Source organism: Jatropha curcas, chromosome 6 (genome assembly GCF_041381405.1).
Source record: "Jatropha curcas cultivar XTBG-Jc1 chromosome 6, XTBG_Jcur_1.0, whole genome shotgun sequence".
Lineage (NCBI taxonomy): Eukaryota > Viridiplantae > Streptophyta > Magnoliopsida > Malpighiales > Euphorbiaceae > Jatropha > Jatropha curcas.
The window spans coordinates 9,864,914-9,997,865 of record NC_143156.1 but is presented as its reverse complement, the minus strand read 5'-3'; the positions used below and the strand labels follow the sequence as shown (position 1 = coordinate 9,997,865).

The 132,952-nt window shown below is 31.8% G+C and overlaps 8 protein-coding genes, 1 long non-coding RNA gene, 1 other non-coding gene and 1 pseudogene across 17 annotated transcripts; 5 read left to right on the top strand and 6 right to left on the bottom strand.

The window, feature by feature from the left end:
* The first annotated feature begins 16,120 nt into the window (after window positions 1-16,120).
* On the top strand, window positions 16,121-16,939 carry LOC149495528 (uncharacterized). Its single transcript, XM_089723188.1, has 2 exons — window positions 16,121-16,717; window positions 16,793-16,939. The coding sequence occupies exons 1-2, from the start codon at window positions 16,121-16,123 to the stop codon at window positions 16,937-16,939; spliced, it is 744 nt and encodes a 247-aa protein (XP_089579314.1).
* Window positions 16,940-20,519: 3,580 nt separating this feature from the next.
* Window positions 20,520-29,967, top strand: LOC105629849 (uncharacterized). Of its 3 annotated transcripts, XM_012211497.4 has the most exons (6): window positions 20,522-21,344; window positions 22,289-22,797; window positions 23,728-23,903; window positions 24,058-24,124; window positions 24,221-24,294; window positions 29,753-29,967. In XM_012211497.4, the coding sequence occupies exons 1-5, from the start codon at window positions 20,603-20,605 to the stop codon at window positions 24,257-24,259; spliced, it is 1,533 nt and encodes a 510-aa protein (XP_012066887.1). In that variant the 5' UTR covers window positions 20,522-20,602; the 3' UTR covers window positions 24,260-24,294; window positions 29,753-29,967. The 3 variants fall into 3 exon arrangements, 2 of the variants coding, with proteins under 2 accessions (XP_012066887.1, XP_012066886.1); XM_012211496.4 differs by lacking the exon at window positions 29,753-29,967 and having other exon boundaries at window positions 24,221-24,645; XR_002283898.3 differs by lacking the exons at window positions 24,221-24,294; window positions 29,753-29,967 and having other exon boundaries at window positions 20,520-21,344; window positions 23,759-23,903.
* On the bottom strand, window positions 25,672-45,922 carry LOC105629850 (uncharacterized). Of its 2 annotated transcripts, XM_089722525.1 has the most exons (19): window positions 45,775-45,920; window positions 45,164-45,337; window positions 44,586-44,767; window positions 43,387-43,492; window positions 43,133-43,209; window positions 35,399-35,486; window positions 34,867-35,056; window positions 32,624-32,750; window positions 31,031-31,111; window positions 30,778-30,879; window positions 30,500-30,595; window positions 30,280-30,354; window positions 28,783-28,902; window positions 28,161-28,289; window positions 27,699-27,776; window positions 26,566-26,652; window positions 26,297-26,383; window positions 26,136-26,200; window positions 25,672-26,048 (listed from the first exon to the last, which is right to left on the bottom strand). In XM_089722525.1, exons 1-18 carry the CDS (start codon window positions 45,827-45,829, stop codon window positions 26,150-26,152), a joined length of 1,905 nt encoding a protein of 634 aa, XP_089578651.1. In that variant the 5' UTR covers window positions 45,830-45,920; the 3' UTR covers window positions 25,672-26,048; window positions 26,136-26,149. The 2 variants fall into 2 exon arrangements, with proteins under 2 accessions (XP_089578651.1, XP_089578652.1); XM_089722526.1 differs by lacking the exons at window positions 30,280-30,354; window positions 30,500-30,595 and having other exon boundaries at window positions 45,775-45,922.
* A 178-nt stretch (window positions 45,923-46,100) lies between these two features.
* On the top strand, window positions 46,101-48,987 carry LOC149495527 (uncharacterized). Its single transcript, XR_016321219.1, has 3 exons — window positions 46,101-46,397; window positions 47,771-47,873; window positions 48,316-48,987. It is a non-coding gene; the product is annotated as an uncharacterized LOC149495527 (long non-coding RNA).
* Window positions 48,988-57,006: 8,019 nt separating this feature from the next.
* LOC149495525 (autophagy 2) lies at window positions 57,007-70,537 on the top strand. The gene is made up of 14 exons (XM_089722545.1): window positions 57,007-57,518; window positions 58,030-59,129; window positions 60,715-60,863; window positions 61,752-61,927; window positions 62,039-65,266; window positions 65,365-65,477; window positions 66,049-66,250; window positions 66,561-66,674; window positions 67,092-67,199; window positions 67,303-67,435; window positions 68,627-68,829; window positions 69,054-69,250; window positions 69,359-69,524; window positions 70,187-70,537. The coding sequence occupies exons 1-13, from the start codon at window positions 57,315-57,317 to the stop codon at window positions 69,429-69,431; spliced, it is 6,000 nt and encodes a 1,999-aa protein (XP_089578671.1). The 5' UTR covers window positions 57,007-57,314; the 3' UTR covers window positions 69,432-69,524; window positions 70,187-70,537.
* TRNAV-GAC (transfer RNA valine (anticodon GAC)) lies at window positions 69,866-69,937 on the top strand. Its single transcript has one exon. It is a non-coding gene; the product is annotated as a tRNA-Val (tRNA).
* Window positions 70,538-71,650: 1,113 nt separating the features above from the next.
* On the bottom strand, window positions 71,651-73,196 carry LOC149495524 (uncharacterized). Its single transcript, XM_089723317.1, has 2 exons — window positions 72,689-73,196; window positions 71,651-71,947 (listed from the first exon to the last, which is right to left on the bottom strand). Exons 1-2 carry the CDS (start codon window positions 73,146-73,148, stop codon window positions 71,934-71,936), a joined length of 474 nt encoding a protein of 157 aa, XP_089579443.1. The 5' UTR covers window positions 73,149-73,196; the 3' UTR covers window positions 71,651-71,933.
* A 15,793-nt stretch (window positions 73,197-88,989) lies between these two features.
* LOC149495523 (beta-glucosidase 17-like) lies at window positions 88,990-92,744 on the bottom strand. The gene is made up of 13 exons (XM_089722257.1): window positions 92,520-92,744; window positions 92,384-92,453; window positions 92,085-92,143; window positions 91,900-91,975; window positions 91,631-91,708; window positions 91,449-91,536; window positions 90,882-91,134; window positions 90,658-90,773; window positions 90,168-90,385; window positions 90,038-90,069; window positions 89,652-89,754; window positions 89,418-89,520; window positions 88,990-89,333 (listed from the first exon to the last, which is right to left on the bottom strand). The coding sequence occupies exons 1-13, from the start codon at window positions 92,667-92,669 to the stop codon at window positions 89,165-89,167; spliced, it is 1,515 nt and encodes a 504-aa protein (XP_089578383.1). The 5' UTR covers window positions 92,670-92,744; the 3' UTR covers window positions 88,990-89,164.
* Window positions 92,745-94,371: 1,627 nt separating this feature from the next.
* LOC119369943 (vicianin hydrolase-like) lies at window positions 94,372-96,424 on the bottom strand (annotated as a pseudogene).
* A 3,116-nt stretch (window positions 96,425-99,540) lies between these two features.
* RAD54 (DNA repair/recombination protein) lies at window positions 99,541-119,013 on the bottom strand. Of its 5 annotated transcripts, XM_089722256.1 has the most exons (25): window positions 118,772-119,013; window positions 118,590-118,661; window positions 117,793-118,005; window positions 116,031-116,038; window positions 111,265-111,443; window positions 110,352-110,723; window positions 110,094-110,180; window positions 109,756-109,996; window positions 109,563-109,688; window positions 109,412-109,468; window positions 109,233-109,319; window positions 107,194-107,289; window positions 106,954-107,004; window positions 105,710-105,784; window positions 105,506-105,592; window positions 104,138-104,229; window positions 103,890-104,022; window positions 103,033-103,152; window positions 102,788-102,901; window positions 102,596-102,679; window positions 102,403-102,480; window positions 102,263-102,321; window positions 100,943-101,123; window positions 100,759-100,857; window positions 99,541-100,174 (listed from the first exon to the last, which is right to left on the bottom strand). In XM_089722256.1, exons 1-25 carry the CDS (start codon window positions 118,956-118,958, stop codon window positions 99,803-99,805), a joined length of 3,270 nt encoding a protein of 1,089 aa, XP_089578382.1. In that variant the 5' UTR covers window positions 118,959-119,013; the 3' UTR covers window positions 99,541-99,802. The 5 variants fall into 5 exon arrangements, 4 of the variants coding, with proteins under 4 accessions (XP_089578382.1, XP_089578381.1, XP_012066883.1 ...); XM_089722255.1 differs by lacking the exons at window positions 116,031-116,038; window positions 117,793-118,005; window positions 118,590-118,661; window positions 118,772-119,013 and adding an exon at window positions 111,898-112,375 and having other exon boundaries at window positions 111,265-111,530; XR_016321108.1 differs by lacking the exons at window positions 116,031-116,038; window positions 117,793-118,005; window positions 118,590-118,661; window positions 118,772-119,013 and adding an exon at window positions 100,532-100,659 and having other exon boundaries at window positions 100,131-100,174; window positions 111,265-111,591.
* A 5,917-nt stretch (window positions 119,014-124,930) lies between these two features.
* Window positions 124,931-128,700, bottom strand: LOC105629842 (beta-amyrin 28-monooxygenase). The gene is made up of 4 exons (XM_089723028.1): window positions 128,270-128,700; window positions 127,125-127,628; window positions 126,168-126,355; window positions 124,931-125,470 (listed from the first exon to the last, which is right to left on the bottom strand). The coding sequence occupies exons 1-4, from the start codon at window positions 128,328-128,330 to the stop codon at window positions 125,171-125,173; spliced, it is 1,053 nt and encodes a 350-aa protein (XP_089579154.1). The 5' UTR covers window positions 128,331-128,700; the 3' UTR covers window positions 124,931-125,170.
* Window positions 128,701-132,952: the final 4,252 nt, after the last annotated feature.

Genomic DNA, 132,952 nt, shown 5'->3' with positions numbered 1-132,952 from the left:
ATTTTAGTATCTTAATAGAAAACGTTTGTAATTAAGTATTTGAACCTATTAAAAATTTTCAATCAAGTGTTGTTTTCTTACGTGGCATATTAAAATTCCTTTTAAGATTTGTAGGGCTCACCTAGTTATTTAAAATGTGCTAATTAGGATCCAAATAGATATAACATGTCGGATTAACGTGTTTTACACAGTCATTAACTCAATTTTAGTTACTAATTTGCCCTTATTAGAATCGTTGTGGGAAAGGGACAGGAAAATGAAGCATCGATCTAGAGATTTTGAAAGTTCTCTCAAACACAGAAAGAACAATGGAAAATTTTCTATTCTCTCAATCAAAAAAATAATTCACTTTGAAATCATTGCTGGGAAAGGGAGAATACAAGTTAAAAGAACGATCGCTCTGCTAAGGATCAAGGTTTTAAAGTTAAAGATCGAGTATTTCAAGTGCTGTAACACAAGTTAGGTTAAGACTTATGAGCAACAATTAATTTGGTTTTTTTTTTTTTTTTTTTGCATTTTTTTTCAATTTTTTTATTCGAAGCCTGACATAGTATTTATTTTGGGTTTCTTCGTTAAATATCTATCACTCATGGGTTGCAATTATGGCTTTGGGTATTTGTTTTTTTTTTTTAAATGGACACGAAAGACTGTTTAGATAGGTGTTGGGTTGCGTTTGTTTGCTATTTATGATGCATGAATAGTACTTTCTTGTGAATTTGTTTGAATGGAAGTTTGTTGTTACTGAGATATGGAATCTAGGAACAGAAAGTTGAGTGCTTTTAATATGTGATTTTCTTATTGTTTTTGTTTGCTTTTTGTCTACTTTTGATTGTGAAATAGTTGCAAAATATATATAATATTAGTTAATAAAATATGATTTTCATTTTTTTTACACAGTAGGATGGCATTATCTGTAATTGATGTGTATTAAGGTGGTGTTTTCATGAATGATGAGAGGGGTGGACCTAAGGAATATGTGGGTGGGGATTTCATGGAAGTAGAGGTCGATATTGGTAATTTTTCAATGAAAACCTTCATTGACAATATACAGAAAAAAAATGGGTATTAAAGCACTTGTCCAAATGCATTACAAATCGGTTGAGGATAATGTTACACTTGGGTTTAGGGTTATTTGGAGTGGATCCATTGCAAATATGCTTGAGTTTGTAAAAAAAGGAAAAAGAATAGAGGTTTATATTGAACACCAAATATTTAGGGATAAAAGGGTAAATTCAAGTGATAGGATCTATTCCCAAATTTTTGACTTGACAAATTGGTCTGAGGGTCAATATGCTGGCGATAAAGGTGGTTTGGAAGATGAGGTTAGGGTAGGGGGAAGTGATGGGGTTGGTGGCAATGTTAATGAAGAGTTGAATGAAGCTTTCAATGAGGTAGCAAAGGGAGAGGGAGGTAATTCAACACCAGATCTTGAGGCAGTAGGGGTGAACTTAGAGAGAGAAAGTGTAGGTGTAGATTTGGGTAGTAATGAGGAAGAGTGTGTGAATGTAAATATTGGAGGTAGAGAAATACTTGTTGGGGCCGGGGAAATACCTGATATGCAAGAAGAAGAGGATGGTAATCAACATAATCCATAAGATGATGAAGATTCGATTGACTGTGAATAGTTGTCAAGTGATGATGAAGAGTTACAAGAAGCAAGACAGGTTGTGAGAAACTTTAAAGAAAGAAAGAAAAAAAGGGCAAGTGGGACTGAGTCAACATCTAATCCAGCAACTGGAAGTGTCCAACTAAATGGAGAGCTAAATACAAATGACGATGATGGTTGCCTAACTGATTATGCAGATTCTGATGGTGCAGTAAGTCTAGAAAGCAGTGATGGGGATAGAAGTGATGAAGAGCATGTTGTGAGAAGAAAAAGAAAATATAAGCCTTTGATTTCAACAAGTGAGAAGGTGCATTTTTCTTTGGGAATGACCTTCAAGAATGGGATAGAATTTAAGGAAACCGTGAGCACATTTGCTATCCAATAGAGGAGAGAAGTAAAGTTTGTGAAAAATACTGCAACTCAGTTCAGAGCAAAGTGTGTGAAGAAAGATTGTCCTGGATTAATATATGCATCAATGGAAGACGCAAGGAAAGATTTGGTTTTGAAAACACTATGACGTGAGCATACTTGCTCCATCTCTTTCAAAAATAGGATGTGTACCATTAAATGGATGACAAAGAATGTCCTGCCTAAGATCAGTGCTTGTGAAACCATGATACTCATTGATCTAAAGAAACAAGTGAAGACTGATGTTAATGTGGAAGTAAAAATTACAAAGCTAAGAAGAGCTAAGATGATTTACATAGTAAGGTTAAATGGTGACTTTAAGGGTGAATATGTAAAACTGTGAGACTATTTGGGTCAAGTGGACAAATCAAATCATGGAAGTAGTACCTATTTAGTTGTGCAAAGGCCTATCCTAGATGGACTTCCAGTGTTAAATAGGATGTATATATGTTTGGAAAACTTGAAGAAAAGGTTCTTGGCTAGTTGTAGAAAGGTTGTTGGTCTAGATGGGTGTTTTCTTAAAGGGGTAATTAAATGAGATATTAACAATAGTTGGAAGGGATGGTAATAACCAAATGTACCCTATTGCATGGGATATAGTGAATGTTAGAAAGCTAGGGAGGCCAAAGAGAAATAGATTGAGGGAAAAGGGTGAACCAAAAAGTGGGAATACCAAGTTGTTTAAGACGGGCAAGATCATGACATGCCAGGCATGTTTTCAAAAGGGGTACAGAAGGAAAACCTGCAAGTACATAGAAAGAGGTAATGGTGCACAAGAAACTAGAGGTGAGAGAATGGTGTTCATCCATACCCCAACTGTGATTGTACAAACAGAAGTGCCAGCTGATACCATGCCCAACCAATCTAATGTAACTACATCAACACAAAACCAGAGGCCTACACAGAATTAGGTTGTAATGTATTAAATGTCATTGTGTGTAGTTTTTCATTTTTTACCTTAATGTATTAAATGTCATCTAAATCAACTTGTGATTATTAGGTGATGAGAAGAAGAGGAGACAGCAGCTAGTCAAGATCTTATCAGCAACCAGCTAAGAACTATCCAGCAAGCTGAATTAAGAGGAGGCAGTCAGCCTGAAGCACTAGAAAAGAGCTATATATTCAATGAGATGAAGTACTTCAAATCAAGAAAAACATCAAGTGCCAAAAAATTGACTGGATTTGGTGCATACACTGATGGAGGAGGTAATGTGACTATCAATGTGAGTTGCTTATAAAAATTGAGCATTAGTCCTTCTTTATAATGATAAGGCATCTTATTATTGAGTGAATCCTCTTTTTTTCCCATAAAACATCCTGAAACTTCAAGTGAAAGGCATTTGACTAGAAAGATAAAGGGAGAAGAATCCTCTTGAGCCAAGTTTCATGTCTGATAAGATTGAAGGTTTTAAGAAACATGGTAACTATAACATTACTGGAAACTAGTTATAGGTATTTGAAAACATGCCAAAAGGGCATTCAGGTAAATTGCCCTGATCGGTACTGGCCACCTCCTATTCGGTATAAGCTAGGCCTCCCGAAACAGACCTCATTGATATCGATGTTGAGGTCACCGATACCGACGCTGACATCCCCGGTACCAGCCAATAGGGTCCACCCCTATAAATTCAGCATTCGCCCCTCATTTCAGGCACCTCTTGTTGCTTGATTGAACACTTCTTAAGTTTCAACAACTCTCATTCACCCTTTGCAAACGTTTCTAAGGCTATATAGTCAGACTTTACTCTTCTTACTTAGTTGAGTTAAAGCCCGATTTGGTTCTTAAAAGTCGATCCTTTCGACTTTCCATCACACTTTAGTCTTCCTTAGACCAAAGCTATTTAATATATAATATAAGACTATTTTCGGGTCCTTGTGCCCTACCTTTGCTATTTGGAGAAAGATTCGACCTCTTGGTCATTTATCATCGTGGAGTTACGCAACAGCACTCTGGCGCCCCCCGACCTTCAAATCCCTCGACCTAGGTATAATCACTAAACTCAAACTTTGTCAATTAAGCCCGGTCCATCCAGTATATAGCTTGCTTTAAGCCCGATCCGTTTGGTAAACCATAAGCCCATTCTAAGAGTGACACTTCAAAATACTACCATCCTAATCGATGGTAGAACTTCGTGCACCCTAATCCTCATACAAACGAGGTATGAAGCCATATCTAGGATTTCAGCCTAGGTAGTGCACCCCCAATCGAAGTGACCGGTCGAGATCTAGGGGCATGTGTCGCACGATCTAGAATCCTCGATAAATGAGGCTAGAGTCGAGCATCCCTCCGAATTGCACTATTTATTTATTTATGCTTTTAATAAACTATATTTTAATATTATCATGCATTATAAGTATGATCATGCATCTATCACTGTCATCCATGCAAACAATTATTTTGATTACTTTACTAGTTTTCAAACTATCGATTCATATGAAAGAAGCCGAAAATCTAGTCCCCAAACCCAATGATTTGAGGCTAGTGCATTTTATCGTTAAGGCAAACTAAAATGGAGTCAATCACGGGGTTTTTAACTTATATTTTCCCCGAAAAGAAAAAAATTAAGGTGGCGACTCTAAAACATATCGAACACCGTCAAAGTGCTCCAAAGAGCCAATCTGACCACTTAAGAGCTAAACCGAGTCATAACAATCAAAAGAAACCTTTTGCCTAAGTTGGTGGCCGAACATAAAAGGGGGGAAAAACTGTAGAAAATGAGGCATCTAAGGAGTTCCCATAATTCTGTGAGAAATCGACCAATGGGTCCGTTTGGTTAGACTTCGTCCTTCGGCTCTTTCCCATGGCACTTGGGAGGGGACTCACAAATAGTAAATTAGGATTTATATATGAGAAATTGAAACTCTAATTGAAGTTTCCACTGATTGTGATCAATATCAAAGATGTGATTTCATAGTCACATCTTCGATTCTTAATTCAATTTCAAAGAATGTGATTGAAGCATTCAGCTATACCAAAAATTCAAAGAAATTATAGGGTGAACTTGTTGAGCAATTTAGTGGAAGTAATGGCCACATAATATACTAGATTCAAAGGACTATAATATATATATATATATATATATATATAAGAGTAAAATGAGAGTGGAACATTGGGTTTCTAAAATGCCAATATTATATTTATGGATTGACAAAATATCTTGAAAGATTTTAATTATATTTTTTGAAAAAATAAAGGTAATTTTTAATTTTTATTGGTCTTTAGTTTTCCTACTTAATATAAATTCTTTAGTTAGTATATTTAAATATAAAATTTTATATGCAATTATGTTATTGCAAAATGCAAATAAAGTTTTTTATTTTAAATAATATATCATTTTATATCCTTTTTTTTTTAAAGTATGACAAGATTGTAATAAACATATGATAAGAATATAATTAATTATACCAAACGAGAGCAAGTGTTACACAAATAGTATTTACAATTTGCATTGATTATTGATAGCAACAAAATATGCATATGTTTTACCATTTATTTTAATTAAATTTAGTTACATTTTGAATATAAAAATAATGATAAAACCCCATTTTGCATGGATTTCTCTCTTTTGCTTGGTTAGCATTTGAGCAATATCAACAATTGCTATTTTTAAGCAAAATGGACCAATTATGATCCAATTGACGCCTTCATCAATGCAAAAAGAAGCTCTTGAAGATTAAGTTATTTTTGAAGTCCAAATGTTGCTCTCATCAATTCAAGAAAAAGGCCCCAAAAGTGATACAACTCCAAAGCCCAAAGCATATCCAGCCCAAGAAGAAAGAAAGAAAGAAAGAGAGATGCGCAATGTGGAAATATATGGACCAAGTACAAAGCAGTCTGCGAAATGATCTTCTGACAGATCGTTTGGAGCAAAAACGCTACAATTTTAGAGGAACATTGCGCCTATTCTCAAGAGCAACTCCCTTTACCATATTTTAACATTTCTTTTCTTTAGTTGGGCAGTAGAGGTCAACTTTTCAGAGGCAAGTAGTGCAAGCGGGTGAAGTGGACCAATGATAAACAAGAAAAGAAGTTCTATATAAAGGAAACGAAGAACACAAAGAAGGGGTTACTCACTCTTGGCACTAGTTGCCGCATAAGTTGGAGTGAAAAGCAAAGAAAGAACCAATTAGGAGTAGCCACACCAAGAAGTCAACAGCATTAGCGTTATTACAACACAAAAGAGGAGTAAGGAGAAAGGGTATTTTGACGAGCTAGGGACGTGAGCACCGTGGTCAACCAATTACATAAATCCCAAAGTTTGTCATTTATGTTTTTTATTCCCTTTGTATATTTTATTTGTATTGATAAATTTGTAATAATGCTAGGCTAAATATCCAGATCTAGTTATGAGATTTATTTATTAATTTAAAATGCAATTTTGAATAGATTGATTTATGCCTAAATGTTAAACTTCCTGATTTAATGTGTTTGAGCTTAATGTATATGGATGTGTTAGGCCCCACATTTGCATGATTTTAGATCTGTTTGTAAGATTGAGAGATTGACAAGCTAGATCGGATTCCGCATATTAAACCTAGAATTTAGACCTAGAGATAGGCTAAGTTCTCTAAGGGTAAAAAGAATTAACACCGACTTAATGAGTTTTAATCGTGTTATGCTACAAGAGTAGATGTCGCATAATTTTAACATTCCATTTAAACTCGAAAGAGAAATCTGGATACCTTAAGTTACAAATACAAAGGAACATGATAGCAAATAAATAAAAAAATAGAGAAATTCATAAAAAGTTTCTTTCATAAATAGAAAAAGAAAAAGAATGAAAAAAAGATATTAGAGAGTTAATTACCTCAGTCGGAAAAGATGGTGATATATTTGGATCAAATAGCTAATGTTGTCATACTTCTACTATTTAAAATCTAAAAACAATAATAATATATATATCAAAAATAAATAAATAAATAAACACAACACAGTCAAAACACAAAGAATTGAAAGCAAAATAATTGAAAGAGGCAAAAAAAAATAATAATAAAACAAAATAGTCATTGTGATAGAAAATTATAGATAGAAATAAAAAAAAAAACTCAAAAGTTTTTAAAGTTTAAAATTTAAAAATTTCAATAGTTTCTGTTGGATACAAATTCAAATGACGCAATAGAATTCCACAATTAGTGGATATGATATCAATGCAGTTAGTTGTTGTATAATGAAAATCTTTTCTCTAATAGTCTTGTATAAATGCCATATACTATTAATAAAAATCAATTGAGGTTTTCTTTCAAATCATTCTTCTTCCAATCTTAACATGGTATCAGAGCCTTTTTAAGGTTAAACAACCAAAATGTCAAAAATTCCTTTAACTACACAAGTTGTCCCGGCCAATCTCTTGCCGTCGAGTACCCCACCCAACCTTCCCTCCTCTCCTCTTCTATCTCATCTACACACTCTTCCTTTTCCGTAAAGCTTACTACAAACAACTATCTTGCCTGGAAAATGCAATTTGCACCTCTTCTTAATTATCAAAATTTACGATCAATTCTTCATGAATCACCTCCATCTCCTACTATACTTGATGATCAAAGCATTCCAAAACCGAATCCACAATATCAAGAATTTTTCCAAAAAGGACTAAATGTTACTTTCGTGGCTCTTCTCTTTCCTCACTGAAGAAATTTTCCCATACGTTACTGGGCTCACCTCCTCCAAATAAGTGTGGGATGCCCTAGCCTTCACTTTTGGCTCTATGTCGCAGAATAGATAGCACAATGACACATAGAACTCCAAGAATTGAAAAAGAATGGCATGCCAGTAGCTGAATATTTACAAAAAGCAAAAGCAAAAGCTAATGAACTTGGTACAGCCAAAAAATAGCTCACACCGGCTGAATTTACTGTTGTCATATACTGAAATATTAGCAGTAAATATCACTCCATCATCACCGCATTAAATCCTCAGCCTCAACCTATGTCGTATTTTGAGTTATATGGTCATCTCACCACTCATGAGCAATTACTTCTTAGTATGAGCACCTTGCAAGCTAACATAGCACTCAAGCCACCCTCCACACCTCCAAACAATTACAGGCTGAATACCAACACACCCTATACCACACGACCTCCCTCCTCATCTTCATTCCGTCCAAGTGGTCGTGGCCATCGCAATGGCCAAAGACCTAAATGCCCTTGTCAAATTTGTGGCAAGCCGAATCACACCGCTGTTGTCTGTCGAAGCCGTTATACACCACATAATCAGTTTCTTCCATTTTATTCTACACCACAAGCTAATTATGTGCATGCAAATCCTCAACCGTGGTATCCTGACACTATTGCTAATTACCATATTACTCCTGACATTCAATCTCTTCAGCTTGTTCAAGGCTACAACAATAATGACAACCTTCATGTTGGTAATGGACAAGGTTTGCAGATAACTCATACTGGTATTGCTTTACTCCACTCCCAAAATAGTTCATTAAAATTAAATAATGTTCTATGTGTTCCCTACATTATTAAAAATTTGCTTTCAGTTCACAAATTCACCAAAGACAATTCCTGTTTCTTTGAATTCTGGCCTACTCACTTTGTTGTTAAGGACCAGGTCACCAAGAGGACACTGATGCAAGAACCAACTGAAGATGGTGTTTATAGACTTGGCATGCTCAAGCAAGCACTAATGGCTGATGTCGTGACACTGAATGAATGGCATGCCCGGCATGGCCATCCGAACATTTCTAAGTTACAAACTTTGGTTCACAATAAAAATATTTCAACTTCATCTAGTAAATTAAATCCTTATTCAAGTTGTCTGTTAGGAAAAATGTCTAGGCTTCCTTTAGTTGTAGTTGAGCATAAAAGTCATTTTCCGTTTAATATTGTTCACTTAGATGTTTGGGGCCCAGTGCCCTTTTTATCTTATAATGGTCATTGTCATATGGTTCTGTTTATTGATGATTTAACAAGGTATACATGGGTTTATTTCTTAAAACAAAAGAGTGACGTTTTCAATGTTTTCTTACAATCTGAAAAAATAGTTCAACGACAATTCAATTTAAAGATACGAGCATTTCATTCTGACTGGGGTGGTGAATACCGAAAATTACTTAAATATTTTTAAGATAATGGTATTCGTCATTGAATTGCATGTCCCTATACACATGAACAAAATGGCACAGATGAAAGGAAAATTAGACATTTAATTGACACTACTTTAACGTTGCTTGCACATGCTTCTCTTCCCTTAAAGTTTTGGAACTTTGCTTTAGAACACAGTGCTATTTTAATTAATATTTTGCCAAGCCATTTTGAGTCAAAGAAAAGTCCTTTTGAACTTCTTTTTAATTGCAAGCCGAATTGTTTAGATAAAAAAACCATTTGGTTGTGCTGTTTACCCGTGGCTCCGACCATACCATTCCCATAAATTTTCAAACCGTACATTACAGTGCATTAATCATGGTTTAAGTCCTAATCATGCAGCTTATGGGTGTTTTCATAAAGATACAGGTCGAATTTATTTTGCAAGACATGTTCGTTTTCATGAAAAAATATTTTCATATTCTGAAAGTGCGGACAGTCAATCCAGTGTCGCTCATCCGTCCACACTATGGCTGCAACTTCATTATCTGTTTACATCTTCTTCAGTTTCGGATCCTCAAATTATGTCCACTCCAGGTTTACCTCCTTCTTCACTTGGTCAATCTTCATCTCTGCCATAACAAATTTCCTCCCAACCCACCAGCTCATCTCCAACACCCTTAAACCAAAATCCAAATATTCAATTCAGCTCACCCTCTCTTTCCCCTCAAACCACACAGCATCTAGCAATAAAATCCTTATCCACAACTAATTCCAATTTAATTTTAACTCCACCTCAAAATTCAAACCTCTCCCCTCCAATAACAATATTTCATCTCAACCAAATCTGTCATAGCCCAGCCCATGGTCAATATTGTCCGCTTTGGGGCTCCAGCCCGTACGAGTACCCCCTCACGGTTTTGTTTTCAGGCAGGCTTTGCAACCCGTCCAAAAGGCCTCAACCATGTTCTGGAACCACCCCTCTTATGTACAGGACCACCCCCTCGTACTTAACCGATGTGGGATTTGCCTAAGGTGTGCTGGCCTTGCCACAAAATCCCTCCCAGCTTAATCCCTTATCCTCTCTACAATAATCTGACTCACCCGAAACCCCACTACCAACCCATATTCACACTAACCCCCCACCACCACCATCCAAACGAACTCATTCTATGGTCCTCCGTCCTAATACAAAAGCAAAGAAGTATGCCCATGTTGTGTCTGTCACACCAAATTACCTCTCCATCGAACCTAGAACATTTAAACAGGCCATTACTATTTTAGAATGGAGAAAAGCAATACAGGAGGAGTTAAATGCACTCCTTCAAAATAAGACATGGAGATTGGTTCCTCGGCCTCCAGACAAAAACATCATTGGCAATAAATGGGTGTATCGAATCAAACGCAATTCTGATGGGAGTGTCCAACGCTACAAAGCACGTTTGGTAGCAAAAGGGTATTCTCAGCAACTGGGTCTTAACTATACAGAAACATTCTCCGCTGTCATCAAGTTCACTACCATCCGTAGTGTCCTCTCTTTAGCGACCATTCACCACTGACCTATCCGACAAATTGACATATCCAATGCTTTTCTGCACGGTGACTTGGATGAAGAGGTTTACATGGAACAACCTACGGGATACCATCATGACCAGTTTTCTCATTATGTCTGCAAACTGTAGAGATCACTGTATGGCCTTAAACAGGCACCTCGTGCTTGGTTCAACAAGCTCACTGATTATCTTCTTCACATGGGCTTCGCAGGATCTAAAGCCAACACCTCTTTGTTCTTCATCAATCAAGGCAGTATAATTTTCTATGTCTTAGTCTATGTTGGTGATATACTCTTAACTTGTTCTGATCATGGCAAGCTAGCATCTTTTATTGGTCAAATTCAACAGACCTTTCCAGTCAAAGATTTGGGTCCTATACACTATTTTCTTGGTTTTCAGGTCACACGACATGCTCATGGTATGGTTCTCACACAACAGAAATATCTCCAAGATCTTCTGATAGAAACTGGTATGGCCAATTCCAAACCATGTAGTACACCTATGTCCCCTGATGTTCAACTTTCAAAACACTCAAGAACCTTGATGCCAAACCCTGAAACCTATTGGCAGGTCTTAAGAGCTCTCCAATATCTCACATTGACATGACCCAATGTAGCCTTCCCAGTTAATAAATTAGCCCAATTCATGCATTGCCCGATTGATGTTCATTGGCAAGCTATCAAGCGCCTCCTACGCTAACTTCGTGGCACTCTTACCCATGGTCTTCATTTTACACCCAATAATACTATCCAATTATAAGCCTTCTCTGACATTGATTGGGTAGGTTTCCCCGATGATAGACACTCAACTAGTGGATACCTTGTTTACATGGGAGAAAACCTTATTTCTTGGTCTTCAAAGAAGCAATAAACGGTGCCCAGGTCCTCCACAGAATTAGAATACAAGTTCATTAGGAATGTCATAGCCGGATTATTGTGGCTAGGGTCTTTGTTCCGTGAAATTGGTTCTCTGCTTGCTTTCCTGCATAGTTGTGGTGTGACAACATTGGGGCTGTTTATCTTACTGCCAATCCTGTTTTTCATGGTCGAACGAAGCACATTGAACTAGATTTCCATTTTGTTCGCGAATCGCCTAGGCAATCTACAAATCAAGTTCATTAATAGTTCATATCAGTTGGCAGATGGTCTTACAAAACCTCTTGGATCTCGGCTTTTCAAGTTTTCCGGACAAACTTCGTCTATGCGCTGCTTTGACATCAGTTTGCGAGGGCGTGTTAGATACAAGTTCAAATGGCGCAACAGAATTCTACAATTAGTGGATCTGATATCAATGCAGTTAGTTGTTGTATAATGAAAATCTTTTCTCTAATACTTTTGTATAAATGTCATATACTATTAATGAAAATCAATTGAGGTTTTCTTCCAAATCATTCTTCTTCCAATCTTAATAGTTTCAAAGTGGTTTATATCTTGAGAAAAGAATTTTTTTAATATATATATATATATATATATAAAGGAAAAGAAGAAGAAAAAATCTAAAAATTTACAAAAAAAGGAAAAAATAGAAAGCTAAAAATGTAGAGCGCCACATCAGCATTTTCAAAATATTTTTATTTCAAGATTATATATATAGACTAGTTGTGATACCGCGCTTCGCGCGCTGGTATTTATAAATCATTTAAATTATTTTTGTTATTTATTATATTACTATTTTGAAAATTTTTGATTTTATAACTTCATGTTGAAACCTAATTAGAAGTGTTTTTGGTAAAAAGCTAGAAAATAATAATAATTAAGATTTTTCACTCAAAAAAAAAATTAAGATTTAACTTTACTCATAAATAATGTATTATTTCAGATTTTAGTATAACCATATATACATATTTCTAATTTTTTTTTTCTTTAAAAAAAATTAACAACATTTTGGAATAGAATATTAAAAAATAAATTATGAATTTTTATTTTTATTTATATGTTATTGTCTATTGCCTTAAAAAAATATATAATTTTTAACTTGAAAGCCAAAAATAAAAAATACCTCTTTTTAATTGGATTTACTTTTTTAAAAATTTAAAGTGAAAATTATATTTAATAGCAAGTTTCAATTAAGCTAAAAAGTGTCAGGTGTCAAGAAAGAACTCAAATGGCTTTGTGTTCAATTCATAGGAGACTAAATTGAAACACCAACCATGTACACACACTGCAATCTTCCCCATTGAACGATCCTTCCTTCAGACAATGGAGCCAATCTATGAGGACAACTATCATCAAACACCTTCCACGCATTCTCATTTTGTCCCACCAAACCACCACATCAAGACCCATTACTCTCTTTCCATGTGGGACTCTCTTGTCTAGATCACATACTGGCATGATTGGATACCACTAACACATGATCATCACCTGGGATATCCGGCTTTGATGTACACTTTACCATTACCTTCAATAACAACTTCATACTGAAAAAAATAAAAATTACCAGTCCGTACAAATTAGCACCAAACACAAATAACTAGCGTTTATGTATAACTAGCCTTATACCCATGCTACGCATGGTTTTAATATATAATTTTTTATTAATTTTAAATTTTCTCAATTATAATATTATTAATGATTTTTTTATTTTTGAAATTTATTGTGTAGTTTTATTTGAATTTGTTGCTCTATTCGATTAATCTTTTTTGAAAATGCAAATATATTCAACTAATCTAAACTATATCACAAATGTTTCAACTTTGAAACTAGTTAGTAAATTGCAATTTAAACATTTAAAATAAAATAAAATGTATTATAAAACTCTCATGTTGAAAACATATTCTAGCTATAGTTATTTAAAAACTATATTTAAAATGTTGTTATATATATCATATCATTCATCATATTTACTAAGCAGTTTATTCTGCAAAATGTTTATTTAAATTAATTTTAAATGACTTGAATTGAAATCAAAATATTTAGTCCTTTGTTTAATGAAATTTTTATTATTAATAATTTCAAATTATGATAAATATATTGATAATAAATAATCATTTATTATATACTGATTGTGATAATTAGTTATATAAATTAATTACAACTAATAGAAAATTAAAAGATGCAATCCTATTTGGTTCTATGGTTATATATTTGTGCTATGTATAGATAATTTAATAAATATTGATTTTTAATATTTAATTTAAATTTTTATATCTCAATTTTTATTAAATTGATTTGTAGATAAATAACTTTAGAATTTGCAATATTTTAATTTAATTTAATAAATATAGTTAAAAAAATTTTATAAATTGTAATTATGATAATAAATCATTTTTGAAAAATATATAATAATAATAATAATAATAACATTAAAAAAATAAAATATTCTATTTAATTTTATTTATTTATGTAGTCAAATAAAAATTTATGATTTTGAAATGACTATTTTTGAACTAATTATTTATTTAATCTTTATTAAGTTAAATGATTATTATTTCTTACTATATTATTGATTATTATGTTTTAGCATTTATTTACAACTAAAGCATTTTGGAATCCTATGTGTCATAATTTAACTTTTGTAATCCTACATGGCACTACAATTTTTCTAATTCTATATGTCACTGCATAGCAATTCCATTTGGCACTTTCTAAGGAAAAGATGGATGCTTTATTTATATATGGGAAAATTATTATTTAGTCCCTCAGGTTTGACATAATTATCTAAGTAATCCCCGACGTTTAATATAATATATAATTAGTCCCTGACCTTTTACTCCGTCTGATTAAAAGGTCATTCTGTCAAAAAATGTGGTGTTTTGCTCTTAATTGAAGACGAAAATACTAAAACACCCCTCCCTCGCTGACGTGGACCAGTATGACCTTCCAAGCGAGGAAAACGAAAAGTCAGACCCACATCGCTGCTATTCTCCAAACGATTGCTCTCTCACTCAAAAAAATTCTTCATCGCCAGTGAAAGTTGTGAAGAATTTTTAAAGAAAATGATGTTTCTTGACAACACAAAATGAGTGGTTGTAGCATGTAGTGCTTCGTTTGCGTGGAATCACAATCTTGAAGCTTCGTTTTGAGGTAAATACCAGTAACTGAGACCCATTTCAGTTTTTGCTTGACAAAATTGAAAATCAATATTATTGAGGATGTTTATGATGATGATTTTTGGTATATTGAAATGCTCCAGCATCGTTATGAGTTCTTATTTGTATAATGATAATGTATTTAGGGTTTTTGCAGACGTTAATGCTTATTTTTAACACATGTGTTAAATTACAATGGAATAAAGCTTAATTTGATGGCTTTGCGTGAAAGTTACACTATTGGGGTCATATATAAAGGGGATACTGTGTATTTGTATGATGCACAACCTGACAGAATGAGCTACATTATTCTCTTACAAAATGTATGCAAAGTTCACAAGATAAAAGATGGGAATGTGGATATTACATGTTCTGAAAATTATAGAATAGAGAAAGATGCAGACATGACTTTAATGTTTGAAAGATTCAAGGACACTGCTTATATTGAACTGAATTTGGTTAGGAAGCAAGGAGAATTGAGTGTTGTTATGCCAAATGTGTTCCATAGTCAGGTGGCAGATAATATGGGTTTATATCATGAAAATTTGCAGCCTAATAGGAAAGTTTTAGGTATTGGTGTTGGGGAGGCAGAAAGTAATATTGGGTCACAGACTGAGATAAGTGGGGAACTTGGAGATGTGATCATTATTGAGCAAGAAAATGTAGGTGGTGAGATTGGAAATACAGAGGGTACAGGTAGTGGTAGGGGGAAGGGGGCAGAAATTTTGATAGGATCACAGATGTGGGATATTGTGCTGGCTAACGACACTGAGTATTTAGGCTATGTAAACGGTTTAGGCAAGGGCAAAGGGAGGGGGAGAGGGCGATGTAAAGGCAGGGCAAATGTTCATGAGGCAAATGTGAATAGGGACAATAGGAAGGGGAAAAGAGCAATTGCAGTTGGAGCCTCTTACAGCTTTAGAGATAGGGTACAACAAGAACAACCATTGGATTGGGAGGGGGGAGAAACAGAAACTGTTGTTGATAGCCAGTCCACAGATGATGACTATGTCTTTTCTGTTACTGAAGATGAGAGTAGTGAATTTGAAACACCTGAGGGAATGGAAACAGATCCAGAAGAGGAAGTTGACTTCAATAATGATGTTGATGCTGGTCTCAGTGATGTTGATACTGATAAGGAACAGTCAGCTGCAAGTAGTGATATGGAGGTTAATGCACTAAGAAGGGGAAGAGTTATAAAGAAAACATACGATCCTTGGAAGAAAATATATGACAATATATTTGAAACACCAGTTGAAGGTGACATTGAATTCAGAGTTGGGCATGCATTCTTAAGTGTTGATAGTTGTAGGGAAGCTTTAAGGGATTATGCTGTTAGGGGAGGGTTCATAATAAGGATGATCAAGCATTGATAGTAGAAGAGTGACAGCAAAATGTAAGGGGGAGGGCTGCACATTTAGGTTCCATGCTAGTGTGGCTCCAGACTTAGTCACTTTTGTAGTAAAAACCCTACAACCTGAGCATACATGCATGAGGCCATTAAACAACAAGAATCCAAATGCAACAACAAAGTGGGTGAAGAAGAAACTGGAATCTCAATTGGCTGCTGATCCAGGAATGAGTTATGCTTTAATGCAAGCTGAGTTGAAGGAAAAATGGGGCATTGAGACTCAATATTGGCAGCTTCATAAGGCAAGGACAGCTGCTAGAGAGCAAGTTGCATGTTCACACGTGGAGAGCTACAATAAGTTGCATGAATACATTGCACATCTTCAAATGTCAAACCCTGGAACTTTCATAAAATTTGAATCAATGCCAAGTAACAATTTGGATGAGCCACTTGTCTTTAGCTCCATTTTCATATGTTTTAAAGCAATGAAAGTGGGATTTTTGGAGGGACGTAGGCCTCTCATTGGATTGGATGGATGCTTCCTCAAGGGCCCTTTTGGAGGATATTTACTGAGTGTTGTTACACTAGATGGGAATAAGGGGGTGTTCCCACTAGCTTTTGCAATTGCTCAAAATGAAAGCACTGCAACATGGACCTTCTTCCTTGACTGTCTTAGACATTGCATTGGACCGCGATGTGATTCAAAGCCATGGACATTCATTTCAGACAGACAAAAGGTAACTTCCTCCAAAGTATTTCATAATTCACTTTCAACTATTTAGCTAATGATGTTGAATTCTTTTTGAACATAGGGATTGCTTGAGGCAGTGATGACACAGTTTGAAGGTTCAATCCACAGATATTGTTGTCAACATTTGTTAATGAACTTCAAGAAGCAATTTCTAGGGGTGATGTTGAGGAAGGAATTTTGGATGGCAGCTAAGTCTAGCCATAGTTAGCATTTAAGCAGCATATGAAGAATGTTGAGGCTAAGGATGAGGGAAGGGCTGCAAAATGGTTACTGGAAATTCCTCTTTCACATTGGACTAGACATGCCTTTCATCCACCAGCTAAAAGCATTGATGTGACAAATAACATGACAGAGAGTTTCAACAGCTGGCTTGGAAACTTGAGGAACAAACCAATTGTTGAGCTAATAGACTCTATTAGGCAGAAATGTATGGTTAGGCTTCATAAAAGGTTTGCAATGGCTACTACTTGGGAAGGGAGAGTGACTCCAAAATGCAAGAGTGCATTGAACAAATTAATAAAAGAATCTAGACAATGCAAGATACTACCAAGTAACAATAATGAGTTTGAGGTGAGAGAGGGGCCTGTGGCTTTTGCTGTTGACATTGGGAAAATGACATGCACCTGCAATTACTGGGACATTTCAGGTCTTCCATGTAAACATGCTTGCATTGCACTTGGATACATGAGACTCAATCTTGAAGACTTTTGTGATGAGTATTTCACAGTAGAGAAGTATATAAAGGCTTACAAAGGAGTCATTCATCCAATCCCAAATTACAACATCCCACCACAAACTGAATTTCCAGTCCTAAAGCCTCCAATTGTTAAAAGGAAGCCTGGTAGACCAAAAGAAAGGAGAATACTTCAAGAGGGAGAAGCTGATCCAAGCACAGTAAAAAGATCTTGCACAGTTAGGTGTGTGACATGCAAGCAACTAGGCCATAATAAAAGAACATGCGAGCAAGCCCCACCAGCTAAGTCTCAGATCAGATTCACTTTTGCAATCTGAATAGTTACTATGTTGTTTTATAGTATGTTGTTTTTAATGTACATACCATTTGTTTTATTAGAGGAACAAACAACTTGTGCAAAGAGGAGGAAAAAGATCATCTGGATCTGCTGCTATTGTGGAAAGAGGTGCTGCTAGTGCTATGGGAAGAGGTGTTATTGGTTCCAGAGGGAGAGGTGTTGCTGCAACAAGAGGGAGAGGTGCTTCGGGTTTGAGAGGGAGAGGTGCTTCTGGTTTGAGAGGGAGAGGAGCTCCTATGTCTTGAATAGACATTTTTTGTTCAGTGTTAATATGTTGCAGACTTGGTTTTTTTGTTCATATGTTGAAGATGGTTTTTTGTGGATTCATATGATGTAGATGTTATTTTGGGTTGTTGAGGTGTTGCAGATGGTATTTTGGGCTTCACATGTTGCAGTAATTCATATGGAGATCCTGCTATATGCATTTTGTGGGAACATGTGCTGCTACTGAGAAGATATTGCACAGTTAGGGAGAATAAGGAATCTTTTGATTTTCTAGCAAGCATAGGAACAAATATGTCACTTTTTTTTCCTCTTTATGTCTGTCTTTTTCTTGACAACAAACACGCAAGTGTGTTATAGAAAACACTCCAGTGCATGTGGACCAAGTTTGATTTGAGTTCTTTTTTGTGATGCACATTATGTAAATATGTTGTTTTTGTCTTTTGTGAATTGGAAACATTTGATTAATGAGAATGGAACTATTTGTAACCACTCTTGTGCATGTGAGCCAAGTTTGATTTCAGATTTTTGTAATGCACATTATGTAAACATGTTGTTTTTGTCTTTTGTCTTTTGTGCATTGGAAATATTTACAACTAGAAAAATATTCTACATTATTTTTGCTCTGCATTTGTGATACTTAATACCAAACGAATTTAGATTTAATAAGTACACATTTTCTTGCAGAAAGTATATTACATTCAATTCATCTGCAAATTGGCTGTGCCCACGTGAGTTACTAACATTCAACAACTAACCCACCACATTAACACATCCCACTACAAAAACTACAAATACTATCCAAACTACCCAAAATACATAAAAAAAAAAAAATTCACAATCCTCAGTTACCCTTGTAGAGCAAAATTACAAGTAAGGTAAAAAGCATCATGATAGCCATCATGCATATGAAAATCAACTTCTTCAAGCTGCCAATCTCCAACTCCAAGCACTCCCTTTTTCCTCTAATCGTCACAATCTCACTGTACATTTTCATCATCTACCTCTTCAGATACAACATCTCTTCCTTCAATTCAAACAAGTCAGTAGTTACACTTCTTTGCCTCACTTTCAAATCGCTTCCTTGAGATCGATCTGATGAATCTATAGCTTTACACCATCCAAGGAAAGACCCGCATGCATTTTCAATACAGTAATAATACAGTCGATTTTTGTTTTTTTGTGTCTCTGAGATCCTAATGCCTGCTTTTTCCCCACACTTGCAGTATATATTCACAAACCTTCCTTCTCATGCTTCATCGACTGCGCTTGAAGAAGACATGTACGTTGTCTTTTCTCTAGTTACCTGCAAATCCTATTTTAGGTTTTGGGTGTTTTCCCCTTTTTGTTCCTTTCTCTGCGTTTTGTAAGATTGGAATATGATCAAACATCCTTTATTTTCATGGATAGTTCAATAAGGGCATAATGTGTCCTCATAAAATGTCTCTCTTTGTTTTTAACGGCAAAACACCACATTTTTTGACGGAATGACCTTTTAATTAGACGGAGTAAAAGGTCGGCAACTAATTATATATTATATTAAACGTCGGGGATTACTTAGATAATTATGTCAAATCTGAGGGACTAAATAATAATTTTTCTTTTATATATATATATATATATTGATTTAACAACTCAAACGGTGTTTTGATATATAGATAGAGTTCAACGATAATTTAATAACTCAAATATCATGTTTTCATATATATGTAGATAGAATTCAATGATTTAAATAATTTAACACAAACAATCTATAATAAATATTAATTTAAATTTAAATTTTCCAATCACAACACAAAAAAATAAAGAAAAATTTCAAAAAGAAAAAAAAAAGAAAATTTGAAAATTGAATTAAGAAAGAGCGTTAAATTTTCTCTTTGTCTCAGATTTTATATAGAGAGATATAGATAAATTTTATAAATTTAGCATTAATTGACTAAGAATTTAAATCATGTAAAAAGTTTATACGCTATGAATTTCATAAATTTTAATTAATGTAAATCGAAAACTATGTTTTATAGACAATATATCTTTATAAATTTAAAAAAGAAAAAAATAAAACAAAACAAAATAAAGTCATTGTAACTTGTTATAGCAAGCGTGTGTAACACATGTCATAAAAATAGATTTCTGTATCAACAAGAATCTCTGGATTCTCTACTGTAGTAGTAAAAGCCTTTTTCCAATTTTTCTTTCACATTACTTAATTTTAATTTAATTTCACCTACACAATTTTAAAATTTTCATTAATTTTATATTTATATTAATAATATTTTATATTATTAATTGTTTTATAATTTCACTAAACAGAATACCACAAGTATGGAAATGAATTAAAAAATTATAGCAAGTATAGAACACTATTTTGCTCAATTATTAATTACCTTGAATTTATTTGTAATTGACACATTATTGTTTCTTGAATTTTCTTCAAAATTTCTCACTGTATTATTTGTTTTGTATTATTTTCTTAAATAATTTCTCAATCCAAGCCTGTAATTTTTTTTATTTAAAAAAAAAGGCTTCGCCTGTTGCCTTAAGTACGACCGCGTCTTCCTTAATCGCAGAGTCTCTTTTGTTTCCTTCAAAAAAGTTTCCACCCATCCAAACAGATTAAGATGAAAGAAATGGACCCAGATATCACCCTCTGGATTCTTGAGTTCCTCGCTCGACAACCAGTCTCAAAACTCCTCCTCAACAAGCTCATTACCAACACCCATGTCCCCATGTCATCAGCAATCAACAATCCACGCTTCAAGAAAACTCTTACACTCCGTTCAATCCAAGACGAGATTGCCAACGGCACCTCCGAAACAATTCTCGAATCACTCGAAATAATCGAAGAATTGGATAAAATTCTGAAAATCAAAACCCTAGACTCCATGAAAAAGGCCTACTGTGCAGTGGCATTGGACTGTACTATGAATCACTTGTTGAATGGTGGCGGAAGCCCGCAGAAGCGCGACGGAGGAGAGTTTTTCGAGGCTGTGAAGAAGATTTGGAGGGAGAGAATTGAGAAATTGGAGACTTTGAAGAAGAGTGAGTTAGTTACTGATGAGTTGAGGGAGGTAAAGGAAGAGATGGAAGCGGCTTTGCACGATTCTAATGCGTATAAGAGGTTGTTCGAGAGAGATACGAGACATGAGGCGGTGAGGCTTTTAAAGGAGTTTTTGAGAGAGGCAATGGATTTAATGGGACCTTCTTTCCTTGAAGCGGTTGCCAGAGCTGATATGGAAATGGTAGAGAAGGAAAAGGATAGTGATATTAATGGTAGATTTGGAGTGAAAGCTGGCAATGAAGTAAATGTGGGTGTAGAATCAGGCATTCCAGATAAGCCTGAAAGGACAGATAGAGATAAAGGTACTTTTTTTTTTTTTTGTGCATTTTTCCATTTTGAGTTTGATATTTAATTTGCAGAATGTGAGAACAAATACCTGAATGTTAATGCTTATAATTACGTGTTATAATTCATCCGATTTGCAGAATACCATGTATTAGAATCCCTGAATGTTAATCTTCTTTCTTCTTGCATGTTTATCTAGAGGAAAAATCATGGGTTCTGACAGTAGTTCTGGAAACGAGTTTATAAATTTTTTAAGACCTAATTGACTTGGGGAAGAATGAGAACTTTTTAGGTCTTTATCTCATGAACCTGAGTCTAGGTGTTTAGTTGTGACAACTTTCTTTTGGGTACATATTGTTAATTTCTTGTTGTCAAGTTTTGCCTGCTGACATGTTTTTGCCTTTCTTTTCTGCTACCCTCCAGTAATGATTGGGCTGGCTGGCTTCTTTGAACTAATTTACTAAGCTCATGGCTACATGTTTTGTTGTCTTCAGTATATCAATCTGCCGAGGTTTAGATAGCCACTAGCGTTGAATGCTTTGGTAGTATTTATTTGATTTTTATAGTTGTTATCTCTCCCATGCAGTGATAGCTCACTTGGTCACTTCATGTGCCTTTTTAAAATATTAAGTAAATATAATTAATTTCTATTTGAGACCACCAAAATTTTATAATACAAAAGGTGATTAATATTATAGTTATCTGCTGCCAATTCTTGGCAGTGATGAGGATTGCTTGGTGGTATTGAGTCATCTTAGTTGACCGACTGGGGTATCAGAATAATTTGTGGCATACTGAAATAGTTAACAGTTACGCTACTGTTCGACATGACACATGCAAAAAGGTTTAAAGAGTGGCTGGGATGTAGTCCCTTTTACTTTTAATTGGTATAATATATTTACCTTTTCACACTGTGAGTTACAACTTTTTCATGCTAAAATATTTGTGTTGTTTTACGTAGAACATCAGAAGAATGATCTGCATGATGCTTGCAACTGTCCTGAAGGATCAAGTCGGATTATGGATTCTAAAGAAGCAGACATGACCATTCCTTCGAGTAAATACAATCCTATCCCTACTCCTGAAATTAATAAAGTGAAAGAAGCACTTAAATCCAGCTCCATGGAGTTAAAAACATTGGTAGAGGACCCTCTTCCTGATGCTTTACATCACTCTGAGGCTCTAATGGCTGAAATGGGAAAAAAACCCTTGAATGACAATATTTCAGTTGAAAAGCAGAATGCAGAGGATGTAAATGTGCCTAATCCATCCACTAATGCGGTAGTCTCTGGAATGGCAAGGGAAACCTTGAATCCTGTTCCTTTAGTAGGACCTAATGCATCAGTTGCTCAAACTATTGAATCCATTCAAACTATGAAGAATAATTATGGAAATCTAATTCCCAGCCATCAGAGTCTTGTTCCAAAACACAGCTTAATGGAGCGGAATAACACTGCTTGCACATATGAGGTATGAGATTGCCTTTTATTTTGTGATCTCCAATTTACATGATACAATGGAGTTGATTTTGTGTTATAATTATAATACGTGTATATGTCATTTCTGAATGTGGCCATTTGATTTCCAAATTTATTAGCATGCTAAAAATTCTTTATTTCTTCTAGTTTACGGTTTAAACTTAAGTTGTCATTTTATCTTTCAAAAACCATTTATTGATTGGATGAGCGTATGAAAAGCACATAAATTTAGTTGCATGTGAAAAACTTTTGCAGATAGCGGGTAGCTTATAAAGTTGAAAGAGCTAAGTTCAATCATGTTGAGGGCTCTGTTTTTTCATGGAAAGTATTTTCATGAAAAGGATTTCGTGCATTTACAAATGTTTGGTGCATATAGAAAATTGGTTTACAGAAAATATTGTCCTTTTCAAAGGGAAAAAGACATAGTTTTTGAAGTAGGAAGTCATTTTCTGAAATTCCATGAACCGACAAAATGACAATGAACCAACTCGAGAACCACATAGGTACTCTGCCTTTCTTTTGTTCCTTTTTATTCTTTCTTGGGAAAAGGGATGGCAAGAAAGAAAGAATAAAAAAGCGCTATATTTTTCCTCCAGATTTTAGTTCTTGAAAATTTTTTTGTACTTTTTTTTTTGTTCGAAATTTGTGAGGAATTTTCTAATAGTTTAATCATTCAATTTGAAAGCGAGTAAAATTTGGTTAATAGCTCTTTGCTGTTTCATTGACCTTGTTCAAATTTATAATCATTATGACAAATGAAATGCAATATTATGCTTGTGATTATTTTAGATTTCAAACCTATTTTAGAGTAGTTTTCTTGTCGAATTGCTCCCACTTAAATTTATATTTGTCAAACTTTTTGGCCATCTCATTTTCATGTGTATAAATGTATTTCTTTTTTTTTTATTATTATTTTGAATAGTGGAATGATTCAATTGATGGCTCACCTGAAGAGAGAGCCAATCTTCACTTAGATAGCCCTAGGAGAAAGATCGAGTCTCCGTTGAGGAAATATGAAGTCCCAAAGTTTGTTAGGAGGAGAAAAATTAAGAGGTGGAGTGTGGAAGAAGAAGATGCATTGAGGGAGGGCGTGCAGAGGTATGTGTTTTAACAAATTTATCTGATTTCAAATTTGAAATGTAGAATTAACAATGTTTTACTTTGCTAAGTATGAAACTTAAATTGTATTACATGATTGTATAATTTTCTTCGATTTTTTTTTAAAATTTTTTTTTTTCGCTTTTAATGAAAGATTTGGTGCTGGGAGCTGGAAGGCCATTTTAAACTCTAGGAGCGACATATTTGATGACAGGACTGAGGTAAATATGCTCGATATTCATGCGTGTTGCGGTTTCTTGTTCTTGCTATTAGCATTGAGCCACTAATATGTTTTCCTTTTAAAACTTATAATTCAGGTTGATTTGAAGGACAAGTGGAGAAACATGACGAAATAGCAACTCTTGAGAAAGATTTTTGTTTTCAGATCAAGGTATGTAACCCTATGTAATGAGATGAGAGCACTAATTACAGTTTGCAATCTTTTGTCTTTTTGCTTAAGGTATATATGATAAATCCTACATAACCTCGTTTTGTGGTGAAGTCAAGGTGTATATACGTTATTACTTCTCGAAATTGTTTATTGGGGTGCTTGGATGCAGCCTATGTGCTTTCTAAATGCTAGCTTTAGGACTCTTGGCAGGGAGCACTTTTGGTTTACATATATGTAATTGTTGTCTAATTGTTTCCCCATGACTGAAGACTGAAGTGTTCATATGTGCCTTGACTTGTTAACTGACTGATGTACCGTGTAAATTTTAGTAAAGGGGGAAATTACTGCTTACTCTTGAGGTTTGACCTGATGTTGTAGTCAATTATTTTATTTTATTTTTAATTCATTAGGAGGTTCAATGGCCTTAATTAGTTATTACTGTTTCAAAAATACATTATTTAGTCCTTAAAAATTTAAATAAGTGAATTGTTAATTCTCCATCTAAATTAAAGTGATTTTAACCCTTAATTGCAGGGGAGAGAAAAAAAAAAAAAAAAAAAAAAGGAAAATTTATATGAACTAAACAGCACATTCTCTCAAATATATTATTCAAACTCCCTTGAAATTTTTATGAAGAAAAAGAAACCAATAGATATGATTATGGTTATTTTGATAAGTGTATTTTCGATTTTAAAGGGTGTTCATTTGATGGAACATACAAAAGCACTCTTTGATTCTTTGCCGGAATGCATATACCGTGTAGATCAGGGGTGACAAACGCAACCAAACTGAAATTTAAAAATATAAACCGTGTAGATCAAGGGTGACAAACGCAACCAAACTGAAATTTAAAAGTATAAACCGAATTTTTTGACAATAGATCGAGCTGAAATTGGCTTTTGAACCAAACAGGTCAGTTCGGTCGATTTTGTTTTTTATTTTTTTTATTTTTTTTTATTGCCATTTCGGTTCGGTTTTAAGTCCAACCCATAGATATCTACAAAATCAGCTTGACCGAACAATGAATTCATTTAAATTGAATAAACTAAATCTCTCTTGAATAACTAACCAAACCAATTAAAACTGATAGATATCTACAAAATTGGCTTGATCAAACAATGAATTCATTTAAATTGAATAAACTGAATCTTTCTTTTATAACTAACCAAACCAAAATGAGTCGGTTCAGTCAGTAGGTTTTGTAGGTTTGCACACTCTAGTGTAGATCACATAATCTTACGAGACATTGAAAGCATCCAATGCATAAGAAATACTTGTCCACACTAAATATATATCTATTTATTATTCATCCAACTAATAGTTATTTGTCATTAAAAAAAAAAAAAAAAACTCATCCTTCAGTACCAGTTTGTCAAATTTTTAAAGTAACACTAATACACTTTATTTGTGTCAATTGTTTAGATTATGATGATGCATAGAGCTGATGTGATGTAGTTTAGTCTTTTGATGGTGTAGTACATTCTTTCACATTAATGTGTAACCCATTACTCTGTAAATCCGATTTCTACTGCACCAGGTGCATTCATATCAAATGCTATTTTGCTTTAAAAGAAAATTACCAGCTGTTTGATAACTAGCATAAAACCTCAAAGTAAGTTGGTGTCCAGGAATCAGTACAATCAATATTCTCATGTTCTTTTTATTTCTTTCTTCAATTTCATTTTTCCTCCTTCACATGGTTGCTTTCTGTGTAGATCGACTGCAGCAATCTTTGACAAACCTCTTCAGACTCGCTGCAAAAGAAAATATAGTTGAATTTTCCACTTAAACTGTAAATTTACCTGTTACAAAACCAATAAGCAACAATTGTAGGAGTTTACCTCACAACAAATGGTCATAGTTTTGCGGTTTGTTCGCTGAAGGTTGGATCAATACATACAACCACCTGTAAAATCTCCATCATAAGACTTTGGTCCTTTCAGAAGAGAATAAATAAATGTGCATAAGATGAACATGCAATATGGAGAGGATGGCTGCATACCTTGCCAACGCTTTTACCAGAGTGAAGATACTCGACAGCATCTGCAACAGCTCGGACACCATTAAATCTTTTTGGGTCGACAGAAACCTGTTATAATTGAATTAGAAGTTAACAGATCAGTTCACATCCGGATTACTCTAGATGTCTGCATGAAATAAATCACCGGTAGTCCAATCTCAATAAATATGCAAAGAAATATTATGCAACCTCTCGAAAGGACTGAACATTTGAAGGAAAAAGAGTGGCCTAAAACAGGATGAAAGAATAACCTTAAGCTTTCCTGTAGAGAAAAGATTAAATAGTCTGTCCAGATGCTGTTGCCATAAGTGACCATATTGGACTAAGAAAAATCCAGCCTGCAACCATTGGCATTGTTAAAATAACTACATCAACCGGTAGATAAAAGGCAAATACCATTTGCTTAATCCAGTAGATAAACGCATAGCTCCAATCGGTCAGCCAGACATGCACGCCAAGCACACACAATTACCCATATGAAGTATATTACTTAGAAGACTCTAATACTGGGGAAGAAGCAAATGATGATGTTAGAAAGACGATTTGGGTACAAGTTAATTACATCGTTTTTTAAGGTTAGTTATGGAAGTGGGAAAATGATTGGAATTCTTTGTGATTTTTACAGGTTATTGGCTCTTGTTGCCATTGCCGTTAGACAAATATAATACTCGGAATTTCCTGATATAGTTATTGTCAATAATTCAGTTGGACATCGTCAACTGATCTTGGGAAGTGTGCCAGCCATGCCACACAGATGCACTATTTAAACATGTAGGCTGTTCTTGGAATGCATGCATTCTAGTCAAAATAGTTTCAGATGAGTTTGTCTAAGCAAATGTCTAAAATGCTGTATCACACCTGATTTCCAATGCTCAAAATAGGTAGTAAAGAGGAGTCTCATTTTATGTACTACAGGAAAATACAGCTTGGGAAGGTACAGAAGAAGCTGCAGCATATAAGACATTAAGCCTATCTACATAAACTACGGATATATTGCTGTAATAAAGGGATTAAACTAGCCACCTTCACATAAGATGAAACCCTCAAGAATATAGGAAACCTTACATATAAAGGGAGACTGCCCTGGAAAAATAGCCTACCATCATGACAAGGAGCCAAAAGGATCCAAGGCAAAAATTCCAAGCTTTGGTATTTGAAAGTAATAGTACGTTTAGCCTTTCCCATTCTGCAGGAAGCTCAAACCATATTTTTCCTTCCCCTCAGAAAAGAAAAAAAGGGAGAAGAGAGAGGGAAAGGAGGAGGTGGTTGGACGCAAGTATACCCGCAGCACAAAAGGTCAATGAGGCATAAGGAAAAGCATGAGCATCAAAATAATATGAAAGTCAACATATAATGGGGACTCTACCTAGGAGAAGATACATACCACAGTTTGACTTTTTGCTAAAATCTTCTCACAGAGCCCAGTATAATTTGATGGCCTCCATCCATGCTCTCCTTGATACTGGAAAAGAATATCAAAAGTAATGTAAAACAATCCCAATGGTTTAAATCCACAGATACATAACTTTAAAAATTCATGGGATTAAACTTTTGCAATTTCTAAGATCTCTCGCCCTGAAGATGTTACTTTAGATTTTCTATTACCAAATTAGTGAAATGATACTCTGTACAATAATTTAAGGTGAATCATATAATCGACCATATCTTCATTATTCAATTATGAATAGGAATATGCATCATCAAGTTAGCCCTTTAGTTTGCTTAGTTGTCTAACATGAACGGATGTTAAAATGGTATTTGCAAGTTTAACAAAAATCGACAATTAAAAAAAAATAAAAGAAACAGTCAAAACACCAACAATCTAGGAAGCTTGCCGAGAAAAAACCTGGGAAATCATTCCAATTACAATAAGTCGCCCGTGGACTGCTAAAGCATTCAGACACAGGTCAAACATGTCACCTCCAACAGACTCATATATGATGTCAACACCTTTAGGAAACTCCTCCTTTAGAACCTGTAATTGAAAATCGTAAGTAGTGGTGGATCTATGATATAAAAAGGGGGTTATAACCCCTTTTTTTTTGTGTTTTTAAATTCCCTTAAACAGACATGCATTTTTATTAATTAACTCCTCTTAAAATTCAAATTAAACTTTCTTTGTTATATTCTATTGTATATTGAACCTGGAAATTTTTTTTAAGATACGCCATTGGTCGTATGAATTCTCAAAATTACATAAAGTTCACATTAATTATCAGTAGCCACTATCTTCTCTTCCAAGCTTTTACTTTTATTTTTCTTAAAGATGGGACTTGTTATAAGTCCCTTACCAAAATAACAAGTTTTATTGCAAGTCACTGGATATTTGCATAATGTAAATAAGTTATTGGTTCATTTTGAGCCAGTAATTCTCACGACCTTAACCTCCACCAGCCACTCCTTCTGCACAATATGACATTAAAGGAGAACAAAATTAAAAATGACGAGCATGAAGTAAAGGTGCATACAGTTTTTATATTTTCAGCTTTATAGTCTATGACTCGATCAACTCCCAGTTCTTTCAACAGCATTGCCTTTTCCTTACCTCCACAGGTTGCAACTACTTTATTTCCTGCCAACTTTGCAAGCTGCATATTTAACAGTTCAAAGTATGTATTTGTATCCAATGTAAAAATGAAGGGAAAAAAACGAAGAATGAAAGAACAGAAACAATTGTTTATGCTAAAGACATGGAAAATTAGATAGCAAAAATAAGTTAGGATGGAAAAATCAAACAGCCTCTCTGCCGGACAAAAGAAATCCATGTTGTTAAAAGAAAATGCACAATGAGCTTGTGAAAGTTGGGATTGCAGTCTGATCTACAAATAAAACACACTAAAAAGCTAAAAGTCCCACACATTCTGAAGTGTGCGAGGTCAAAAGGAATTCTCCTGGTTATCATAATCAATTAAACTTAGGATTGGAGTTATTATAGTTCCCAGGCAGACGACTATCATTAATTCCATCTTTTTCTTTGTTCATGTTTTTTTGAAAAATAAAGATCTCATTGCGATTAGTGGTATTGTCAGGAGATCATAACTAGAAGGATTCAGTTTGCAATGCCAATTAAGTACTGAGCAAAAACAACATTTGATTTGATTATGAGACAGCAGAGCATAAAAGGCCATATTCAGTGAATTTTACAAATGTAATTTCAACTGGGTTTTGTAGGTTTTTTGTGTAAACTGAGAGAAAAAAATATAAAAGTGCCAAAGTAAAGTGTGGAGATATATGTATCCCACGAAGTCACTAAAGTTGGAATTTGAAACTTGTTTGTCAATGTTGATACGTGAAATTCTGGTAAATTTTACAATCAATCATAATTTTCCTTTATTAAATAGTCATGCAGATAAACATATTTGATTATTTTTCAGCTTTAGACTGGGCAATATGTATCATCAATTCCAGATATAATAACAAACTTTGTTGCTTTTCCAGACAATTCAAATCCTTTGTCAATCAACCAAAGAAGTTAAAACACAACGTCTGCAAGGTAAAGCCTCAGCTTGCATTGGATAAAGCAACAATATATATTTTAAACAACATATTACTTGTAACATCCGGTTCGACAGGAAAACTAAAGTTCTTTTGTGTTTGAATGATGTATTATACTTGAACTTATTATATGAAAACATGGAATCCTTACAACTCTAGCATCGGTTTTGAAAAGAAATACTGTTGTGTTTTATTTTTATTTACTCTCGTCTTGCTTCACAGGATGACTAGATGATGTCCATTTTAAGGTTGATTATAAATCACATTTGTTTGAGACTATACTAACTGTAATAAGATACCTATAAGAACTAGAGAAGTGTGTGACGTAATAATGGACGAATGGTCCACAAACCAGATAATGCAATCACAGCCTGGAATGGTAATAAGCACGCATGACTGCAGCAATGAAGAACATCCAAAACACATACTAAGACACAATTTGTTTATCAAAAGGATTAGTAAAAGTTAACCTGGACAGCAAATTGCCCAGTCCCTCCTGCAGCAGCAGTGACAAGAACTACTTTTCTAGTTTCCATCTGTCCAGCCTAAAAGTTCCATAAGAAAAAAAATATTGCTAAACAAAATGTAGAGCTTGAATGAAGGGTTTAAGTTAGATAATAAATGGTGTCAAGAAAAAAAAAAGATGAGGGAAGTTAAAATTCCACATTTAATACAAGCAAAAAGCTCAACCTTTTCTAGAGCAATTGAAGCTGTTAATCCTGAAGTAAGCATGGCAACAACTTCAGGATCTGGTCTTGGCACAGGAAGGATGTGTTTTGCTGGAACCTAAGTTGCATACACGGTGCATCATCATGATCACAAAACTCAGTGATAATAGCATACATTTAAAATAAAGTAGAAACTTTTTTTGAAAGGTTACAATAAGTAGAAATTGAAACTCTAAAAAGTAGACATAGATGAAGCAATTCTTTCCAGTCATTAAAACGAATGTTTTCAAGGAAGTATACCACTGTGAATTCAGCATAACTTCCAAAAGTCATAATTGCAGCTGGAGTACCAATTTTCAAGTCACGAACAGATTCTCCCAGTGCTGCAATTATTCCCACTGCCTGGAGGGGAGAATTTAAAAAAAAAAAAAAAAAAAAATTAGAGGATACTAAACTTCTAAAGTAGCATTGGTTTCATCATGATTGTCAAACCCATGACCAAACAGAGAAATGAAGACATTATCAAATTACATCATCACATTCTTTTATGCACCTCGAAACCAGCATCAAATGGAAGTCGGGAACTAATGTCATTTTTGTTACCAGTGAAATATCGTCCAGAGCTGAAGTTTACCTGCATCCAAATTTAAAGCAAGTTATTGTAGAAATACACAGAGACACATTAATGTGTGTAAAGACTAAGAGATTAAGAAATCACATATGCGAGTGACATAACTCGTGCCAAAAGAGGGACAAAACCTTGGTATGGTGACACTTGATAACTGTGGAAATGAAGGAAAAAGGCTGTAAATGAGACTCCTTTCCTCACAACCTTTAATAAATTTTTCTATAAATATCCTCTATTCTCTGTCAGTAACAGTTTTCTCTAACTTGAACCCCCAGTGGAGTGAACAGAAATTCCAAATAATTGAACATGGCTGGGCAATTTGGGAGATAGAATCTAACTTTACAGGAGTTTTCATTTATAACAACCAAGTCTTATAACAATCGTAAGAAATCCAAATGTAGTCTGGGTTGTTAGTGGCACACTTGTACTATATTAGAAATTTGAAAAGGGCGCTGCAGGGTGTCATAGGCTGTGAATGTGATGCCCAGCAGCCCTAAGGGGTTGAAAAAATTCAATGTTTTAAAACTCAATATTAAATATATTTTCATACAAGATATAATGAGTGTAAAATATAGACTGAAAATCATAAAAAAAATTAACTTTATCTTTTTATCAATATAGCAATTATTTTGTTCAGAGAAAAACTGAACTTGTGCTGTCTAGACAATATTTTGAATACCTAGCAAACTATCTAACGTACATTAGCATCATTGAGGCCTATTCAGCAACAACTTTTGAAGATCGTATTTAGTGTTTTGATTACTCTTTTTTTTATACTATTCAGTGGCATTGTGTTTATTCTAGTGTTTATCGGTTAAGGGAGTAGATTATGAAACATTACTCTTTTAATGCTTTGCTAACAACTAGTAAAACAACTGACAGCTACTAAAATAACTAATAACTACTAAAATGACTAATATTGTCGAACATGGACTTAATTAAAAAATAAAAACTTATAAAAAAATACATTTTGGATGGGACAGCTCACCCCGTCAGACTATAAGCCCTAGCATTTTCCATTTAAGAAACTGCCGAAGGCGTTGGAAGTTCAAATGCTGCTGACAGTGTTGGAAGTTCAGATAGGATTAGGTACCTATTCTTAATTCCTACCTAAGTTTTAAGTACGCTTCTCTCTCCCACGATATGGTGAAGTGCAGAGGACGGCAAATAATGTTTGCCATAAGCATCTCATACATTTCATTCGCACACACAAAAGCATAGTTTCTCAATTGACTAATAACACATACAACATTATTAATACAGATGCATGCTCCTCGATTAACAAATCACGCATATCTCAGTTAACAAATTATGCATATCAAAGTTAACTCTCACACATGAAAGCACAGCTCACATATACTTATATACAAATCTGACATACACATGCAGAGAGTAGTCTATTCTTCTTTAAAAGAGGAATCCAGATTCTAGACTTTGTAAAAGATAGACAAATAGAATAAGATTTACTGATGTAGAGGGAAAAAATAATTCAAAGGAATGAAGTTAACATGAACTTACATCACTAGCATTTACACCAGCATAAATTATTTTCACTAGAACTTGATGTGGTCCGATGGGTAATTGCAGTGGTGTGCATACAACACGGGTAGCTTTGCGGAAATTGTGGTCCAAGGTATGGACAACTCTGAAGAGAAAAGTAAAATGCATTAATATGCAACTGTTAGAAACTGTTAAGTGTAAGACTAGTATTTTGAGGTGCTCATGAATCATGATAATGTGAATTTAATTTCAACTTTTACACGCATGCTTCCTATGAGAAAGAATAGACAACTAGACAAAATATATCACATTCATCAATATTACAAGAACATCATATCTTAAAGCAACAGGATTTGGATGTATGGTTCAGTTCAAACCACCAACGACATTAAACTGAATTAGACAGTTTGATTCCATTCAGCACTAAAAGGTTCAAGTTTTAAAAATGTGAAATTATGGATTCCAAAATATCACAATGACTTGATCAGAAAACATGAAGGTATGATGCATAGAAGTGAATCTTGAGCACTGATTGAAATAGGTTTACAAATAGGCATGGCAGGGATGATAATGCCACAATGCAAGAAAGGATCAGTCAGAAATTAGTTCATTCTCATAGGGTTGGCTCAGAAATTTAGTTCATTTACAGACAGGTGGAAATGACATCCGTTGAGGTAAGTTACAAGAAGGATTATTGAGATGATTAGGACATATCTAAAGCTGATATGTGGATGAAAAAAATATAGATAGCCATCGATGACATGGACTAAAGCAGGCAACAAATATGTAGTTTCTCTAGATATTTGTCCAACTTTTACCCAAAACTGAATAAAGAAACATAGGTAATTGAATGGAAATTAAGGCTAAACTACACGTAATGGCTCAATCACAATATGTGGTGCTCACATAAAAAGTAAAATGATAAGATGAGAATCAACAAACAAAAATTGATTTAAGGAAACAAATTGATGATAAGAATGTTAAAAAACTGGTTTGGAAACTAACCCAAACTGTAATGTTTTCGTTTGGTTTGGTCTAGTTTAGCTAATATTCAAAAGAATTTTTGCTTAGTTTGAAATTTACAGTAAGTTGCAGTCTGAATCCAACACTAACTCAAGGCACTCAAACTGGCAATGCATACAGCTAAACAGGATTAACTTTAGGTGCTTGTTAGTTGTCACCTAACATGGCGTGTAGTGCTCCAGAATGACCAAGTTGCTAAGCATTTTACAAGGAGTAAGCAATTAAATACTTTTATATCAATTATTACATTAATTATGCATCTGCAACAGCTACTTTTGACACTCTTCCACATAATCTTTTGCTTTTATTGCTCTTTGTTTCTTTCTTGTTGAAGTATGAAATAAGAATTCACTTGGGTTTTCCCACAAAGCCCTTTCTATCCCTTCCTCTAGTTCTCCTTTTGCTACATGAAATAAGAATTCACTTAGGCAACCAAACCTTGCTAGGAGGTTTTAGGAATTTTAAGTAGTTTCCTAATGTGTTTGTTCTTGGTCTTTAAGAAAGATGTTCTATTTAGGATGTTTTTCCATAGTTGCTATTCTATATTTTTTATATTAGTAGGAAACGAAAGACATTATTTTGCTTATTTAGTAGGATTCTATTTTCCTCCTTCGCACAAGGGTTTAGCATATAAATATGGCTACAAAAAGCTAATGTAATTCAGCTTTAGAATAATCTCGAGTACCAATAAAATTTGAGACTTCGTTTCTCTCTATGTATTTCTTTCTTCCTTTTGGTAGATTCCAAGGGTGCAGTAGCATCCTTGAAGCAGCCTAACAAGGTTTTGCTTCAGTATGTTAGGTCTATTACTGTAGATCATCCATAATGGTATTGCAAACTCATCACAATCAGATTCTACTGGTTTTACTCATTCATTCTACACCTTCTAAAAGTTTGTGAGTCTGACATTTCTATTAGTTTATTCTCTTTGCTCTTTCCTTATACAATCATTTGTTACACTAATTCTTTTAGTAAATGAAGATACAGGAGGTGGCAAATAATTGTCACATTAGAGTGGAAAACCAAAATAGAGATTGTTAGACAAAGAAGTTACTAGGAAAAAGAAGACATTGATTACAATAAAATAAATATTCTTTGCAATGCAATGGGTATGGGCCATATGGCTATTTTAGTAAAGGGAAATACTGATTTTCAGCAATGTAATTTGATTTTGGATTTATGTTTGATAGAAAAAAAAAAAAATTGCATAAAAATTGTTTGAAAAGAGATTTTCTCACATTTTCTCAAAACTCTGAGGAAGTTGTAGTTTCACTGGACCTTGAAACAACAACCTTTTCTTGGAAGGTGAAGAACCAACTAAGTATTTTTTTTCTTCTTCAGGAGTGGGCCAATACTCCATGCCCCTACGATTTGTAATCCAAAGACAAGAGGAAGCTTTGCTCTCATCACTGATAAGCTCAAAAGCACCTAAAAATATGCAGACATCGGAATTTAAACTTTTGTTTTGAAGGGTTCAAGCAAATAGTAAAATGTTTGAGGAATAACAATCCAGTAAAAGTGTATACTATTTTCAGTCTAGCCCTTAGGACTGACTAGCGAACAGGCGAAATTCCTGCTCTCCACCTCGGGTCCATGCAAATGTCCTCTCCACATGGACCGGGCAAATCTCCAATACGCATGGGGTTATAATCCATGAGCATTGGAGGGCTTAATCCCAAGCAAGAGTTAATTAACTGCAGTTTATCCAGAGTGGTTTCCATTAGGCTAACCCTTTGGGGTTTTGCTAGAAAGGTTGGCCATAAAGTATACCTTTGATCACCATTTGCATAGGAACAAAGCCCCCCATCCTATCAACAAGTTTAGCATTCACTTTTGCTCCCATCTCAGTTTCAACAAACTGCATCCAAATATTGAAATAAATAAAATAGCAAATGCAAGCCCCATAAGATAGGTGGAATTGGAATATTTTGAGTCAAAATGGAATCAGAAAACCAGAAAAAGAAGATACATTCAAAAAGAATAAAATTAATTTAAGAGAAATTGCCAATTCCAATGGATATCAGTTTTTACATTGTCTGTTTTTGCAGTCAAATGCAGCCTTTCAATGTAGAGAAATGCACATATCTTAAACAAAACAAAGGCATGTCCATTAGTTTGTTATGAGACAAGGTTGTTTGTAGGCTTATGCTTCTGGAGCTTAAAAGTTATCCAACTTGACTGGAGGGTATTATTATTATGGAGTGACAATATTTGGTTAGTTTTATTTAGTGTTATGATAAGAATCAGTTTCTTTATTAGTGAGTGGTCTGGTCAAGTTATTTTGTTGAAATGGGTAGTATTTAGTGAGTAGTTATTGTAGTGGATACTGGGTAATAGGTAGTTTTAGCTTTGCATTTAGTTGTTCAAAAGGCTGTTGAATGAGGAGAAATGTGAGCACAATTTTAAACAAAGGTTTGAGTTCCTAAAATTCAGAGATTGTAGAGTTCTCTCCTAATTAGCTCTAAGAGATTGTATCCCCTGACAAGTCCTAGAGATTATAGGCTTCTCTCTTAAGGAGCTCTAATTCTATTCTTTAAATCCAAGTAAATATACTCTTAATTATATCCAAATTTGGGACTGTAGCAAATATTTTTTTCTAGCTTTGTTTTGTTTCATGTTACTACTTGTTATTTGAGCTGTAGGAGGATTTCTTGTTATCCAGAGCATACGCTCATTGCTTTCACTACCAATAATATTTTCTTATCTAAAAAATAAATAAAGGAAACTAGCTTATGTCATATGATTTTCTGAAACATTGCCGTAAATATAACATAAAATATCGGACTCTATATACACAAAACTTTGAGTTATCATATGATTGGTCTAAACTCTAAATTCACTCATGAGAATATTTGGGAATTATATTATATACTAAAAGAGGATGGGGTTGCGCTTTTCATCACAGTCCCAACCCCTATAGTAGTATTTTATATATTATGTTTATCACTAAAATTTTGAATGATGAGCATTGCTTGATGGTTTGGACCATATTTTACTGGGAACCGCAGGTTCAGGACTTGGCAATATATCCATTTTAAACTTAAAAATAATCATATTATATATTGTATGTTATAATCCTTAAGATTAAAGAGAATGCTATTTCTACCTTTTTATTTAATTTGAAGGTTTAAAATACTTGATATTTAATTAAAGTTCAAATGTAATATAATAATTACCAATAGATTATTAATAATTATTTTCAAAAAAATATTAATAATTACAGGTATAGGATTATTTAGAATTTAAAACTTTTTTTTCACAATTTAACTTTTTAAGGTTAGAAATTTGTAGCGCACTATAACACACTGAATCATAAAAATTATAAAAAATTTTCTAAATTAATAGTATATCATATTATATTATATATTATAATCCTAATACTAAGAGAATGTTATTTCTACCTTATTACTTAATTTGAAAATTGAAAAAAAGACTATCAATTGAAACTAAAATAAAATGTAATTAATATAATTACTAATAACGTATTGATAATTACAGGTTTAGAATTATTAAAATTATAAAAAAATAATTCACTATTCTAACTTTTCAAGTTCTAAATAAATTATGGAGCGTTATAGTACAATAAATCATGAAACTTATAAAACGAGAATGTTAATACTAAGGGTCTACTCGACAATATTAATTGTTTTAATAGCTGTTAGTTGTTATAGTAGCTATTAGCTGTTCCACTAGCAGTTAGCTTTTGCTATTAGCTTCTAGTTAATAGTCTTTTATATAGTGATTTAAATTATAAATGTTTGAAAAAGATAACTTTTTCAATTGGTTGTTTAACTTAAAATGATAAAAAAATGACATTAGTTGTTTAATTAGGTGAATTCAGGATTAAAAAAAAATGGGTATACTTGTAAAAAAATTTAATTAATCTCAGTGAAACACTATGTTATAGTGTTTTAATGTTTCATAAAAAGCTCTCTCAACCTCTAAGAGCTATTATAAGCTATCTTTTAGTGTTTTAACATTTCATAAAAAGCTACCTCAACTTCTAAAAGCTATTATAAAAGTTATGTTATCTAACACTACAATTAACTGAGAGTTTTGACTTGGTCAAAACACTAAAAGCTAGCTCAAAAGTTGTTACGAACAAGGCCTAAGTTATTACTTAATTTGAAAATTTGAAAATTTGAAAAATAGACTTTCAATTAAAATTAAAATGTTTACTAATAAGTTAGAGGTTAGTGTTATCAGAATCTTACGATTCACAATTCGAATCTTATGGGTGAATCGAAATTGCTCTTATGATTCATGTGATTCGAATCTTACATTTCGAGTCAAATCTCATATCAACAAAACAAGTGAAAAAATTCAATGTGGAGAAGGAAGACAAAGAAATATAGTTATATTAGAAGCTGAAGATAATGTAGGGTTTGAATTTGGAAATGATAATGAATAAATATGGATTTGGATAGGAAATTCTAATGGCTTTATAGTTTTACTTATTTTTTATTTTAAAATTTAATTTTATAGTTTGATATTTTGAACTTGACAACTACACAAGTCATAGATCTCTTTCATTTTCTGTTTAGTAAATGATTTGAAATTGAAATTTGTATAACTACATTATTTGCAATCAAATTTTTAGTATCTTTTTATAAAATTAATGGAAATATATATATATATATATATATATATTTCAAATTAATTTTGAGAAATTATACAGTATCTTACTATTCGTTTCTTGATTCTAAAAATAGTTTTGATTCTCGATTTGACAACTATTAACAAAAAAATAACTAATAGTTATTTTCTAAATATACTAATTTTAAAATAAATAAAAAAATAATATTTTTCTTAATAAATAATTAAATAAAAATTATCTTATATGATATATAATATAACAGTAGGAAATCATGAAAAAGAAATATGGTGGTATCATTTTTTAATAGGTTAAGTAAAGCTGACTACTGCAATATACTTGATTACTTTTTTTTTATTCACTGATTGTCGTATATAGCTTTCAATTGTGTGTGACAAACACCTTGAATAAAGAGGTTTTTAAGGAGAAGGTGAGGAATTGACGCGGGGGAAAGATGTAGGGCTGTCAATTTTCAACAAGCAAGCTAGAATAGGGTTGATTGTAGGTGGAACAGTAATCAGTAATTAGGTTTATAACCTTTGAATTAAAATTATGAGGAAAATATGATGATTTACAATACTACTAATGCTGTCTATTTATAGTGATAAATCCTAACTAGACTAGGAATCCTAATTAAAGAAAGAATTAAAACTCTACTCCTATTCAATGAAAAAATAGTAAATCCTAATCAAATAAGGAAACGGAAAACTAATGCAAATATGAAATAAAACAGTAAATTAAATAAAATCCTAGTTGTGCTAGGAATCCAATTAGGACTAGGATTGCTCCTACATTATTCTCCCCAGGTTTGAAAAAGACTCGGCTTCGACGAGTAAACCTTAAAAATCCTTCAGGAATGCATAACTTATTCATCTTGCAATTGGTATGGCAAACTTTCAGCTTCTGAGGAATGCAGCAAATCAGCCTTTATCTTGCCAAAACATGAATCTGAATCATACTGGTTTTTCAGTTCTTCAAAACCAGTAATTTGAGTGCTCAAAATTGACAAAATTAGGGATCTTCTGCTCAATGCATCAGCCACAATATTAGATTGACCGGATTTATACTTTAGTAAGAAATTAAATTTATAAAGGAAAGAACTCCACTTAGCATGTCGATTGTTGAGTTTATTCTGAGATTTTAGATACCTCAAGGCCTGATGATCAGAAAAAACCACAAACTCACGATAAGCTAAGTAATGCTGCCAATGTCGAATAGCTCGTACCAAGGCATAGAACTCTAGATCATAAGTTGAGTAACGCTTCTTAGCTTCAGACAACTTACTAAAAAACTCAAGAGGTCTGCCCTCTTGGCTAAGAAAAGCTTCAATCCCTTCATGTGAAGCATCACATTCGACAATAAATAATTTATCAAAATCTGGAACTGCAAGAACAGGTGCTCTAGTCATCAAAAACTTGATTCTTTCAAATGCCTTTTGTGCAGAATTTGTCCACTCAAACTTTTCTTCTTTCATAGATTCAATTATAGGACTCATAATTGAACTGAAATTTTGGATAAATCTCCTATAGAAAGAGGCCAAACCATGAAAGCTTCTAACTTCTTTGATGGATTCCGGTGCTGGCCATTTGGTAATTGCACGAACCTTTTCTGGATCTGGTTTTAATCCTTCAGCAGACACAATGTATCCCAGGAATACCACTTCTGGTTGCAGGAAACCGCATTTTTTCAAGTTTATGTGCAGCTGCTCTTGACGAAATACTTCTAACACTTATCGCAAGTGTTTTAAATGATCTTCCTCGGTGCGGCATTCAAATAACCCATCCGGTGTCTTAAAAGCTGTTTCTCATTCATCACCATGCCTCATTCTAATTTGGTGATATCCACTTTTCAAGTCAATTTTGGAAAACACTTTAGAACCCGCTAGTTGATCAAACATATCCTCTAATCTTGGTATTGGAAAGCGACATTTGATTGTAATCTTATTTATAGCACGACTATTCACACACATTCTCCAAGAACCGACTTTCTTTGGAGTTAATAAGGCTGGGCAGGCACATAGACTTTTACTTTCACTCACCAGACCTTTTTCCAATAATTTCGTAACTTGTCTTTCTATTTCAGCCTGCTGTAAAGAAGGCATTCGGTATGCAGGCAGATTTGGTAAAGCTGCTCCTGGTACCAAATCAATAGCATGTTGGATGCTTCTTAACGGTGGTAAGCTTTTCGGTACATCTTCACTAATCAACTCCTTGAATTCCTGCAATAATCATTGAATTTCAAAGGAATATTCAACTGATTTTTCAACCTGGTCAGCTCCTATCAGTTTGCTCACTAAGGCATACGAGACTTTCACCTCATTATGCGCAGCTGCAAATTCTTTAACACTTACAAGCCTATTTAATTTACTAGTTGCAGCTCCTTTATTTGCTATTTGCCTTATTTCTTCCTTGAGAGGATGCGAAGTGTACTTCTTGTTGTCCTTGTAGAACGAATAAGTATTAGGCCTTGTCTTGTGGTCCATATCATGATCATACAACCAAGGTCGTCCCAGTAGAATATGCCCAACATCCATTGGTACTACATCACATAGAGCTTCATCTGCCAAATCATCTCCCTTTGTGAATTGCACTAAGCATTGAGATGTTACTGGTATCTGATGCCCTTTCTTCAACCAACCTACTTTGTATGGATGAGGATGTTTTTCTGTAGGCAGCTTTAATTTATCCATAGCCTCCTTTGATATTATATTTTCCATACTTCCTCCATCAACGACTAAATTACACACTTTGCCTTCACAAATAACACGTGTACGGAAAATGCTACGACTCCTCCAATCTTCTTTTCCTTCTTTGTTCATGGCTGTCATGATTGTTCAAACAACTAAAGACTCACCTTGAGCTAGGTGAACATCAATTTATTCTACTTCCTCATCATATTCATCAAAAATAGGGGCTTAGTCTTCATCATACTCGGCTAAATTCACCCTCCTTTGTGGACAAATGAATGAAGTATGTCCCTTTTCTCCACAAGTAAAACAACGAACTTGAGAATTGTTGCCTCTCCTTGTAGACGAACCAGAATTGTTTTGTCCACCATAAGGTACTATACCTTTCCCTCTATCGTTCCCATCAACACGGGTTGTCTCTTCATTGTATTTATTAGTAGCGGCAGCCTCTTTCCCGCTTCGTTGAGTTGTTTGAATCTCTCTTGCAGCTTCAAAATTGTTTTGCCAATTGCTTCTATTTATGGGCCTTCTAGCACCGTAACGAGAAACTCGCTTTTTAGCTGCTAAGGCATATTGGCAAGCATCTTTAAGATTGTGTAATCGGACTATGCCCATTTCATCGCTAAGGGACTGATTCAAACCAGCAAGGTAGCGAGAGTTAATTTGTTCATTACTTTCAGATATTCCAACTCGAATGGACAAATTATTAAATTCTGCAATGTACTCTTCAACAGACATGCTATTTTGTTTCAAGCAGTGGAACCTTTCATATAGTTCCATTGCGTAATCAGCTGGTAAAAATTGCTTCCTTAGCTTAGTTTTCATGTGCTCCCACATGCTGATTTTAAGCTTTCCTTGTCGTGCGTGCTGCTCCTCAAATCTCTTCCACCATTGAAGTGCAGTTCTCTTCAATTTAAGCTTTACAAAAAGCACTTTTCGGGTTTCAACCATTGGTTTCCATTCAAAATAATTTTCTAAACTAGTTTCTCAATCTAAATAGTCTTCGGCATGCGATTTCCCATGAAAATCAGCAACTTCAATTTTAATTCCTCCACTATTTAAATCAAGAGCATGAAGTAAACGCTCTTCCAATCTGCCTCGTGCTGCTGGGTTTGCAGGTCCAGCTTCATGAAAGGGGTTTACGTCCTCGACTCCCTCTTCACTCTCAAGAGCTTCTTGAAAATCAAGGTTTTGGTGGTTGCCTTCTGGAGTCTCCATTCGGGCATCCACGGGTTCCTGACGCTGCGAGGCTTGTACAACCCGGGTCAAATCCTCAATCATTCGCCGTGTCTCAGCTATTTCATCTTGTTGGGGCTGATTGCCACTGCCTCTGCCTCTTCCAACCATGGTTTAATTCAGACAAAAAAAGAATCTTAGGATCTGTTTTTGGGCTCTGATACCAATTGACGCAGGGGAAAGGTGTAGGGCTGTCAATTTTCAACAAGTAAGCTAGAATAAGGTTGATTGTAAGTGGAACAGTAATCAGTAATTAGGTTTATAACCTTTGAATTAAAATTATGAGGAAAATAAGATGATTTACAATACTACTAGTGCTGTCTATTTATAGTGATAAATCCTAACTAGACTAGGAATCCTAATTAAAGAAAGAATTAAAACTCTACTCCTATTCAATGATAAAATAGTAAATCCTAATCAAATAAGGAAACGGAAAACTAATGCAAATCTAAAATAAAACAGTAAATTAAATAAAATCCTAGTTGTGCTAGGAATCCAATTAGGACTAGGATTACTCCTGCATCAGGAACACTAAATTCTAGGATAATTGCTTCAAGTATAATTGTTATTCTTAATTTGTTTTATATTTAAATATAGGTAATTATTTATAAAGTATTAATTTTATTACCAAATAATTATGGCAATAGGTTTTAATTAAAAGATAGATATGGGAGTTTATAAACCGCCCAAATCACCCAAACTAATTTGAATCTATCCAAACCCATGGTTTTGAAGAGTTGATAGTTTATTTTATTCCCTTGGTTTATTTATTTATACATATTTTATAACTGTATAATTCTTAACTGCAACAACAAGCAGGTAAGACTTGTAGTCTTATTGACTAAGTTTCATCAGATGATAAAAATAGGAAGCGAATGGAATTAAAGAAAAAAGAAGAAACTTTGAATAAATCAGAGAAGAGAAGAAATATATATATTAAAGGAAAAATAATGGTAGAACTCTAGAAATTTTCATTTTATGATCTTACCTCAGGACAAAGCACATTAACACGAATACCTTGACGTTTGTATGGAACAAGTGATCTAGTAAACATAACAACGCCACCTGAAGTAAAAATAAGAAAAAAAGTGGAAGTATCTAAGTACTTAAAAAAGTTGTCACTGATGCATGTTCAGAGTTTCTGTGCATGAATTATACTGTCCCAAATTAGGAAAATTGTGAACAACCATGACAAACACTGCAGAGAAATCAAAGAGCAAGAAGTGACAGAAAATATCACACCTTTGGAGGCAGAATAGGTGGGGTCATGATACATTGGATAAAGACCAGAAGCAGACCCCAGATTTATAATTACTCCAGGCTTTTGTGCAGCTTTCATAGCTTTTATCTGCTCGGGAATTGTAAGTAATTATGCATCCACCAAAGCTGGTCTTAATAGAGACAAGATGATAATAATAAGAACAATAATTCATCAGCAGGATTCTCCATTCTCACCTCCAGCTTTTAATCCCTTCTCACCTGTTTTTTCCTCTCTCTCCCTCTCTTTTTTTTTATTTTTTTTATTTTTTTTTTATTTTTTTTATCTTAATGCATTTGAATAGCGATGCATTCATTACACGCAGTAAATGAATAGTGATGCACTTGATGTCCAGAAAATTTTCAAGATGGAACTCAAGTGAGGATCTAGATAGGAAGGAGCTTAATTGCTAAATTAGTAGCAAGCACTAAGCAGTAGCCATCTCAAGTAACATTCTAGTAAGATATCAAGAATTCACTTATATTTACAAATCTGCAACCTGAAGGCCAAAGGTAAGAAAAAAAAAAGTTAAAGCTTCAAAAGTTTTGAGACAACTTTATGAATTTATAAAGCCCAGCTTCTTAATCCTTTGTCTGGAAAGGAGGATTTTTTTTGGAAGAAAGAAAATATGTGAGGAAAATATCAAGGGAAAGAATTTTCCGTTGTTTAGAAAGGGTGAGGAAAATATAAATGGAAGGAAAATATGCACTATTTTACTACTGGGTCCACAAAATTATAATCTCTCAAAATTGGAGAAAAATGATAAATGAATTGAGAAAATTGTATTTTTTAATGTTGGAATATGTGGATAATCCCACATCGGATAAATACAACTAACTAAAAAGGGCATATAATGTGAAGGGTGAACCTACCAAAATGGCTTAGGCCATTTTGTGTTAAAAGTAAGCCCAACTCATTATAAGCCTAATATTAAATATATAATTGAATTTGATTTGATTAATTGCTCCTAGGGCTCAGATTCTCAACATTTAATGTAAAATAGATAGTATTATTTTCTTTCTTTCATTATTTTCTTTCTTCTATTATTTCCTTTCCTCCAATATCTGCCTAAGGGTTTATACAATTAATTTGCAATATTAGCCTTCCCAAGACACTGATTAATGATATTAAGTCAGCTTGAGTAAAAGAATTTCAAGAAAAGAAGTTCAAATTTTAAGCATACCGCAAGGCGAGTGCAATCAATTACTGCAACCAGGTTCGCGTTAACAGTGCGCCTCCATGAATGAGTGCCATCAGTTTGGTCTTCATAGAATGATATAGAAGTACTGATACCAGCACAGTTGATACAGATATCCAATCCTCCATATGTTGCTATATGCTTCTCAAAAGCAGTAGCCAAATTTCCTGTTTTAGCATAATTTAGTTTCAATAAAGAGGCACCATCTCATGTTCATCATTTTTATTGTCTAGTTGAGAGGAGAAATCAACCGCCACAAATCAAGGAAATGAGAAAAAAAAAATAGTTGAGAGAAGGGGAGAAAGCAATCAATGAAATCAACTTGCTGAATTGTATCTTTGGTTAAGTTGTATAATTTATTATTTGTACAGTTATTTATACGGAAATTGCATTATTATTTATTTAACAAAATGATCACACAAGATTTCTCCAGATTAAAAAGAGCAGTCTTGCAAGTCATCAATCCTAAAAAGCCAAACACAACTTTCATAATGAAAACTGAAAAGGGAAAATATTTAATGAGAAAATTTTTATTTTCAGAAATAATCATTGGTAAAACTTACCTGTATTTGTCACATCGCATCTGACAAACTGTGCAGATGGAAATTCCAACTTGGGATGGAATTTGGCATTCTCTTTCTCAATGAGGGATGCAACTTCCTTTCCCTTTTCTTCAGAGAAATCAACTACTGTTACAAAAACTCCCTTCTCTCCAAGAGCTAAACTAAGCGCTTTCCCTACAGGTGAACCATCAACAGAAACATAAAAAGATTGCTACATCAAACTAGGATTTACAAAATTCCATGCATCATAAATCACACACCAAGGTTCCAAACAAAGCAAATTGGAGTCTTTTGAAATTGAAATCAAATAGTTAAATTACAATCAATACATTCAAAGTGATTTTGATCTAAAGTCAAAGAACTAAAAACTTCCATACTTTTTCTTCAACAAAGACCTCGCAGTCACTGATCGATCACTCAAAATCATCAACGACAAGCCAAAACTGATAGCCGGGATCTCAAATAACGAGAAGCAATCTAAATTTATTTCTCATCCATCAATAACAAGCCACTATTGAAAGCTAAGATGATAAATAAACCAGTAATATGCCAAAATCGATAGCAGAGATTACAAATAACAGAAACAAAGCTAAATAATGCAAACCTATTACCGATTCCAGAAGCGCCACCGGTGACCAAAGCTGATAAACCGGGCTTGATCTCCATTTCTCTCTTCTTCGAGTATAAAAATAGTGTTTTCACTTTTCAGCCTACAGTAATAATAATTATAAGGAGTTAAAGGACAGATATAAACCCCTGCAAATAGTGTCGTTGTATTTGAATGAAAACCGTAATTTGTCGTTTTGGGAATTTGGGAGACAAGTCCAATGCAAGCACATACTTGGGCTGATCACAATGAAAACCAACCGTAATTGTCGTTTTGGGAACTTGATCTCCTTATTTTAGTGAGCTATTAAATGCGAATGAAGTTAGAATATACCACATTACATGATTTAAAAACGATTTATCGCACTATCTAACAAGAGAGCTAGCCGTGGGCCGGTCCCAGTTCCCGCCATATGAACCGCTTTTCAGAGTAATGCGAAGTTACAAACAGTCTGACCCTACCTAAAACACTCGACCCTGTCCCTATCTAAAACGCATCACTGACCAAGTCAAATCGAAAAGGGAATTCATTGACCATCCACGACCTCCACAACCACCATCAGCATCTCAAAGTCGCCGATTGCCGCCTAACCGTCATATTCTTTAGCAAAGTCACAATCGCAAGCAAGTAAGGTTTTTGCAATCTTTATTGATGTGGTATAAATTGAATTGATAGTATTATTGTTTCTACCTTCTATATTCGATTAGGCTGTGATAGATTGCCTTTGATTTAAGGAAGCTGATTTTAGCTTCCATCTTCTTCAGCAAGGAGGGTTTTATTTTTCTCTCTCTTTTTGGGTTATTGTGTCACTCTAGAAAATACTCCATCTGTTTCTTGCATTTGATTGTGTTTTTTTTTTTTTTTTTTTTTTTTTGGATTGCTTTGAAACCCATATAATGGATATTAGGAAAGGGGTGGATGAATTGGTTTCTACATAGTCAGTTGATTGTCAATTTTGTGTGGTTCTCTGCTAAATAGAACTAGCCCTAGTATGGGCTTTTGCTCTTCAGTAACAATTTTTTTTGTGAATTTTGGATTTGTTTCTTCCATGTTTATTTTCTTTTATCATGTAATCATCTGCAGCGATATCTTGTAATCATGAAATTTTGCCGATCTTTAGTGGGAACTTTTCTAGATATCTCAGGCATTACGTCATTCCTTCAAAATGGCCATTGTTTTTAGGTATAACATGCAGGGTTAGTAATATATCTAGAGTCATTTTCTACACAACATTTGATTGATGCATTGAAGGTATTGCCTTTCTAGAAATGAGATTTTGGAATTGAGGGATTATTTGGGTAATTTCTTCAATGAGAGTTTGAAATTAAGGGATTATTTGATTAGATCATTGAAAACTCTACTTGTTAACTTTTCCTTGCCATAATATTTCACTTCCTATTAGTATCAAGTTCATTTATATTTCCGGTATAGTAGATGCTATCACACATTATTTAATTACGGTTAGGTTAACTTTGATAGGATATTTGTAGAGAATTATTTTGGTAGGATTTTTGTTCAATGCCATCAGGCTATGTTAAACTCGAAGAATATATATAGTACAGAGAGAAAAGAAAGGAAATGGTGAATGATTTTATGGTTGTATGGACAGAATCTCTGCTTCAGCTTGCTTTGACTCGGTTAATGGATAACTACAGGGTAGTCTTATTTATTAAGATGCAAAGCTAAAGTTAGTTGAGCCTTTTGTTTAAGGTTAATTAGGTTAGTTGATAAATATTGGTTTACTACTCCAACAGAGTATGTCTGAAAAAAATCATTCCTCTTTGTTGAAGGGTTGCAGATATCAATTTCTCGTGGATGACAACTTCTGCTTTCAATTTGTACTTTGTTTTGTATTATATATATGCGTATACTTTTTGCATTTTTCATCTTTGCTCTTTCTTCGTATATTTTTCACTGTCTGTTTGAAATCCATATTAATTAATTGATGAAAGAATATTTCATGAGTGTATATCAATGTTTGCTCTTAATACTTTCTGTAGTGATAAATTTGGAGGAAATTGCACTGGATGCTATGCTGTACTTGAATGGTTTCCCAAAATATGGTGCAGGTTAAGCTTAATTATTCTGGACACTATACCTCAAGTAATAATATGTTTACAATTGTTTAACAAATAATTATTTATAAACTATTCTTATTGTCTCTCATGTTAGTTCCATTTCAAATTCTTTTTATCAATTTTCATATATTTATTAGGTCTATGTGAAATATAATAAGTATGAATGCATCATTTTAAATGGTGGGAATTTTTTTTTTTTTTTTTTTTTTTAATGTTCTACCAACTGCTGAAAAATTAATGTGTTTTCCTGTAAAACATTTTTTAAAAGTAAGTTATTTTCCAAAGACATGCTATTTTTCATATTACATAGAAGGAATCACATTGGTCCATAGGTGAATTTTTTTTCAAATATGATCCCACCATCACTTTTTGCATATGGGAAGCATTATGAGATTGTTCTTCAATATTGGAGGCAAATTTCCTACTAGTAGCACTTTTACCTTTATGCTTTGAGGTCTTTCTTGCAGATTTAGAGGTTCCATTCAACGTGTCAACTTCATGGGAACTCACATTTCTATTTGATGATCCAATACAACCACTTGTCACAAGTATTATCTTGCAAGACAACATCTTCAAATCTCCAAGAATCTTAAGCATGATCCTTGATTAGCGGTATCAACCCTGGTGTCCTTGTTCACATTTAATTCTTCGTCTTTTGTTCGAATCATCAGAGCTTTTTCTCCACTCCTATTTGATCGTTTCGCCACCATCAAGGACCATACTGATCAAAGATCTCTGGACATTGCATGGTCACATCTTGCTTGGGTGGGTCCTTCATCACTACATGCTTTCCATCACCCGCGTGGTTCATCCCATTATTCTTAGTATTAGACTTAGAATTTGCCACAGGGGGAATGATCTGGTGTGGAATTCACAGAGCTTTATATGTATAGAAATATGAATGTTTATGATGGAATAGTCTAGTATAGACTCCATAGGGATTTATATACAAAAATCTGAACGGCATTGAATGAATGATCTGGTGTAGACCCCATAAAATTCTATATGTAGAATATGGTTGACATATGAATGCTCTAGTATAGACCTCACAGAGTCCTATATGTAATGCAGACTGCTTGAAAATGATATGATGCTTACCCAGTGGTACCTAAATGTGAATGAAGGTCTATATGAGGAAATGATCTAGTATATGCCCCATAGTATCTTGTTTGTATATAAAGTTATGTGATGGTTTATATAAGAATGATCTGGTATATTGCGACCCATGTTCTTATGCTGGACTAGCATTGGGAATTGGATAAGCTTAAAGCCCTCCAGGTCGTGGTAAGCCTAAAACGTGTAAGTAATATCTGTTCCTTTTCTTTTGTTTTTTTGTTCTCCACTGCAGATGACACTTTAAATGAGTTCTATAACCATTCTTTTGCCACGTAGCAGTATTATATATAATATTAAGTGATGACATTTTGAGTTTTGGTTTTCGAAATTCTAGTGTCTCCTATCGCGAGTGTGTGTACTTACAGACACGATTTTATACTTTCTTTATTATTTAACTTACTTTAATTTTACTTTTACCATTTACTTGGCCCAAATTACCGTTACATGTACTATATAGCAAATGCTAATATAATAATTTAATTTTAATTAGGGATTTTTGAAAATAAGATTGCATATTAATTTTAATTCTGGATTTTTAAAAATAAGATTGCAGAGTATTATTACATTCCTCCCCTCCTCAAAAGAATTTCGTCCTCGAATTTCTTAAACTTAGATCATGCTAACCAACTGTGTTTTCAATTGTGCATTCTAAAATATTTTTTTAACTTGCTGTTACTATAGTACCATATATAAATTTATTTAATTAACTTTATGTATTCATTAAATTTCAATTTTCTCTTTTACTAGCTATCAATTCATTCATATCCCAATGTTATTTTACACTAATTTTTCTAATTGTTAATCACCAAACCAAATCATTTTCCTCTTTTATTCTCAAAAAAAAAAAAATACTATTATTTTAAAAATAAATTTTAAATTTTTAAATTTATTTGGATCCGTTTGAATAATTAGTATTTTGAAATGATTTAAAATTTGGTGCTTAACACTAAATTAATTTATTCGTTTATGATATTATATTGAATGACGTAACAAATAAGAGGTGCTAATATTTTGGTCATATATTTTACCCTCACAAATTACAAGAATTGGAGGGAAGGAAATTTTTGTTTTGCCTATATAAAATTTTCCTTCACTTTGTCTGATTTGTCCATTGTCATTGTCATGATGACATGGCATTTATATATATCTAATGTTTTTGGTTATTCATGCTTTTGAGAGATGCTGTTCCTTTACACGTCCTTTGGGCCAAAAGCAAAGTTTAAAGATACCCATTGCTGACTTTTGCTAATAGCTATATACACTCACATATAAAACGACTTTTGCCTGACCACGACAAGTCAATAATCTATATCTCTAAAGCCTGTAAAAGGATGGATTGGAGGTAATAACTATAAAGTCTCTAGTTTTGCTCAAATATATTAATAAAGATTTTAATTTTTAAAAGAAATAATTATATTTTTAGTGTTTAAATTTTATATTTTTTTCTATTTTAATATTTGAATGAAAACGCTAATGATTGAGTGTAAAAATATTTTAAAATTTATAATTAGTTGTCTTCGAGTGAGCTAGCACACAGAAAAATTAAATGTGCAATTGTGCGACTCACATTTTTTACGCGTGACAACTAATGAAGACAAAAAAAACTTTAAAATATTCAAATCAGCCAAATTTGAGGTGGATTTCATAGAAATTGTCTCTTTTAGCCTTTATTTATTATTTTCACTAACAACCAAATGTCCTAAAGAATCTACCATGTCAATCTTCAATCTCACATTCAGCCTCAAAAATCAATATTCAAAAATCATTTTGCTCAGTAAGGATGAAATATCATTTTGCTCACTGAACTGAAAAAAAACCTCAATCCACCCTTAAATTGCTATATTTAAGTCGTCGAATCACTGTCAAGAACAATAGTGACTGAAGATCGCATTAAGGACTGCGAATTTGTTTGGATGAGATGACTAAAGATTCACGTTGAGGACTTCCAATTTATTTGGATGCTAATTTTATTCTTTTTTATATGGAGATGTCAGTTCTGTTATTGGATTTTTTTTTTTTTTTCATTATTACTGAAAAAGATTATTTGATTGTTCTCCAAAATATTAATTTTTTTGAAGGATAGTGAAATAATTGATTGAGAAATCCAATTTGGCATGTGAATGGTGGATCAAAGATCGGTGATTGACAAGGTAGATTGTTTAGGAGATTTAGTAGCTGGGCAATAATAAATAAAGGGTAAAAAAAGACAATTTTCATAAAGTTCACATCAGAGTCAGCTAATTTGAAATTCATTTTTATCCACGTCAGTTGTCATATATAAAAAAGCGAATCCTGCGACTGTACATTCACATTTTTTATTTGCGAACTCAGCGAGAGACATCTAATTATAAATTTTAAAAAATTCATTCACTTAATCGCTAGTATTTTCCGTTCAGATACCAAAATAGAAAAAACCACAAAGCCCATACATTAAAAATATAATTATCCCTTTTTAAAATTACATTATTTAGCACTTGCATTATAATTTTGTCACACTATAAAATTCAACCGTTAATTTTTTAATTAAGTGACTACCAAAAATCAAAAGTAACTCTAAAGATAATCATTATGTAATCTTTATAGTTTGGTGAAATCTGCTAAAAGACCTCATTTTTCATAATTTTACACTATTTAGTCCCTCGATAGTAATTCTCTAGAGGTGTTTTTGACATCTAAAACCACTTAACAGAAAAAACTAGTATAACATAATTATAACGCAAGGACTATATAATATAATTTTAAAACCGAGTTCTTAGTGGTGTGTTTGATAAAAACATAAGGAAATAGTCACCGCCTCTAAATTTGTTACTACTTTTTATTCATTGGGAGACCTAAAAATAATGGGTCAAAATAATATTAGAGGTTACAAAATAGAGGATAGTCATTATCTTGGCTTAATAAATAGGTGAAAATTCTTACAATACAGAGGACTTGAATCTAAGATCTCATACTCCTTATGACAGTTGGATGCTATTTATTATTGTTAGTGTAATGATTTTATTATCACATGTATCACTTTTTTGAACATTGACAAAGGAATTTCGAATTTTCAAGTGTGCATTTATCACTAAGTTGTGTTTAAATAAATTTTATTTATATTTTTAAAAGCAATGGTATCAACTAATGGTTATAAATTCTTTAAAAAAAAAAAAAAAAAAAAACTGACAGTTATTATAAGACATACTTGAGTTTAGCGAGAGATTTCTGCAAAATTAAGAATTGATATGTAGAAAAACGATTATAGAGAGGGGGGCAATCATGAACTCTAAAATGAGATTAGTCTTATATTTAAAAAGGACAAAAAGATACTCCAACTATATTTAACTCCTTTAAAAAAAATCACCGTAATAAGTTGCTATGGCAACAGGTTACTACTCCTCCCTAGAATATTGTTACATCATCAACGTGTTTTTTGCGTGAGAAGCCTGATGTTCAACGAATCAATGTAGCTCCTGCTAATCTCCCATGCTCCTCCAATAGTCACGTGCCTTCTCACTTTGCTCGTTGTAATGTTGATGTTGCACTTCATCAACCTGAGGGTCTCTCTTCTTTTGCTGGGGCTTTAAGAGATGCAACGGAAAATTATATCAAGGCTGTTTCTAGGTTTGTTCCTAGGGTCATGGCTCCTTATGTTGTGGAGGCAGTAAGCCTGTGTGAGGTTCTTTCGTGGTTGAGAAACACGCAAGTCCAACACCGAGTAATCCAATGTGATTATCTTCAGTTGGTCCAAGTCGTGTACAATGCTAGAAATATTTCTACAGATTGGAGTTTATTACTAAAAGTATTAAAGTCTTGTTATCATAACAAGCCTGCTCATATGCTTGCTAAGCATGCTTGTTCTTATGCTAGCTTCCATATTTGGGATTTACTCTCTCTTTGTATTGCTGATTTTGTAAACTTTGATTCTTAATGAAATTCTTCCTTTTCAAAAATTAATTATTGTTTTAATAACTGTTCTATGAGACTTTCATAATTATAGAACAGTTAAAACGACTTTTAGTAATTATGTTTATCAAAACATAATTGATAAAGTACAAAACGACATAATTATGTTTTGATAAACGACAAAACCGCATAACTTTGTTTTGATAAAGTACAAAATGATATAAGAATTTCATAAAAGAAAAAGAAAAAGAAAAAACATCATTAGACTCCAATTAATAAAAAAATTGTACCAATGTAATTTTTTTATTGTTTCGGTCGTCCTTGCTGATTCACATGAGATTTCACATGCCCATGCTATTCTCGTCAAAGAGTCAGCTAGTGATGCTTTTGGTCATTAGACTCTCGCCATCTAGGGTGGAACACCCAATTTATATTTTACTGAAGATTTATGTATTATTATTTCATATTGATTTAGTGAGATAATGTTATATGATAGTCCATTAAATATTTTTCCTTTTCCTTCCTTAATTATTACAATTATCTTATAAATTTTTAAAATTTAAAATTTTATAGTCTATAAACTTTTTCAGAAAAATGGTCGATATTTAACTCTGTTAATAATTAAAGTTCGTCCATTAGCACAAAATTATATTGATAAGTTTTTTTTAGGGGAAAAATTATATTGATGTATTACTAACATGTCAAAACTATAACTTTCATATGAGACCGTTGATCCAATACGACATTAGTATAGATTAATAATATTCTAGTGAGAGACCTTATTAACATGGATTAATAATATTTAGGTGACATACCCTTATTTGTTAATAAAATGAAACACATTTTTTTCCAAAAAAAAAAAAATCCTAAAATGAAATAATATAAAACAAAAAAGTACTAGTTATATATATATTTTTATAAAAATACTTATTAATAATTAAATTGACAAATTAGACCTTCAATAGTTAAAGTCATCTTATTGTTCATTGTATAAATTTAACTTATTGTTATTTCCTGATATTTCATTCTTCAAATCATTTTTATTCTCGTTTCAATGTAAAATTTTGCAAATTAAAACTTTTTCAAAATATCAAAATAAAATAATAATAATCTATATATATAGAAGCGAAGTGTAAGTCTCTGAAATTGCCAAGTACGAGGAGGACAATAATTATTTAGCACGGTTATAAAAAGATAAAGTGTAATGACAACAATTGTAGAAAATAAGTTATTTTACATTTTTAGATAATGTCTTTATCATAATAATAGCAATTAGTTACATCATATCAAGATAATGCATTCAATGAAATTAAAATTTAATTAAAATACAAATAGCCCAAGCAAAAAATAAAAAATACTTAATTTTTTGAATGAAATTATGTTGATTTTCCATTACATTTGATGTACAATTTTTGTTTTCAACTAAATAAAGTTTTTCTTAACTGATGAGCTTCAGTTCCTTCTAAATGGAGAATTTTTATTTTTATTCTCGCAATTTTTTGTTTTGTAGTTTTCTGGTATGCCTTATACCAGTTTAGAAAGTTATATTAATCTCATATATTAGAAGCTGAGTTGCACGGAAACGAGACACGAGATATAGAACGTACGTAATATGATAATTTTTAAAAAAATGTAGGGCATTCACTCGCTTAAAACACACTACACTAAATAAGTAATACATTAATATTTTAAATAAATAAATAATTATTTACAGTAACTATAAAATAAAAAAACACTAAATTTCTTCTTTCAATGACACAAAAGTAAATTAAAAAAAAATATTTCATTTTTATTTGTAATAATAAAAAAAAAAACTTAATTGATTCGCTTGGTATATAGAGTAATCCCATATACTAAAAGTTAGGTTGCACAAACACACGACACGAGATACAAGAATGTACGAAATATGATAATTTTGAAAAAAGGTAGGACATTCACTCGCTTAAAACACACTACACTAAATAAGTAATATATCAATATTTCAAATAAATAAACAATCATTTATAGTAAGTTACAAACACAAAATAAATTTTTTTTTTTCTTATTTCAATACAAAAACAAATAAAAAAACACTTCATTTTTTATTGGTAATAAAAAAAACCTTAGTTGATTAGTTTGGTGTATAGAGTAGTCTCATATACCATGAGCTATGTTGCATGAAAATGGGATATGATAATTTTTAAAAAAGGTAAGACATTCACATGCTTAGAACACATGACACTAAATAAGTAATCAAATAAATAAACAATCATTTATAATAAATTATAAATATAAAATAAAAAATACTTAATTCCTTAATTTAATGAGACAAAAGCAAATTATATTTTTATTGGTAATAAAAAAAATATTGGTTGATTAGCTTAGAGTAGTCTCATATACTAGAATTCAGGTTGCACAGACACGGGACACGAGATACAAAAACGTATGGATACGACAATTTTTAAAAAGTATGACATCCATATACTACATTAAAAAAATAATATATTAATATTTCAAATAAATAAATAATCATTTATAATAAATCATAAACATAAAATAAAAAATTTTTAATTTCTTAATTAGATAAATTCTCAAAATTATTATCACTGTGAAAAACATATTAATAGTGTGTATGCATTTTTTTATGTAGGTCATACCACATGACTTTTGCTATTGCTTACTTTATGAAAAACTTTGCATGATACTTAAAAAGAGATATCTTAACATAGCAACTTTCCAGCTTATCTCAATAAAATACAATATATCATTTTATTATATAATTTTACTATTTTTGAATGATGTTATAAAATATTATTTCATCTTTTAATATTACCCTACACATCGTGTGGATTATAAATGAAAACTATTTTATTTGGAACTAAGAAATGAAAACAAGGGAAAGAATTTTGATAATTTTCTTTTCAAATTAGAAGTAAAATAAAAAAACTATAAAAATAAATTTGTAGAGAAAAATTAATTTTATTTTTCTTTATATCCTAAAAAAATAAGTAACAAAAATTTTTCTGAAAATAAAATTTAGTCCCTTTTTATTTTTTCTGACTATTAACTAATAAAAAATATACAAAAATAAATTAAAAAAAAAATACGCGATACGACAATTTTTAAAAAAAATAGAAGATACAGACACTGAGGACACACTACACTAAATAAGTATAGTACATTAAAATTTCAAATAAATAAATAATCATTTATAATAAAATAAAAAATATTTAATTTGTTATTTTAACATAATTAGTTAAATTCTCAAATCTATTATCATTATTGAAAAATACATTAATAGTGTGTGTGATTTTTTGATGCTGGTCATACTAAGGGTGTCAAAATGGGTCACGACACGCGAACACGATTCTCCTAACACACAAAATTAATGGTTAGGGATGATGTTAAATGAATTTTTATTATAAACGAGTCACCCATTTATGACACAAATATAAACGTCTTATGTTGCTGGTTGAGACGCGAATTAGGGAGTGACCTATTTATTTAAGAGTAAAGAGGTAATTTTAGTGTTAAATATAAATATCTATTTAAATTTTATTATTGTATTATTTTTTTATTTTAATTATAAATCTTGAAGAATTTATACATTTTACATGTGAAAAATTATTTTTAAATATAATTAGAGTTAAATATCTCAAAGGTTAATAATACTATAAGTATGTTAAGTGGGTCGTATATAGATCAACACATACACTTAACTTATTTATGATATTAACTGGGTTACATGAGTTGTATATGGATCAATACAACTCATTTAATCTATTTATGATGTTAAGTAGGTTAAACGTGTCGTGTTCGTATCAACCATATTATATTTGTATCAAAATTATAAAAATTATTTCATTCTTTAATATTGTTCCGCGCATCATATATTTTCTAATATTAATAATAATAATAATAATAATAATAGATATTCAAATATCATATAAATAATACGCGCTAAGCGCGAAATAGAAATAGTTAATAATAATAACAATAAATATTGCAAAAATAATTTTTAAAAGTTGCGTGCTTAATTAGCAACGATAATTATCGTAAGTTTCCGTTAATAGTTGCGAATTAAAAACGTGAGGGACTTTTTTTTTTTTTTTTTTTTTAAAAGAAACAAAACAATTACAGACAAACTGTCACACGAAAACCCCTAAAAAAAGAACTTCGAATCCAAATAGACCACGATTCGAACAAGTCATCAAAATTCAATATCTGTCTCTCTTTCATAAGCCTGGTTCCTCTCTCCCTGTCTCTCTGTTTCTCTGTCTCATGATGGACGACTTGCAATCTTCCGTCACGAGCAGCAGCAACAGAAGCAGAAGGAGAAAAGCCGCATAAAAGCCCTAAACCTCAGTCTCTTATCAACGAGAACCCTAATTATTTCACAGAATTCAAATTCCTTTAAATTCTCTACGTCAGTTCAAAAGAACAGCAACAAGAAAATAGCCGAACGCGATAAAGGAGAAGATTAACGATGTTTCCCTGGAATATAGCGAAATCGGCGGAGGCCATGTTTTCGCGGTGGGCGGTGAAGCGGCTGTTCAAGTTCCTGTTAAAGAAGAAACTAGGGCAATTCTTACTAGGTGATATTGATGTTGATCAGCTCGATATACAGCTCCGGCAAGGCATCATACAGCTCAATGATCTTGCGCTTAATGTTGATTATCTCAACGACAAGGTATTCTCTTTAATTTCAGCTTCTTTATGAAATTATTAAGGGAAATTTGTAGAATTATGTAAGTATATAGTATTCCCCGAGTATGTGACGCCTATAAAGAGCCAAAGAAAAGAGAAAAAAAAACATGCATACGAACTTATTTAGCTGAATAGCCTTGGTGCTAAACTGAGATTCAATTGATGAGAATATTGTTGCATGGTGCTAATATGGCTTCTTATTGGTGGTTTAGTTGTGCCTACTATGCGGTTGTTAAGAAATTAATTAATATTTATTTTGATAATAAGTTCCTTATGTTTATACTCGATGTTCTTCCCTTCTTTCCTTTTTCTTTTTCTATTTTTTTCCGATGAATATGGTTTAAATTACTTGCAGTCTATGTGGTTTTCTGGAAACTAGAAGTGGAAATAAATAAGTTTTTTGAAATTAACTTCTTCTTTGAAAATGTACTTTAAAGGGCATGCTGCAAATTCTCCTCTCATAATTGCTTTTCACATTTATGTGTGTTTTCTAGCTTGGAGCTGCAACATCAGTGATTATAAAGGAAGGATCAATTGGCTCTTTATCAGTTAAAATGCCTTGGAATGGTAAAGGTTTTCAGGTTGAGGTGGATGAGCTTGAACTTGTGCTTGCATTTTCACCTTTTCTGAGGAAGAAATCACCTGAAGGAGATGAAAAGAATGGTTTCCATCAAGATAGTAATCTACATAAGCAAAGCGATGGAGGACATTGTGAGAATGATATGATGGATAACGCTGCAAAATCTAGTTCTGGTGATGTTCACGAGGGTGTTAAGACAATTGCAAAGATGGTGAAATGGTTTCTGACAAGCTTCCATGTGAATGTTAAAAATTTAATAGTTGCATTTGAACCACATTCAGAGGATGAGAAGAAGCTTGGAAATCAGAAAACCTTGATTCTTCGAGTATCTGAAATAGAGTGTGGAACTTGTGTTTCAGAAGATGCTGATTCATATTCTGATGCAAGAGTTGAGAACTTTCTAGGAATAAGTCAACTGACAAACTTCATAACATTTCAAGGAGCAGTCCTTGAACTACTTCGGATGGATGGTGTTGAAGATCAAAATTGCTTTTCTTCTCCAACAGGGTCGAGTTTTGGTGAGTTGTTTTCAGGACACTGTTCCTCTAATGCTACAACTCCAATTGTGACTGGGGGAAGCAAAGGTGGATTTTCGGGGAATTTAAAGTTAAGCATCCCTTGGAACAATGGCTCCTTGGACATTCGCCAAGTGGATGCAAACATTTCCATTGAACCTGTGGAATTGAAATTTCAGCCCAGTTCAATTAAATGGTTGTTACTTTCATGGGAAACTTATAGGAGTTTGGATAAGGAAAGGCATAACAAGTCAACAGACTGTGCTGACTCGAATTCAGCTTCTCATTTCTATTCATCAACTCGCATTCCTTCTGTGGCTGCTGCTGAGATGAACCCTAACCATGGTGGTTTTTTCTCTGCCTTTACTTCTCTGACTGGACAAGAATCAGCAAGTGAAGCTATGCTGCCTGGGTCCCATCTTATACCTGACTGGGTTCCAAATTCTGTCAAAGAAAATTTTAAAGATGGTAGCCAAGAAGAACTTGATCTTGGGAAAAGGTTAGTAGGTCTATTTTGCCATTGAAGTTTTTTTATTATTATTATTATTATTTTTTTTTCAATGAGACACATGTTTTTGAATTGCTGTTGCTTTATGGTTTATTGCAGTCAATGATATTGCCTGTGCTTCAATATTTCGTTTTCAAAATGATTATCAAGATGACTCAAATATTTTGACAAGAATTTACTATAAATGCATTATATCAGCTCTTGTAACAGTTAATTGAACTATTAAATGACATGAAAACATAGGGAATGGGAGAAAAAAATAAGCTAAAAAACTTACCTGATTTAACAGATAATATTTGGATCAAGTTGGAATCTCTAGGTCTGGTGAGAACCATACTGGAGGATCCTATTTTAAATTGACAATAGGCTTGAATGGAATAAACAAAATCAACTAATAATTGCACAATAAGCCGGAGAAGTAAGAATTTTGGTGTTGTCAACAGAACACTTAAAAAAAAAAAAAAAAAAAAAAAAGAAGGGCTGTGAATAGTATAATGGCTAAAGCAACTCCATAATGGTAATTAGGGGTGCAAATGAACCGAGATGATTCAAGCTTTGGCAGTTCGGGCCCGGCTCATTTAACCAGGGCACCATTAGGATCATGTGGAGCTTGTAAACCTAAATGAGCTTAATTGAGTTTCATTTTTTTTTATCAATTTACATTATAACTTTAATAATTTATAAATTTATTCAAAAATTAAAATATTTATGTTAAAATTTTAAAATGTTTTATAATAAATGTGTAAATTTTAATTATTATTATACTATTGAAATTTATTTTTCGGAAAATAATTGAGTATATTTATGCCTGAAATACATAAAATTAAATTATATACAAGCAGTTCATAAGCCTAAATGAGCCAAATTTTGCTTATTTTTATACTTGGCTTATTTATTAAATGAGCCTGAAAAATAAGCTTGAACGAGCTTTTAGTGAACCAAACTCTATCTCACGTGCGGCTCACCTCAGCTGCAGCCCTAAATTGGTGAGAAAAGGTTGTGTTTTTGGCATCATATGAATTTATGCTTTTGGAGCTTTTAGTGTGGTCACTTTGAGTATTATGTTGTTATCCAGCTTGATTGGAGGACATTAGTGTTTTAGATTGTTTTCTATGTTCTGGTCCTTTAGTTTTCTTTTTAGATATATTGGAGGTTCTTGTCCTCCATGTTTTACTTTCTTTTCTTTCTTTCTCAACATTCTTTTTCTTTATAAAAAAGCCTGCACTGTCACACGTGAAACGTGATGAGAACTAAAATGCTTTTGTATTATCTAATGGACATTTTTAAAATCACGAACAGACTGAAAATATTATCATCTTGCAAATAGAATTAAGTTCGCTGTCGAATTGCTCTCTTTTCCATCCAAAACTCTGATTCTGCAAAGAAGCAGATATTTTCTCATATGTTACATAACTGTACTATTTTTAAATCTTAATTTGATTTAATCATAAAATGTTTCTAGTACCTATTGGCACTGCATATGTAGATTTCGATCAGTTATTTTGTATTGTATTTTTATTATGCACTTCTAGTATTGCTGATGTATCTTAATCTGGTACTTTTGCCCTATTTGCAGTGTGGACCAATTTTTTGAATGTTTTGATGGGATGAGAACTTCACAATCTGTTTTAGGAAGCAGTGGAATGTGGAACTGGACCTGTTCTGTTTTCAGTGCATTAACTGCTGCGTCCAGCCTTGCGTCTGGATCTTCGCATATTCCTTTGGGTATTTGCATTTTTTACTGTGCTATCGCTACATGATTGATTGCATAGGTTTGCACATTGCATTGTTTCCCAATTCCCTTGCAACTTATGCTAGATCTAGCATGCTTATGTTGTTGAGTGATTGTCGAATTTACATCTTTCTCATGTTTTTATTTTTAATTTATGATTTCTTTAATTTAATTTGAATTCTGTGTGCTATTTCCAGCAAAGCAAGTACGAACTCTTAACTAGTTTTCACATATGATATTGTATGCTAATCTAACCTTGAAGTTTCTTGCATCATATTTTAGGATTTAAAAAAAACTTGGTCAAAGAGTGGTTTCTTACGACAGCCTTACGTAGTCTACTAGTTTAACAAGTAAAGACTTAAATACTATTTTTTCTAGTTGGTTTCTTGAGTTCTAATATTGTACTAACTTGTCATTTTTGAAGATATTGGAATATGATGTCTATATGCTGCTTATGAATTTACACTGGAAAATTTACATCATGACTGGCTGCATTTTGTAATGTGACCTGCAAGAACTTTTTAGTGATTCAAAATTCAGCTTCATCCCATCTTTCTGAATTGTAAAGCATCTTCTTGGGGCACATGTTTAACAAGTTGTAATCTGCAAGAACTGGCTTCTTGTAAAGTTTGTTCTTAGCAGACTGTGGACTTCTTCATTTTGTTGAGTTTAAATATTTTCTTACTAGTGATGATAGTAAACATGTTATACAAATGATAGTTCAACTTTAAATCCATGAGTCATTGACTGTTATTTGAATGCTATATTTCTTATTCTGTAATACTTGTTTCATGCTTCTAATGATGACAAGCTTACATGGTGTTATGGTTTCTCAGAAAGATTTTGGCGCTAATTCATATTTCATTTTTAATCATATGTAGTACAGCAGCATGTTCAGACTAACCTTCAAGCAACTTTGGCTGGAATCTTTATCATGTTATCTTTCCAAGATGAAGATCAGGAGTATTCGTGCTATCTAAATGGGGATGAAAATAGTACTGGTTCATATGTTCATCATATGGTTGCAGAATGCAAAGACATTTTTGTTTCTTTGCAGGTAATAGTGCCCTTGGAGAATTTAAATCGCCTTTGTGCTGTTTATATCTTTAATATTGTTGGTTTTACACAATAATCTATATTAAACTCAAATATTTGGTAAGGTCAACAGGTATGTCCTCGTGAAATGAGGTTTGAAGGAAAAGTGAAGTGTATTGAGGTTGCTGATTACTTGTCTCATGAAAATAATGCCATGGATCCTGATAGCAACAGTCAAACTCTTTCAATTCGTCATCTGCAGCGTGATGTTCAAGGTGCTCTTTCCCCATTCCTCTCATCTGCGACAGATCCTGATTCTGATGAATTCTATTCTAAGAATTCTTCAGATTTTGTCTTTAGAAATATGACCAAAATCGAATTGCTCAGTACCTCAGGTGTCACTCATTGCCTATTTGCTGTAAATTCTGCTTCATTAGATGGAAGTCTAACAGGGCCAACAACATTTTCATTGCAATTGCCACATTTCATATTTTGGGTGAACTTCTGGTCAATAAATATGTTATTAAATCTGTTGAAGGATATTGGGGAATCTGTCAAAATGAATGGTCAGAGGAATGGATTTTCTGCTGTCAATCAGCAGAATGGATCATCTCTCGAGAATGTTAAAAAGGTTTCATTTACAGGTGTTGCAAAATTTTCTTCAACAGGAAATTTAGAAGGTAACATATCAATCCCTAATGCAAGGGTAATTCTTTGTTTCCCTTTTGGAACTGGCAAAGGTATTGGGAGCTACTTTTCATGGGATCAATTTATTGCTATTGATTTTTCCTCACCATCAACTTCGGAAAAGGGAAAAGTTCAAGGTACACTATTATTGTCAGATGCCAATTCGTGGAAAAGATATACTTCAAAGGCCAGATGCACTTTGCAGTTGAATGTTGGTAGCCTAAATGTTTACTTGGTCAATCAAACATGTAAAAGTGATATTGGAATCAAGCCCTTTGGTGTGCCGCGTAAGACATTTTCTGCTCAGAAGATTTTATCTGTCAGCAATGCTCCTAGCTGTCTTTCTACCGTTACTATGCTTTGGCAAGAGGGTTCGGTGACTGGTCCTTGGGTAGTTGAGAGAGCCAGGTCTTTGGCTACTTCAGAGGAATCTTGGAGCAGGAAAAAAACCGCAGTAAATGGTTATGAATTTGCTTTAACTTCTATGAGGGATCTGGAAGACATTAATTCTCAAACTCGGGAAGAGATAATTCTGAGCTCTGCGTTTTTTGTGCATATTCATCTATTTCCAGTTACCATTGATCTTGGCACTTCCGAATATGGTAATTTGTATCGTCTTTTGGATCAAATGATCAGTGGATTATCAGGAGGAGACTCTGGCACAGTAGATGCTGGGGAAGCATTGTCTGTATTGCAAACATCAGTAAATGCTGGGGAGCTACTGTCTGTGCCTCAAACATCATTCCTTGTGGAAGGTGCATCTGTGGAAATTTTAATTAGACCAGATGTAAAGGAGGATGTTAAAAAGTCATTACAGATTGAACTTCCTGGATCGTGGCATTGTTTAAGATTGAAAGTTAAGAAGCTCGATATGTTGTCTGTCTCAAATATTGGAGGAAATGCAGATGCCAATTTTTTTTGGCTAGCCCATGAAGAAGGTGACTTGTGGGGTTCGATCACTGGGGTTCCAAATCAAGAGTTTCTTCTGATTTCTTGTAGCAACTCTACAAGGAAACGTGGCAATGGGGGAGGCTCAAATGAGTTATCTTCTGGGTTGGCTGGATCTGATATTGCACACCTTCGGGATCCAACAAAATTCCATGAATTTACATCCATTACAGTCAGATGTGGCACGATTGTGGCTGTTGGTGGTCGCTTGGATTGGTTAGACGCGATAACCTCCTTTTTCAGTTTGCCTTCTCATGAAGTCGAGGAAGTGAGTGATGATAATTTGTCAAAGGTGGATTTGAATACACCTTCTGCAACTACATTTGTTCTTAAGTTGGTTGATGTTGGTTTAAGTTATGAGCCCCACTTGAAGAATGTAGTTATTTCTGATATTCATTCTGGGTTGAGTTCCTCGTATTTTGAAGGTGAAACAAGCAAGCCGCATGTTGCTTGTCTGTTAGCTGCATCTTCCTTGACTCTTTTGAATACTACTACAGAAGATTCCATGGATTGTGATTATAAGATTATAATGAAAGATTTGGGGTTCCTTCTTTGTGAATCATTTAAGAATCTTGGTGGCAGTTATAATGTGGAGTATCTTCGTGATATGGGTTATGTGAAAGTTGCCCAGGAGGCAGGTGTTGAAGCAATTTTGAGAATTAACTGTAAGAATGGTCTTCCCTGGGAATTAGAGTGTTCAGAATCCCATATTTACGTGGAAACTTGCGGGGACACTACTTCTGGGTTGATACTCTTGGCTGCTCAACTCCAGCAGCTTTATGCCCCTGATTTGGAGGAATCAGTTATGCACTTGCAGACTCGATGGAATTCTGTCCATCAGGCCCAAAAGAGGAATGAGTTTGATGATGAAGGGAGGACTTCTGATGATAATTCTGCTTCGTCAACCCCTCAAGTGCATTCCTGCAGTATAGACACAAGTAATAAACTTGGGTTTGTTGGTTTAATGGATGAAATAAGTGAGGATGCATTTCATTTGGAAAGGAATCAGGACTGCCAGTTTGAATCTACTGAATCACAAGTTTGTGTTTCTTTTGATGAAGGCCTAGTTGGAGAGGCTCGCTGCCTGAGTATTGGAACATCTGATATTGTCTTTGATGATCTATCTTTTGATGGATCAATGCCTCTAGTAGGACTAGAAAATAGTCAAACTTCGTATTTACATAATGATACATTGCCAGAAATTATAGAGGGCTATTGCTTGTCTGAGTTGCGCCCATTATCAGGATTATCCATAGGCAGGCAATCACCAGCTGAGATTGTTAAATCCCGATCCAGGAATTTTGGAGATGGAGATATTCGAAGAGGAAATAATGGATGGTATAAGGATGCCCCTTTAAGCATTGTTGAAAATCACATTTCTGAAGCAAGTGGAGAAGGTATTCATGTTTCTGAAGACAAGCTTCCATCTTTTGACTGTTCAAGATCTGACGACATAGGAAAGCCCAATGGACGTTTACTTCTTAAGAACATTAATGTGACCTGGAGAATGTTTGCTGGTTCTGACTGGTGTGCACATGAAAAGAATGGCGAGTCTTCTAGAAGTATTCATGGAAGGGATAGAACTGCTTGTCTGGAACTTGTGTTATCTGGAATGCAATTTGAATACGACTTTTTTCCTGTTGGTGGGATATGTGCTTCTAAGCTTTCTCTTTCAGTTCAGAACTTCTATCTTTATGATAGGAGCAAATCTGCACCTTGGATTCAGGTATATAAGATTATCTGCCTTTCTAACCAATTATTTGACCATTTTTTTTTATCTTCTATAGACAAGGTTTGAGGAGTTATCTTCTTTTGAAATGGAAGGTACTGGGATATTATCGCTCAAAAGATCATCCTAGGGAATTCTATTCGAAAGCACTTAAGTTGGAGTTGGAAGCTGTCAGACCAGATCCTCTAATCCCTCTTGAGGAGTACAGGTAAACTAGCTATTCTAATTTTAGTTTTGTGAATTATTTAAATAGACAAAAAAGTCTCATTTCTGCTGAATCTTTGTTTGGTGGAAGCCTAGATGTGTAAGCCAAGATGCACAAACGATTATGCATGTCTTCCAAAATTTTCCCTTCACAATGAGAACCACATTTTTTTTTTTTTGCATTATTGGTGACGATGGTTTGTTTTGTCGTGTGTGTTCTCTTGAAAAGTGTCAGAAGGAGCTCCAGTTGTTTTCTGTTTATGAGGTTTGGAAATGGAGTATAGTTTTGTCTTTTTTTTCCCCTTGATTTCTTTTGATTGGAAAAAAACACTATGTATATAATTTTATCATCCTCCTGAGCATATTAAGGAATTCTGAGGTTCGATTGGTGCAAAATATTTACTATTTTCATTGTCGAGTTCACAGTTCTTTCATTAGATTCATCTTTCAACATGCCAAACAATACAGAGAAACTTATTTACCGTTCTCCATACTTCTTATTTTTGGTTAGATTATTTGATTTCTGACATAAAAGGCTCTGTATCAACTCATTGTTGCATTTTTTAATCTTCCAGGTTGAACATAGCTTTGCTTCCCATGCTATTGCAACTTCATCAGAGCCAACTTGATTTTCTCATTGGCTTTTTTGGAGGAAAAGATTCATTGACTGACCCATCTTCAGATTTTAATCAAAATTCAAGTGCTGCAAAACCATCTGGAACCAGGAACCTTGGAGGACATAGAATTGCAGAGGAGGCATTGCTTCCATATTTTCAGGCAAGTGCAGAATTGACCAAGTGGCATGCCATCATTGCATCCTTTTTCTTTTTAGTATAATCTTGTTAAGATGATAGGGATTACATGTTCTTTTTTTTTTTTTTTTTTGGATTTGCATAGTACCTCATACTGTAATGGGCTTCATTTTCAACAGAATATTGTATGGACAGATTGGAATTGAATATTAAACTATCAAACTATTATTGTTCTTCATAATATCTGGTTTAAGTTCGTGAGAGTTTTGTTTTAGGTTTTGATTTTATCAGTTGTCTAGACTAATTATATTTATTTGTTTATTTACTTATTTCAGAAGTTTGATGTGTGGCCTATTGTTCTCCGGGTTGACTACAGTCCTCGCCATGTCGATCTAGCAGCATTGGGAGGTGGGAAGTATGTGGAACTTGTGAACCTTGTCCCTTGGAAGGTGAATAGTTCATTACTTCAGTTAAAAGAATTTTATAAGTTTTTGTTGTATGTCAATAATAGTAATGATCTGAACGAGTGATCTTTACTGGACAAAAAACTATTTTTGGGTCAACTTCTGCTTACCAGCATTGGTTTCTGTTTTAAAATCTGATCGACTTTTGATATTAAATTTGGTTTTTGGATATTTGTAGAGTAGTGCAACGTCTTGCTGAAGTGGCCTATATTGTTTTTATTTTGTTTCATATTGGCACAGTTATATTCTAGTAATACTATAAAGATTCCAGCATGTGTGGTTGGTCATGCATAATTTTCTATTTAGTGATTGATCTATCAACGACTTCTTAACACTCGTCCTAAGTGATGCTTCTTAAAGTTTGTGAATGGAATGTTCTGATTCCCATAAGTTTGGATGCAGGGGGTTGAGCTACAGCTCAAACATGTCCATTCTGTTGGTGTGTATGGCTGGGCCAATGTATGTGAAACAATTATAGGAGAGTGGCTAGAGGATATCTCTCAAAATCAGGTTTCTGTGACATTCGTTTTACATTGTTTAGAATTTGAAAGTTTTATTCTTCATGTGGATTTGTTGTTTATTTATATTCATTTGTCTCTCCCTTGTGTTGTAGATACATAAAGTTCTGCAAGGCCTGCCTCCTATTCGATCCTTAGTTGCTGTTGGTGCTGGTGCTGCAAAGCTTGTTTCTTCGCCAGTTGAGAGCTATAGAAAGGATCAGAAAGTACTCAAAGGAGTGCAGAGAGGTAAAGCTTATTGGATAACTTTAACTTGTGTTACATGGAAGCCTAGATATTTAAATCATGATTAAATTTGATCACTTCACCATCTGAAAGGTGGATTACTTTTTATTGGAAGTTTTACAATACGCAATAAAAGTAAGTTTGTAATTTTTCATTTTCTTAATCATATTTATTGGTGCAGAGGAAACTAAGCAACTCGTGATTTATTTTGATGCTCTCTCATCTGCAGCTATTGCACCCCATTTTTCAATTATCATCTATTATACTTGAATCTTATTATTGGCTATTCTAAGTGAAGCGGATAGGTGAAATATATATCAAACTATTATGTGAAATATGTACTGAACCCCTTGACTACTCTTCAACATCTACATGGGTTTAATTTTTGGTTTTTTTTTTTTTTTTTTTTTTTGTTCTAAAAACGAACTTGATAAACGACACAAATCTTCTTGCTGATTTTTTCAAAGAATTAGTGGTAAAAAAACTTGCTGATAACCAATACAGTTGGCCGATACAGTTTTGACACCTGGACAGAGATCTTGAATTAGTGGTAAAACTTTCCAATAACCATTACTAATACTCTTACCTCGACCAATGTTACTTAAATCCTTAATGTACTAGCAGTATATGCATAAGCAGGTGGGATCTACTCCATCCAATGATGTTAATTCTGTTAAATTATGATATTTTATAATCAAGCATAAGTTGGTGGCCATTACTAAGTCCCATATCTCATCAACTCAATGGAAGGTGTACTGAATGTTTCATCATACTTATTTTAACCATCCATGCTTTAATGTTGGCTGCATGACATTCTTTCATTTCATTAAATTGATAATCCCACTAATACCACAAGCATTGTTTTCAAATTGAATATCCTTGTGCTTATCTATTGCCGGATTGAATTTGACATCTCTACATGTCATGTATGTATTTGTGAATGCACTAATCATGTCTAAATTTTTATTTATTTAGATATAAAAAGGTCCTATCATGCTACCTGTTTGGTTCTAAAACTACTGTATCACTGACTTGTCATTCTCTTATACCAACCTTAGCATTATTGTTTTTCCTGACTGATTAATTCTATATTTGACATAAACTTAACAGAAATTACTATTCAAGTTTCCATTTCAATTGTTAGTGCTTAATGTAATCATTTTTGGTGATAATGACCAGTAAATTTCTTTTCAGGCACAATTGCATTTCTTAGGAGTATCTCACTTGAAGCTGTTGCACTTGGGGTGCATCTGGCGGCAGGGGTTCATGACATTTTGCTTCAAGCAGAATATATCATTTCAAAAATTCCTCCTTCTGTATCATGGCCTATAGAAGGAAAAACAAAGCCAAATATAAGGTGTAATCAGCCAAAAAATGCTCAACAAGGCATTCAACAGGTATGCATTACAATAAATACTGTTTTCTTAGATTTCACTAGAAAATTGCTTGGAACACTTAAAAGAGTTTTTCTTCTAAATTCTTAGCTTTTTGAGATTAGAGAGAAATAAGATTTGAGGTTTTCGTTATTGTGTAAGCTTGACTGAATTTTTTAAGAAATAAATTGATGTGTGGCTGTGACCGTATTTGTTTTCAAAGGTCTTGATGTTCTCAAATTTGACAGGCATATGAGAGCCTCAGTGATGGTCTGGGAAAATCAGCTTCTGCTTTAGTTCAGAGACCATTGAAAAAGTACCAGCGAGGAGCAAGTGCAGGATCTGCATTGGCAACTGCTGTACAAGGTGTTCCTTCTGCTGCCATGGCTCCTGTTTCTGCTTGTGCAAGTGCGGCACATTATGCTCTTCTAGGCCTTAGAAATAGGTCAGTTCGTTTTGCTGTTATTTTGGCTGACATTGTCTGGTCTTCTGTCATTTTATGATATGTAATCCTTTACAATTATTTATTTACTTCTGGTGAGGATGTTTGCAGCCTTGATCCTGAGCGCAAGAAAGAGTCTATGGACAAGTATCTGGGTCCGAATCAGCAACGTGATTTGAATTGATATAAATTTATGGCTAGCATCATAACATTACTGACTGATGTATTCTTGCGTCCTCTCCAGATATCTTTGTAGCCATGGTAGCCCACGTGTGATGTGAGTATTCTCTTATAAATTCCTCTGATATATTGCTCTAATATATATATATATATATATATATATATATGAAACTCATTTTAACAAGCTGGATAAAAGACAAACGGAGGTAAAGCTTTGCCTGCTAGGCAAGAGGATAGCAAGTTACAAAATCTCTTTATGAAACCAAGTGATGTGGCTCGAATCTGTAGTCAATCCTATTTCCGATAGGATCAGTTGACAATTGAGTCTAAGTTTCCCATTATTTTTGTGTCTGTAGTAGTGCGAAAAGAAGGCCCAACTCTTAAGTTGTTCAAGAATAGTGGTATTGAGTCAGTTCTCTTTCTTGATGGGAGAAAGGGGGGGATATAACTCAGCGGTAGAGTGTCACCTTGACACGGTGGAAGTCATCAGTTCGAACCTGATTATCCCTAGCTTTTTGTCTCTCAGGATCATCTTGGTTAGCATGAAATAAAAGTCTGGTTCTAACGTAAACGAAAGCGCCAATGCTAAATTTGCTAATTGTTTAAATTCGAGAAATGATATAACTATCAGTTGATGCTTAGCCTCTTACAGCTTCTATTTTGGAAATCAAAAGATTGATGTTTAAATCGACATAGAATTGATGCTTATAGCTCAGTTTTGGTCCTAATTACTCTCAAACCCTAATTTTTTGGTTGCAGGTGTATATTGGGTAAAAGCATTAAACAGATTCTTTCTGGCAATTTTGTACATATTGTAAATGTTGATTATTGCTTAGAAGCATTCGCGATACTGGCTGGCAGATAATTGTAAATTATAGTGATAATCCAAATTGGTTAGTAGGTCATATTAGGTCACCCTTGATTCATTGACAGCCTTTACCATAATTTATGCCTTTTGCGTTCACTGTATATTAAATCTAATGCCTGAAGGAAGAGCAAGGTTTCATATTTTTAACGTAAGATGCGAAGTGCTATGTTCTGGTTTCTTACACAAGCTATGTTCATTGAATTATTTCATAATTTTAAATTAATTATTTGGTAGCCTTCCAACTTTGAGATGTATTAAATTGCCAGGATTTGTGGTCGAAATAGCTTTTTACGCTTTGTATTGAATTGCAATAAAATGTTATGTAATATATAATTAAATCTATTTTTTATATAAATATTGCAATGGAAATAAATTTGATTATGTTGGACTCGCCAAAACAGAGCCTTACAAGTTTTTCTGCAAGAGAAATAAAAATAAAAATAATATTAATTTCATAGGTTTTTGTTTTTTTTTTAATATTATACTTTAGTGGTGAAAATGTTTTCTAATACTATCATTTTCATATAATTGTTATATAACATTATTATTATTATTTTTAAAAATATAATGTTAATTTTTTTATCAGAGGTCACACAGGTCTTTGTACTAAAAAAAAGTAAATTAGTCCAATTAGCCTTAATTTTTAACTCTCAGCCGTGGGAATGGAATTGAGGCGCATTTCATGTGTACCCAAACCGTAAAAACACATTTAAAGCAGGTTAGGGTATTAACCAAATGAGTTTGGGAAGGTAACCCACTAAAATCCATTATGTATATCAAACAAATCAATTAGCCACCAAAAAAATATTGAACAATTTTTCTTTCATTCATATCTCGCAAATTCATTTAAACGGATTTAGGTATTAGTTAAAAGAGTTTGAGACAGATGTGTATATTAGGTATTAGTTAAAAGGGTTCGAGACAGATGTGTATATTGAAAAAGAGATTTTAAATGGATTTAAAATGAACGCGAGCATCTAAATTTTAAACGGGTTTGAATATGGTTTGTGCGAATTTTGTATGTATTGCTTCATTTTCATATCCCTATTTGGTTAAATTAGACCAATGCCATTATCTTTAAAGTCTAATTTTGGTTAATTATTGTTAGGCAAAAAGCAGATTTAGTTTTTCTATATTATTATTATTATTATTATTATTATTATTATTATACAGGAAATGTTGATTTGAGTATTTATATGTATTGAAAATGTTACAAGAACGCAACCAATTCAATACATTGAAAGAAGATAGAATTTATATTTTGACAGGTTTAATCTGTTTTAATTTTATTGTCCAGCAAATATATAATATATTATAATAATCTCTCTTAAAAGAAGAAGAAGAAGAATAGGAAGAGCTTAAATAATAATATATAATTTCATAGATTAATCAAATGCTCCTAGATACAAGAAAGCTCTTCAACTGCAAATATTTGTACATAAAAAGAACAGCCAAACACTACTTCCTCTTGGGGAGAGGAGAAGGAAAGATTAATAATCTTTTTTTTTTTTTTTTTCCAATGCATTAGAAAATAGAAATTTTGTAAACAAAAGTAGTAAAAAGCTAGAGTCTAGACCTTTCAATTCTGTCTGCATATGCCTCATTCCCACCCTCTCCATTTTAGATATGTTCCTTCCTTCAGTCAACAATTCCTGTACAAGATAATAATTAAAATCAGTTACCAATTCTTTCTTAGCGCAAGCATGAGTGTAAACTGAGTGTGTCTGAGCTCTTGCTTAAGCTTGCTAGATTAAAAATTTGGCTCTAGTGCAACTTCTCCGCTGTTTAAAATTCTAATGAGTTTGGAAATTTTGAGTTTGAATTTGACTCGAGAGCGATGTTCAGTTCAACCTAAACTTTTGAATTAATAGGATTTCACATTGATAAGGCTCGATAAATGTCTTTTATATATTAATAAAAGGTTCAATGAAAACTTGATATAGATTGAACTTTTTCGAATTTTCCAAGTCAAGCTCAAACAGCTCACTTATTAACACTTGTAAATTAAATAGAGAAAAATTATGTAATCAATAGTAATACCAATTTCCATGCAATTTGAGCCCTTTTGATTTCATGCATTAGTGCTTTTAATCAAATTTGGTATGAGATTGAAATTATTATTATTTTTTTAAAATATAATTTTAGATGCTATTAGAAAAAAAAAGTATGTAGTGAAACTTGTTTTCAAATTTTTATGAGCTAATGGCATTTAATCAACATTTCAAATATAACAACCGTTTGCTCGAAGGCAATTCAAACAATACTAACAAACAAATCTCTTTTAATAATTTTCAACTAATTACTAAAAAAAATGATGATAATTGAAGCTCGAAAAAAAAAAAAAAAAAAGAATCCGCAAAAATTAAAGGAATTAAAGGAACAAAGTATTGCACCTGTATTTTTCCCATGCACAAAAACATGAGTCTTCTCTTCAACAATTCCTTGCAGAACCCCAATGTTATTTCTATCTCCTTTCTTACACACAATGTGAGTACTCCTCTTTAAGCTCAACCTCTCTTTCCACCAAACTGAACTCTTATGTACTCTTGGCAACGCATCAAACTCATCTTCATCCTCATCATCAACCAGTAATTCATCGCGTAAAGTCATTTTTCTAAGCTGGTTTGTGCAATTCTCCTTCAATGGTAAGATCATGCCCTTGCAAAAGATCTCATCTGCAGGGATCATGGAGTAGTTTGGCACCGAGAATTCGAAATCTGAAGAAACTGGTGCTTCTCTGTAGCTTTTTCTTTCATATTTGATAGCTTCTTGTGATTCTGCAAAATCACTGGAGAAAGAGATTCTTGGGTTCATAGAGGAAGTGAAAAGACTTTGTTGATCATTGTTGAACATGTCTAAGCATGCCTTTAACGTTCAAATATTTTTCATCAAGTTGGTTTCTTGATCTTTCTCTGTTAAATTCCACATGGAGCTGCTCGTATTTATATAGGGGTTAGCTTGTTTTATGTGCATGTTTAGCAGACATCTCATGTTACTTAGATTTGTCCTTTTGTGATTAAAGATGGAGCTACAATATAACCCATTTCAATTAAAGATTCAATTGCTGAAATTTCTAAAATTAAGGAGTTCGATTAACCATAAAATTGAAGGAAATTTCTTACTTAGACCCGGTGTACGAGTGGTCTTATACACAAGCTAATAAAAAAAATAATTTTTAAAATAATGTTAAATTTTTTTCTCGGTATAAAATGAGAAATACCCTTGTTTGAATCAAAACATATTTGTGATTGGTTTGAACCGAAATATTCTTGTTACATTATTCGTTTTTATTTAATAATAAACCCTGACAAAGAAAGAGACAATCCTTACAAAGAACATATAAAATAACGCTAAGTATGGAGAGAAAACAACAATAACAAAAACAAATAAAAAAGACAAATCTATTATAGGAAAACATATATGAGTTTATTAAAGTAAATAAAAGATTAAAAGTAAAAAAATATGAACCAAAAGAAAGAGTAGAAGATAGGGGGCTAACCTAATAAACAGCAGCAACGTCAAATTAAGACTATAATTTATTTGTTTTTCTATTACTTGCTAATTAAATGTTATTATTGTTAATAATGAATGCACGTACAAAAGTGCTTAAAATAGTAAATTACTATATAGTCCATCGATTATATTTAAATACATTAGTGAAGGCTCCTGATTTTAGAGCTTAACTACTCCCTCTGTTTCATAATAATTGTCAAATTTGAGAAAATTATTTGTTCCAAAATATTTGTTATATTTGTGGTTTTAAGAAGTAATAAATATTTTTTTCATGTTTACCCTTTGTATATAACCGATAATTATTATTTCAATTTAATGGTTTCCTTATAGCATTGGTATTTATAAATTAAGGATAATATAGTCAATTTACTTAATAATTTATTATAACTTAAACAAATATACTGGTTTTCTTAAGAAACGTGAAATTCCAAATGTAACAAATATTATGGAAATATAATTTTTTGCTTTCGTCTTCGTTAAATTCTTTAATTTGATGATGAATTTAACAAAGAAAAATTAAATAGTGTAATAATTAAATTCTAAAAATTGGAGTGTTGCTTGATGCATTGTTGAGTAAAATTCAGTCTTTAATATAATATACACACCCTGTCATGTGATACTGTCCGAACAGACAAAAGAAAATATATCTAATTTCCTGTGTTGTCCAATACTTTAAAATGGTATCACATTATTGACACCAATTTATGTTTCATTAGACATCTAAGCAAGTGATGCGTCAAACAAACAGATAAGGACACATTGCTCCTAATATTCTGCCTTTTGTGGCCAAATCATCTTACTTCAAATAGTTAAACTACATTTGACCTTTTTTTTATTACCAAGAGTGTCGTTCCACATTCCATTTAACAGTTTTATGTTCCATAGCCCTTCTTAAACTGTTGATTTCATAACTCGATCCTACGATCATTAAGGTAAGATTTAGTATGCTTTGTCATAATCATTGACCTTTAAATCCAAGAGTTCTTGAGTAGTCATTTTTTCCAACACAACAAACAACAATTATACTTGTTAAAATAAGGACCTTCTCAAGGTATCATCTTTGCCTAGAAAGTATAAAGGAATTATGAAAATTGCCTTGTTTCTCATGAAATGCTAATGTTTGAGATTTTTTTTTTTTTTTTTTTTTTTTGCAAACTAAAATGGTCATGTAATACTTTCATTATATTTATTTTATTTTTGATTTAATAGTAATGAAATATTATTACGGATCAATTTTAATATATTTATTTTAGTTTGATTTAATAGTAATGAAATAAAATATCATTAACGATCATCTTTCGGTTGTCACATTAAATTCATCTTTTTAATTCAGCTAAATACAAATCATTTACGATGATATTCGCAAATGGTATCATTATTGCTTTTGATGTTCCAGATATTTTACAGACTATTCTTTGAATGTTAACAAAATTTATTCCTATTTGTATTTGTAATTACAATTTCCATAAGCGCTTTAACGATAAATTATCGAATTTAAATAAAATTTATTTGAATTCCCATATTTTTTGCTTTTATATTTTTCATTTAATTTCCGACAATTACACTTTAATGTTATCAAAGTATATTTTATAAAAATAAAGATACGTACTCTTCACTATTAATATTATTGGGGGGGGGGGGGGGGGGGGGGGGGGGACTAGTTGTTGATTTCTTAAGTTGAAATTCCCATATTTGATTCTTGGATTTTCACTTCCAGCTATTACCCATTCTTTTTCCCTAACCCATGTGAGATTGAGCTGGTAATCTTGTTCTTTAAAGACTCTTACCCAAACAACAAAGACCAATTCTAATTTATTTCTTTAGTTTGACTATTGATACCATGTGAACAATAAAGAAAAAATTTTGTTCCATCCCCTTCAATTAGGGGTATTGATGCTCACATGGTTAAACCCTAATTTAAATGAAATTTCACCAAATGGGTTTTGGACAAGTGTCTGATTCTCACCCTACAACTGTAAGAAGCTTTGAAAATGTACTAAAGAGTTTGGACTCAACTTATGGATTTAGTGGAGAAAAAACTAGATCTAAGGACACTGTCTCCTAATTGGTCTCCTTAATGGGTAACATTTTTTTGTCCTTTATCACCTTCTTTAAAGCCCTAATCTATTTAAAGTTAGTGTTCAACTTTCAAAGCACATATTTTACACTTTTGGATCATAAAAGAAAGCATTTTTGCACTTAGTTTGGTTCTTTGAATGTTGCCCATGATTCTTTTCACTGATCTCTCTCTCTCTCTCTCCTCAACATGCTATAACAGGAAGCACTTACTCCTAATAAAATTTTCTAACAAAAAAAAAAAAAAGAGAATATATATATATATATGATTAGACTATTTCATGTGTTTGCTATTGTGGAGTTCAAGTGAGATTAATGATTGGGTTGGCTAGCCAACGTTTGATGGTGTGAAGTTCTTTTGTTAAAATTCACTATTACATGCACTAAACAGGTTAAATTTGAATTTCCTATTTTCATCTTAAAAAAAATCTATTTTTTCTTTCAATAATATGCATTGGATGCGCAAATAATCATCTGGCTCAATTACTAGTTGGATATAAAGAATGAATTTGGGAACGAAATAGAATGATATAAGAAATATAATTCATATTCTAGTATTTAGTGTGTATTATGAAATAAGAATTTATATTACATTCATGTGTTTGGTTGATATAAATAATAGAAGGAATAGAAAGAGAAATTTGTAAAAAGAATAAATTACCCATATAGTAAATTTGCTATAAATTAGTTAATTTATTTAATTAATTATTTTTATTAAAGAAGGCTTATTCTTTATAATAATCATACGATTATGTTTAATATTTAGAAATAATGAGAAAGAAAAATATATTTTAAATCTATAATTTTTATTTCTAAAATTAAAAATATAAAATATATTCAGAGCCATAATGCAGGGAATGTCATTTATATTATAACCTAGCAATGAATATTATATATGGTATCTCCAGAATACCCCTAAATAACTGTTATTATAATATAATTAAATATAATTTCGTAGTGTAAAATTTAAGGAAATAAGAAGAATTTGGATAAAAATATTTGCAGCAGAGGTATTTATGGGACTTGAACTTTACAAGAATAGAAAAATAACAATGAAATAACCACTATATACATGTAAGATAATATTGACTTATGACAAATCATAAAAATATATTTATCTAGCACCCTCTCAAGCTGATGGTGGAAGGAACTGAAGATGAAGCTTGTCACGTAATGGGATATACTGTTTCAAACCCAGTGGCTTTGTAATAATGTCCGCAAGTTGATCAACACTTGAAATGATATTCGAGTTGATTTTAAGTCATTGTATTTGCATTCATTATTAATTGATTATATACCATAGTATACTAGTGATACGTTTTATTTTTATTAGTTTTTCTCTAGGATTTCTTTTAAATTTTTATTTACTTTGTTTTATTTTAGTTAGATTTATTTATATTTTTCAATAAAGCTTTTAATCATATTTCACTTAAATCTTGATAAATTTTGAAGTATTTTTATAGAAAAACAACCAAAAATGCAAAAGAGGATTAAAAGTAATCATTTGGCTAAGACATCCAGCAAGGATTATGCCCAAGCCGTACTACCCAGCACCCCTGCACTACTCTGCAAAGTTCAACTTAGGCCGAAACTGCAGATTAAGTCCGTGTTGCATGCACGTATTTGTATGAATATTCTGTGGGACGTGCCTTATCAAGCTAGAATCATATTTAGACGCCGGGAGAATCCTAATTGGGAATAAATATAAACTCTAAACAGTTTTCTATCTCTAAAAGATTTTTTCCTCAATATATATTCACTTTCCTAACTAATAAAACATCGAAAGAGTTTATTAGTGATTTTGAGATTATTTCTCCTTCTTGAATAATTAAAATTGATTATCAACTTTATAAGATAAATTGAATAGAATTAAATGAAGTCAAAATAAATAGTAACCTTTTAAACTTTGATTTCTTTTCAACAATTACTCGCTTGATCATTTCTTTCTCATTGCCTTATTTTGTTTCTTTTATTTTTACAATTATTTTTCTTATTGTCGTTTAGATAATAGTATATTAACACAATTTTGGTACTTGGTATACAATCTTTATAGAACGATACTCTACTCACTCTTTATTATTTGTTTGTGGTTTCGTACAATTGCGAATTTGCCTATCAAGTTTTTGGCGCCGTTGCTAGGGATTGTCGTTGCCAATATTACTACCACTTAACCTATGATTAAATTAGACATTTTTTATTTTAATTTTTTTTGTTTGTTAATTGAAATATTTGTTTATATTATTTTGTAGTTTTTCTTTACTTTATTAATTTTTACTTTTGTTAATTTCTTATGAAATATTTGAGATGTTTCATCGACAAGCATTCACAAGTTTTAATCAACAACATTCGAAGCCATTTTATGCCGCTTGAGCAAGATTTAATGATTTGTTGGAGAGATTTCCTTATCATAATTTTACAAATAAATATCTCAATTTTATATTCTATTTTGCATTAGATGAAGAAACAAGAAGTTGGGTAGATAGTGAATTTTCGACAACTGGTATTCACCTTTCAGAAAGTAGCTATGAAGATCTACTTCACATGTTGAATGATATGGCGAACTTTGACTACCGTTGACATTGAGATCCTTCACTGCAAGGTTGGAATCTCCATACTCCAAAATTTGAGTATGAAGAATAGAAGAAGAAGAATTTAGAGTTGATTGCTGCACTTACTAAATCTCACATGGAATTTATGAATGAAACTCGCGAGAGTTTTAAGATCCAACAAGAGATGATCAAGAATTTGGAGGTATAAGCAACACAATTGGCAATAATGGTAGCTAATAGACTTAAAGATGAAGAGTGCAAGTTAGATTATAAGGAAACTTCGAAAATTGCTCCTTTAGAAGAAGTATATGCTACATGTGAAGAATACAACTCCTTTGAAGACGAATTAAATCAAACTTTCTTACTTTCAAACACAATGATTAATGACCATAAAGAAAGTGAGTACAACTGGAACAGGTATTAGGAGAGATTTCAAATAAAAACAAACAAAAAGTAATATTGGTGGATGAAGAGATAATTGAGACTATTGATTTGAACTCATCAATTGTAACATCCTAGACCTGAAACACCATACCATGAACATACATATGTTTTCATGAACATGGCACATGTAACATGAATGTACAGATACATACATTTGCAATTTCTTGTGATAAATATTAGACAATGATATGCCTAAATATGATTATGGCCATAAGCATCTAATAATAATATGAATATGCAAATGCATGAATCTGAATAAGCTCTGAACCTGAGAGGTTTGGCACTCTGTCTTAGATACAGAGGATACATACATGTCCAAAAATCTCATAGTACATCTATATATATGGTGTTTATAAATGAGTTAACTCAAGCGAGAATAATGAGATTGTTATGGAATATTATGTCTATTTTGATGATTAAGTTGATTAAAACTGCCTTAACATATATATACACACACTTTATACTCACTTATTTTATGTTACAAAAGATTCTTATACCTTTGAATAATTAAAAACTTTCCATTATTTTTGTTCAATTAATTACCTTTTTTATTCAATAATCCCTACCTCTTTGATTTACAAGCTCCTCTAGTAAGTATAAGTTAAAAGTATACAGGGAAGGAGAAAGCTTAGTAAGATTAATAAGCGAAGCATAATTAAAAACTTTCCTTATACTTTTGAATAATTAAAAACTTTCCTTATACCTTTGAATAATTAAAAAGTTCTATTTGTTTTTATTCAATTGATTACCTTTTGTTATTCAATAATCTCCACCTCTTTGACTTATAAGCTCGTCTGGTGAAAGAAGACGATCTAGAAATCGTCTGATGGAAGAAGACGAATAAAAACGAGCATTGAGAAATAAAATAGTGATAATACTTTGTGCAATAAGCCGCATTTAGAACAAAATAGTAATTATAATCTGTGCATTAGAGCCGCTATTCCTATAGGCAATCAGGCATGGACCGCGCGACACTTCTTTAAGAAAATTCATTGAATGCATGCTAATTCCCAGTTTCCTACTTTTTACAGTGCTAACGCATAAAGTTGTCCCTGAGATTGGCAGATTCTCCTTGTGGCCTCCTTAATTTTTTTAGGTTTCAATTATGACTCTGTACTTTTATATTTCAGTAATAATTATATTCTTTATCAAAATGAAATGTAAAAGTACAGAGTCATGATTGAAATCTTTTATAAAGTTTTTTTTTTTATTTTATTTTAGCAAGAGACATAAATTATTATTGAAATGTGAAAATGCAAGATCATAATTGAACCTTACAAAGTTCAAGGGGCCATAACAATAATAATTGGCAAATTACATAATCAAATTTATGCTTTAAGGTTTAGAGTATGATTAAAATTTTACAATAAACTACATAAGGTGGAGACAATCTTGGTTGCAAGTTGAGGAGTTAAACTCAATAATCGATTATTAATCACGTGACTATAAGAGGGTTTTCTCCCTCATCTAATTTATGTCAAACTAGTACGTAGGTGCTTGTTAGAGTGCCGTGGAGATCTACAATTTAAAATTTTCTGAATAATATTGATTGTAGCTTGCATGTTACAATTCCATAGGATGGAGATATTTTTGCTTGTGAATTTATCATTTTATACTATTTCATGGGAAGGAGTTTAGCTTGAGTAGGATAGGATTATAATTCAAAAAGTAATAACAATAAATTTTAGAATTTAATATTTTATGTATGGAATTGACGCATTATAAATAAACTAACACTATTACTAACATTAAAACTATATTGAAAAGGATAATTTGATATATAAACTTTAAAATTGTTATCCTAATTTTTTATTTTTTCTCAATACTTTATTTCACCTTATTTTCAAAACTACTCACAGTAAAATTGATTTATTCTTAAAACTACTTGCATTGAAGTTGATTTCAAATCATCTTATTCAATTACATTTTACAAGCAATAAAAGAGTATTGATAGTTATAATTCTAATGGCAAAAATAATTCACCTAACTATATATTTTTTTTTTCAATTTTTATACTATTCTTAAAACTACTTGCATTGATTATATACTATAGTGTACTAGCATTAATGTATACAGTTATATTTCCAGGGTTAATAATTCTAAGGTCAAATGAACAAAAAAAAAAAAAAAAGAAACCCTAATTAACAATTCATGAATTAAAACCCTAATTAACGAAATTAACAGCTCAACACCATTTAGTTATTATCTAACTCATATATAGCCATTGATATTGGAATAAAACTAAAATCTCTTCCATTAGAAACATTTAAAAATCTAGGTTGATGGGTGGATATTAAAAAAAAAAAGATAAAAAATGAAATTCAAATCTTCATTCTTTTTTGTCCCTTTTATACCCTTTTAATTTCACAAAGTGGAATTTAGCATGATAAGCCATCAGTAGAAATAATTCAAATCATGATAAATCTAACAGATCAATAGGAATTAGAGACAGACTCTAGTATATGAAACACTACTAATATCATGCTAAAACTTGGACAATAAATGACAAAAATAACATTGTTACAAAAACTATTTATAAATCTAATATTTTTAATATCGTGGAAACAGAATATTGCATTAAGATTATAATGTTAATTGGTGGTTTTAGTGCAATATAAAAGTTGCTCGTCTGTTCAATAGTTAGTAAAATGTAATCAAAAAATAAATAGTATTTTTTATTTTATGAGTAATTTACCAAATCAAGTAATAATTTCATTGAAATACACAATTCATTATCTGAATAATAAAGTAACATTTCACTAAAACACAATCAATTTACTAGTTCTGGTGTAAATATAAGATATGACCATTAGTGAGCAAAAACCTTTAATCATTACTGATGAAGTCAAATATTTAAATTTTATGAAATTCCTATAGGACAAGTAGTTAAATTAGATAAAACTGAAGATTTGTTAGGAAAAATACAACATAGATTAAATAAGTATGCAAGAGAATAGTATTTTATTATAAATTTGTCAAATTAAATAATGATTTTAATAAAAAATATTTAAATAATCGAAGGATATTTTCACTCAAACATACAAATGATTTGATGGTTTTAGTACATAAATACTTCCTTTATCCACTTATAAGTTACAAAGAGTAATAAAATGCTATAAGTAAGCCACAAGCCTAAATACTAGCATACAATAATTTAAGTCAGTGTATGATTATAATAATAAATTGTCTTAGTAATTAAGACATAAGAAATTAATCATATTACTGTCCACCACAATGTGGAGGCATCCTATTACGATATGAGTTTCGGCATATTGTATTTTCTTTAATGCCTTAATATTATTTTCCATGCTCAACATTTATACTAACATCAATATAAAAAGTCTCAACCATATTCATAAATGGTTGCTATGGACCGAAAAAGATAAGGTGAATCTATTGTACGAGTATCATCATCATATCAAATAAACTATTAAAGGATTGAATAGTATGGGATTTAGGTGCAGTTGAACAAGCGATACACTTCAACTAATATGTTTAGACATTGTTTCATGTCTCCTTCAACTTTATGGTTCTTTTGGTGTTTAAACATGAGGAAACTCTATCGGTAGAAGGTCAGGTTGAAGTACAAGATGGATTTGGATACAAATTTCTTCATTTATTACATCGAATAAGTCAAATAGTCATCAACAAATGGTGTGCAACTGTTAGTTATATGCCCTATAGCCAATTTGGTTGGTTATATTTTGGATATAATATTTCATGTAATAAATATTTTATTTTTAATAAAAGACATTTATTTATCTTTTATATTCTATTTATTGAATCTTGATAAAAGATAAAGTCCATTATAAAATACTGCTTTGTGAAATAAATTATAATATGGTTATAATTATGAATTTTATATTTGCATTAAAACAATGTCTCTGAATAGTCCTGGTCAATGTTCTCCTCATTATAGAATGATGTTTATAATTGTTGAGACTGGTACATATTATGTTTTTTCCTTAGGAAAGCCGCTATTCTCATAAACTGAGATATATGTAATATCTAGAATTAATATGTAGGTGCTTGTTATCTAAACAAATCCATTGAATTGACCTGTGTCTATGAAATACTCAAATGATGGTTGCGTAAGTGATCTTTTGACTTGAAATTACTAAGCTATCTTGTATGAGGATGACTATATTTTGATTCTGCTTTCACAGTATTCATTCATGAATAATAAGCAATGATTTATTGGATATAGTAAGAACTGTATGGAGATACTTGTGTAATTAAGAGAGGGTTCATCACATTAGGTAAATCAGGAAAAATGTTTTAATTGTTCTCTATTAGTATTGATTAAAAAATCTTTGTGTAAGGTGGAATGAAATTAGCATATTAGATTTGAAATTTCATCAAATGATCAATGGCTAAAATTAAGAGAACTAACATAATTTAGTAAAGCAAACATACTCTATGTCTAATTACTAAATCAGAACATTAATGATAAAGGAATATTAATTACATTGGTAATCATGTACTGAAAGATTAAGTCAAACCACTTTGACTTTCTAAATATTTGGGTAGTCATGGCATGTTGCTAGACAATGTACTTGACATTCAAATATTAAGTAATTAATTTAATTTATATTTATTGCCAATATATTTGGAACCTAGAAGGTCACACACATAAGAATGGATATAAAAAAGTGAAAATGAGAAATTGAATCAAGTATGACTTGATGACAAATAAATTTTGTGAAATTGAGGACGAAATTGTGATTAATATTCAATTACAATTTTACCTAAATTATTTAACATTGACTTTATTGATTTACTTCTAAAATTTATGAAGATAAATTTTAAATTAAATAAACTGAATATTTTAATTATGATTTCTTTATTTAAAAGGTTTAAATAAATAATTATAATTTATTTATTTATTATCTAAGGTTTTCATATATAAGGTTTAAATACAGACAAACTATTGGTCGTTACATATAACCACAAAACTAAACATAGAGCATAAGATAGCTAGTACTATTATACTCTCTAATCTCTCAACCCGCTAAAATAGTTTTAGAGTATTTCGATTGTCCATTCGTGTGGATGCTACTAGAGGCTAAACACTTAGACGGCTTATGGTTTGCGACAATGTAGCCACATAGTTCAAAGTTTTGAAGAATCAACAAAAGAGGTATTCTTCTAAACTAATTTTATTGCTTTAATCGTTTGAACAGATCCCTTTTGGTATAATTATTTTGATATAATTATCTTATTCTGCTGTGTATTATTGATATTGAAACCCAATAGCAATGCGTCGGTCCACCTATATTAATGAAAAGACATTATGGCAATGAGGGCATATTGATTGCACAATTAGATTAAGACATTATAAGATAAGATGAAAGGGGTCAACTAATTATTACGGCTCCAACTTTTGCACCTTTGAAATCCAATGTGTAGATCTCTGCACATACTATTATGCATATTCTGAGTGAGAGCCCAAGGGTACTTGCATTGAGCTAGAAAAAATTATATGAGAGAGACAACAATTCCGAAATTGGGTGAGTATTTGAGATTTATGCTCCTAATTATTGTCAATGTGACCCTGCAAGTGAAACACATGCAATGTATCATCTTGATGTGGTACCTTAGGTAGATTAGTCTATGCCAAACTATCGGTGGCAATTGTCAAGTTGATGCAAATCATGATGAGGAAGCAAATCAATGATACTAATAAATTTCAAGTGCATCTCCCAGATAAACAAAATCGTGGCAATAGTCCTTGAACCGCTCTATATAACTACTAAGACATTTATAAATAATAAACAACTTAGTATTAATTTAGTTGACATAATTTTAATTGTTTCCCCTCTAACTGATTGGGATGTAATGAAGTAATACCTCTTCATATTATTATTTATCTAATTAGAATTGGCTAAATACATAAATTCACCCATGAATTTTGTTATTTTAACTTTGTGGCACCTTCAATTTTTACTTTGATCCATCAAACACTTCAACTTATAAAATTATACCTATTAAACACTTTAATTTTCAAATTTATTCTATTAAACACTTCAACTTGCAAAATTATATCAATTAAACACTCAATAAAAAGTTAAAATTTATGCATATTAAGTCGATATTTTGCAGATAAAAGGTAAAAACCCTAAAATTATTGATATTAGTATCAAAAAGTGTGTAATATTACCAACATTTACAAGTTCAAGTATATGATAGGACATCTGCAAAATTCAGGGTGTCACAAAATTAAAATTGTAAAATTCAAGGGTAAATTTATGTATTCAATCAATTAGAGTTGCAATGAATTTGTGACCAAATATCATATGCCTTCTTTGATTAGGATTGCAATGAATTACATGAATTTCTCACATCATGAGCTCAATCGACTAATGCTTTTTGCACCTTGTTCATTCATCTTAGTTACTATGAATTTGAGACCAAAATCAAGCTTTTACTAGTATACAGATTGCAATAATTCTGCATTGATATAAAATACTCTAGAATTAACACGTGTCTGGAGAAACTTGTTGCAGTGGTTTACTTAACTTGTTACTCTGTTTTTATCTGTATATTTTTAAATTTTGTCTTTTCATTTATTTTATTTATCTTCTATCCTCTAATTAACATATTATTAAAAAAATATCCTTTCAAAAAAATATATATTATAAAAAAATATAAAATATTTTTAATATAAACGAACGCTTCTTATGATAAGTTATGTATGTACACACAATTTATCAATATTAAATTATTTTGTGATATTGAATTGTATATAGGATAAAAAATATAATATATATTATTTTCAAGTAAAATTTTAATTATAAGTCACTTAATTAGAATCTTAAAGGGGGAGGAAATTTTATCTAAACTATAAAATTCTTATGTTATTTATAGTTAATGTTATTTTCTCTTATTTCAGTAAGTAAAATAAGGTTGGAATAATAGTGATCAAATTTAAAATTTATCTTCAATTCATTAGCCTTTGATTAAATTAATTGTTTTTCTAAAGTTAATTGCTTTTAGCTAAAATTTAAATTTTTAACTTAACATACTCCTTTAGTTTAACCATTTGTTTCTAAGATTATAAACATTAACTTTGTTAACATTTTATGATAAATAGATGTATTTTTCATAAAAACTTATTTAACCTTGGCACTCCTAGAACAAATTAGAATTCTCTTCAAGACAAATTTTTTTTTGTGCTTACATTTAGAAAGAGATGATTTAGGCATTCTTTGTTAAAACCTCATATCTAGCTTAGACCATCTAAGAAAGTACGACCCTTGCAACCAATTTGAAGTCTATATCAAAATTTTATTATTCACCTTTACTTGAACCTAGCCATTAAACCAAATTAATTCTGCACCCTAAATGCAACAATGTGTAATTGAAGGATTTTGATTTTTATTAAAACATAGTAAAAGTGGAGAAAATTCTATTAATACTAGCAAAAGAGGAAAAGAGGAATACCTCGCAAGAAAAGAAATCAGTCAAAAATTCAAGTTTGGGAAACTTTAGCAAAAAAAGAAGTATTCAAGGATATTACGTAGAGACCTTGCCAAATATTACCTCAAAATTTTGAGCTAGTAAGGAACTTCAACTTAATCTCCCTTTACAAATACAAGTTGTTTTTAATATAAATCCAAAATCCTGATATGAAGCATTTGTCGCATCTTTTGTTTATCATATTATCTTTTCTTCCTTAGCTAAAATTTTATCCCTAAAACCTCATTACAACCTAAATAAAGACCTTTTGATCTTTTTAAACTGTATGCATTTCAATTGTGAAGAAGGGATGACTAATGTTGCCTATGGGAGTGTTACACTTATATTCTATTTAAAGGTTAAAATGATTTTTGTAAATTTATATTCTAATTATCATAAGATTAAATAATTGTTGATGATAAAATCTTGTTAACTTATGTTTAATTAAAAGAATATGTTCTATTGAAAATTAAATTTTGGCTAGAAAATGATTGACATAGAAAATACATGATTTATTCTTATGTTAATAATTTGGATATTTATTAAACTTGTGAATGATTATTCCAAACCATATTAAGCTAGCATTTTAGTTTTGTTGCTTGAGGACAAGCAATGATTTAAGTTTGGGGAATTTTGATAGTTTTATTTTTATAATATTTTTAATGTAATTTTTATTAAGATTTTTAGTATTTTTAATTTATTTAAATTAGTTTTTATTTAATATTATTATGTTCTTATTTAAAAACTTACTTGAAACACAACTCACTTGATCTTTAGAAAATTTGTAGGGTTTTGCACAAGAAAAGGGTAAAATGAGGCAAAAATTATTTTAACACGGCACGCCCGTGCTAATCAGCACGCCCGTGCTAAGAACCGAGGAAAAACAAGCAAAGAGTCAGACTCTGGCATGCCCCTGCCCGTGCTGCAATTGCCCTGGACTTCCACGGCCTTGCACGCCCTGACCGTGCTAGGATGCACGCCCGTGCTAGAAGGGGAAATGTAATCCTAACCGTGCCCGATGAAGCACGCCTGTGCTACAAATGCACTCAGACTTCCAGAGCGTAGCACGCTCAGACTGTGCTATGGCACATGGCCGTGCCAAAAGACCCTCCTCAAGCGTGCTAGACAGCACAACCCATGCTGAGTCCTCCAGACTTCCAGAGCTGGCAAGCCCAGACCGTGCCATTCAGCACGCCCATGCCAAAAGACTAAAAGCTGATCTGAGCAAAAGTTGCCAACCAATTCCTACCATTTTCACAGCTCACCTTGGATACTTTCTTCACATATCAATCAAGCTTTAACATATGCACATGGAAAGTTATGATTGAGAGAAATTTATGGCTTGATTTGGAGCATTATCGCCTAACAAAGTTGGACTTTATTCATTGAACTATGTGGATTTCTCTCCCAAGAAGTCTATATAAAGAAGAGAAGAAGCCATTCCAAGCATTCCATCCCATCTCTTGTCCATCTCTTCTCCCATCTCTCATATCTTATTTTTCATAGCTTTGTATATAGTTTCATTTTCTTTAGAAGCTAAGTATTTAAGAGTTGTGCAAAGGTTCAAGGAAGCCATCCAAGCCAATTGTCACTGGTTCTTATTTCTAAACTCTTAGTCTTGTTTATTTCTTTCATTATTCTTATTGATTATAAAATACTTATCAAGTATTATTGAGTTTTATTTAAGTAATATGTCTAACTAAACTCTTATACTAGGGGTTTGATGTAGCTTAATCTCTTTTCTAATTTATGCCATTAAATTTATTTTTCTTTATTCAAGTTATGATTTATTGATAAACTAAATGCTTCTAGGCAGAGGTTTTCCCTTGGATTGATTTATTTCATTTATCACTATCGAAAGAAGGGTTTTTGATATGAAAAGGTTAATAAATCACATGAGAATAATAACTTGATGCAGAAGCTATATGGTTTGACTCATGGGGGGTTTTCATGAATTATCAATCTTAATTTATGAATTCATAAACAACTGCAAAACTTAATGATTTAATTCATAGTTGATTGTGCTATTGAAAGATAGGTAATTAAATGGAATTAAAATAGCTAGCAATACATCAGGAAGAGATTGTTAGTGATTTTAGAGTTGTTTCCTCTACTTGATTAATTAAATTGATTAATGAACTAATGAAATAAATTGGATAGAATTAAGTGAAATCAAAACCCTTAGTAGTTTCAATTCCGTGATTGCTTTAATCGAATTTTGCTTACTTGACTTTGTTTATTTTACTTATTCAATTTACATTCGTGAATCAATTCTCTCATTTATCATTTAAATAATAACAAGATAACACAATTTTTGTATTTGGTATACAATTTTCGTGGAAACGATACTTTACTTATTATATATTATTTGTGGCGATTTCGTACACTTGCGAAAGCACTGTCAATAATCGTATCGAGTGTTAGGCGGTTTTGTGTCGACCAATACGTCAACCCATTTTGACACATCAATTGGTATAATAATTTAAAAATGACAATACAAAAGGAAAGTGGTTGGATTGTACAACTAAAGAAGAGAATGCAAGAACGAAAAAATATATATTTAAACTTATTTTTTTTCTCCATTCATAAAGATGAAAACACTCGATCTTTTATTTGAGAAATTTGGATTTTTTCCATACAAATCAACTCACATATCGATGAAATCGAGCTCTTATTAAAAAGAAACGAGAGCACATTCTTGTCAAATGGACTAATTCGATCGGTTGAATTAACCGCACTATTATTGTAAGTTAAACAAAGCATTTTTTTTATTATTTTTTTTGTTGGAAAATGAAGAGTAAATATTATTTGGGAGGTCTTCAAACATAATTAATTTGCAAGGAACAATTTGAACCAATAGGCAGAGTACTTGAGGTATCGTTTCAGATTATTCTTATAATCAACATAAGTGATGCCAAATCGAAAGGTGTAGCCATTGCTCCATTCAAAGTCATCAAAAAATGACCATATATAGTATGATTTTACATTAACACCCTCCCTGCAAAATTTCAATTAAATCGTGATTAATTTGTTTAATATCTCCAATTAATTAATTAATTGTTAAAAGTAAAAAAAAAATTACTTGATTGCCCTTAAAAGATAAGATAAATGACTACTGAGGTATCTTATTCTTAAACCATCTTTAAGGCCAACTTCAAGAGGCAAAGAGGCATCGTCAGCCATTCCTGCAAGGAATTAATGCAGATTAAAACCATTAATTAACCACTGTAAAAAAAAAAAAATAATAGTAGGATTGAAAATAGTAGGATTGTTGTAATTTTCCTTATATTTGATTAAAATAGGAAATTAAATTTACCATTTTCAGTAATGAAAATAGTAGGATTGTTGTAATTTTCCTTCACATATAGCAAAAGCTCTTCCAATCCTTTTGGATAGATGTAAAGCCAGCTCAAAACAGTCTAAACAACACCAAAACAGAATGTCAACTTATAATTAGGTGCTAATCACATTTTCTTTTGTCATTATGATTACAAGAAAATTTTATTCTGATGCATTTTTCTTCGTAAATTGAAGTTCTTTAATTTTGAGCCACTTACCCTTCAATATATTGTGGCTTTCTTGAAAAATTTTAATTACAAAAATCAAAATGCAATTAGTACGATGTTCTTTTTACAATAAAAAAAAAAATCCTATCTCATTGGTATCAATATGGCGATGTGCGACAGAAAAAGAAAGATATACCGGTGTGCCGATGGGAACTCCATTCCTTTCTGCTGCGGTGACGAAATGCATAGTATTAATAGATTAATTAAAAAATTTTCTTGAAAGCTTAATTGTATAATCATTAAAGCTTTAAAAAATTTGAGCGTACAAGTTGCATTTACACGTTGGTCAGCAGTATAACTAAGGATGGCACCGTTAGCAAGTGGAGCATTTTCTGCATAAAATGTTGTGCAGTAATCTAGGGTAATAAAATCAAAGGACCCTTTTATCATTTTTGATTGTTCTTGAGTGAATTTTGGCAATCTACTTCCCACTAGTTCTCTCATGCTTCGGGGATAGCTTCCATATGTAATTGGATGTGCAATCCTGCAAAAATATAGTTATAATATTGTCGCCTCAAAGAAAAAATGAAATTACAGTCAATCAAGTGTGGTCTGATTGATTTTCTCATACTATAGAGGTCTTGAGTTCGAGTAGTTTCGACTATAAGAATTTTTACTAATTTAATGAGTTAAGAGATATCTCTATTATGTAGTAAATCTTGTTATTTCGGTCCTAACCATATATATATATATATATATATATATATATATATATATATATATATATATATATATATATATAGGTTTAGTGCTTACCATCCAAAGTGAAAATCCAAGACTCTAGAGGTAGCCAAGCGGCTAGAAGATGTATTGTACTTTGGAATATACCATTGACTTGCTATCGTAATGCCGATTTGTCCCTTTTGGATAACCTGCAAATGTTAAATTTATCACTTGGTAGTACTAAAAATCTCTTGATCTTACAAGAAAAATTCGTCTGGAAATGCAGTACATTTAATTACTGGTAAAGTATTAGTTACCTCGTACTTGTCCCTATACAATTTGACAGCAGCTGAATGGCTGAGAAGTAGGTGGTGCATGACGATGTAAGGTTCAGTTGCAGAGTTTCCGGCAGAGCAATTGCCTACAAGGTGGGAGCATCGACCAGGTGCAAAGACACCGGAGTCATAACCTTGGATGACAAATGTGTTGGGTTCATTTATGGTCACCCAAAGCTTCACTCGATCGCCAAATGTTTTGAAACAGAAGTCTGCATACTCCACATAATCTTTCCTATATATATATTCATCAAATTAGAGACAGTCATATAATGTAGTTGCATATTAAAAATAAATAAAAAATATAGAATGTTCTTCGGTCATGTTAGACAACAGCTTTTCATGTAGTGACAGCATAGCTTTTATAATTTGAGAGAGCGCGTTATGAAATGTTACTCACTTAAACGTTGATGAAATGTTATTTAAACAGCTAACAATTACAAAAATATCTAATAGCTGCTACAAAACTAATTTTGCTGAACAAACTCTTCAGAATATATATATATATATATATATATATATATATATATATATAAATTTGTCACTTACACTATTTGTGGGCTTAGAAAACCACCATACTCATCTTCTAGAGCTTGTGGAGGGTCGAAATGGAGTAAAGTCACAAAGGGCTTTATACCTGCATGCTCAATTTACTATTTTAGTGAAAACTTTGTAAGTAATTAATCAGGAAAATAAATATATATATATAGTGAAAGATAATGTTAATTGACCATTGGAAAGTAGATTGTTGATGAGGTCATTGTAAAATTGAACACTCAGTGGATTCACTCCCCCACTGATTTTCCCCTCTGAAATAAATAAAATAAAATAAAATAAAAATTTAAAGGAGAAAAGTGTTACACCTTGATAATACCTCACCTAACTTAGAATATATATACCTATTTTAGCATATTGTTGTACTTTTCCATTGTAATGAATTAAGATTCAGACTCATTAATTATTCTATCCCAATTTATCTTTCATAAATTCCTTCTCTTACTTGGCAAGATTCTACTCCACGAAATGGAGAACCTGAAGGAGTCCAGACCAATCTTTTTCATTAGTTTTATGTCCTCCTGAATCCAAAGCAAGCAAGCAAAATATATAGAGGAATAGAAATACTATATATATATATATATATATATGTGTGTGTGTGTGTGTGTGCTTAATTTTTCATAATAATACCTTGTAACGGTGATAAAGATCATCAGCTACATCTCCTGTACTGCGATCCTTAATTTTTTCTGCCACACAAAGGTAAAATTTTTTCAAAACACATAAAACGGTTAGAAAATCGGATAGGAGAGCTGGTTTTAGCATTTTCAAAGAAACAAGAAAAGAATATCTTAAACGCATAACAAAGGAAGAGATAAAGATGAAGAGGAAAAACATAAATTCATTACTCATAGTAAAAGGATTTACAAAGCATAAAACAACAAAGTTTTTTTTTTTTTTTTTTTTCCTTCTTCTTCTTCTATTCAAACCTGATTGTTCCCTCACAAAAGTATCCCATATGCTTGGTCCTCTGCCATCTATCAGTGCTGCACCTTCGGACTGTTAAAGAAAATACTAGTCAAGAAAATTTCTTTGTTCTTTTTCAAAAGAAAAGAAAGATCATACTTGATAAGCAGAAGAACCGGCTCCAAAAATAAAACCAGGCGGAAAACTGCTTCGGTTGTGTGGCAGCAACCGGCTGCCAATGGTGTAAGTCGGTAAGCTGGCTAGAACTAGATGGACCAAGATGGAGGCTAAAGCACATTTAATTGCCATAGCTCTATTTAGTATAGTAGAAGCTGCGGGATGTTCATTTGGATCTTCTTAGTCTTTCTTATATAAAGAAAGAAAATGGGGAATTCGTTTATGTGCTGAAGTTATTGAGCTGTAGTATTCATCGTTTTTCTAATTTCTTGCAGTGTGATAATAGTGACAGTCAATGCCGTACCAACTTTTTGCTCAGTCCATTCAACAATAATCATAATACATGATCCTCTTGTAAAAAAGTCATTATTTTTAAAAGTAAAATTCAAAAAAAAAAAAAAAAAAAAAGAAATTATAAACTTCACCATATATAATAATGAACTCAATAATTAGCAGTTATATTTTATAAATTGTATTGAAATAAGTTAAGTTACTATTCATGTATCTCAATATAATTTTAAAATTTAATAGCTGATAAGCTCTTTCTTACAAATCGGAGATTATAACGGCAAAATAGATCAGATTGTGTATCCAGCATCTCATTCAATGTGATCCAAAAATACCCACATATGATATAGTATATCTTGACATCAACTCCATCCGTGCCATAACTATTGTGATTTTCCTTCCGAATTTTGGTTTAAATTTGTATAATTATGGATGTTGCATTCATGAAAAAAATAGAATTCTAGTTTGAGATTAATGTGTAAAAATTTAGAAACAAAAATACTAAAAGATGATTGACCAAATATATAAATTTATCTATGTACTGTTTCTAAAAACTTAAAATAATTCCATTGAATGATTTAGTTGCTCATGTCAAGTCAATTATTAATATAATGATCGAACTCTCGGTTTCATTTATAAAAAAAAAGTGTTGAATCACTTATCCTAATACTCGTTAACATAAAAATTAAAATAATATTTTGCAATGTAAAAACCTTTCAATGTTGACTTGGCTTTTCTGATGTGCTAATGTTTTTTTCTTTATTCTTGATTAATTGGTGCTGCATTTTGCTCATTTTTACACCATATGTTTCGTGTTTCCATTTTCTTAATTGGTTAGGTTTATGGTTTTTGTTTTATATGTGGCTTTAATAAGGTCATGAATATTTAATTTGTTCACTTTATTCTTTGTAATAAATCATATCCTATTTTATTAATCTTTAAGTCACATGCTTGAACATTTTGATTTCTTAATTATTTTCTCCATTTCACTTCTATTTATCGATTTCTAAAAATTGTTTTATCATATGCCGTATTAGGTAAATTATTTCTGCTAAATACAATAATTATATTGTTTATAATTCTCTAAAACCTATTTTATCACTTCGCTTAATTATGAAGATCCGAATAATAATTAAGAGGCATTTGTTCAATCACAAGGCAGAATGCCCACATCCCTGTCATCCGTAACAACATTTTATAGGTAATGTAATTAATTATAATTAAGTTTATAAGTAATATATTTTGTACAAGTAGTTAATTAACTGGCCAATGGTTACAAGACAAGGTTATTGTAATAATACTATTATTAATACTCAGCTGATGATAACTGCTACAAGATATGACAAGGTTATTTACTACTCTTCAAGAAGAATATTATATAGTCTTGCATATATAATAACAATTAAGCAAAAACTTAATTAATTATATAATTGTCTTACCATGTTTATAGGTGGGATTTTGTAATTTTCCTAATTTCAATTATATCTACGTATACGAAATATTTTTCTAGCATAAATAAACTTAATTACCAGAAAAAGTGGTTTGACTACAGAGCTCCAACTTTATTGGCATTGGTAATAGGATTGTTTGCAACAAAATATGTGGTATAGTAATTTACTCCCAAGAAATCAAGAGACCCTTTTGGCATATCAGATTGTCGTTTAGCAAATTTAGGCAGTCGTTCTCCCACTAAAGATTTCATTACTTCTGGATAATCACCATATGTGACTGGATGAGCAAACCTACACAAAATTTTCAGGATCAGCAAATTATAAATAATATAATTTAAAATACTAATTATGAAACTTACCAACCAAAAAGAAAATCAATCTCTCTCATGGCTGCTTTCTGGTCTGCTACTGATGATGGTGACTCTGGTATAAACCAATGGGTCACTATAGTTACCCCAATTTGTCCTTTTTGAATAGCTTGCACTTCTTAATAACATTCATTATTTCACAATCTGCTCAATAATTAAAAAGGAATATTGTTTTAAGGCTTAATCACCAAAAAAAGTCCGACTCTTTTAATCAATCAATATCCTGTATGTTTTTTTATTGTCAACTATGTCATCCGTTAGAATCCAATTAGGTGTGTCGAGTGATACAATTTTGGGGCAAATAAACCTACTTTGTAGACTTTAGGATCACTGATGGTGCAATTGCGAGTTGCTCCACATTAAATTCTTCCAAGCTTGTGATCAGATGAAAAGAAGATTGTCTCAACAAAACAATCTCCCAACTTACAAATTTTGAAAGCAAGGATGAATGGCCAAAGAATAACTAGTGATTTGACGTATTGTGGAGCAATTAATGACAAAATAAGCAATAAGCTGATAGACTCTGAACGAAGGTCGTAATTGAAAAGAAAAAAAATGTCTAAAGTGGTAATTGATAAAATTCAAAAATATTGACTAAATTTTTCCAAAGTGTCAAAATTCGGGCTTTTTTTTTTTTTTTTATAATGATTTAGCCTTATTTTAAAATACAAACCTGATATTTTTGCTACTACAATCTAACAGCAGTAGCATGAGAAAGAAGCAAGTGATGGGCAACAAGATATGGCTCTCTAGAAGAGTCACCAACAGTGCAATTCCCCATGTATTTAGAGCATCGACCAGGGGCGAATGTACCTCCATTGTACCCATTTATGCTATAAGAATATGGCTAGTTTAATGTGCACCGGTCCTTCACCCGATCACCAAATGTTTTCTTTGTCAAGAATATAATTAATAAAAAAAAAAAAAAATCAAATCAGTCAATCAGGTGGTGTAGCCCATTATATTATTTTGGCTAATTAGAAGGATCAATTCAGAATACATATTCGCTTATGTTTAATTAGTATATCTCTTATAAAGTGATTAACTCCGATAATATTATACCTTACGCGGATGGTAAAAATCATCAGCTACATCTCTAGTGCTATGATCCCAAATTTTTTCTGCCAAGCCATCAATATATATTTATTATTTTAATTCAAAATACATGAAAATAAAATTTTTGTATGTATGTGTTAAAAAATTAATACTTCAACCTAATTGAAAACACGTGAGAAGAAAATTTTTGTATTTATGTGTTAAAAAAGTAATTCTTCAAATCAAAGTGAGAGAAGAGAGAGAGACCAGGATGCTCCTTTGTAAAGGAATCCCAAATATTTAGTACCTTGCCATCAACATGGGCAGCTCCTTTAGACTTGAAATGCAAGCAAATGAATAGGTTAACCTTACATGTATTTATCCAAATAAATTGTTGTACAAACTCTGTTCAGCAAAATTAACTATTTTAGTAATTGTTAGCTGTTTAACTAGCAGTTCAAACGTTAAAGAGAGTAACTTTTCAGGATTTGCTCATTTAAACTCTAGATACTAATATAAATATTATGCTATCAAACAATACAAATAATAAACATAGCGTTTTGACTCACCTACTAAGCAGCTGAACTAGCTCCAAATACGAAATCAGATGGAAAACTGTGTTGGGATTATAACTGATCCCGAGTGGGCGCGGAAAAATGCCGGTGGTAGAAGTAAAATAAAATTACCGACGATAAAAGTTAATAACACCGATAAAAATTTAAATTACTATTACCACATTTACCATCAATAATTACGTATTGGATATTGACGACTGAATCCACCAGAAATAATAATCACGGTAAAAATTAAATAACTACTGTAAATGTCAAATGAAAAATAGGGACACCGAGATTTACGTGGTTCACCCTTTAACTGTTATGGGCTACGTCCACGAGACAAAACTCCGAATAATTCTTCCACTATTAAAAATAGTAGGTACAAAAGAGATTACAAAAATAGTGGCACTCTAAGTGTTTTCCAAAAATACCCAAAAAAAATTATAACCCTCACTATTTTCTCTCTTTCCCAATTTTAGGAACCCTTTCCTAAAATTTTCTCTACACTTAACTGTGTAGACTTCTTCGTTTTGTTTTGTTCGATTTGTTGAGGGAAAACTTCTCCTATTTATAGGAGAAGAGGATGCGTTAATCAACGCGTCCATCGACTGCACGCAATTAACGCATCCATCTTCGCGCAACCTTCTTTGAACAAAGAAAAAAAACGTTTCTTTCCCCCTTTTTTTTTCTTTCTTCAAACTTGTGTGTGTCCCACATGTCGGAGGGATCCACAACAATTCTCCCTCTCCCGACTACATGGTGGGACTCTCCATTCCTACCGCTTTGACACACAGTTCGAACTTCTCCTTCGGAACAACCTTTGTCAATATATCCGCAGCATTTTTGTCTGTATGAATCTTTCATAATTAGAACTGCTTCTCTTCAATGGCAGATCTAAACCAATGATATCTTACATCAATATGCTTCGTTCGTGCATGATATATAGTATTTTTACTCAAGTCTAACGCACTTTGTGTTACATGAACTCAAATCTAAATTCCAGTTTACAAAATTAAAGGTTGCAAAATTCATGCTACATGAATCTTTTATGTTACATGAACTCTAAAACTATATAATTTTTATTTAAAAAAAATTCTGAGTATATAAAAATTATATTTAATTTATATAATTTTAATTTCTTTAATTTAAAAATATTTTTAAAAATAATGAGATGTCATGTATATATAATATAATTTCAATTACATAAATACATTATAAATGTTTTAACAATCAGACAAGTTAAAAAATTATTATTGTTTTGTAATTTTAAATGGTTTATTTATTAGATAATTATTTACTTTTGAAATTTTTATTTTTTATACTTGTGTTGAAAAGAGTTTTTTTTTTCAATTTACAATATTAAATAGTAACTTATATATTTAATAATAGAAAAAAGGAATGTATCCCACTTGTTGATGACCTATTCTACAGTTTTTTTTTTTTTTTTTTTTTTTTTGACATTTGACCTATTCTACAGTTAGTAAGTCATTTGATCAATTTTATAAATGATCATATTCCGAAATCATATGCCGCGTTAAAAAAACAGCTAGTATAGATGATACCAATATATCGATTATCAATATTAAAACTAATTTGCATCAAAACCACAAAAATGATTTGTGTTTAGGTGAAAATTCTTTTGATTATTTAAATATTTTTTATTGAAACCATTTTTTAATCCAGTAAATTCTTAACAAAATAATATTCGTTTCATGCAAATGAAACTACAAGTTAATAAATAACATAATCGCTTTATAAAATTCTTTCGCATTTTTTTTAGAAAAAAAGCTTGAAGATTAATGGCTAACGACAAAAAAGAAATGCTTTGAAATTTAATAATTTTATCATAAATTTCTTTTTTTTTTTTTAAGAAGAAACGAATGAATCCACCATAATAAGAACAGAAATAGAAATTGGAACCTCTTCAATCCAGATTGAAACATCTAAAAAAGAGAAAGTTAACTTAGAGAGAGCATGAGATACCTCATTGCCTTTACGAGGAGTATGAGAGCATCTCCACTCAGAAACATTCTGAAGCAAGTTGTGCAAAGAAAAGAGACGAGTCCCATATTCGGTTTATGGAAAAATAGCAGATATCAACATTTGCAGTAGCTGCAGCCCATCAGACTCAAGTTCTAATGCAGATTCAATTCTACCATCAATCCAATCTTAGGCAAAAAAACTTTTTAGTAGAAAAATCAAATATGAATTTGCTAATACGCAAGTGGAAATGTAAATATTCCAATTTAGAAACTCAAAATTTTTGTGTAAATAACTTAAAATAATAAATTGAAAAAACATAATAACTAATGTCTACAGCTGGAGAGAAGACAAGATGTGTATTTATTGGTGTCCTTTGAAAAAATACTGTAATAATAAATTACAAACATTAAGCGTTACAAATTTAAAAACAAGAAAAAAAAAATGCCTTAATAGGCAATTTTTTCATGTACTTTGTAACATTTTGCAATTTTACCCCCCTGCTTTTATCCTTAAGCTAACCAAAATGAATTAGCTTAAGAATGCAGTACCCACTGGTTTTAACTCAAAATGCTTTCAGGAAAAAGCTGCAACTAAGTTTCGCATTTTAGAGCTAAATAGCTAAAAAGGGCATAGGATAGAATTCAATTAATCACAAAGTTCAAGGTAAAAATTTACAATTAGGCAAAAAATGTAGGCTTTTTTTCTTTCTTTCTTTCTTTTATGTGGTCATTTGCCAGATTTCGCACCAAGGGGAAAAAAAACCTGAACTCAAGTTTATTTCACGTTGTTTGAAACTGAATTATTATTAAAAAACACTATTAGAAATATTATTAAAGGTTATAAAAGTTTTAGTCTCTAATCAAATACTTCTGAATTATTTTTCATCTACTAATTTTTCAAAAAAGAAACAAGGATTAGCTTGTTCAATACTGAATTAATTTATAGAAAAAATCAAAAAATATTTATAACTTGACACTTTGTATTATATGTGTGTATGTGTATGATTTAATTTACTACAATGTTTATGATAGAAACATTCAGACTAACTTGCAAGAAACTAAAATATAATGAGGTGTAAGTATTAGAAATTAAACAGTAACTAAAAATTTAGTCTCATACATCAAAAATAAAATGTCAAATCATGAATAAATCTTAAAGACTAATGTAACTTATTTTAAAACAGTAAGCCTGAAAATTGATATTAGGCCAAACTTCAAGATATTCTTAGTAATTTACCATTTATCTGAGGACCTAAACCGTAAAAAGTCTCCCAAGAAAGCCAACACCTTAGCTCACTTTGACCATGTTATGCTACAATAAATTTAGGGACCAATAGCTCACTCCAATTGATCTCTAGCAATCCCTCAAGTGTCTTTTAATTGTTTTTTGCCAATGCATGCACTGAAAGGCTACTTGCACAACTTACCCCGCCCACAAATTTCAGCAGTTACTTGTTCTGATTCTACATATAGATCATTTTGAACTAAAGGGAACCTTTTGGTGGAATTGTATTAATCATGATAAGCAATTTTGATTTGATGAAGAAAAAGAATTGAAAATTTTATTTCAGTAAAAATAAAAAATTACTGAAAATCATCATCATGTTGTATAGTATTAGTATGAGGGGATAAGCTTTTCAATGGCAATTGACTTGCAAAAGATAGTTTGGATTTGAGTGCTGCATTTGCTGCTCCATCCAAAGAAGTTCTTGCTCGTTTTACAGCTGCCCTTTGTGAAATCTTAAAAGGGGCAGATAATGAAACTCTCACAGAATCTCCGCTGAGGGAAACAGATTGTGGTGGTTGCTTGTGTTGGAACATTAACTTGGAATTTTTGTCAAGATTTTCCTTATTGAGTTGGTTCTTGTTTCCTTGTATCTCCTGCATCTTTGGACTGGCTGTTGATTCAATAGGTACAAGCTTCCCATCTACCTGGTTTGTAAAAACAAACGTGACCTGCAATGGCATTTTTAGATAAATAACAATAGTTACTGCATTTCTATTTCCCGAAACGGGTCAATTGAAACATACAGCGACTTACGTCATAATTTAGCTCTTTTTTAATCAACAGAATGGGATGTAAGAAGAAAATGAAAATAATACAAACTTTTGTTACAAGAGTATGTGCCCTTATTCCTTTAGCTAGCATGAATTAATTTAACGTATAGAATTTATTTACAAAGTTATATCTAATTCTGTAAAATCCAATTCATGGGAGTAAAATGAACATTTTTATTCATAGAAAATTGGAAACATGAAACTCCAAAGTATAAAATTGTTTAAAATCCATTTTATACCAAAACAAAGCCTTACATTCACAAATTTTCCGCCTCATTGAGAGGAGACGCTTCACTCGTTTTTTCAGTATTTTCTGCAGCAGGTTTATCCTTTTTAACTTGATCAGGTTTTTGTAAAAGAATTCATCAGGCTGTAAAAAGATTCTTTTGAAAAGGAAAAAAAAAATTGCTAATGAACTTTCCCATCTTCCCTGGTCACTATAAAGATAATCAAACAAAACAAAGAACTCCAAACGTTGTTACCTCATCACCAGCTGAAGCTTGAAGTATAGCATCTGGCACTGTTGAGGAGTGAAAATGGTGTCCCCAGCTACCCAAATCCTCTTCCAGTGGAGTCCCCACCTGAAAATTGAGTGTCAAATAGAAGTTCAAAAACAAATCAGACACTCGAAACAACTGTATATCCTGTTGCTAGTTGTTGACTGACCTGCTTCTCTGAATTCTTTAACTCGTGCAAAATTCCAGAAATTCCTGCAAATCCACCAATATCAAACACCTCGTGGTCAGACTGACTCCCACCTATTGATTCTTCTGCCTCCGTTAAATTCCCAACACCATCATCACGAAATAGGCAGCGAGGACAATTCATCTTTTCATGTATTTCAGACCTAGATATATAATTAGAAACAAAAATTTGTGAGGATGGAGAATTAAGATACAAGTCCAAGCTTACTGGTGTATGCAGCCAAAATGTGATACAAAAGGACACATAATGTGCTACTGTAGTCATAAATGCCATGCAGTGATCCATGACCAGTAATTTTTATGCAACCATGTTGATTTGAAGACAAATTGCTTCATTCAAGCATACAGAGAAATCACAGCAATTCATCGTCTAAATAAATTAAAGTAAATAAATAAATAAATAAATTTATGGAATTACTAAAAAATTTAGATACACAAGTCTATATATCAAAATCAAAATAGATTTGGAATATTACAGTATCATGAAAACAATATAGCATACATGTGTTTGAAGTGCTGATAATTTTTTTTTTTCTTTATACATATATTGTAGATCACCAATGGGTCACGTATTTAATCTGAGCTACAATGGTAAAGTCTTCCTTCAATCTCTGATGCTCACCAAATTAAAAACTATCAAAATTTTCATCTGTTAAACATTTCCTCATCTCAATAATTTAAAATATCATGATAAAACAAATTATTATGAAATATTGATAAAAGCTTTTGATATATTGATATATAATAAAAATTTCTAAAAATAGATGTACATGGTATTGTATCAAGACCCTCCAAAAACAGATATTTTGCTCAACATTGAAATGATATGTCGATACTAAAGTCTATTAACTTCTTTAATGATGAGTACATTTTCAATAGCTTGTCTTCGCTTAAAGGGACAACGTAAATATACAATGTTCACTTCTCAACTAATGCTTGATTCACTGCAAATGATTTTCTTTTCATCTTTCTATTTCCTGGTTGTCCTAGTACAGAGTTATTACACTTCCTAGTTTATATATCTTTAATTAATACCATATATTCTGCAAACCTGATAAAAAAAAATGCAAGAAAAATACACATCTTGCTAATAAATTTCATGAAAACTATGTTACATAAATATATATATATATATATATATATATATAATAGTATTCTCTCTATAGTTTTTACCATGAAGTGGGTAATCACAAAAACGACATTTTATTATAACTTCCCAATGGATCAATAAATTGCACTTTATAATCATGACATATATTTCAATTTTGGGAGCATAAATTACCTAGCATTGCCATGAAATGTAAACAGATCTCGTAAATCTTCTGTTGAAAGAAAGTTTCCCTGAAATTCAACCATATTAATGCTACATATATAGGTATGAACACTAATCATATCTAGCATACAACACACATTAAAAAAAACCTGTGCCACAAGGCTATCATTTTGCTGGTGTTGAATAACTTTTTGAAGTCCTTCTTTTGACATTTGACGCTGGTAAACCTACAAAAATTTAGAGAAATGTCAATGTACATATTGTCACTTGCCTTTTTGAAAGATCAAGCAAGAAGAGAATGGAATCTAGTGGCCACATCAACTCAGTTGCTGCTTAGCAAACCTTTTCTTCAATTGTTCCAGTACTCAGAAACCGGTAGATGTATACTCTCTTCTTCTGTCCATCCCTCCAAACTCTAGCAGCAGCCTAATTATGGAAGTTGACAGAGTTGCATGATAAATCAGAACTCATGGAGATCAATATGGCTCTTAAACTCAAGGAAGTTGTACATGAGGGACTATTCTAATTAATTACCTGTTTGTCATTGGCTGGATTCCAGTCAGGATCAAATAAGACAAGTCGATTACCACCAATTAGATTAAGGCCGCAACCACCAGCTTTACTGCTTAACAGAAATACAAACTCGTCCTGCAGTATGAGGAGTTGAAATAGCTTTTTAATTGAACTGAATCACTGACACCACACCCTTTCTCACCCACTAACAACTTCAGAAAAAAGAAGTCAGATCTGCAAATATGTAATCAATAAGCAGTCAATACCTTTGATGGATCATTGAAGCGATTAACTAGCTTCTGTCTTTTACCAATTGATGTGGTTCCATCAAGCCTTAAGTGCGGATATCTTCTTTCTCGGCATAATTGAGCAAAAAGGTCCAAGGTCTGATGACCAAAAGCCATTTTACATTGTGAGGAAACAATAGCCAAACCTCACGCCCTCCACTAAGAAAGTTGTGAATAAATGCTAAATGAAACGATTTCAGTTGCAAATAATTGTGAATGATGCAAGGGCTGATTCTTAGTCTCTGTTTGTTTTCCAAAAAAGAAAAAAACTCATCTAAAAAAAAATGTGAAAAGGCATTTTCTGAAAAAATAAATTTATTTTCTATAGTTATAAATACTGAAAAGCAACTAGAAGTTATTATTCTAACATTTGCGACACATTGAAATGATAAGCGTCTTTCAATATTCAAGACTACAAAATATGAGAAAAATTTCACAAAAAGTAGAGAATTAAAGATTTCACCATAAGTGGTAAACTTTGGTGGTTGTATTCTCAGTGGTTAGGGGTGGCCATTGGTGGCTAGTAATGGCTATAAAAGATCAGAAGTGGTTGGTAAATTAATAAGTTCATGCTTCTATTATTATCTAAATTCCTTTACTTTTTATGTTTAATAAAACTTTCCTTGAAATGACAATTTTCACTATGAAAACTTCAATTTAGCCTTATCGTCTGCACCACTAAAACAAATTAACAGTTCTTCCACAACAGCATATTTTAGAGCGGTGAGTCTAGAAAGCACCAGCCATTTCAATATTCAAAAGGAAACAGAAGAATTTTTTATCCATAGATTTACTTTTGAAAACAATGATTAGCAAGAACCATAATGTAAAACTACCTGAGTATAATTTGAAACAAGAACTATTCGATCATCAGTCCGTTGGCGTAAATGGGCCAGTAATCGAGCCAAAACATGCATTTTACCAGAAAGTTCAACCCACGCTCCGTCACCACCACTCCATGTACCAGATCTAGCAATAAAAGTGGAAAAGAAAGCAAGTAAGAAATAAAGAAGAAAAAGAAAAGCTGTAAGAATGTGCATAAAGAAGAGGATAGAAATACATAAAACATGACATAAATGCTTACCTCCCAGAGAACATCTCTTGAGGGAAAAAGCGTATGCAGTCCTCAAACCCTGAAGTTCCTGGACTTCCATTTTTAATGGTATCATATATGAGCTGCATAGGTAATCTATCTAATATGAGAAAGGACTATGAGCTCATACACAGATTAGAAATCAAATAGAAGGATCAAAACATTTCAGGAAAAACAAAAGAAAACTAAAAACAGCCATGCACAGACAAAATTAGCAAATAAATGAAGAAAAGACTAAATTTGTAATCTTAGGTTTAAATAGCTTAACCATGAATTTAGGTGGCTCACGGTTAATATTTTGTGATTCACTGTCCTAAGATTGCATAACCATCAACCCTCTCTTCCAGATCCTCACTTCTACGGGGCAGCAGAGGGGAATCTTGGACAATGGGCGAAAGCCCGATCGTACTTTTGAATTCTCCCAGTTTCAAAACAAAATAAGGATGTGAACTCAATTCCATTCAAAAGAAGAAAGCGTGTTAGAAATAATGAATGCAGTCCGTCACTCACAATATTAGGCAGCTATCTGAACTGCAATTTAACAAATTATTTTATGCTGCACTTAATGTTCACTTCTATTTTTCATCATCTATATTAACAGTAGCAATATTATGCATTGATCATAACATAATTGCGACTCAATAATTTATCAAATGGTACATTTCCCTACTGCATAAAGTGAATAAGGATTTTGGAAATTGAATACCAAAAGCTTAGTGTTTCCTGTATCTGCAGCCTTAACATTGATATTAGGAAACATATGCCTGTGCACAAGGCTTCTCATATTAGGTACTATTGAAAAGGACAAAAACACAGCCTTCCCAAGCACTATATCTATGCAAATTCTTCAATTAAAATGGAGAAACTTTGTTTTAACAAAAACACCTGTACGCTCATGAATTATTTACCAAGCTTTCCTCGGGGAATCCCACGATTGAGTTCAATATTATCTAAAAAGTAAATAAAGAAATAAAAAAGAATGTTCTTAATAGCATCAGTTCTGACAAAAAAAAAAAAAAAAGTCCTTTCATGTCAAAAACATCAGATGCCAAAGGAATCTTAGCATTTTGAAAGGTGCATACCCCACTTTCATTCCAAAATGAGTAAGGCTGCTTGCCAAAACTTATGTCAGATTAAAATATATTCACACGGATAGAAGCCAGTTAATTCATCACTTTCACTGTGTGCGCCATGCACACCTATGTACACATAAAAGCATATTACAAGGAGAGCATAAAAAGATATTACGAGGAGAGCACTTTAGCCAATGCAAGAAAAGCTATAAGTTCCGCTTAACTTTCATAGAATTAGGTCAAAGCAAAATCCCAAGACAATTAACTCTTGTAAGTTCTTTTATACCTTTGGATGGTTGCAGAGCTTCTTAAGAGCAGTAATATAAGCCAAAATTTTTGACTGCTTTGCTTCTTCACTGATTGCTCGTTTAACCTATTTATGGAATTGTGACAAAACAAATGGGTTAATTGCCGACATTCATGTCATAAACCACCAAATTCCAAAGTACATAATTAAATTGTATTATCTAAAATAAGAGCACAAACCCACATTTTTGGAATGTATGAAATGGTTATATAGATCTGTTTGGAGAGGAGTCAATTTGCAACAGATCACTTCAACAATCTGCAAGGGAGGCATCATTTAGAATATCAAAATATCAATTTTTTAACATAATCACAGTTTATATGCGCCATACTGCTATAAAGTGATGCAAATGTGACATGCCCTCCTTCCCCACCCTCCACAAAAAAAAAAAGCATAAATGAATTTAGCAAAATTTGGTGGAATTCAATTGAAATATCATATTTTGATGTATGCTATGTAAAAGACCATAATTTCAATTTTACGAATTTAATAGAAAGCAATTTCCATCAAGTTGGTGGATTTTCAAATGAATTCCGCAGAACTTATACAACAAAAATTTTGGACTGAAATGCTCTCTCTCTCTCATTTCCCCACCCCCACCCTTCCCTTTTCTCTTTCATTTCCTCCTCTTTCTCTCTCCCCCTCGTTTATCTCTTGCTCTTTATCTTTCTTTCTCATCGTTTCCTCTCCTCCTCTCTCCTTTTTCCTCTCTCTCTCTCTCTCTCTCTTCCCATTTCCCTCTTTCTATCTCTATCTCTATCTCTCTTTAAGGGTATTTTACACAATTATCAGATATTTAATTGAGTTCTAGATTTATTAGTAGATTATTCAGAATTGATTTCAATTCAGTTCCTCAATTTAAGTTTATCATTACATGGAAATTCAAATAAATTCTAGATTTTACATTCATTTTTACCAAATGGTGTAAAAGATCAACTCTCAAGAAAAATAATTTGACAAGAAAATAAAGCAAGAACACTAATTCAAAAACAATATGATTTGCTGTGAAAATAGGAGCACAGCTTAAATGATCATTTCAATGACCAAGCTTGTCCCAATCTAGCAATGAACAGTTGGCAAATCTAGAAGATCATTTCAAGAAACTAAGCACAGCTTAAATGATGGAGTTAAAGCTTGTCACCGTCCAGCAATGAACAGTTGGCATATCTAGAAGATTATTTTACGGAACTCATTGTTGAGTTGCAAAAGTAAGGAGCTTTTGAAATGGCATATCACATTATTGTTACCAAAGATATGAACTTTTAAAAAGAACATTGTTACATTGCTTAACCAGTGTTGCTAAAAGCAGCATACACAATAAGCGCAAAACACTATTGGAACCAAGGTCTCTTGGGCTCATGAAGCTTTCACAAGGAAGAAGATAGTGGCATTTAACAAAAGGTACCACAAGATCACGAGATCCATACCTTTGGTGGCAGGTGATTTGATAGTAATGCATTGGTCCTTCTCAAGATGAACTGAAATAATTTTTAGCTAGATATGAGAAAGAGTAAAAGCAATTCTTATTGTTTTAAAAAAATAAAAACTAGCCAGACATGTTTTATATGAACAATTACTACCGCTGCATAATTTGAAGTCACAATTAGCAGACAACAGTGACATGATTCAGCTTTTGCAAATTGCATCTGCATTTCTAAGCGAATTACCTGATTCACTTTTGCACTTAATTCTCCAGAGCGCTCTACACCTAACTTTTTCTCTTCTTCTGTGGCAGTTGGTTCTCTTCCGCAAATAATTGGCGTCTTCATATTTTATAAGGAACAAAACTTAGAAACAGAAAAGGCATATATAATTGCTTGTTGCTTAAAAACAAACGTTAAGATCATAAACAAATCATGTGAAAGAAAGATGCATTCGACCAATTCATATCCCGAAGAAAAATGTACCATCTCATTTCTGACTGCTGTGTTCTATGGCAAATAACTAGAACATAAAAGGCTATCTTAGTTTATGCCCCATAGTCAAATATAAGCCTCCAATATTCTATAAATGATGTCTCATGCCTCACTAGTAAATGAGAAGTTAAAATTACATCAAATGTTAAAATATAATATATGAATTTTATAAGTTGAAACAGCATTTTCTTAGATCAGTTCAGAATCAATGTGAATCTCTAATACTACAGAATAAAATCAGTCAATAAAAGAATACAGCAGATTATAAGCTTTATTCCCCCTACGCCACAGAACAAATTAATCACCACATGGTTACCACTGTCCAATGTATCCATCAGGCATACTAGTAAAAGCGTTTAGCAAAGCGAATATGACGGCTTTCTTTATACAGATTGTAGAGGAAACATTAATGAAAGACTGGCCTTCAAATCATCTAAATACTCCTGGGATTAAAACACCTTTCTAAAAAGTACCTATATTCAATGAGCTTTGCCAATGCAGAAGGAAAAACTCAAGATAGATATATCTATCTATTGTTACCAAACTCACTGCCAACGACCATATAGGGTTTTCTCAGTTCAAGAGTAATTTTACATTTTGTTTTGCTAAGAACACTTGAACAAACGCCATTCGATAAGACAACTTTTCTCTATATGACGAAATTGGGAACACTGGAAAATTGTGCATTTATATATTCAACAATGATCTAGTCTGTCCTTCCAATATACTCAACAGTTTATATATACATGAACAAATAGTGTCAGATATGCAACAGATAAGCAAAGTTTCTTGTTGAGCATTGGTGCTTGTGCAATGCAAGTCCATTTATATTTCCCACATAATTCTCTATCAACACTGTAACTCATCTCAAACAGAACTAGATATAGGAAAGGTAACCAGAAAATCACCAAGATTAATCATCAGAAGGGAAACGAAACGAAATAAGGCGTTTTCAAATCCAAGTTCGACTCTGTACTTAGCAAGTGAAATAAAGAAAGAAAATTGCAATGGATTTCAGAAGCAGACCAGATTAGAGAACATGGTTACCAAGAATGACAGAAGAGAAATATCTTTAGATCAACAGAGCACAAGAGGGACCTAATTGTTCTTATGAAAGAGAGCTAACTGCTCTGATTAGTGAAAAAAACAAAAGAAAAAGAAATACTGCTGATGGTAATCACAATTGACGTTACAAACTTTGATATTGTGACACTATTATTGGAGTAACCTTTCTCCATATGACAAAATATGAGTCTTGGAAAACACAACATAACTGTAACTATAAATATATTAATTAGAATGGCTTAACCTACCTTCCAGGATATATTTACTTGGCTCATGTATATGTACATGTACATTAACAAATAAAGTTGACAGGAAAACAGAAGAACTTGTAGTCGTAGATATCACTTAATGCAAAAGTTGCATAGCACAAATCTCAAATATCAGAATTTTAGCAAAATGGAATAACTCCCGTTACGAATTAATTTTCTTTTTTTTTTTTTTTTCAGGCAAGTAAAATAGCTTAATCAATAATAATAAATGCATAAATAAGGCACTGATATACATTTGTCTGATGGATATCAGCTAGTTCATAAAAGCTATAGGAGTGCGTAATGTTAAATCTCACTATTATATGGACCAGAAGCCTATATACTGCAAGCTTCTAGATAATCTCTGCTTTATAAAGACAAACGAGAGACCAATTTAAACAAACAATGCCAACACTGTTAAATATAATTCAATCTCAGAGATAAGGAATATATGATTAGATTGCAAATAGAGCTCACCTCATAATAGCGACGAAAATATGCAGCATCACCCAAAATTCCTGGATTAGTAAAGTTTACCATTGCAAAGAACTCTTCTAGGTCGTTCTGCAAGGTTAGGAATGGAGAGTATTATTAAGAGTAACAAAAACTGCAGTTTCAAACTACAGTGAGATATCTATTGAATGAATGATTCACACCTGCATTGGAGTTCCTGACAACAAAATGCGGCGCTTGCAGGAGAGAGCAGCCAAAGCCTATGCCAGAGAAATGTTCATGTATACATTCAGAGAAAGAACAATAAAGTTACGTGTGAAAATAAACACATAACAAGGATAATACGTCATTTACCCGATTTGTTATTGTCTGGTCATTTTTGAGCCTGTGAGCCTCATCACAGATAAGGAGGTCGCAAGATTCACTATGGTTAAATTTTGATGAATGCAACCGGAAAGTCTCGTATGAAACAATCAAAACCTAGGGGGATTCCTCGAATTAGAACATATTTCCCAGAAAAATGCAGATTAATAGTCAATATTTCTACCTGCAAAATGCTTTGAGGACTTGTGAAGTTGTCAATTCCAGAGACAACATCATCTCTAGTGCTTTCACATAGTGCTATGAGCTTAACTCTTTCTCCTACCCATTTTTCGATTTCAGCCTCCCAATTACTCACAAGACTCGTTGGAGTAACAATGATGGCTTTTTTAACCATAGGCTTTCCATCAAACCCTTGACCAAGAAGAGTGTATAGCAACGTGATTGATTGCAATGTCTTTCCCAAACTGGAAAAGAAAGCAAAACACCAATTTTTTTTTTTAAAAAAAAAAAAAAAAAAAAAAAAAAATTGCTTTTTGAGCTAATAAAAGATGAGATGTTTACCCCATGTCATCGGCCAAAATACATCCATTAATATCGGTATCACGATATACTCCTGAAACGCAATCGAACATGAACTGAACCCCTTCCCTGCAACAAGGTTAACAAAAGATTTTACTACAGCAAAAGGGGAAAATAGAAAACTTTCATTTTAAACTAGCCTGGACACATAAATTGGAATGAGAATACTTCCATTACAAAGATTTATATGAGACACCCCACAATTCCAGAACTAATTTAGATTTCATATTATGTTAATACCTTTGATGGGGTCGAAGGAACTGAACAAGCAACGGATCTACCACTATTGGTGCTAAATTACCAGCTCCATCTTCAGGCTGCCACAATACTAAAGGATCTATTCCAGGTGGCAAACTCACACTTTCCTCCACTACATCTTTCCCAATGATATTTGATGCATTTAGTCTATTAGTTATTGCCACCAAAACTGGTCTCGAAGAACCCCATGGAACAAATCGTTTCCTGGCCGAAAGTCGACGCGTGAGCTTTTCATTTCCATCTTTATATCCATTGGCACATGGGGGTTTAAAGGGTTTCCTACAAATGGCCGCTCCTCCTGTTACTGAAAGAACTCGGGGCAGTAATGATTGTCTCCTTACAACAAGATTGCCTCTGGTGAATCACAGTCATAACATTCAGCATCATAAACAAATTCCATTCAAGCAAACTATTTGCTTGGTGAAAACCATAACTGAGAACTCAGTACTGCTGATCCTAATTGACAACTACACATTTTAAGAACAATGGTGTGAATGAGAAACCCTATACTAAAATAAAGCAAATTACAGGTCTATAGCCAATCGCAAACATTAACTTGTTAATAGTTAAAATAACAGACAGAATTTGCATTCGAATGTGAGGCTGAATTGCTTGTCTATTAAAAAATTTTGATCACATGGAAACTCAAGAATCAAAAACCTCCAGGCTCCAACAACTGAGATTTGTCAAATCCTTTCGATTTCCCAACTTGTGAAGCGACCTAAGCTTCCCATCTTCCAAGCAACAAAAAGCAAAAGGGATAAAAAAGGAACTCACAATTACTTAACTAAAACATATAATAGAAGCCTGAAATCAGCTAAAATGTCAAACCCTAGGTCTTACAAACAGCGCTTGTCAATGTAACTTGGGCATTTTATCGATAAATTGAAAGTACCTCACGAGAGCGTCCACATTCTTTGATTTGCGATCTTCGTCAGACGGACATTCAGCCACAGGCCCGGGTCCACCGTCTTCGTGCTCATCGTCAGGATAGTCTTCTGGATTGATGGTGTACTCGTCACTGGAATCGCTTGGATCGGACGGTGAGAGAATTTCCTCCTCATCTCCTTCTTCCTCGTCCAATGAAGACATGTTTTGCTGCTTTTTGGAGTTCAGAGACTGCCAATGCGAGGCACTGATGCAGTGCTCGTTTTCAAACCGCTATTCATTTGGCGGGTAAAAGCATTTCAGCAAAGAAAATTTCTGAAAAAATATTAGTTAATTTTTATCTAAATTTAAAAATAGTTTATTTGGTACTGAGTAAAAATTTAAAAAACAAATTATTTATTTGATTTACAATTTTACATAAGGGCGCTGATAGGTGGATGCATTCCACACGGTAGAGCACTTGCGTTATACTACGTATAAGTTATGTACGAGGGTAGTATATGTAATTTGATGTTTAAATGGAGGGATAACGATGGCAGAAAAAAAAAAAAAAAAAAAAAAAAAAAAAAAGAGGAAACTGAGTACTGCTATTTAATCTCTTTTTTAGAAGGCAATTCTGCTAAACCTCCATCCATCATACCTGCCTTTCACGAAATCAAAATAGCTATGAATCCATGTACATTGTAAATCTTTAATCCCCAGTGGAAAGAAATGCAATCGAGGCATAAAATTGAGACTGTGCAGGTGACAAAGCAACCCATAGACAAATTAGAATGTAAGAGATTATGTTTCAATGAAGAATGATCATACGAAAATGGAGTGGGAGTTCTAGAAGCAAAAATTTGAGGAGCTTATCTGGAATGACAATGGATTGTACAAATGGAAAGAGATTATATGTAAGTTGAATCTTATGGTGTTCTGGTTAACCTCTATCCTTCCGGTTTGCTCCAGCTTGAAATACCCAGCTCCCCTTTCAATCAATTTTCCCCCTTTATAGACGGCCCAATGATTTTGCATTGTAAAAAAATAAAAATTTTCGATTATGATGTTTTTGAGTACAATTAGAAGACATCTGAAATCATTCATACATCTACATAATTTTCCCCTTTACAGACAACTCAATTGATAATCTCTTGAACTCTACATCTTGATCTCCCTTTGGATAGAAACTTGTTATCTATATTTGGAATGTCAATATCAAGTTTTGTAAAATAAAAATACTTGGGTCAATCAAGGTTCTCATCTATTGTCTCTCAAATTTTGTTGTCGATGCTTTAAAATAGTAACTAATTTCATGACAATTCGTTAGTGATTCCCAATAACATTTCATAAGATACAAAGTGAATACAAAGTCAAATGTATATAATATGTCTACAAACCATTAGCTTCACTCTTTGATCTAAGACTTAATCCATCTTCTCTAATGATTTCAAGCACATCAATTATTGATGAAGATTAAAGAATTAAATTTATCAAGATGTGATAATATGATCCCCAATGAATATCAATACTCCTTTTAAGACAAATTTCTTGATTCAAGCCACATCTACTAGGAATTTTTCCTTTTTCGCTTCTTTAACTTTAGCAACTTATTTTTCATGAAGCATGTCATGATGCTTGCATGATCCACCAACAACATTCAATAAAGTATTAACTAAGTTGAAAAGAGAAGCAATTTTAATATAACCTTGGAAATGGCAATAAGTATGAGTTGCAATTGCTAGAGCAAAGCAATGAATATAGAAAGCAGATGAATTTTTTTTCTTTCAAAAATCAAACTCTTAAGACCATTGAATTCACCTTGCATATTACTAGCACTATCATAATCTTGTCCATGAGTTCTTGATATAATCAAATCATACTTGCAAACTAATAATTCAATTATTTTTTGATAAAGTAGTTGTATCACTAATATGCATTATACTAAGAAAACATTCAACAATACATTCTAACTTGTTTATATAACCAAAGCAACAATCATTTCTTCTTTCTTTCTTTGATATATCATGTGACTCATCCACAATGATAACAAAATATTTATTCTCAAGATAATATATTATAGTATTAGTTGTCTCAATTGCAACAACATAACAATGTTTTTTTGAATATCAAGAGCAATTATTGATCATTTTTAGGAACATTTTGCAAAACAACTTTTAAACTCTAATTTTAATCATCAAGAAATTTGAAAAGTTCAAGAAAGTTATCTTGATTAGATAAACTTTCTGACTCACTGTGATCATGAAAAGCTAATCCCTACTTAAAGAGACAATCAATTGATGCAGTTAATCGACTTCAATATAAGTCACAAACTTTATCAAATTGCATATAGCAACTTTCAATGTACTGGCTTTAATTCATCAAACTCTTAAAATTCCTCTTACCATTGTTGTAAGCTATTTGACCTACAATGTGCAGGTTCAATATATCTTTCTTGTTCCAATTCGTAAATGCCTCTGTAACCAACATCTCCTCTCGATTTTCCTATATCACACTTAAAAATATAGTAACACTAGCAATATACAATATCTTTTACTATGCTATATTCTAACCAATTATCATATTCATCAAATCAAGTGGAACAAAATCGATGAAAGTTAACTCTAACTTGCCTTCTAAGAAAATCATGTTGACAAGGTTGACAAGGCCCTTTTTGCAAGTAGTATTTTCTGATCTTATCTTAATCATTAGGATTGATAGGGTGATATTTTAGAGTGTAATCTAGGATCTAATGGAAGATCCTTTAAGTTAATTTCAACTCATGGTTGTTTTGTGCAATTCGATGATTCAACATGAAAATTAGCTTCATCGGGCTTTGAAGAAGCTTGTTGATTAGAGATTGATTTTTGTTTGAGAAATTTACTCACACCTCCTTGTATAAGAATAGGGAAAATTATTTCTAGGTCCTTGAGATTTTACAAAATACATTAGTCCATTATTGTTGTTGGAACAAATTATTCGGTAATCCTAACTCTTTAGTCCTTACGTCGAAAAAGTGATTTTTTCCGTTAATTTTACATGAAAAGACCTAAGTATGCTTATTATATAGGACCCATCTCTATCTCTCTCCTTCCTCAACATTTCACTTTCTCCTCTCACGAATCTACAAATGGGTATTCAATATATGAAAGAAGTAGACAATGTCTATAAGCATTGGTTGTAGCACCAAACGTTAAGGAATGGCATCGGAGGCCAGGAGCATCTTCATCGTTACGTAGGTATCTATTTAAAACCAAGTAATTTTTCTAAAGTGTTTAGGGTGACGATTTTGATTGTAAATTGAAAGAATCAGAGAACTACAAAATTAAAATTGAATTCGGATAGATAATAATCCGACTAAGCAAAAGAGGGAAGGATTGAATAAGGAAGAGCCTGAGATGAATTTGTTAATTAAGCTAGAGCAAGAGAATATTTTGAAAAAGCATCCTTTGAATTTGCCCAATCGAGAAACCTAGTAATTTAATATGGTTAAACAAGTTTAAACCCTCTTCCCCAAATCCATTTTATGTTATTCCTAATATCATTACAGTCCAAGTAAGTACATTTTTCTCAAGCATCTCCTCAAAAAATGATAGGTTGGAATGCCTAGGTAACTTGATATTTAGCAGAGAGAAAGAAAACAAAACTATACAAAATGAAAAGGAGAAAAGAACCTGTAGTGTTGTTTTGCGTGTAAGCCAATGCAGGCGAGAGAAGAAGAAGTGAGATTTTTCTGTCTTTTGGGATTTTGATCCCCGAGAGTTATTGTTGTCTCTCGCGCGTTTAGAAGCAAGAATCCAAGTGTTTTTTATATGGGTTGGATTTGACAATCACAGTCACGACTTTTAACAGCAAGTTTTACACAACATATGTTGTCTTTCTTTGCTTGGTTACTACAATCTTGATGAAGAATCATTAGAAACGTTGATTGAGCATGTACTGATTCCTACACCTGACCTAGTAGTTAAGAGTAAAGATCTTGATTCTAGTGGTAGTGTTAGTGATGGCAGTGATGAAGAAAATATGGGTGAGAGTATGGAGGTAGAGAGTTGGATCAATTTTGTAGGTCTCACATGGGTATTTCAATCTTTTCATATAAAATTAACGAAAAAAGTGTCCATTTTTCGACATAAAGATAAATAGTTAGATGGAGACATATGTTAGAGACTCCGAAATAATTTGTTCAAACAGCAATGATGAACTAATGTATATTGTAAAACCTAAGGGATCTAGAAATAATTTTTTACTAAATAAAAATATTTCTATAAATTCAGATATAAAGTATCATATGTAGTCTTAAAGAATATAACTTTGTCTAATAAATTCAGCAAGCCAAAATATAACTTCAGAATGTCAATATGATATATTACTACAATCTATAAATTTGAAAAGAGAATTACTTTATCCAACATATAAACACTCGTCTCAATTCTCACGTGACATGAGACATAGCAAATGTTAGTTGTTTTGAAGTTGCTTTAACGACTCACAATTATCTTAGGGACTATATCACTAGTTGCTTCCAGGATTGAATTGATAGAAAATTCTTAAAATAATTCTTTTGCAAAATTGCCACAAAAACCCAGTACTCGAAATATAATCGAATAAATAAACAATGCTTTTGCTTTGTGATGACCACAAACAAATAATTATACATAAAACCAACAAATTTTCCATTAGAAAAAATATTTATAGACAAATATAAAAATTTTATAGATGAAAAGCCAATAAATTACATAGAGGAAAACCTGAATTTTGATTTTAAATTCTTGAAATTGTGGGTGGTGTTGCTACCTCTTGCTCTCAAGTCTCTACTTTGAGTCTTTGATTTTCTTTTCGTTTTTTTGGCAATAACTATGTTTTAAGCCACACTTCAAGAGACTAATAGTGTTATTAATTTATTATATTTTTTTCTTCTTTTTATATTTTTTTGTGTTTTAGAGGTATAATATTTTATTACTAATTTAAAAACCAAATTAATTTATGGGCCAAAACTAGACAAAAATAGAATTCCTAATTTTGCATTATTATTTAATTAAAAAGTCAACGTCAAATTTTTTTTTTTTTTTACAAAGTTGGGAAGCAAAACCAAAAAATAACAACATTTACGGGGAAATAACTCTTGAAAACATTAGCTCAATTTTTTAAATATTTAAAAAGACATTTAAATTAATTTAAGGTGATTTACAAATTATAAATACAACAAAATTAAAAGCGTTCACTTTATAAATATATTAATAGCCGTTTAAAAAAACTTTCAAGTCAATGCACCCTCAACTACATGTGCTTCCACTTTTTCTTTTTAATCATTCAACAATCAATTGTTGATACCACTTAATCATTTAGCTCAACAAGACAGTTATTCAGATTTAAGGTTCAAAATTCAGCTCAAATAAACAATCTCGAACTTTGTAATAATATGCTTTAATACATTGGAGAATCCAAATAAACAATCAAAATATATGCAACCGATCAAACGAACTTTACACAACAGGAAAAAAAAAAAAACACTTTAAATGGCAGCAAGTCATCTTGTCATCCCTCGTGCCATCATTGGGGCCGTAGCCATTGTAGCACCACGCTTTTGCCTTTGCATATTGGCCTCCCAACCTTCAATTTCCCGTAGAGTAACACCGTGCGGGCAAGGAAGATGCCAAATAAGTATTTTTACAAATAATAAAATTGTGGAGCTAATTATAGTAATTTACCCAAAAATAATAGAACAAAATAATAATAAATAATGACTGGCTAATTCGACTTTAAAATATACATTTTCACTAGCGAAGAATTCTTCGATTAATTTCAGAGATTAAATAATTAATTATAATATTTTTTATCTTTGATTAATGAGAACAATCATGTTAAAAATCTAACAAACATGACGAATTAAGAAATTGACGCAGAAAAAAACTGTAGAAATTAATTAATTTGATTTTAAAAAACATATAAATATTTATTATTTAAATATTTATTATTACCAGTATTTATTATTGGTAAATATTTATTATTACCAAACATGAATGCATAAATTACTATTACCAAACATACAAATAATTATTATTTCGTATAATGAATTAAAAACATATAAATATAGCTAGTTGACCAGTCTAACTTGTGACTATTTAAAGTATTACACCCTTATAATTGACTGCATCATAAATTCTTTATGCTTTATTATACTTTAATAGTGATTAATAAATGTTAGAGTTTCTTTGAAAAAAAAATTATTAAATTCAATTATAAATTCACATTTAAACATTGTATTTAAGGCTTTAAAAAAATTCAGCTGTAATTATTTATTTTTAATTTTATGAAATTAAATATGTTTAGGTTAATTGATAGAATTCTTGTAACAGAGTATATAACTTTGTAAAATTTTCATAATATTTTTATTCATTATAATGAATTTTATGAATTAATTTCACATAATTTATTCATTAAAAATTCAAAACTTCAAAACTAAATATTCAATTTTTTTTTTTTGGAAAAATAATTTTAATCTAGATGGACGAAAAATAAAGAAAAAAACTTATAGACGTGTGTAAAAATATTGTACCTATCCCCATATCAAATCCACGGCTTTTCAGCTCCCTGTATTCTTGACATAGTGCACAAGTCTCGCAGCAGCAGTGTACCAAGCAATCCACACAAGGTGCTTCCTCCAAGTCATATTGGCCCCTCAATTTTGACCGATAAAAACACGAGTACAAGCACGCAAATCCTGTGAATGCCAATAATAATCCATACACTGCCCCTCTCGAAGCACAGGCTGCAATTTAACCACACAAACTTTCAGTTTATGCATTAGTAGCCGATCTAAAAATATTTTTTCCTGGGTTAATATATAATTTTTTGAAAAAAAAAGGTCAAAAACATAAATAAATTAAAATTTCATGAATTAATTTAGATAATACAAATATATATTAGAAAATTTAAAAAAAAAAAAAAAAAGGATCAAGTGATCCCTTTTTTTATGAAGTGGATCCGCCACTGCATATGTAAGGAGCATCTTCTTCTTTTTACCAATAGTAACAGAACTGCAGAAGTCTTTTGGATGTAAGCAAAATACTCAATTACGGAACAACTTACTCGATTAAGGTGCACAAAACCTCACCTTGGTGATTGTAGGACTGATTTTTTAGGCTAAATCAATTTGGTTTTTAAAATTTCAAAATTAAAGTAAAACTTAAAATTTTCAATTTTTTCTATTAAAGTTAAAACCGAACCTAATTAAACCCAAAACTGATTGTATTTGTTCGGTTCAGTCCTTTTACCAATTATTGAATTGAAATTAACTAAAGAACAAAAAAATATTTAATAGAAAGTAGCAAAATGATTATTAGTAAGTCTTACATGTGGATCCTTCGTTCAATATCTCAGCTATCTGTCCAAAAGTGATGCAAGGACAAAAGCAAGTGATCATACCTAAAACAACAACATATATACAATTTAATTAATAAAAATCCACCAAAAAAAAAAAAAAAGTGGAATATAAGGAAAAATCTTTTGTAGATGATCAGTTTTCAAGTACTTACAATTTGCAGGATCATCACAGCAATGGCATAAACCTGTAGACCACTTTCCAGGCGCACCTGGACGAGGCAAACTGGTGGAGTCGTACGAGGGATAATAAGGCTGAGGAGGATACGATTGTACAGAACTTGGGTTTGGAAATCCTGAAACAGGAATTGGTACTGTGTTTTCTTCAGATGCTGTATACATTTTGAAGGTGAAACTGAGTAATAGGTTAACGAACCCATTTGGTCTCCGTATGTATATATACAGACACTAAATTCCAATTGAGGGAGTTCCATTTGGTGGAAACTTCAATTGGTCAATGGTTTCCAGTTTCAGTTAAAGTCTAGGTCACCAATTTATAAATAATTAATAGGGTTTGTTGAATTGGAAAAATTGAGTCTGTGTTTTTATCTTATTAATTGACGCGTTGGAATTTTAAAACGTTCACACGCCTAACAAATTTAATATTCATAGTTGATATAAATAAAGATACATGTGTCTTTAATATTGTAAAAAATGACAGGTTGTTTAAGTTATAATTGACTGTTGACAAGGTTTATGAGAATTAGATATACAAAATGCAGGAAAGTGTTTCCATAAACAAACTTTGGTAATTCCTTTTGGAGTTTATTTGAAATTTTCAATGAATAGCAAACTATAATTGCAACACCTTACTCAATACGGAGGGAGTATTTAAAACCTGGAACTAGAAAGAATCTTTCTCATGTATAAATTCCAGGAAACGACAGAGAATCTTTCTCTGATTTAATTATATTTTATTTAAATTTTTAATTGTCTTGGTCTTCACTGGCAGTTTCGTGGGGCATCTAATCAGATACAAGTTGATATATATATATAGGAATAGACGAATTTTCTTATTTTTAATTGACCAAGAAATCTTGAGTCTACGACGTTATCTTGCAATATTAATTTTTAGGGGGAAATGTGAGTCTCGTGGCTTGTGAATTTAAAAGAGGATTTGAGGTAAATGACAAAAATTAGGAAGCTTGTATTGTTTAGTTTGGGATTATTGAAAAGTAAGATTAAATATGAAAATTACAAAAATAATCTTCTCATTAAAGTTTTATTTTTTACTTTTAGATTATGAATTGTTGGAAATTTTTTTTTCTAGTGAGATATTGACTTATGGATACAAACTAATTCTTTCTAAACTAAATTTTCAAAAATATATAAATTGGTTTGAAAGAGAAAACAGTTAGAAGAAATAATTGCCAATTAGGTGTGGTTTGAAGGTTCCGGGTTCGAGTCCATTGGACCTCCCATGTATAAAAAAAAAAAAAAGAAATAATTAAGTGAACAATTTAGAGCTTTTAAAACATTAACATAAATAAGATGGAAAGCTAAAATTTTTGAGCCTTCCCAATCTTTAATTTAACTAGTTCTTTTATGACATCCGTTGCACATCGAATTTACTCATTATATACTTATTTAATTTTGTTATTTATATAGTATTAAAGTACAAATTTTTATTTATAATAAAATAAATACAAAGATTAATTTATGTTGCACTTTATATATACAATAAAATTTTGTAACATGTCTTCTTTTGTAATATCCAACTGAAAAGAAAATGATATTTTTATTTCTCTTTAATAAAAAATAGTATAATTTTATTGTTAATTAATTATATAAAATCACTAAAAATTTGCATTTACCATGCTGCAAAATATTCTATAATTTGGCAATACTATAATTTTAATCTAATAAATCAAGATTTACTCTGCGTAACTACAATATAAAATATGATTTTAATCTCCACATCAATTATTTTCGTCGGATGAAGTTAAGCCGATATTAGCAATAGCATGTAATATTTTGGACCATGTTTTACACAGAATCCAAAAATAAATTGTTTAAAGTTCTCAACTTCACATGAGAATCAATATGTAAAATTGTAAACAATAATATTGATAATGGAATGTACTCTATCAAGTTTAAAAAAAAAGATATAAATGAGATTAAATTCAAAAATTACAAAGTCATATATAAAAAATATTTAAAAAAATATTAAAATATTAAAGGTCTAATTATCTTTATATCTATTTAAAAAAATATTTAAAAAAACATATCCAATTAAATCATAGAAAAATTAAATAAAATTCTATAAATTTAAAAAATAAAAAAATAAAATATGAATAAAAATAGAGTTTTCAAATTTTCTCTTTATTTCATTTTTAATATAAAAAATTTGAAAATAAAAATGATAGCAAATTCAAACATTTATAGCATATTTTTTCAAAAAGATTTCATTAGACTAAAAAAGAAAAACTCTCCTTTTCTATATTAGTCAAATACCATAATTTTATACTTCCATTGCTTTTGTTAAATTTAAAAAATTTTAAAATACAATAATATGTAAATGATTTAAATAAGTGTACACCATCCTCTCCAAAAAAATCAAAGTGAAATAATATTTTTAATCTTTTTTAATTTCATTGTAATTAACTAATATAGTCTAATAAAAAGTGTTTAATCATATTTTAAAAAATTGATAACATAATAATTTAATAGAATTTAAGTTTCATTTCAATAGTTGAATTAAGATTATCAATTTACCTCCTAAAAAATAATATAACATGAGAACATAAAGGACTATTAATTATGAAAATCATTGGACAATAATATTACAATATCAAATAGAGAATATATGTAAATGTACATATTTTCTCGAATTAAAATGCATAAAAAATCTAATTAAAAGGATATTCAAAATTATAAATGGAATATTTTTTTTATTAAAAGGCATTAAAAATACAACTAAAAAGGGTCTTCAAAAGGATAAATAGACTTATTTTCTCCGATTAAAATGCATAAAAAATTAATTAAAATGATATGTTAGGAATTCCACATTACACTAAGGCTACTTTACGAAATCTCATAATTCCTTCCTCTATTCCCACATGTATGTAGATTATAGATTATAAATTTATTTTATTATCTATTAAGTTAAAGAGAGAAAAATAATGTGTATAATAAATATATGAAGTATGTAATATGTAATTAGCTTTAACATTTAATTTAAATCCTAAATTGAATAAAATTAAAATTATATATAGTATATAAAAAAATTTTTAATTTTCATTATAGCCTTATTATATAACATTAAAATAATTAAAAATAAAATATATTTATTCATATATAGTTAAGGTTAATTATCTATTAAGCATAATATTTAAACTGAAATTTAATTGGTCATCAATAAGGTTATTTTAGAACATTTTAAATTTCATTAAGGGCATTATCAGGAATCTCATTATTTCCCCTTCATTCCTACTTTTTATATATAGTACTAGTTTTTTATACGACGTGCGTTGCACGTTGACTATACTCGTTATATATTCATTTTTTATCTATATAGATATCATAAATTTTGTTTAAATTAAAATAAATACAAGTGGTTAATTTGTATTATACTTTGTCGTACGAATTACTTCCAATGTTACTTATTATGTACTTAATTCTATTTCTATATAATGAAGTGATCTTAGAATAAAATTCAACCAAATCTTTAGACCTAAAATCCTTTAGTCCATAATTTATAAATGTAGATTTTTAAAACCTTAATAGGTACTCAAAAAGAAAATCAAGTTATCATTGAATCTCCAACCCTCTGCTCTCAATCCCAAATCAATATCTATATACAACTATAATGAAGAATAATAAAAAATTATTTTTACTACTAGGTCAAAGAAAAGAAATGAGAAGATAATCTGAATTGATAATGGAAATCACTTTAACCATAGTGGCATTATTTTTACCCAGTGTATTAGAGAAAGTAATATATGCACATACATATAAATTTTTGAAACCCAAAAAGTGACCAAAACATAAATATATATTTCTAGTTTTTTTTTTTTTTTTTCAGTTCTCTAAATACTATTTTCTTTTAAGTTAAACAGATTTAAGATATAAGAGAAAAAAATATCAAGAAAATTAAAAATGCTTAACCATCAATAGGCCATCTATTTATGTAAGGGATATATAAATCTCTTACTAAATTAAAATGATAGTAATTACAAATTATTCAATAATGAAAAATAAAATAAAAAATTATTATTAAGAATAAAACTCTTTCAAACTCACCTAACAAAAAAAACGTTTCAATGTATATAGATATATAAATATATCAATAAAATATTATATATATATAATTAAAATTTCAATTGTTTATCATTCCATGTTTAATTATGTAAATTCTATTTGAAAATTCACTTTTAAAAAAATATATTCAATCAAATATGACAAACATAAAGAACAAAAATATTAATAAAAATAATATACTTTTTTCTTCTTTTTTTATCTCTCTCCTAAATAAAATATTATATTATATATATTTTATTTGAAAATTTATTTTTTAAAAATATATCCAATCATATCATACAAACATAAAGAAAAAAGAATACTAATAAAAAAGTATATTTTTTTAACTATAGCTTAAAAGAATTAAATATTTAATAAATGAAATATAAAAAATTTTCAAATTCTCATTATCATATATATTCATTAAAAATAAATTTAGTAAATATTAAAATTAAAATTTTAAAATGCTTAACTATATATGTATTTATTTAAAAAATTATTTTTTTCGATTCATTAGGAGGCCTGATGGTCGAAATAATACTGCGGGCTATAGAACAATCAAATTGGTAACTCACCTAATAAAAAAAACGTTTCAATATATATATATATATATATATATATATATCAATAAAATATTATTTTTTAAAATTAAAATTTTCAATTGTTTACCATCCAGGTTTAATTATTTATATTATACTTATTTAAAAAATAATTTTGAAATTAAAATTAAAATTAATATTGTATTTATTTAAAATTAAAATTAAAATTTTGAAATGTTTAATTGTATTTATTTAAAAAATAATTTTTTTATTCATTAAAAGGCTTGATGGCCGAAATAAACTGTAGGCTACATAATAATCAAATTGGTAAAAACACTTGCGATCAAAAGGATTCAAACTCAACACCTCTCACTCCTAACATAAATAAGAAGATAATCAGACCGCACATAATTAGCTGAAAAAATATTTTAGAAATCTCATTCTTCTCCTCTATTTTCACTTTTATAGTATAGATATATAGATTGATACATAGATGAATTATAAAATGGAGAGCTATGGGTTTCCAACTCTCAAATAATTATTAAAAAAAAAAATCACCTAACCCTCTTCCAAAATACTAATCTATATCTGGACCTTACCCTCAAAGTTGTTAGGACTTCTTACAAATGGTGAGGTTAAATGAAATATAACTGAATAGAAAAAATTAAACCAAACCGGATGGTTAAATTAGTTCAATTTGATTTTTAAGATGATTCACTTAAATTAACCAATATCAGAAATAACAAGATTGTTAATTTTTAATTTTAATACAAAGATGGAAAGTTAAAGTCAGTGCGGTTTTTTTTTTTTTTTTTAATCAAACTAAAAAAACCTTAAAAAACATAAATCTGGATTAAATTAATCCAACAATGAGTTAAATTTAAAAATCAGATTCTTAAATAATGGATTCAAATTAATTTATAATTAAAAAATCAACAAATTTTTTTTTTATTATTTTTACTGGTTGAATTTGGCGACAGTATTTTTCTTTTTGATGAATAAATTGACAGTTTTCACACCTCTCCCTCAAAAATGTCATTGTTGCTGTCAGTTTAAAACAATTGCGTGTTTGAAGAATTAAAAATTTCTGGTTGTTCAGTAGTCATTAGAAAGAAAGTTAAATATAAGTCAAGATATTAACGGGAATATTACCGTTGACTTGGTCCACTGCTGAAGAGCATGAACTCATCAAATAGAACTATTGGGCCTTAATTACCGAATAGAGCTGTTAGGCTTTAATTATCAAATCAAACTGTTAGACCTTAATTACTAAATAGAGCCGTTAGTCTTTAATTACGAAGCAGGAGACATGAAGAATAAATCTCCATAAATTGTAACATTAGGTTTGTCGTATATGTCTAGGTGCAAAATTATTAATAAGTTCTTGGCCATTTATGATTAGGTACTTGGCAATTACTCCTCCGTCATTGTTTTTATTATATATTATATCAGATGCCACCCATAAGTGTTGGAAATCTATGTTCAAATTCAAGCTACAGTGAGTTTGAATTGCTAGACGACACTAATATTTTCATTTAGCTTATTCTTTTATTCAAGACATGATTCTTCATATTCTTAGTATTTGATTTCTATGCTTATACACTTTAATTGAGCTTCTTAGGCTTCCAACATGATGAATGCTAAGATCTCAAGCTGCTTAAGCTCATTTACTTTAATCAGAGCTTCTTAGATTTGAAATACGGCAATGCTGAATATATATATATATATATATATATAATCCTAGGCATAAAACAAGTAGTATCTAGTGTGAATTAATCAAGCGTTGTGAGGATGAAGGTATACTGGGAGTCCTTTAGCAGGCATTGGCATAGGATCAACAATGATCTTCTCATCTGGAAAAATCTTGTGAAATCTGAAGCGCTTGATTAAGTTGTGCATGAAAACAAGAATTTCCAATCTAGCATACTCTTTTCCAGGGCACATTCTTGGTCCTCCACCAAATGGAACAAATGTGTAAGGAGCTGGTCCGTCCCCTTCAAATCTGCTTGGATCAAATTTTTCTGGTTCTGGAAAGTATTCTCCACTTTTATGGGTTGAGTTTGCACACCAATATACCTGTCATTATTTATAATTATAATTAGTTCTTTACTAATTAGTTAATTAAACAAAGGCAACCAACCTGCCAAGTTCGAATTTCTTTTCCTCCAATACTCGGAAAAAAAAAAAACAAATGACAATAAATTTTTTTAAAAAAATTTAACTAATGTGTCTACTCTTTTTAAAAGTAAAATAATTGAAAGGTAATTTTATCCATCACAGTAACAGGACATCTAATTTATGATATGGTTTGAAATTGATAATTCAGTTGGACCTACTATACTAGACTTAAAATGATAAAAAAAAAAAGTTTAAAAAGCAATTTATAAATTTTAAATTATTATTTACATAAATCAATAGTGTATATCACTTGATCTAAAAATATAATTGATCCACAACTTCAAGTGGTCTGACCCAAAATCCAAAACAAACCAAACCTAAAGTCACCGACCAGTGATAATCCCATCAGAATCATAAAAAATATACATAAGCTAGTATGATGTATGAAAAATATTTGCCCATTTTATCATAATTTATACAGTAGAATTATTGTTTCCTTGATACCCATACAAAAACCTTAAACGACTTATATTTTGAGTCATAGGGAGTAGCTTACGTGTTATTCCGATCTATTTGGTCTTTCATTAATTAAAAAAAGTCGTAGAAAAGAAATTGGGGAAAAAAAAAATATGAAGTGGATATTGAATTTATTTACCTTCCAGCCTTTGGGAACAGAGAAACCATTAAAGATGAAGTCATCGATGGCTTCCCTGAAAGCACCTCTTAGAGGAGGAAAGAGTCTCATCACTTCACACGCAACATTCCATGAATATTTCATCTTTTGAATGTCTTTCCAATTCAACAGCTCTCCTTCTCCTTTGCTTTTAGCAATATCTATTTGCTCTACAAATGTATAATAATAAATTTTATGTGCATGTATATATATATATATAAAACCATATCAAAGAAGTTTGTTTGTAATTAAGTAAGCTCATTTTAAAAGAATACAATTACTAAAAGAAAATCCAAACCTTTTAAAAAATACATATAGTTTCGGGTAGATGGGTTCATTAATCCAGTAATTCATTCAAAATATCTTAATCTTTGCGGATCGTATCAATTGCGCCCCATTTTGGCCTTAATCCTAAAACAGTCCAATTTAAAAGTTTTGTAATAATTGAACCCTAATTTAAAATCAATGTTTAAAAAATCAATAAACAATACAAATGTAGGTCTCACACACTGACACAAGGGTTAAACTAACCCAACCCCTAACTCACATAAAAACGCATCGTTCATGATAAAAGTATAGTCAATATTATCAGTACTATAATCTCCTTCCTTATTCTTATTCTTATTCTTGTTCTTATTCTTACATTATTATATTCGTTCAACAAAAAAAAAAAAAGAAAAAGAACTCTAAGCTTTTTTTTTAAAATAATTAAACGATTCTAGTAGATATAAAACTCGTTTAGACTCAGTTATAGACCAAATCAATCACAATAATCATTTTTTGAAATAATGTGCGTTTTTTCTGGTGAATAATTAGAAATACTCTCGTTTAAAAAAAAGTTAGTTTTCATTGAATTAGTTGGTGGATGAATCCATAGACCAAATCTAGCGACATAAGTGTTCTCATTAAGTAGATATATGCAAGGGTAGTTAAACGTACCTTGGTAAACTCCATCGTAAATATGAGGGAGCTCGGCTAGACACTTGACAATGGAAGTGCAAGCAGAACTTGCAGTATCATGTCCACCAATCAACAACCCCAGAATCTTGTCTGCAATATCCATCTCATTCATATACTTTCCATTCTCATCACACGTAGTTAACATGTGAGACAATATATCCTGACTAGTTGATGCCTTGCCTTCTGCGAGCTCAACCTTCCTTTTCTTGATAATACTAAATAGCTCCTTCCTTATAAACTTGGAGGCTTTTATAGCTCTGTGAAATGGGGTTCCGGGCAAATCAATGGGAACAGAAAAAATTCCAGAAGCCAAAACATTAAATGGGTCTGCAAATTTCGCGATGTGATGTGGATCTTCAATGCTTACAAATAATCGACAAGCAACCCAGAACGTATACTTTTTTGCTAAAGAGAAAACGTTCACTTGTTCTTTGTTCTCCCAATCAGAGGCGAAGTGCCTTTGTGCAATAGTATCCATTATACCTGTATTGCAGAAAAAAAATAATCATGCTCATGCATCTCATTTATATGTATAGATGCAGCAAAAAATTTAAAAATTTTTCCTTTTTCTTTAACCACAAATCATATATAAGAACCTACTATTGTAAATAGGACTATCTATCCGTATTGGCACGAGTCATGATCCATATACCATTATTTATATTGGATAAAATTTGCCTATACCGGTCTATAATCTATTGAATAATCCATACATCAAGCCAATCAAAAAAGAATTCTTTAAAATATTATTACTGTTTTATTTTGTTTCTAGTAATGATCAAAAATACTTTCCGTTTGAACTAAAAAAATGTCTTTAATTGGTATGATGTAAAGAATCTGGCCATACATTCAGTGGAGGTAAGTGCTTCCCCCCCCCACATCTTAGTAAAACGTAAATGCATTGCATGAAAAAATTGTGTGCAAATGTACACATGAAGACGAGTTGTAAATAATGACTCGGATCTCAAAATAGTTTTTGGGTTAAGCTTTCATAAGAACAAGACTGGCTTACACCTTGAATACGTTTATTTGTGAGCCTAAAAATCACATATAAGAATTTTTTATCTTTAACTTCGATAGAGTCTGTAATTGGCAATAACAATGTCAAACTAGCGTATTTATACCTATATATCGCTGCAAGGCCTCAGGTTTCAAGAACTGAGGTAGCAATTTTCGCATTTTCATGGCTTCTTCTTTGGAAGAAGTCTGAAGAGAAGAAGGGAATACTTTGTAAACAGAATCAGGCCACCACGAAACTACTAGTTTATTTTCATTAAAGAACAAAAACTTATTAGCGGCAGCACCATATAAGACTGCGGTAGGGTGGCCGAGAAGGTTTGTTTTGAAGATCTGTGAAGAATATTTTGATGTCCGATCAAAAACAAAATTTTCAGGATGGCCTTTCCGTCCAGTAAATAAGAATTCCAAGCTCTCTCCAATATAGGGGAGGCCTGAACTCCCTGGAGGAAGATTAGGGTATTTGTATTGAGATGTGTGATTGTAGAAAATGATAAAAAGGAAGAGAGTGATTAAAGAAATGGATAAGAGAGAAGAATAAGGTAGAAATGCTCCATTCTTTATTTTCTTGATTTGTTTTTGTGCTTGCATGGCAAGTGAACGAGGGTATATTATAGGCATACATAGTGTGATAGTTGGGGGTTGACAATTAATGTTAGGAAAATTATTATTAGGTTACTACATAATGGTCAAATATATTAATTAGTCCCACCTTTTTCAACATAAGTTCCTTTCTATTTTTTTGACTTTTTACATATATAAGACTTTTGATTGTTACTAATGTTTTGAGAACCGGATTAGTCATTGATCCGGTGAAGAGTTATGAGTTTACTGAATCGAAAGATTCAACCGGATTCAATATGGTTCAACCGGATTATTATATATAATATTTTTAAATACTATTGAAAATATAGGATTCTAATAAATTTTTCTAAATTAAAAAAATAATTAATCACTATAAAATAAAATATTACTTTTTTCCATTTTGTTATTTAAAAATTATAAGATTATTTAATTCATTTTTCAAAAAGAAATGATGAATTTTGTAGATAATTTTTTTTTCCGAAATGAAATTTTGTTGATAAGTTAAATTTTTATGAATTAAATCTTAAATAAATTAGATTAATTTATGCTATTTAAAAGAACAGGAATAAATAAATAAAGAAAAACTATGTGGTTTAAATTTAACAAAATGAAAGAACCTCTACTATTCTTTCTCTCAGCTAATCACAACACTTACAATTCCTTCTCCATCGCCTCTATATCTTTTAAGAAGACCAATACTCAGGAAACCAACACTCCTTGCATTTCGATAATAAAGAGTTAGAACAAGACATGCCTATTTATTCTCAGGTGGCAGACATGGGTTCCATTTCATTCTCTAAACCACTCCAAAAGATAATCCCTAAATCTTCCAAAACCCATTTTTATTTATGATGATTATAAAATCTTAAGAATGGTGGCCACCAACTGAATCATATTGAACATGAAACTGAGGTAAAGGCTGAGTTTTACTCGCGTATTGCATTGCATTTTTTTTTTTTTTTTTTTGAATCGAACCGTAGTAAATGACCTGGACTGGTCCAGTTCGCCGATTTTATCCGGTTCTTACCGATTTGCTCCGATTCTCACCGATTTTTTAGATTTCCATTTTTTCAGTTAAACCGGTCGAACTGCGTTTAAAATTTTTTTTTATTGATAATAACTATAACTTTTCAATTTAAATCTTTTATCTCTTATCATCGATCCTTATCGTCAACCAAATGGAAATTTATCTTTTTAATAATAAATAAGAATAAGAATTGTAGCCTCCGGTGCAACAATCATTTATTTTTTATTCTCCCTTTGCTTTTTTTATTTTTATTTTTTTTTATATTGATTTTACATCTTTTTCTCATGATATTTCCTCAATCTCTAATTTTTGGACTCTGTAAATTTTGGAAGTGGTCATGCACTCATTGCTGGACTGTGGTTATGCCAAATACCAAAGGTATTTGATTTGAATTTTTCAAGATTTTTTTAATGACATTTTGCTACTGGAAAGGATCTCCAAAAGATTAGTTGGATTTCAAGTGTAATTATTCCAGATAAATCATTTATTAAACAGTGACCATTAATTCATTATCAATAAATCAATATTTGCAATTTTCACTAATTAAATTCCATGAATTATTATCTTTTAAATTATGGAGGGAGCTGGAGTTCATAGTTATGGTGTTTGATTTTTACGCCACACATAAATGATGCAGGCACCTGTCATGTCTGCTGATTTCTTATCACAATATTTGGCGGTAGCGGAAGATAAGGCAGCTGTGAAGGATAGCGGAAGAGTGTCCTGGTTTTATGCAAGTGCTTTGAAATTCAAAAAAGGCAGGCGAAGTGCAAATTTTAAAGCTAAGAGATCTAGGTATTGCAGGATGTATCCAGATATATTGACTCTACAAACCAGAAGCAAAAGCTCACCTTGAAATGGAGGTCACACCAACAAAGCGTTTCATATTCCATCAACAGTCGAGGTAAGGGCTTTTGTTGATGTGGGGTCCCTCCGACATGTGGGACCCACACACATTTGAAAAGAAAAAAAAATATAAAACACGTTTTTTGTTTTGGACAAATAAGAAAGAAAGAAAAAAAAAGGACGGCGCCAAAGAAAGAAAGAAAAAAAAGGAAAAGTGGACGAGTGATTAACGCGTCAACTGCATCCCCTTCTCCTATAAAAAGGAGAAGGCTTTCCTTCATTAATGCGTACAAAAACAAAAGCATAGAAATACAGAGTGTATAGAAAATTTTAGGAAAGGGTTCCTAAAATTGGGAAAGAGAGAAAATAGCGAGGATTGAAATTTTGGGATGTTTTTTGTTAAACACTTAGAGTACCACTATTTTTGTAATCTCTTTTGTACCTACTATTTTTAGTAGAAGAATTATTCGGAGTTTTTGTCCCGTGGACGTAGCCCATAACAGTTGAAGGGTGAACCACGTAAATCTCGGTGTTCTTATTTTTTCATCTGGCATTTACGGTAATTATTTAATTTTTACTGTGATTATTATTTCTGGTGGATTCAATCGTCAATATCCAATACGAAATTATTGGAGGTATATGTGGTAATAGTAATTTTATTTTACTTTTACCACCGGTATTTTTCCGCGAGCCCCACTCGGGATCAGTTATAATCCTAACAACTGGTATCAGAGCCTTTGGTTGGTAAATTCTGTCAAATTTCGTGAATAGTGAATTTCGTGAATAGTGAAATTTTGTCAGATTCAGAATTCAGCATGGCTAACGACGGGGCAATGATCAAATTGACAGATTCGAACTATTCAATGTGGAAATCCAGAATGGAGGACTAGGCAATGATCAAATTGACAGATTCGAACTATTCAATGTGGAAATCCAGAATGGAGGACTACCTCAATTGCAAAGATCTGTATGATCCAATTGAAGGTGACAGTGCAAAGCCGGAAGAAATGAAAGAAAGGCAGTGGGAGAAATTAAAAAAGCAGACATTGGATACAATACGCCAATGGATAGATGCTAGCCTGTACAACCATGTGAGAAATGAAAAAGATCCCTAAGTTCTCTGGAAGAAATTAGAGAATATGTACGAGGCTACGAATGCTCAAGGAAAAGTCTTCATGATGCATAAAGTCATGAACTTGAAACTGTCAGAGGGACGATCAATTACACAACACCTGAACGATTTTGAAGGACTCGTAACTGAGTTAGCAGTTAGCGGTATGTCCTTAGAAGACGAGATGCAAGCATGCCTACTGTTGGAATCTCTACCGGATAGCTGGGATACTCTTGTGGTATCATTGAGTAACTCAGCTCCAAATGGTGTGGTAACGATATTTATGGTAAAGAATAGACTACTTAATGAAGAACTACGAAGAAGAGATGTTGCTAGTACCAGTTCACAAGCCCTTGTCACAGAGAATAAGGGCCGGAGCAAGAGTAGAGGTCCAAGGCATGTAAAGTCAGGTGGTAGATCCAAGTCTAGAGAGATGAGAAAATGTTACCATTGTAGTAAGGACGGTCACCTCAAAAGAAGTTGTCGTTTACTCAAACAGGATAATGCAGACCGAAGACAGGAGAATGACAGAAATACATCTGCTATAGTGTCAGGAGAAGATGGTGAGGTGACTTTAGTCACTCATGATGCAGATTGTTGTCATGTTGGAGATGCAGATATCGAGTGGATAGTAGATTCTGGTGCTTCATATCACTGTGTTCCAAAAAGGGAATACTTTTCCACTTACAAAGCAAGAGACTTTGGCACCATTAAAATGGGAAATAATAGTGTCTCGCAAGTGGTGGGAATCGGTGATATTTGCATAAAGACAAGTGTCGGGTGCACATTAACACTTAAAAATGTGAGACATATTCCCGATCTTCGGTTGAACCTATTGTCTGTGAGTGTACTGGACAAAGAAGGCTATCACCATCATATAGGCGACGGTAATTGGAAACTCACCAAAGGATCTTTGGTGGTGGCGAGAGGAAAATTATGTTGCTCGCTGTACAAGACGCACGCAATAATATGTGCGGGTCAACTAAATACAGTTGCAGATGATGCTTCACCAAATTTATGGCATAGGCGGCTGGCGCACGTTAGTGAGAAAGGGTTGAATATGTTGGCTAAGAAGTCCCTCATACCATTAGCCAAAGGTAAAATAAACCCTTGTGATCATTGTTTATTTGGGAAGCAACATCAGGTCTCATTTTTGAAAAGCTCTAGAAGGAGAGACAACAAGTTGGAGTTGGTACAATCTGACGTATGTGGTCCCATGGA

Coding starts and splice junctions, on each gene's coding strand:
- LOC149495528 (XM_089723188.1), top strand. CDS start 16,121: ATGAGGCCATTAAACAACAAGAATCCAAATGCAACAACAAAGTGGGTG. Junction 16,718..16,792: donor TCATTTCAGACAGACAAAAG/GTAACTTCCTCC, acceptor TTTTGAACATAG/GGATTGCTTGAGGCAGTGAT.
- LOC105629849 (XM_012211497.4), top strand. CDS start 20,603: ATGAAAGAAATGGACCCAGATATCACCCTCTGGATTCTTGAGTTCCTC. Junction 22,798..23,727: donor ACACTGCTTGCACATATGAG/GTATGAGATTGC, acceptor TATTTTGAATAG/TGGAATGATTCAATTGATGG. Junction 24,125..24,220: donor TATTTGATGACAGGACTGAG/GTAAATATGCTC, acceptor CTTATAATTCAG/GTTGATTTGAAGGACAAGTG.
- LOC105629850 (XM_089722525.1), bottom strand. CDS start 45,829: ATGGAGATCAAGCCCGGTTTATCAGCTTTGGTCACCGGTGGCGCTTCT. Junction 45,338..45,774: donor CGGTGGCGCTTCTGGAATCG/GTAATAGGTTTG, acceptor GTTCACCTGTAG/GGAAAGCGCTTAGTTTAGCT. Junction 28,903..30,279: donor CTGGGCAATTTGCTGTCCAG/GTTAACTTTTAC, acceptor TTAAATATGCAG/CTTGCAAAGTTGGCAGGAAA.
- LOC149495525 (XM_089722545.1), top strand. CDS start 57,315: ATGTTTCCCTGGAATATAGCGAAATCGGCGGAGGCCATGTTTTCGCGG. Junction 61,928..62,038: donor ACATTTTTGTTTCTTTGCAG/GTAATAGTGCCC, acceptor TAAGGTCAACAG/GTATGTCCTCGTGAAATGAG. Junction 66,675..67,091: donor TGAACCTTGTCCCTTGGAAG/GTGAATAGTTCA, acceptor GTTTGGATGCAG/GGGGTTGAGCTACAGCTCAA.
- LOC149495524 (XM_089723317.1), bottom strand. CDS start 73,148: ATGTTCAACAATGATCAACAAAGTCTTTTCACTTCCTCTATGAACCCA.
- LOC149495523 (XM_089722257.1), bottom strand. CDS start 92,669: ATGGCAATTAAATGTGCTTTAGCCTCCATCTTGGTCCATCTAGTTCTA. Junction 92,454..92,519: donor CCGGTTCTTCTGCTTATCAA/GTATGATCTTTC, acceptor TTTCTTTAACAG/TCCGAAGGTGCAGCACTGAT. Junction 91,537..91,630: donor CAACAATCTACTTTCCAATG/GTCAATTAACAT, acceptor TTGAGCATGCAG/GTATAAAGCCCTTTGTGACT.
- RAD54 (XM_089722256.1), bottom strand. CDS start 118,958: ATGTATACAGCATCTGAAGAAAACACAGTACCAATTCCTGTTTCAGGA. Junction 109,320..109,411: donor TGTCAGGAACTCCAATGCAG/GTGTGAATCATT, acceptor CTAACCTTGCAG/AACGACCTAGAAGAGTTCTT. Junction 104,023..104,137: donor CAAGAGATGTTCTCTGGGAG/GTAAGCATTTAT, acceptor TTTTATTGCTAG/ATCTGGTACATGGAGTGGTG.
- LOC105629842 (XM_089723028.1), bottom strand. CDS start 128,330: ATGAAAATGCGAAAATTGCTACCTCAGTTCTTGAAACCTGAGGCCTTG. Junction 126,356..127,124: donor TTACGATGGAGTTTACCAAG/GTACGTTTAACT, acceptor ATACATTTGTAG/AGCAAATAGATATTGCTAAA. Junction 125,471..126,167: donor CTGTTCCCAAAGGCTGGAAG/GTAAATAAATTC, acceptor AAATAATGACAG/GTATATTGGTGTGCAAACTC.